General features: G+C 41.4%; 2 protein-coding genes across 2 annotated transcripts; both read right to left on the bottom strand.

Moving 5' to 3' along the window:
- Positions 1–48,244: 48,244 nt before the first annotated feature.
- LOC126419655 (PR domain zinc finger protein 1-like) lies at positions 48,245–136,907 on the bottom strand. Its single transcript, XM_050086844.1, has 12 exons — positions 136,850–136,907; positions 120,571–120,687; positions 112,583–112,794; positions 61,875–61,994; positions 61,457–61,492; positions 59,418–59,543; positions 58,679–58,805; positions 57,015–57,270; positions 54,746–56,076; positions 53,852–54,080; positions 52,170–52,294; positions 48,245–50,878 (listed from the first exon to the last, which is right to left on the bottom strand). Exons 1-12 carry the CDS (start codon positions 136,905–136,907, stop codon positions 50,721–50,723), a joined length of 2,895 nt encoding a protein of 964 aa, XP_049942801.1. The 3' UTR covers positions 48,245–50,720.
- A 4,146-nt stretch (positions 136,908–141,053) lies between these two features.
- Positions 141,054–141,416, bottom strand: LOC126419654 (uncharacterized). Its single transcript, XM_050086843.1, has one exon. It carries the CDS (start codon positions 141,414–141,416, stop codon positions 141,054–141,056), a length of 363 nt encoding a protein of 120 aa, XP_049942800.1.
- Positions 141,417–144,179: the final 2,763 nt, after the last annotated feature.

Raw genomic sequence — 144,179 nt, 5'->3', positions numbered from 1 at the left:
AGGAGAAAAAAAACTGCCGTTCTACGGATCGGAGCGTGGAATGTCAGATCCCTTAATCGGGCAGGTAGGTTAGAAAATTTAAAAAGGGAAATGGATAGGTTGAAGTTAGATATAGTGGGAATTAGTGAAGTTCGGTGGCAGGAGGAACAAGACTTCTGGTCAGGTGACTACAGGGTTATAAACACAAAATCAAATAGGGGTAATGCAGGAGTAGGTTTAATAATGAATAGGAAAATAGGAATGCGGGTAAGCTACTACAAACAGCATAGTGAACGCATTATTGTGGCCAAGATAGATACGAAGCCCACACCTCCTACAGTAGTACAAGTTTATATGCCAACTAGCTCTGCAGATGACGAAGAAATTGAAGAAATGTATGATGAAATAAAAGAAATTATTCAGATTGTGAAGGGAGATGAAAATTTAATAGTCATGGGTGACTGGAATTCGAGTGTAGGAAAAGGGAGAGAAGGTAACATAGTAGGTGAATAATGATTGGGGGACAGAAATGAAAGAGGAAGCCGCCTGGTAGAATTTTGCACAGAGCACAACATAATCATAACTAACACTTGGTTTAAGAATCATGAAAGAAGGTTGTATACATGGAAGAACCCTGGAGATACTAAAAGGTATCAGATATATTATATAATGGTAAGACAGAGATTTAGGAACCAGGTTTTAAATTGTAAGACATTTCCAGGGGCAGATGTGGACTCTGACCACAATCTATTGGTTATGACCTGTAGATTAAAACTGAAGAAACTGCAAAAAGGTGGGAATTTAAGGAGATGGGACCTGGATAAACTAAAAGAACCAGAGGTTGTACAGAGATTCAGGGAGAGCATAAGGGAGCAACTGACAGGAATGGGGGAAATAAATACAGTAGAAGAAGAATGGGTAGCTTTGAGGGATGAAGTAGTGAAGGCAGCAGAGGATCAAGTAGGTAAAAAGACGAGGGCTAGTAGAAACCCTTGGGTAACAGAAGAAATATTGAATTTAATTGATGAAAGGAGAAAATATAAAAATGCAGTAAGTGAAACAGGCAAAAAGGAATACAAATGTCTCAAAAATGAGATCGACAGGAAGTGCAAAATGGCTAAGCAGGGATGGCTAGAGGACAAATGTAAGGATGTAGAGGCCTATCTCACTAGGGGTAAGATAGATACCGCCTACAGGAAAATTAAAGAGACCTTTGGAGATAAGAGAACGACTTGTATGAATATCAGGAGCTCAGATGGAAACCCAGTTCTAAGCAAAGAAGGGAAAGCAGAAAGGTGGAAGGAGTATATAGAAGGTCTATACAAGGGCGATGTACTTGAGGACAATATGGGAATGGAAGAGGATGTAGATGAAGATGAAGTGGGAGATATGATACTGCGTGAAGAGTTTGACAGAGCACTGAAAGACCTGAGTCGAAACAAAGCCCCCGGTGTAGACAATATTCCACTGGAACTACTGACGGCCGTGGGAGAGCCAGTCCTGACAAAACTCTACCATCTGGTGAGGAAGATGTATGAGACAGGCGAAATACCCTCAGACTTCAAGAAGAATATAATAATTCCAATCCCAAAGAAAGCAGGTGTTGACAGATGTGAAAATTACCGAACTATCAGCTTAATAAGTCACAGCTGCAAAATAGTAACACGAATTCTTTACAGACGAATGGAAAAACTAGTAGAAGCCAACCTCGGGGAAGATCAGTTTGGATTCCGTAGAAATACTGGAACACGTGCGGCAATACTGACCTTACGACTTATCTTAGAAGAAAGATTAAGGAAAGGCAAACCTACGTTTCTAGCATTTGTAGACTTAGAGAAAGCTTTTGACAATGTTGACTGGAATACTCTCTTTCAAATTCTGAAGGTGGCAGGGGTAAAATACAGGGAGCGAAAGGCTATTTACAATTTGTACAGAAAAAAAAAGATGGCAGTTATAAGAGTCGAGGGACATGAAAGGGAAGCAGTGGTTGGGAAGGGAGTAAGACAGGTTTGTAGCCTCTCCCCGATGTTGTTCAATCTGTATATTGAGCAAGCAGTAAAGGAAACAAAAGAAAAATTCGGAGTAGGTATTAAAATTCATGGAGAAGAAATAAAAACTTTGAGGTTCGCCGATGACATTGTAATTCTGTCAGAGACAGCAAAGGACTTGGAAGAGCAGTTGAATGGAATGGACAGTGTCTTGAAAGGAGGATATAAGATGAACATCAACAAAAGCAAAACAAGGATAATGGAATGTAGTCTAATTAAGTCGGGTGATGCTGAGGGAATTAGATTAGGAAATGAGGCACTTAAAGTAGTAAAGGAGTTTTGCTATTTGGGGAGCAAAATAACTGATGATGGTCGAAGTAGAGAGGATATAAAATGTAGGCTGGCAATGGCAAGGAAAGCGTTTCTGAAGAAGAGAAATTTGTTAACATCCAGTATTGATTTAAGTGTCAGGAAGTCATTTCTGAAAGTATTTATATGGAGTGTAGCCATGTATGGAAGTGAAACATGGATGATAAATAGTTTGGACAAGAAGAGAATAGAAGCTTTCGAAATGTGGTGCTACAGAAGAATGCTGAAGATTAGATGGGTAGATCACATAACTAATGAGGAAGTATTGAATAGGATTGGGGAGAAGAGAAGTTTGTGGCGCAACTTGACCAGAAGAAGGGATCGGTTGGTAGGACATGTTCTGAGGCATCAAGGGATCACCAATTTAGTATTGGAGGGGAGCGTGGAGGGTAAAAATCGTAGAGGGAGACCAAGAGATGAATACACTAAGCAGATTCAGAAGGATGTGGGTTGCAGTAGGTACTGGGAGATGAAAAAGCTTGCACAGGATAGAGTAGCATGGAGAGCTGCATCAAACCAGTCTCAGGACTGAAGACCACAACAACAACAACAACAATTGAAACGAGACAAGTAAAGAGCCCAACGCTGGAGGCGGTGTGCAGCCTTGTCAGGAAGTGACATTGATGGATGAAACAAGGAAACAAGTGGTTTGTGATCCGTAACAAGATGAAATTTGGATCCATAGAGAAAAACACCAAACTTATGAAGAGCATAAATAATGGCCAAAGCTTCTTCTTCAATTTGAGAATACTTTTGTTGGGCATCCGTGAGCGTTTTGGAGGCATAAGCAATGGGTTGTTCAGAACCGTCAGAAAAACGGTGTGCAAGGACTGCACCGACCCCATATTGAGAGGCGTCTGTGGCAAGAACAAGATGTTGGCCAGGTCGATAACTAGCCAGGCATGGGGCCTGTTTCAGCTTAGTCTTCAATTTCTGGAAAGCCGCATCGCAAGATGTGGACCAGTGAAAAGGCACATTTTTATGCAACAGGCGATGCAATGGCTGAGCCACCGAAGCAGCAGAAGGTAAAAACTTGTGATAGTATGCTATTTTCCCCAAGAAGGCCTGCAGTTCCTTAACAGCTGTAGGGCGAGGAAGGGCATCGATGATCGCAGCGACAGTTTGCTGAAGCGGACAAATACCATCCCGAGAGAGTTGAAACCCCAAGTACGTGATAGATGCCTGAAAAAATTTTGATTTCTGGAGAATACACTTAAGGCCGGCAGTCTGTAAGACATGAAAAAGTGTGCGGAGATTTTGAAGATGTTCATCAGTGGTGGAGCCAGTGACAACAATATCGTCCTGGTAATTTATATAACCAGGGACAGTGAGCAATAATTGTTCCAAGAATCACTGAAATAGGGCAGGGGTGCTGGCAACCCCGAATGGCAATCGTTCGTATTGATAGAGGCCGAAAGGCGTGTTAAGGACCAGAAACTGTTGGGAAGCAGCGTCGAGAGGAAGTTGATGATAGTTTCAGCAGAACCAGTATCCACCTGCTTGCGAACATCTCGACCAAGTATTTGGACAGTGAGGAACAACTTCCCTGAAAGGGAATCAGAATCAGCGTCATGTTCATGAACATCATGTATGCGGTTGGATTTGCAACCAGATCACACATGATCATTTTTTTGCATTTGTGACACATGGCCCACCGTTGTGGACAATCTTCTCGTGAATGTTTCATAAAACACCGCGGTCGTGAAGGAAGTTGCGGTGGGTTTTGCTGCAGTTTCTTAGAGGTATGTTTATGGTTAGGCCGAGGCTATGCTTGGGAGCGGAGTGCAGCCACGTCGGCTGGCGGGGACACACCACACACTTCGTCAACAGCCCACAGAGGTTGTATTTCCCCGATGTTGCCCCATGCCTCTATTTGCGCTCCAGCGGTGCGAGAAATTTCAAAAGATGGATAGGACTTCATCTAGAGTCAGATTTGCCAACTGAAGGGCACGTTGCCTAACTTCTTTGTCGGGTGCCGATTGGATAATAGCATCCCATACCATGGAATCGGCGTAGGATTCTTTGTGAACTTCAGTAACAAATTGACACTTTCTACTGAGGCCGTGAAGTTCAGCATCCCAAGTGTGATAGGATTGATTCGGTTGTTTTTGACAATGATAAAAGGCAACAATAGAGGCTACCACATGTGTTTGCTTTTGAAAGTAGACGGACAGAAGTGTGCACATTTCACACATTTCAGCAAAGGACAAAGACACAGGATCTTTCAAAGGAGCCAATTGCGACAACAACCGATACATTTGAGGTGAAATCCATGAAAGTAATAGAGACTTACGTGTTTGTTCATCCGCAACATGAAATGCCAAAAAGTGCTGTCGAAGACATTTTTCGTAATCAGACCAGTCTTCTGCCGTCTTGTTGTAAGGAGAAAAAGGAGGTAGAGACAACGACGAGAGATGCCCTGCCGCATTTGATGCCATGACGAAATCACGAATCGCATTTGTGAGAAGTGTTTGCTGTTCTATGAGACCTTGCAATAGTTGCTCTAAAGTAGCCATGGAAACATGTGGGTCAACGATGGAAAAGAAAAATCACTACCTCGTCACCAGTCGTTATAACTTCAAGTTGAACAAATATATTTCAAGGAAGACACAATACATGAAAGTCACAGATCAAGTAAACAGAGTAAGATGTGTGTACACTTTAACATAACAGTCACATCATATCTGAGTCTGAGTCTAGCGGCCGCTGGCTGGCTGGCTGCTTAGGTGGCACTACTGCTGCATGGCTGGCAGACAGCGCTGCATGTAGAGGATGCGCGTAACTGCACGGCGGCGCTTTGAAAGATCTGCGAGTCACAACAGTGTCTGTGTTTGCTGTCCTTCTCATTAAGAGTAGTGCTTACTTTTCAGAATTCCTTATTGTTACATCATGCTATAACAAGTATTTATGGGCAATGACACCCAAGAATGTGTGATTCCTTACTTTTGAGAATTGAATTAATTATCTTGAAGCATATATTGTGAATATATATAGTTTTAATTGCTTGTAATTGTATGTATGTTATCTTATTTACATTTACAAACAAGTTGTTTTCACTAAAATTATGATAAGCTTCCCTCAAATTTGGAGTGACACTTGATTCCAATTCTACTGAGTCATTTTTTACAGTGATTTAAGTGTCATCTGCAAAGATTACTACATTGTCATCTGCTGCTGACGTCATATTGTTTACACACACAGTGAGAAGAATGGGTCACAGAACTGATCCCTGAGCTACTCCAAACTTTACTAGTTGAAAATTAGGGTGCACATTTACAGTAGCACCACTTGTCTTGTTCTTTACTTATACGCTCTGCTCTCTTTTCCATGAATTATTTTATAATGTCATCTGCCATTTCCCTGATACCACAAATTTTAGTTTGTGAGTTAGTCTGTTGTGATACACACTATCAAATGCTTTTGATAGGTCAAGGAGGACTCCAGAGACTTCTCTTTGTTCATCTAGTGCTCCAGAAACATCAGTTGCAATGTTAGCTGTGACCGTGGTGGTAGATCTACATTTTCTGAAACTGTGGTGTGACTCACTGAGTATGTTATTGTTCCCTATCAAATGTAATATTCTGTCTTTCAAGACTGTTGCCACTAGTTTAGATAAGAGAGATGTGATAGTAATTGGTCTTTAGTTTGCAGGATTTTTTTTATCAGCATCCTTACAAATGGGTACATCCTTACTCTTTTTTCAGCCATGTAGGAAATATCACATTTTCCGTAGCTGAGTTAACCAGATCAGTCATAAGTCTCACTAATTAATGAGCACAGTACTTTACTACATGAGTTGGTATTCCATCAAGACCTGCTTTTTCATGAAGGGCTTTAGAGTGTGTATTATTTTTGCTACTTTCATTCGCTTGCTGGCAACAGAAAATTACATTTTGTGATGTTGGATATGTTGTTAATTTTTTTTGATTTTTAGGCTAATGCAGCCACAAATACACACAACACACATGGTATTAAGAACTGTGTTGATTTGGTTTATAGGTGTACTGACGAGAATTACCAGGTTCTAGAGGTAACACTTGTTTCCTCGGCAACGACGGTCAGATGCAGTTTCTGACTTCAGTTGAGATGTGGCTTATGTGAATGCATGCAGAGATCCTTGCTTAAATCTTTTTAACCTTCAATATGGTTTAAGTTGTTTAGTGTGATTTATAGATGTAAATCAATCAACATTTTTTTCAGCCAAAGGTAAACAGTCTACACCTGTGCTCTTGCAGTAAAAAGAAATAATAGGAGAGCCTTCTGCTGATCACCCAGATTCACTAACAACAACATTGCACTGACACACACACTGCATGTAAAAGGAAATAAAAGAAAAAAACCAACGTTGATCACCAGGACTCAATAACAACAACACTACACTAACACACACTCTGCTGGCAGAACAATAATGACAAAAATAATGCACTGAGTATGTGATTTAAAGTTATCACAGAAGCAGAGAATAAAGTAACTGTAATTTCAATTAAGTGTGGATTGCCATCTCAAAATAAAAGGAGGACACTATTAGTATGATACCGTGTCACATTTACAGATATGCCTCATTTTTCTCCCAGTAGGTGGACTTTTCCCCTGGTACATTCATATTAAAGCAGTCAGTATATCTGTGAATAACGTCTTTCCTCCTTAAAGCACCTATGAACTGTGAGGGGACTTCATTTACAAGCGACAAATTATTGTGTACAAACTCAGTGTATAATTATCCAACACGTAAGTGTCATCCCTGCTGCTGACCTACCAAGAATTCCTACAACTGTAATACAAAGGGCTTCAAAAAGTTCTGCACAGTCATCTCTAATTTTTTTATTTTGTGCAGGAGGAGAATGAAATTTTTTTTGAACATATGTGGAACATTTAGCTGTAAGTTGGTATATAAAAGAATTTTCTTTCATTTACAGGTAAGCCATAATGGACTTTGAAGTAGATGTCAGGTTGCGACATCGGTCAGTTCCTCTTCAAGACTGGTGATGACTCTGCCACATCAACTCACAAGAAGTTGCTCCCTGTTTATGGGGAGGACACAGTGGATTGCAGCAGTATACAGCAGTGGTTACAGGGTTTAAAGAAGGTGATTTCTCTCTACTGGACAGTCCATGATGTGGTAGACCATCAATGGCAGTGAGTGATGTGAATAAGGAGACCATTGATCAAATCATCCAAAATGACAGATGTGTGACAACATGGCAGCATGCTGAAATGACTTATTTGTTGTTGGGTAGTGTGGGATCACTGGTACAGTCACTAGGGTACAGAAAAATCTGTGCACATTGGGTGCCTAGTTTATTGACAAGAGAAATGAAAATAATGAGGAAGAATGTGTGCAAGGGACTCATGAAGACCTTTACTGAAGAATGGAAACAGTGTTTTGATGGTGTCATTACCCAGGATGAAACAGGGTTGGTTTTGTCCAAACCTGAGAGCAAAACCCAATCCATGAAGTGGCATCATCTGTGCTCCCCTCAGAAGAAGAATCCAAGACTTTCACAAACAGCAGGCTCAAAGGAGATGGCCTCCTTCTGGGATCAGTGTGGTGTCATTTTCATTGACTTTTTGGAACCTGGCTCCACAATTGGACATTGGACAAGCTGTGATGTGCTATCAAGACCCAAAGACCGCAGCTTCAGGGTCACCTCATCAGACTACATCATGATAATGCCAAACCTCATACAGCCATTAAGACACAGGAGAAAATCAGGAAAATGAGTTGGAAAATTGTTCCTCATCCTTCCTACTGTCCGGACTTTGCTCCATCTGATTTTTACCTCTTTGGTCGTCTGAAGGCACACCTGCACAGTAAAACATTTAATAGTGAGAAAGACCTTATTGCCTGTGTCAAGCGATGGTGTAAAATTCAATCCCCAGAATTTTACCCAAGTACATTTACATCTTGGAAAGAATGTTGGGCCAGATGCGTCGCAGCTGATGGAGGCTACACATTGAGTAGGCTCAATGTATAGCTAAATATTCCAAGTATGTTCACAAAAAATTTTATTCTCTTCCTGCGGGGGAGGGGGGGGGGGGGGGGGGGGGGAGGGGGAAATTGATGACTGTGCAAAACTTTTTGAAAGCCCTTTGTATAGGGAACTTAACGTAGGAAGACAGCATTGTAATCAATATATACATTGAGCAGGCAGTAAAGATAAGAGGGAATTAAAGTTCAAGGGGAAGAAATAAAAACTTTGGTGTTTGCCAATGACATTGTAATTCTCTTTGAGACAGCAAAGGACTTGGAAGAGAAGTTGAGTGAAATGGATAGTGTCTTGAAAACACTTTATAAGATGAATATCAACAAAACTAAAACAAAGATAATGGATTAGTAAGTGAGTTTTGCTATTTGGGCAGCACAATAACTGATGATACAAAATGCAGACTGCCTACAGCATTTCTGGAAAGATGAATTTCTTGACATTGAATATAAATTTTAGGTGTTAGGAAGTCTTTTGTGAAGGTATTTGTCTGGTATGTAGTCTTATACAGAAGTGAAATGTGGACAATAAGCAGTTCAGACAAGAAGAAAATAGAAGCTTCTGATTTTTGTTACTACAGAAGATTGTGATTTTTGTTACTACAGAAGAATGCTCAAGATTAGATTATAAATTGAGTGACTAGTGAGCAGATACTAATTTGGATTGAGGAAAAAGGAAATTTATGGCACATCTTCACTAAAAGAAGGGATCAGTCAATAGGACACAGCGTAGGGTATGAAGGATCAATAAAGTAAGCAGGTTCAAATGGATGTAGGTAGGTTGCAGTGGGTATTTGAAGGTGAAGAGGCTTGCACAGTAGTGTGGAAAGCAGAATCAAACCAGTCTTCAGAGTGAAAATCACAACAATGATCTACACAAATGGAGCAAAAAATTATCCTGACAAAAAGAGGACATATTCATTCGTTCAGTTGTTTGTTGTATTCTATGGATCTCATCAAAAAGAAGAACCTTCAGGGCTGAGATGAATCATGGTATACATTAATGTGAGACAAAGATATCACAGAAACTTAATATGTATACTGTATCATCGATAATTTATTTCTGTAATGCCTAATGCCATTCATGCTTATACCATCTAAATTTAATGAAGTAAATTAGATGCTGCTCTGAAAAAAGCTGTTATGTACTCATTTTTATTATATAGCTGCTGTTTATGTGCATCATACTTACTTGATTACAGCAATATTTTTCAAAGAAAATATTTTTTAAATCTGTACAAACTGAGTCCCGTGTACAGAACATTACCACTTGCTTTATAACAAACGCTACTAATTGACATGTAGCAGCTAACAAAACTTTTCAATTCATTAATCTAGATATTAAGATACTTTATCATGGCTAATGAATTATGTTTTTATTTTTGTTTTGATTTGCTAGATATTCCAGTTTCTTGTTTTATATTAGATGGCAGCTTGTTGAATATCTTACCACCAGAGTAAATAACTCAATTTGAACCCAAAAGGCAAAGCCTACATGCAAATTATTTTTGTGTCTCGAACTGTGACTGTATATCACAATTCAGCTGACACAGAGTTTTATCATCTGCAACAAAAACTGTTTATGTGTAAATGTATTGGCTAGTGAGTCTAAGAATTCCAAGAGGCTTAAAACAGCTCCTGCAAGATGTATGGTTACCTTCTTTACACAATATTCATACTCAGCAGCAGTTTAAGCCCCAAGCAATACAAGTGACTGCTTGTGGTGCCAAACTGTGAGGGCTGCCAGAAGCATCCAAGTGTAACTACTTTAATTTATGGAGTGCCTTATGTTTAACACATCAGTATAAAATTAGATGATATTTTTTAAATAACAATGGAATTGTTATTTTTCAACTACTCAGTCATTAATCAATAGATAGTACCTATTCTCACATTTTAAAGTAGTTTTGTCTCGTTTTTCATTCTTAGTTCCATAAGTTGCCCCTAAGTAAACACTCAAATGCAGACTTATTCCCCAGTTTTCTAGATTATTAAAACTGGTTGTATGTTTTGGTTGATGTGTTTTCTTTACACATGATTCAGAAGAAAGGCTGTGAAAAGAAACAGTTAGCATAAATCATAAACTAGATGACTAGTATCTATTCTTCACAAAGTACTCATGTTTCCTCTGTGCACCCAACACTGTGTTAAAAAAAATTAGAATTACCACATAATTCTTTTTGTTATGTCTGTATTAAATTTGATATAAACAATTTAGACATAAGGTTGTATTAGGCATAAAGTTTTGTGATGCATATAAAGCTTCCTTGGAAGTATATAAAACTTCCTTGGAAGTGCTTGATTAAGATCTGGATCTTTTTTGGGCTTCTCATGTGTGATGTGGAAGCTGTTGCTCTATGAGTACATTGGAAGAATGGTGTCATGGGACAAGAAAGAATAAGACTCTTGCTGTCCGTCAAATTTGAAGGGAGCTTCAATACATTATGATGATTGCTATTTTTGTATTGTGGATTTATCAAGCTCAAAGGTACAAAGAAAATAAAAGAAATTGGCTTACCCTATTATAACCACGTCTATTGCTCCAGTGACACATGGTGAGGAGTTGCCGATTGCAGCACCACCAAGTCATTTACCACATGGGCAGCAACCAGATACTAACAGTGATTGACTTTTTGACTGTGATGGAGACTCAATAATGGAACCATATTTTCCGAAACTCGGAAGATCTGGATGACTTAATAAGGGATTTGCAATTCCTGAAAACAAAAGGTTAGCTTCTTGCATCGTCTTTAAATAAATAAACTTTACTTGATTTTTCTTGCAGGATATGTAAATACAGAAACAGGCATTTGAACTTGCTTGTATCTAGAATTACAAAGTAATGAGCCTTGGATGTACATAGTATTTCTTGTGTTGTAAATCCGTAATGGTCCTGTGTCGGTTGTTCAGTCAGATATAATACATTAGATGGTCTATTTACAAAATGATTATTGGTTAGTATATGTAATTTACCTTCGTCGTGAGTATTAACAATAACATTCAAATAACAATCTGTACATAAAACATTATATAAAATGTTCATAGTGTCTGAGACAATAATTATGTGATTGGTTAAGTGATATTAATTTATAATTAACATTGACAATCTTAATCCTATATCGTAACTTATGCATTGTATCAAATCTTGTCCATGTTATCAAATCTCTATCTTTTAGAGAACAAATACGAATAAAGTGATCATATCTCCTAAACGCTACAACACTCCAATTAAAATGTCTCTCAAATTCTTCATTACGAGTAAATAGTTTGTATGTCGTTTTTGGCACTGCTTTCATTACTACGTTATCATATAAACAGCTTGGCCAACCCAAACCTTTGAGAACTATTGTCTGTCCTCCATAGAGTAAGTCTTTAGTTGACACAGGTACCTTCTCATCGATACATGCTGCCCAATTTGCACAACGTTGGACAAATTGATCATCAGATTCTCGGCTTCGAATGAGTGATTCTTCATTCTCACCTTCACTGTCACTTTCAAAAACTAAGCGTCGAATCGTACTACTATTAATATTACGTCTCGGAGGAAACGATTTGTTACTCAATAAAGAGACACTGTTGGAAGAACTCAAGTTGGAGTCGAATGAACTCATTGTATCGCTCCAAGTTAACGCAAATTAATTAAAATAATATTATAAATACCTTTCTTCTTTGAAAGCCACGATTTTACGCACTGTTTCACTGTTCAGACCTATGACTGTAGTAGCACTTGTTCATCTGGTACTGACTGAAACGTACTCAACCAATACAACGCTACTCCTTATATACCCGATTCACATCTTATTAGCATTGCAAAACAATTCAAGGTTAGCCGCTTTCCCACCAACTGATTACTTGCCAACGACCCCCAGCCACCCGCCGACCCTCGGCCGTGACGTCACGGCCACCACATAGTGCTACTTTGTGCCTTACAATTTCTATTACATCTATCGTTATTCCATCATTATCATCGTTGTCGCTTGTCACAGTTATTGACTTTGGCTTTTTTATTTGACTTACTTCTTTATGTTCTTCCGTATCGGACTTTTTTCGTTTATGTCCAGAGTCTATGTCTTTTCCAGGTGTAGTCGGTCTTCTATCATCTTCGTCTGAATAATCAGATGAGTCAGATGAGATGTCCTTTTTGGACATATTAAAAAATGAATCTATGTCCTCTTGCAATGGCGTGAAATAATGAAATGGATATCTGCCAGTCGTAATAATAGATCTGACTGTGTTACTGTTCAGATACCACTGCTCTCTTTGAAACAGTCAGTGTAAATCATAAACAAAATGACTAAATCGTAAACAAGATGATTAGTATCTCTTCTTCACAAAACCTTCATGTTTCCTCTGTCTGTGGGATAGCAGAGAAACTTCCCAACACCATGTTAGCAAAGAGCAGCATATCACAGAAGAGTTAATTCCAGGCTCATATAACATACTTTGAAGGCCTCTTGTACCATGAAAACAATTTAGTTACTCACTCTGCATATTAAACTGAGACTAATTAAACAGTTAATTAAAGGCTAGCTATTCTGCTGCTCTTCATTTTAAAAGACAAATGTTTCCTCAGATATCTGATGCAAAAGTGAAAGGTAGAATTTTTACTGGGCCCAGATTGAGCTCCTGTTAGAATCTAAAGATATGGAAGAAGCAATGACTCCATGAGAATGTAATGCATGGGAATCATTCAGAATGCTGCTTCATTGATTTCTAGACAAGAAAAGAAGAGAAAATTACCTAGAACTTAGAGATACTGCAGTTCAAAGGTCACTATTTGCATTTACATGTTGATTTCCTTAGACTGAATGTGGGAGAGGTGAGTGCAGATTTTTCAGTGTGTGGTAAAAAACACCAAGGAAGGTGGGATACAGCTGTCATGGTGGTCTGTATCTGGGACTTGGTGTTTGAAATGAAGGTGGCACCACACAAACAAAGAAGCCATTCGTGTTCAATTTTTAATTGAATTCTTTCTGAACTAAAGAATATCCTTTTGAAATGTCTTTCATACATTATAAGAACTATTGTGCTCATTAATGTTAGTTTTTTGTGTATTATTCTGTTTGTTAGATACAACAGTTAAGTATTCTTGAAAGTCTCTTTGGCTTTGCTTCCAGATCCTAAAATCAACTTCATTCAATATTTCAGCGATCCAACTCTCTGCCATCTTCAGGAAAATGCTGTGCTGCTGCTGCTGAGTCGTACTTAAACCTGATGAGATGGCTGCAAATAGTTGTCCTGTATAGGTATCTGTACTGCGCATGGCGCATGCATCACCAAATACAGTTGCTGCCTTCCAAGATCAGTCAGGTGACACACCCTTAATAGAAACATATTGACAATGATATATGCACTCAGAAACTATTTTTGAACCTCAGACTGGCTGCACTGAAGAACATTCTGTTTTGATGCAGGACAGTATGGGGTTCCACATCCTGCTAAGAGGAAACCCATTGTCTCTTTAATCAAATTGTCTGGCAACCTAATTTCAGTCGTCTCTTTATAAACACTGTTCCAAAAACCAGAAGTGTTGGCAGCAATCACAGTTTTATCAGATTTCATCCCATGTCCCTTGTTTAAGCAATGTTCTGCTACTGCTGATTTTTCTGGCTGTTGTAGCCTTGTATGACAGTGCTGTTCCTGAACTGTATGAATCAAATGTCTGATGTAACCCTTCCCTCACTGACATGGAATTTTATATATGCCAGGCTTCCTAAGCCCCTACTCATCTTTCAAAGAGCCAAGTAGTGCCCTAATCTTGGAAGGTGGATGGAAAACACTCTTAATGTTAAAACTCCTTGACAGTTGATTTTAGAATCCAGTACAGTCATCTGCAAACAATAAAAAATTAAGATAAATAAAAACTTGGATAAATTTTGTTACTGTCTCATTAAACTAAGATGTAACAGATATTTTGTATTTTCATTCTTCCCATTCAATTTAAAAGACACAATATTTTTGTTGGAGCTAGGACAATACAATGTATGTAGTTATTTCTGTTTTCATGAAGTGCTTTTAAAGATCTCTGGAATTACCTTAAATTGGAAATAAACTATTCTTTTTTAATATTTAGCAATGGAATAAGGTTAGAAATTTATTTCTGTTGCAAAGAAATGCCTAGGTAGCAGTTAATTTAAAAGACAAAACAAACCATCAAAATCCAGTGATCGTTCAATGTTTTGTTTTTATTTGTGTTAATTATTTATTTTATTTTTAAATGTTTTATCAAGATGTCAAGGAACCATATCTAATGTCAGAGTTGGGGTTGGATATACCAAATGTCATATCACTTGTGTGGAAAAATGTTCTTGAACTCAGCCTGTTACTGCTTGTTTCTGCTGAATAAACACTTTATTTACTTTAGGTGCAATGCCTCAGATGGTAATTCCATAAGACGAGAGAATGAAGATATGTAATAAGTCAACACTCCTGTCTTTTGGTTAACACGGTAACAGGTGCTTCTAAGGACATAACATGTTGGACTGGGATTTTGTTAGTTTATTTATGTGTTGACTCCATTTTAACTTGTTATCCTACTGGACACCCCCCCCCCCTCCCCCATATGAACCATGGGCCTTGCCGTTGGTGGGGAGGCTTGTGTGCCTCAGCGATACAGATAGCCATACTGTAGGTGCAACCACAACGGAGGAGATAACTGTTGAGAGGTCAGACAAACGTGTGGTTCCCGAAGAGGGACAGCAGCCTTTTCAGTAGTTGCAGGGGCAACAGTCTGGATGATTGACTGATCTGGCCTTGTAACACTAACCAAAACGGCCTTGCTGTGCTGGTACTGCGAACAGCTGAATGCAAAGGGAAACTACAGCTGTAATTTTTTCCGAGGGCATGCAGCTTTATTGTATAGGTAAATGATGATGGCGTCTTCTTGGGTAAAATATTCCGGAGGTAAAATAGTCCCCCATTCGTATCTCCGGGTGGGGACTACTCAAGAGGACGTCGTTATCAGGAGAAAGAAAACACATTCTATGGATCGGAGTGTGGAATGTCAGATCCCTTAATCAGGCAGGTAGGTTAGAAAATTTAGAAAGGGAAATGGATAGTTTAAAGTTAGATGTAGTGGGAATTAGTGGAGTTCAGTGGTAGGAGGAACAATACTTTTGGTCAGGCGAATACAGGGTTATAAATAAAAAATCAAATAGGGGTAATGCAGGAGTAGTTTTTATAATGAATTAAAAAATAGGAGTGTGGGTAAGCTACTACAAACAGCATAGTGAATGCGTTATTGTGGCCAAGATAGACACGAAGCCCATGCCTACTACAGTAGTACAAGTTTATATGCCAACTAGCTCTATAGATGACGAAGAAATTGAAGAAATGTATGTTGAAATAAAAGAAATAATTCAGATAGCGAAGGGAGACAAAAATTTAATAGTCATGGGTGACTGGAATTCGGTAGTAGGAGAAGGGACGGAAGGAAACATAGTAGGTGAATATGGATTGGGGGGAAGAAATGAAAGAGGAAGCCACCTGGCAGAATTTTGCACAGAGCATAACTTAATCATAGCTAACACTTGGTTCAAGAATCATAAAAGAAGGTTGTATACATGGAAGAATCCTGGAGATACTAGAAGGTATCAGATAGATTATATAATGGTAAGACAGAGACTTAGGAACAAGGTTTTAAATTGTAAGACATTTCCAGGGGCAGATGTGGACTCTGACCACAATCTATTGGTTATGAACTGTAGATTAAAACTGAAGAAACTGCAAAAAGGTGGGAATTTAAGGAGATGGGACCTGGATAAACTGACTAAAACAGAGGTTGTACTGAGTTTCAGGGACAGCATAAGGGAACAATTGACAGGAATGGGGGAAAGAAATACAGTAGAAGAAGAATGGGTAACTTTGAGGGATGAAGCAGTGAAGGCAGCAGAGGATAAAGTAGGTAAAAAGATGAGGCCTATTAGAAATCCTTGGGTAACAGAAGAGATACTGAATTTAATTCATGAAAGGAGAAAAAATAAAAATGCAGTAAATGAAGCAGGCAAAAAGGAATACAAACGTCTCAAAAATGAGATCAACAGGAAATGCAAAATGGCTAAGCAGGGATGGCTAGAGGACAAATGTAAGGATGTAGAGGCTTATCTCACCAGGAGTAAGATAGATACTGCCTACAGGAAAATTAAATGGACCTTTGGAGAAAAGAGAACCACTTTTATGAATATCAAGAGCTCAGGTGGAAACCCAGTTCTAAGCAAAGAAGGGAAAGCAGAAAAGTGGAAGGAGTATATAGAGGGTCTATACAAGGCCGATGTTCTTGAGGACAATATTATAGAAATGGAAGAGAATGTAGATGAAGATGAAATGGGAGATATGATACTGCGTGAAGAGTTTGATAAAGTACTGAAAGACCTGAGTCGAAACAAGGCCCTGGGAGTAAACAACATTCCATTAGAACTACTGACAGCCTTGGGAGAGCCTTGGGAGAGCCTTGGGAAAGGCAAACCGACGTTTCTAGCATTTGTAGACTTAGAGAAAGCTTTTGGCAATGTTTACTTGAATACTCTCTTTCAAATGCTGAAGGTGGCAGGGGTAAAATACAGGGAGTGAAAGGCTATTTACAATTTGTACAGAAACCAGATGGCAGTTATAAGAGTTGAGGGGCATGAAAGGGAAGCAGTGGTTGGGAAGGGAGTGAGACAGAGTTGTAGCCTCTCCCCGATGTTATTCAATCTGTATATTGAGCAAGCAGTGAAGGAAACAAAAGAAAAATTTGGAGTAGGTATTAAAATCCATGGAGATGAAATAAAAACTTTGAGGTTTGCCGACGTTATTGTAATTCTGTCAGAGACAGCAACTGTCAGAGCAGTTGAACGGAATGTATAGTGTCTTGAAAGGAGGATATAAGATGAACATCAACAAAAGCAAAACAAGGATAATGGAATGTAGTTGAATTAATTCGGGTGATGCTGAGAAATTTAGATTAGGAAACGAGACACTTAAAGTAATAAAGGAGTTTTGCTATTTTGGGAGCAAAATAACTGATGATGGTCAAAGTAGAGAGGATATAAAATGTAGACTGGCAATGGCAAGGAAAGCATTTCTAAAGAAGAGAAATTTGTTAACATCAAGTATAGATTTAAGTGTCAGGAAGTTGTTTCTGAAAGTATTTGTATGGAGTGTAGCCATGTATGGAAGTGAAACATGGGCGATAAATAGTTTGGACAAGAAGAGAATAGAAATTTTTGAAATGTGGTGCTACAGACGAATGATGAAGATTAGATGGGTAGATCACATAACTAATGAGGATGTATTGAATAGGATTGGGGAGAAGAGAAGTTTGTGGCACAACTTGATTAGAAGAAGGGATCGGTTGGTAGGACATGTTCTGAGGCATCAAGGGATCACCAATTTAGTATTGGAGGGCAGCGTGGAGGGTAAAAATTGTAGAGGGAGACCAAATACACTAAGCATATTCAGAAGGATGGAGGTTGCAGTAGTTACTGGGAGATGAAGAAGCTTGCACAGGATAGAGTAGCATGGAGAGCTGCATCAAACCAGTCTGAGGACTGAAGACCACAACAACAACATCCTACTAGACACCAAGGAATTGTACACACTGTGCTTGAAGTGTTTTAATAGGGTCCCTAGGTACAGGTTGTAAATAAATTCTCAGTTAACTGGTCTGTCGGCTCAATGTTGTTCAAGAGTACTTTTACATTATTGAAGATTTATAATTGTGTACCCATTCTTTCTTGATCCAATGAACTTGCCATCCAGGGGACTGAGGGCTGCAATAAAGTTCACAACTATGCCAGTTCACTACAAAATGAGGTAACTGCTTTTTAGAGAACTCTTCTGTATTAGTTGTTCTTGCACTTAATAATTACAGTGTGTGGTGACATATCTGGTATTACTCAGAATAACATGTCTAAAATGGATCACAGAACAACACATAAGAAATAACATTTTGCCACAGCTTTTATCAACTGGTTTTTGGTGTTTACATTGCCATCAGGGATACTTCCACTGTGCTTTCAAAATACTATCGAGCCACAATTCTGAAGTATAAACACCACCTTCAGAGAGACTCTTGACAGCATTGCACCTTGCCAATGTCCTGTGGTCACAATTCTCTCATCATCTCTGCACAAACCAAAAGTGGAGTGTGCACTGTCGATATTTTTTACATCAAACTACCTGAACAGCATTTTTACACGAACATCTTTCATCTGATTGTGAGGAAGAGTGTATGACATTGATATCTTATTCTGTTGCTGAAAGGTAATGATTGCTTGTTTCAAGATGTTTTATATAGATAGTCTCCATGTCTCAAAGATGTGCTGTAAGAATAATACGAGGTGCTCACCCTCAGTCATTTGTAGCCGTCTGTTTAAGGACTTGGGCATTCTGATTTCTGCTTCACGGTATCTTTATTTTCTCATGAAGTTTGCTGTAAGTAAACCACTGGAGTTTAAAAGGAACAATGATGTATATAATTACCATACCAGGAGGAAAAGTAATGTTCATTACTCCACATTAAGGTTGTCTTTAGCACAAAAATGGGTGCACAATGCTGCAACTAAAATTTTTCTTCACTTACCAGTGAATATAAAATATGCGACAGGCAGCAAAGTAAAATTTGGAAACAAACTGAAAAAATTTCTCATTCACAAACCCTTCACTCCACAGAAGAAATTCTGTTATTGTAATGTGTGAATGGTAATGCATAGCAATTACTAACTCACATCTGTATTATTTTAACTTATAAAGATTCAGCATGTAACCATGTATACAAATTAAACTGTGATGTGAATGCAGACTGACTCATTTCACATCATTATGATTTATTGTGCAAAATAATACATAGAACATGAAACTAACTCACTATTTCTGTCAGAACTATTTTCTGGTAGCGCTATTTCACCTCGATGACTACCTTTTGCTGCCTTATTCCTGGAGAGTTTTTTTTTTTTTTTTAGCATACTGCATGAGTTGAGTTTTGCTTTTTTAATGACAGAGTGGAGGCTTGATGATGAATACTGGTGGTAGTCAAGGTTCAGATCCTGACTACTTTTTCTTTAAATTGTGTAGAGCTCATTTTTCATAGCACAAGATATCTTCAATTTACGCTGTCACTTTATAAACATCTCCCCAGCATTCTTCCTGTAATCTTTCTAAACACTGTCATCAGGTCATTGTTTATGATTCTGCAATATAGTTCTTCTCTTCTGTGATCTGGGCCTTAACTGGTCATTGAATTTTATTATTAAGATTTGATCATCATGGTCAGGTAAATAATTTTAAAGCTAAACCACTGCAAGTTGTTTGGTCTGAAAACTAATTGTCAATAGCCGGTACAATAGATCTGATAATCCCTGCAGGAAATTTTAATGTGAAAAATAATCCAAAACTGGATATCAACAACTGTCAGTACTATCTGGCAAAAATTCAAAGATAAAATCTCCAGGAACAGTGATTCTCCAGTTAAGTCTCCATAACATTGTTAAAACTGTTTCTAGCTGCTTTATGAAAGTTAAGATGCTCCCTAGCAGTGGTCTGTAAACTGTCAGTATACAGGCTTGCACGTTTGATAGTAGGAGAAGGAAAAGAAGGAAAAGTAGTAGATAGATATGGCCTGGGGGTAAGGAATGAAAGAGGAAGCTGCCTGGTAGAAATCTACACAGAGCGTAACTTAATCGTAGCCAACACTTGGTTTAAGAATCATGAGAGAAAGTTGTATACATAGAAGTGACCTGGAGACACCAGAAGGGTTCAGATTGATTGCGCAGGTCTCTGACATAAAAAATTGTTTCAAATTTATTAACTGATTTTTATTTTGTATTCAATGCTGATTTTGGGAAAAATAGTGAAAAAATTCCATCACGAACAGTTATTTCTCAAACAGCTTGTCTAGTTTTAGCTTTTTTTGACATTTCAGCACTCTAGTGAGTTTGAATTTTGGGTTTTAGGATCTCCATAAACTGTTATTTAGCTGTTTTATACTAGATGTATGTAAAATAAAGAGTAATTAGGAGAAACCAGCAGTATTTTCATGTCAGTGCCTGTCTGTCGTGCTGCCCCTTTCCCTGCCATCACCAAACAGTGAGCTTCTGATATTGTCCTTCAGTTCACAGTGCCTCATCACTCTGTGCTGTTCACGTGTTGGTGTTACAAGTGCTTTAAAGTAGTGACTGTTTTCTTGTTTTGTGAAGTTGTTTTATGGACAATGGCTACCAGAGGATGTATAAACTTGCCAGATTGCTTCTGCTACATTTGTGGTAACTATACCGTTAAAAAGCAATAAAGAAACCTTTCCAATTTTGTTGAAAAAGTATATTTCACCTATTTTGGTATAAAGTTAGGCAATCAAGACAAGCCTTGGGCCCCTTACAAAGTTTGTTCAGTGTGTGTTGAAGAACTGAGGCAATGGTTTCAACGTAAAAACGCAGTCCTTACATTTTGGAATACCAATGGTTTGGAGGGAGCCCAAAAAACATAGTGATGACTGCTATTTTTGTTCTTGCAGTGTACAAGGTTTCAATTTGAAAAACAAAAAGGATATTTCTTACCCTAACATTCAGTCAGCCATTCGCCCTGTTCCTCATGGACCTGAAGTACCAATACCCTCTCCTACAGGTTCTTTGGATGATATACATGATCACGAGCCATTGGCTCAGAAAGGTGATAGTGAAGAAGACAGAGATTGCTACAATCCTGGCACAACCGATCCCATTCCGTTCTCACACTCTGAACTGAATGATTATGTAGGCCTTTCTAAAGAATTGGGAGAGGTTTTAGGATCTAGATTGAAAGATAAACATATGTTGGCTCTGGGTAAATCCTTTTTCTTGGTATCAATTGAGGGAAAAGGAGTTTGTATCTTTCTTCTCTCAAGAACGTGACCTGGTGTTTTGCAGTGATGTTCCAGGCACGTTCCAAAATAGAACATGCTCCTGATGAGTGGAGACTTTTTATTGATTCTTCAAAAAGAATCCTTAAAGCAGTGCTTCTACACAATGGAAATAAGTATGCTTCTATACCAGTTTATCACTTAAAAGAATGTTACAAAAACCTTGAACTGGTTTTAAGCAAACTCTGCTATTCAGACCACAGATGGATACTATGTGGTGATTTAAAAGTGATTTCAATGCTGCTTGGTCAACCAAGTGGCTATACAAAGTTCCCTTGCTTTCCCTGTGAATGGGACAGTAGAGACAGAAAGCAACACTACATAAAAAAGGCTTAGCCCTTGAGCCAAACCTTACAGGTAGGGGTTAAAAATGTTGAGAGGAAAAGCCTTGTGGATCCCAAAAAGGTGTTTAGTGCTTCAATCAATCGCTCCAGTAATAATGTACGTAGCACCAGTAGCTCAAAAGGTAAAGAGCAACCAAGTTTAATATCAGGTGAGACAAACATATGTCAGAAAATGACACAAACGCATCTTACAAACTCATGTTTACCCACCAATGATCCCCAAAACAAAGTGAAAATGGTTACGAAATTCCATGAAAAACAAAAAATGACTGAACAAAAGTTTAAGGCAATCATCTTGGGCAACAGCCAAGGCTGCAATATATCGAAATTTCTAAATGAAGGTGACCACATTAAGAGTTTTGGTTATGTCTATCCCCAAGCAAATGCAAGTGTTGTCCTAAAAACATTGATCAAAACTCCCCTAAAACATGCACCTGTGACATTGTTGTACTTGCAGCAGGATTAAATGACGTCATCTGCAACAATAGCCAGAATCTACAAAAAACACTAAAAAACAAACTACCAAGCATTTCACCAAACAAAGTGTTCCTAGTGGACATACCATTTAGACATGACCTTCCAAACTGGTCATGTGTAAACACAGACATAACAAACGCAGACTCACAAATCTATAAGCTCTATTCAAAATTTGCAAATGTCACTGTAATTGAAGCTAACAAATTTCGCAGAGAACACTACACACAAAATGGGTTCCACTTGAACAACCTTGATAGAAGAGAAATCGCAAATCACATATCACAATCTGTAGAGCAAAAAAAGAGACAATGCGGTCCTATAATACCTCTTAGATTTAAGGGACAAAACATAACTGTAAAAAACCTTGTACCCAAAGACGAAACCAGTATAAACCATACAGGTTATGCCAACGAGGGTAAGATGTTCAGTCTAAAAAAATTTTTATGGCCAAGCCCCTGACCTCTATACAGGTGATAAAAAAGAGCCGTCAGTGTCCACATACATACAACTTCTCCATATACCACCAAAATGTGCAGTCAATAACAAAAAAGCTTGCAGAAATTGAACTCCTATTCACAACATACCTACAATATGTAAATGTCATTTGCTTTACAGAACATTGGCTGAAACCAGACCAAATTAGTTCAGCTAGCCTACCTGGTTACACATTAGCTTCCCACTATTGCAGGAAAAGTCAGAAAGGTGGAGGTGCTGCCATATTTACAAAAATTCTGTAAACTATAGAGGCTTGGACCAGTTTCACCACTTAAATAAAGAAAACGATTTTGAGGCAGCTGTAATCAAATTCTAGAAGCAAATATAATCATACCATGTATCTATCATTCTCCCACAGGCAATGTATGTGTCTTCCTAAAGAACCTTGAAACACTCCTAAACAAACTTCACCAAAACAAAAAGGTTCTAATTATATTTGGTGATTTCAATGTTGATTTCCTTTCTACTGCATGTGTGAAAGAATCCCTACTGAATCTCACTAACTCATTCAATCTGAATCCCACAGTAATATTTCCCACAAGGTGCAAAAACAACACCAAAACCACACTTGACCAGATATTTGTAAACCGTCCCTACCAGCAAGTTATAGTGAGCACTGTGGCCAAGTCCTATACCTTACAAATGTTCTCCCCTTGGACTGCAACAACAAATACACAACTAAAGTAGGAAATTACAGCAATGAAAACATGAAAATCTTCAATGATTCCTTAGCAGCAGAAATAAGGAACAAAGTACGATACAGACAACAAAATGGAATCTTTCCTAAACACATTTCTATATTGCTTCAATATTGCCTTTCCTCTTGAACTCAAACACATAGCATCAAAAGAAACCAATAAGAAGCCATGGATAACAAGTGGTATAGAGATTTGCTGCAGACGGAAGAGAGATCTGTTGAAGTATCTAAAAAATAACAACCCCATCCCCACCTCATCTCAAGAAAGATATATCAAGCAATATGTCACAATCCTTAAAAAAGTCATAGCACTAGCAAAGAGAATAGCAAATGTCAACTATGTGGCAACATACTCAACCAAAACCAAGGCAGTGTGGAACATCATAAGGAATGAAACAAATCAACAGCCACATGAAAACACTATTCTGATCCACAACAACACCAAAGTTACTAATTCACAAGAAATTGCAAATATTTTCAACAATTACTGTGAAAATATTGTTAAAAATCTGTTACATAGCATCAACAAACCCACACCCAACAGACAAAACAAAATAACAACTACTGTAGAATCTATATTCTTCCAGGAAACTACTGCTGAAGAAATTGTACTAAGCGCAAAGTACCTCAAAAATAAATTCTCATCTGGAATTGATGACATCCCAGATTTTATCATCAAAAACTTCATAAACAAAATAGCTCTCCCACTCTAAAATGTGCACATAGTAATCAAGGACATATCGAAAGCTACTACTCTGATTGTTGCAATATTACACAAGGTATGCCCCAAGGCTCAATACTTGGACCAGTGCTCCTCCTTGTGTACATAAACTACCTACCATCAAACTCAATGCCAGCTCCAGTACACTCTTCGCCGATGATACCAGTATCCTCATAGCAAGCACAAATGAACATGAACTCCAAGAGGCCATAAAAGGATATACGGATGAACGTGGTGATTTGTTTTGAGAAAAACAAGCTCATAGTTAACACAAAGAAAACCACTTACCTAAACTTCCACCTAAGAACAAATAAAATTATGCCTGATATGAAATTACACAGATCACAAATATTCCTAAATACAGAGACAAGATTTCTAGGCCTATGGATCCAGGAAAATCTAAAATGGCAAACACAGATTAATAAAACTAATAGTAAGCTAACCAATGTGTGCTATGCCCTATGAATCCTCACATACTGCACAAGCCCAAAAACTCTTCATGCAGCCTACTGTGCACAGTTGCACAGTGTAATGCAGTATGGTATTATATTCTGGGGAGACTCTACACATAGCCCAAACATTCTCCTCACCCAAAAGAGAGCTATAAGAATAATGAATAAGGCAAAGCCGACTGATAGTTGCAGACCTCTCTCCCAAAAGTTGCTCATCCTACTCCTTGGCAGCCCGTATATACTAGAACTATGCAAATTTGTAAATGTAATATTACAAAATTTGATAAAAATGTACATGTCCATGACTATAGTGCTAGGCAGAAAATGAAACTCCATGTTAAATAAATGTGCACCTCTGCTTTTAAAAACTCTCCCTTCAACAAAGGCATTAAAATATACGACAGCTTGCCATCAGAAATAAAAAAAACAGTAAGTCCCTGACTGTATTTAATAAAAAATTAAAATCATTCCTACTTGTTCATTGTTTCTACAGTGCAAGTGAATTCCTGCTCCACATGGATGGAAAGAAACATGAAACAAATTGCAGCAAAGAATTTTGTAAAGAATAAAACATTAATGCAAGTGTGTTCAAAAATCTTGCATCTATATTATCTGCTACTAAGCAAATGAAGTGCAGAAAGAATATCCAACCAGGTACTGTTGTGTGTATGTGTGAGAGGAATACAGCACTAAAATACAAATGTGTAACTGAGTATGTAATTTGTGTGTTCATAAATTTGTGAGTTCATGACTTCTCAGGAAATATGTACATAAACTCATGTTTGTGTAAACTTACGGCATATTACTTCATGCCAGCAAATCATCATAATATCCAACATCAAACGTAAGTTTCTGCATCACCATGTGCATGTCATGTACAGTATTGATTCAGAGAACTTACACCACTTCACATTAAGTTGGGGCTGATTAAACAATTTGTTAAGGCATTGCCAAAAGAAGGGAAGGACAGTTACCTGGTTTATCCAAGGCAAAGCTAAAGGAAGGAATCTTTGTCAGACCAGACATTAAACTAATGACAGATCCCAACTTTGTGGACAAAATGGGAACAAAAGAAATGGCAGCATGGACATTTTAAAAATTAGTTGTTATCCGTTTCCTAAGAAACAAAAGAGATCCAAACTACAAGACAATTGTCGCAGACATGCTCGACAACTTTAAGAAACTGGGCTGTAAGATGAGCATTAAAGTTCATTTTTTCCACTCACACCTTGACTACGTCCCTGCAAACCTGGGTGATGTAGGTTAAGAGAAGGGCAAAAGATTTCACCAAGGCATCAAAGAAATGGAAAAACGATATCAGTGAAGATGGAACGTCTACATGATAGCGGACTACTGCTGGGTGATAAAAAGAGATGATCCTCAACGAGTCCACAGCCGGAAAAGCAATAAAAGAAGCTTCGACAGAAAGCGAAGGCATTATTATAAAGACTTATGAGCTCAAACAGAAATGGAAGTGTACTGGAAATGTAGTTTAGAACGTGGTTTATAAATAAAATAAAATTTTATAACGTTGGAAAAAATGTGATAAATTGCTTAAATTTTGTTATTATACCCAAAAATACTCCCTTTTTTGTGAGAAAACCTGATGTGATAGAAAAAATGGATTGCATTTTTGAAATCAGTGTTGAAAAGTACATAAAAGTCAGTTATCAAATTTTGAACTACTTTCAAAAAATATTTTTTTGCAGACCTGTGTTATATAATGGTAAGACAGAGTTTTAGGAACCAGGTTTTAAATTGTAAGACATTTCCCAGAGCAGATGCGGACTCTGGTCACAATTTATTGGTTATAAACTATAGATTAAAACTGAAGAAACTGCAAAAGAAGTACGAATTTAAGGAGATGGCACCTGGATAAACCGAAAGAACCAGAGGTTGTAGATAGTTTCAGAGGGAGTTTTATGGAATGCTTGACAAGAACTGAGGAAAGGAATATAATAAAAGAAGAATGGGTAGCTTTGAGAGATGAAATAATGAAGACAGCAGAGGATCAAGTAGGTAAAAAGACCAGGGGTAATAGATATCCTTGGCTAACAGAAGAGGTAAAATGGCTATGCAGGAACAGGTAGAGGACAAATGTAAGGATGCAGAAGCATATATCAGTGAGAGAGATGCCACCTACAGGACAATTGAAGAGATGTTTGGAGAAAAGAGAAGCACCTGTATCAATATGAAGAGCTCAGATGGAAAACCAGTCCTAAGCAAAGAAGGAAAAGCAGAAAGGTGGAAGGAGTGTATTGAGGTTTATGCAAGGGCAATGTACTTGAGGACATTATTATGGAAATGGAAGAGGACAAATATGAAGGTGAGATGAAGATATGATACTGCATGAAGAATCTGAAAGACCTAGGTCAAAACAAGGCCTTGGTAGTAGACAACTTTCCGTTACAAGTAATGATAACCTTGGGAGAGGCAGCCATGACAAAACTCTTCCATCTGGCAAGCAAGATGTATGAGACAAGCGATATACCCCCAGAGTTCAAGAAGAATATAATAGTTCCAATTCTAAATAGAGCAGGTGCTGGCATTTGTGAAAATTAATGAACTATCAGTTTAATAAACTGTGGTTGCAAGATACTAACATGAATTCTTTACAGATTAATGGAAAAACTGGTAGAAATCGACCTTGGGAAAGATCAGTTTGGATTCTGTAGAAATGTAGGAACATGTGAGGCAATACTGACCCTACAACTTATCTTAGGAGATAGGTTAAGGAAAGGCAAACATATGTTTATAGCATATGTAGATTTCGAGAAAAGTTTTGACAATGTTTGCTGGAATACTCACTTTCAAATTCTGAAGGTAGCAAAACACTACTTACAATTTGTACAGAAACCAGATGGCAGTTCTAATAGTCGAGGGACACGAAAGGGAAGCAGTGGTTGAGAAGGGAGGGATACAGGGCTGTAGCCTACCCCAGTGTTATTCAATATGTATATTGAGCAAGCAGTAAAGGAAACAAAAGAAAATTTGGAGTAAGGAATTAAAATCCAGAGAGAAAGAATAAGAACCTTGAGGATTGCCAATGACACTGTGATTCTGTCAGAGACAGCCAAGGACTTAGAAGATCAGTTGAATGGAATGGACAATGTCTTGAAAGGAGGATCTAAGATGAATATCAACAAAAGCAAAATTAGGGTAATGGAATGTGGTGGAATTAAATCAGGCGATGCTAAGGGAATTAGATTAGGGAATGAGACTCTTGTAGTAATAGATGAGTATTGCTATTTGGGCAGCAAAATAACTGGCGATGGCCAAATTAGAGAGGACGTAAAATGTAGACTGGTAATGGCAAGGAAAGCATTTCAAGAAGAGAAATCTGCTAATATCAAGTACAGATTTAAATCTCAAGGAGTCTTTTCTGAGAGTATTTGTATGAAGAGTAGTCATGTCTGGAAGCGAAACATTAATGATTAACAGTTTAAGCAAGAAGAGAATAGAAGATTTAGAAATGTGGTGCTGCAGGAGAATGCTGAAGATTAAATGGGTAGATCATGTAATGGTGAGGTCCTGAACAGAATTGGGGAGAAGAGGAATCTGTGGCACAGCTTGAGTAGGACACATTCTGAGGCATGAAGAGACCACCAATTTAGTATTGGGTGGAAGTGTGGAGGGTAAAAATCATAGAGGAAGACCAAGAGATGAATACACTAAGCAGATTCAGAAGGTTGTAGGTTGCAGTAGTTACTCAGAGATGAAGATGCTTGCACACAATAGAGTAGCATGGAGAGCTGCATCAAACCAGTTTTTGGACTGAAGACCACCACAATAACAGCAACATTTTTAAAAATTACACAGCAAAAATAATCTTATAATTTTATGACTTGGCAACACAAATGCAATACTGAAGACAATTACTTCAAATTATCAATGATTGTCCAAAATTCCAAGGTGAAATTGCTGATATTCTTCAGAAACATACTGCAAGATCTTCTTCAGGTCAGCATGTCTAGCTTCAGTGACTGACAGCTGTCTGCTGTATGCCCTTGTTTGTAGTTGACACACATTTCACTTCCCAGTACCCTGCAAGATGAGTGTATGTTCACTGCTGTGTTGGTGAAAGGTGGTTCAACTACTGCCACTGGATGCTGAGGTAAGTGTTTGAAATGTCTTAATGTTGATATCTGGAATGCACTAAACTTGTCTCTTGAAAGATGTTTGCTTTCCAGTGAATTTACTATCTTCTTCACAGAGGAGGCCACCAATCTTTGAAGTTAATCACATCTTCAATGCTTACCATAGTAATCGTGAACTTTTGACTTTACAATTCTCACATACATTATTTGGAAGATAAATTTGATTGTACTTTGACAAAAGCCTCTTAACAACACCAAAATCGTAGTCATTGGGGAGAAAAGAAAGTCCTCTCAGGAGAAAGAAGTGCTGGATTTTTATCAAAATGCTCTTGTTTCTACAAGAGCCAATAAACACCATACTATGGTATGACTTCTGTTGTGACCACCACAGCTATCACTGAAGAAGTGCAGTATCTGTACATTCTCCATAATGCAATTATCTATGTTATGCACAAGAAAATAAGCTACTTCATTTGGAGCACTGTTATCCTGGGTTTCTTCATGGAAGTAAAGATGACCATCTCCTGATTTTGCATTGTGAACTTCAAAAATGTTGAGGGTTAGCTGTTGAATGTAAAACAACCCCTGCACTGGAATATTAGGAAGTGCAATATTCTGCTTGCAGTCAAATTTAATAACAGCGAGATCCTCCCTTTCTTTGCACAGATTCATTGAAGCTTGAAGAGGAGGCCACCAATCTTTGAAGTTAATCACATCTTGTAAGATTTTTTAGCTCTTCTTTTGTGGATTGTTAATTCTGCTTCAGCAATCTCGTTTGGAGAATTTAGTTTCTGTTCCAGAGCTTTGCTTCTGCAGCAGGTATCTGCCGGAGGTCTCCCAGAACTGAGCTGAAAATGGTCTTTGAAGTATTAAGCCTGGTGCTGACATGTAATGTCTACATCAGCATGTGTTTTTTTTAAACATCTGAAACATGATTTTCACATTTAACTTTGCACCAAGGTAACTTTTCATCTTGGAGTAATAGCAAGTCTGTTTTCTTGAAAAAGGCTCAGTATGTTGATGAATGAGAATCTTAATTTCAACAGGCTTTGAACCTGCTGTGGGGTTTTTTCATCTTAAATCAACTGAAGACTTACTGGCTATCAACAATTCTCTAAGGTGACAGAGTCTACTTTCACCCTTAAGGCCATGGGAAACACTAAATGCCCTCTGACAAATTACCTTCCTTTCAGCATTGAGTATGATGAAGTACTTAAAACGGTAATTGTGCTTAATCGACGACACATTTTTGGATGAATGAGGTTGTTGTACATTGTTACAAGCCATGAGACCTTGTAAGTACATACCCTGTTTGTCTTTGGTCTTGAAATTATTAAATCTATCTAAAAAAATTGTCTAATGAAATATATCAACATCAGCAAAACTTGCTTTCTTACAATTGCATTTCTCACTTCCATCAACACTTGCTCTTTTAATTACCTCACTCCTATATTCAGCTTCATTCCTCATACTCCTCTTTTGTTCTGCAGAGATTTCCATTATCACAGAACTATAAAATAAAGCTGATGTCAACCTGCACCCTGTATTCACATTACATAACCAAGACCAAGAATGTTCTGTTCTGTCTAAAAGACAAACAACTTTTCAGCAATTACTAGAATAAGCAGATCACAGCACTGCCAGTAGAATTAGCAGTACTGCCACATTAAGATTAGAAACAACAGAACTCCAAGAGTTACGTTATTTCTAAAATCAACATAAACTTACCAGACACAAAAAGCACACAAAGGAAGACAAAAATTACATTGTTTGTATATGGAATGCTGTGGCCACCCTTAAATTAGGCATGGACATAAGGAACTCATTTTGCATAAAATGTGGAGTTATGTTGTTTATAAAATGACCAATTCAAGTGCTGTATTCAGACACATAATGTGATAGATAAAGTATAATTTATTATAAATATTAGTTAAGAGATTTTAATTATGATGTTGTAATTTTTATTTCTGAACAACTCTAATGCATCACTGTGTACTTTAATTGTGAGTTATCTGTGGAATTTGATTATCCATGGTTTTCAAGTCTCCAGTTACCATGGATAATGGAGAGTATACTGTATAATCATTTCCTCCTTCTTTACATTGGTTCTGCAGTTGCATGATATTAGCTTGTTTACAGCAAGATGATTCTGTTCAGTTTCAGTGATTCTAATATGCACAAATCTTCTGAAATCCTATCTACCTTTTATTAAGCTTTTGATGTTTTGATGGCATTCACTAAACACATTTAGCAGCTTTACCCAAGTTGCAGTATTTTGTTGTACTAGTAGCTGTTTCATCATGAATTGTAGCAAGCTGTAGGTGGCTTCATTCACTACAATTATACTTCTTAAATACTTAGTGTGTGACCGCAGTTTCCTCATTATTCCTAATTTGAATGTTTATATATTGCTGGGATTACAATGCTTGAAACACAGAAGCGTAGAAGATAGCGAGCCCAAAAATAAAATTTTAGAAAAAGTTCAAACTAGCAAGGCATTAAGTTGCAATGAGGAGTGTGTATTACCTGGGACTACACAAGCTTATGAATGTAAGTATAATCCTTTCTTTGTTAAACCTTACCCTGTACCGTTTTCTTTAAAGAAGGTAGCCGGTCGAGTGCTTAGCAAAATTGTTGAGCATTTTAAGTACAATTACAGAGAAAGCTTTGTGAAAGAATGTTTTTATTTAATGAAAAATCAGTATGTTCACAACTGTTGCCTACACACACACACACACACACACACACACACACACACACACACACACACACACACACACACACACACAAAAAGCACATAACAACTACAGAGTAACAGTAATAGCAAGGAGTAAAGAGTAAGCCGTCAATATCAATTTACATATCTTAACATGTCCTCTTAAATTGACATTGACACAGAATATGAAGTTCACATGTACACCCACTCTACCACTCCATCCCGTAGTGTTTTGTCTCTTCCCCCAAAACCAACCAACCACTCCATCTCTTAGTTCTCAAGGCCACAATGTCTTATGTGTTTCATGTCTTGTGTTACTTAGAGTTTTTGTAAAAGCATTAGCTAACATTTCTTCGGAAGGCATATGTTCAATATTGATTACACCTGATTCAACACGTCTTATTATAAGGTGATATTTAATATCTGTATGTTTGGATCTAGAATTTGTTACTAGATTCTTGGCAAACTGCACAGCTTCTTTATTATCACAATATACTTTAACAGATTTTGTGACACTACTTGGATCCACTTCAGACACAAGTTGTCCTGAACAGTCAATGCTCAATGACTTATTCAGCTTCACAAGTAGAAATTCCAATAGTTTTTTTTGTTTTTTGCTAGTCCAAAAATTTTATGAGTTTTATGTTTTTGGGCATGTACCAGTTAAGAGTATCAACCATTGATTTTATTTCTCTGATCAGAATCATTGGAGACCATTGTTTCTCTACTGCTTTCTCTAAAAAAGTTCTAGCTTAGAGCCCATGGTTCTCTTTAAATACCTAAAAACTCTTTTTACTGATAGTCAATGGATCTTTTTAAAACAATGATTATATCTGCTAATGAAATTAACAGTAAAACATATGTTAGGTCTGGAGATTTTTGATAGATATAGAAGGCTTCCACTTACCTCCTGATAAGGTGCATTTATGTCATCCGATTTGACTGCCTTGAAGTCCAAACCAAGTTTGAAAGCCATTGACACAAGTTTGCCTTCATTCATTCCAAATTTCTCCAGAATTTTTCTTGTACAGAATTCCTGGCAGATCCAGATGTTTCCTTTTTCATGGTTTTGTGTAATTTCCATACATAGGTGTTGGCTCACTAGTCCTAAATCCTTCATCTCAAAAAATGTCTTCAAATAATTTTGGATGTTATTCAAAACATTTCTACCACTTGAAAATCATAGCATATCATCAATATATAAAGCTATGATGATTGGTCTGGTGCCATCTCTATGAAAATTTTGGTTCTCTCAACACCTCATCAGTTTTTTGGTTCCAATGCTGACTATCCTGCTTAAGTCCATAAACGGCTTAGCTTTCTTCAGCCTCTGCATTTTGCCAGCTGCTGCAAAATTTTCTGGTGGCATGACATAAATTTATTCATTTAGGTCTCCATAGACATAAGCAGTGGTGATTTCAATATGGTTAATTTTCAAGTTCTCTCAAGCTACCATAGATAAGAAATATCTAATGGATGCATGTTTTACTACTAAGACAAAGTACTCCTGATAATTAACGTCTTGCACTTGACAGCAACCTTTTGCCACTAGGTATGCCTTAATGTTTCTGGTGCACTGCTAGTCCCAGGCTTTATCTTCAATACCTACTTAAAGTTGAGAGATGTTCTTCAATGGGCAGTACTTCTTTCAACATGTCATTACCAACTAGAGATGAGAATTCTTTTTCCTTTGCTTATTTTCCATTCTTTCTTATTTATACCTTCCAAAGCCTCTTTATCACTCGTGTCTTCATTTGGAAGTAAAATGGTTATGCTCTCTGGTGATAATCATGCAATTATTTTTAAGTGCCATATCATAGGTTGATAAGGACCAGATAATTCAGCAAGGGGCAAATTTCCTATTCACTCTTCACTCCACAGGGACCCCATTTCATTTAACTTAAATACAGTCATTATGATTTGATCACAATAGCCGTCTAGTGACTTGCATCTGTCTAACTGGTTTGTGATTAATGTTCTATGTGTGCGTCCAGAGTCTTCAGATGCTTTTCTAGGGCCATCCAAGCTGCATTTGTATCTGTTATATGGGCATAATTTGTTTTGTTCACGAGGAGTACAATCTGAGAATGTGTTTATCTGTCTCTTTTCTTTCAGAACTGTCTAGTCTTCTGTGTAGCATCCCACAGTTCATTACGGATGGTCTGGTACCACGTGCCGCGGAATTTGAATCAACGCCAGATGTCATGGACGTCGAAGACCCATAGAGGTCTCTGCACCATCGCGCCGTGAGCTGTGGTGGTGCGCGCCTCCTGGTCTGCTTTTAGTGTGAGGGCACCACAATGGAACATGTGGTCCCAGCGGCCAATAGCGGCGCCCCCGATAGCATACTTAAGCGCCTGCCTCGCGCTCAGCCAGCGAGTCTAATCTCGCATACGTCGGTTTACACCTCACTTCGTGCTAGACAGCTTTCTTCCTTGTTCTGTGTACAAGTGGATGTGTTTGTTTCCTTGTGACTCTGTTGTTCGATCGTGTTGTATTTGTTCTTCCCTTTGTTGGTCATGTCCGTCCTCTCCCATTGTGTTGTTGTTCACGGGCCTCTCTGCGGGTCCCACCGCACTTTCCATCATTGCTACCCCGCGACCATCCTGGTCACCGTTACAACAGATGGAATACACCTTCATGGTAAATTTCCACATCATATAATTTTCTAGTCTTAGTGACTTTTCAACTACTGCAGAGTCCAGATGAGGCTGCACCAATCATTTCTAGGCCTGAACATATAAAGTAAATGACAATTTATATGCACAGATGATTGACCGACAGAAAAAAAGAAAGAAAATTGACATGCATGTAACTTCGTTAACAGACTCTGGATTTCCATGCACAACTTCTGTTTTTAACATTCATAAAATGTTGTTCTCACACCTGCTTCTGTGCCTATAACTTTTATTTTTGATCATTTTAAGTGAATACTGTGAAAGCTTCATGAAAGAATGTTTTATTTAATGAAAATCAGTATCTACACTACTGTACTGTGACCCCCCCCCCCCCCCCACACACACACACACGAGCATGTAACAACCACAGAGTAACAGTAACATCAAAGAGTAAAGAGTAGGCTGTTGACATCAGTTTACATATCCCTGCAAATATGCTTGACAAAGTGTTACTGAGAGAACACCAAGTCTATATATGAATCCTTTATTCATATTCCGAAAACCTTCTGGAGATGTGCATCTGATACTCAACGCCCGTACTCTTAAGGAAAACATTGACATAGAAATAGATCGTTATGTACCTATTGAACAAATTTTGGTAAAACTGTAAGATATTAAATACATAAGTTCCATGCTTCTTACCTCAGGATATTGGCAGGTTCCCTTACATAGATATCTGTCCAGTTGTATGATCAATTCACAGTTTTACCTTCCAGATTAAATATAACAGTAAGCATGTTCCTGAGGATTCTGGACAAAGCTATAGGTCTCAGTCTATTGTAGAAGATTTAATTATGTGTTGAGACATCACGATTATCACAAAAATGCAGTCTGAATATAAAGACATATTAGATGAAATATTACAAAAAGTTTTAGTGAATCACAGTAAAAGTGAATAAATTTTCTTTTGGGGTTCAAGAGCTTAAGTATTTAGGCCATATTGTAAATGCACCGGATATAAGAGCTGACCCATGTAAAATAGAGACCATTGCAAAATACTCAATACTCAAAGGATAAGAAGGAATTAAAATCATTTTTTGCTATAGTGGGCTTTTATAGGCAGCACCTCCCTGGATTCAGCACTATTCACCCAGATAGATTATATTTATTGAAGCGAAAGGCCAAGTGACAGTGGGATGAATGGGAGAGTGGAAGTTTTGATAGTACAAAAAGGGAACTGATGGATGCCAACCTATTACATGATACTAAAATGGATGAAGTCTTTAAAATGCCTTCAAATGGTTCATTCTATGGTATTGTGTGCAAATGTTTTCAAATGAAGTTTGAGGTTGGTCACAAAACCACCTGATTATTGTGTTTGCCAGTCGAGTTTTGGAGAAACACAAACTAAATTAATACCAGCACTGAGAAGGAGGCTTTAGCCATAGTTTGGGGACTCAGATAGGAAACTGTTGCGTGAGAAACTGAAGAGGTGGGGGTTATTCCTTCAAGAGTTTGAGTTTGAGATATATTATGTGGGCAGTAGCAGAAATGTCATATCAGATGCCCTATGAAAATTCTCCATAGGATTAGAAGATTATTGTGTGAGGGACAGAGTGAGAAATCTTCTGGAAAAAAATAGAAATAGTCCCAACATTTCAGCTGAAAAAAAAAAAAAAAATTCAGAATAAATATAAAAAATGCATAAAAATTCATAGAAACACAGATAGATAAAACAGAGCATGTAAGTAAATTTAAATAACTTGGAGAAAACACATGACGGAATGGAGTAGAAAAATTGACAATCAGTGTAAGAATTAACGAGAACAGGCTAATGAAAGAAACATTCCTGTATTTCTGTAAGAACAAATCGACAATAGCATGGATTACTGAAATAAAGTTTTGTTCTGTTGAGTAGAACATAAATGTTTTGGTGTGGTGATTTCTTTGATATTACCCTAATGGAGATATGGTTGAAATTTATCTACTGAGGAGATACTTCCATTGAAGTCAGTTCCACTGATCTAAGGCTAATATGACATTACCACACTGAAGAAGTAACCTATGGTTGTCGTTGGCTGTTAAACATTATAAATAGTTGAATTTAACATTAAATATTTTGATGTTTGTGAAGGGAGCTATAGATTGTCGGTCTGTAAAATGTATAGCAATTAACAGTCTCAAAAGTGATCCTAGTGGATATTAACTTTAAAACAGCAATTAACAGTGAACTGAAACTAACTAATTTGCTTGTCAGGGATCCTTGCACACTGCAGCACTGCAGTATCAGGTTGCCTCTGGTTGACATAGCAATGCAGTCAATTGCACCACTAACATGCAACATTATGGTCGAACCTACTGATATTTATTATTGCATAATAAATGAGATATTGTGCCTACACTTTAATTTCAAGAAAGTGATAAATTATCTGCATTGAGACAATTGAAACCTTCAGAAATTAGTGAAGTGCAGTTCTAAAGGTGGCAGCAGTTTCAACAGTAGAGCAATGATACTGATAGCACACCTAGTAGCATACAGACGTTATGTTACTAACCCATACCAGAAAGTTTGTGCCTCTGCACTAAATAGCTGCACTCTCTGTGGAGGAGGTAATTTCTGTTCTGGCTGTACATGTGTCAGTCATAAATGTGCTTTTGGTGCTTATGTGTTTTACTTCATTAATCACCCTGCCTGTACGCAATGTAAAAGCCATTGTGTACATAGACAAGAACAGGAATACAAGTAGTACATCATACGTAAGATCCTTATATTCAGGAGACATATGGATTCTGAAACAGCAGTGAGTGAGCTGCACTTCAGGCATCCATTGATGTTTTCTAGAGATACTGCTCAGTGCCATACGAAATGGCTGAAAGGGTTTGTCTTGTCACCAGATAAAACAGGTGGGATAACATGATGTGTTTGACGAATACAGTCTTTTACTTGGATTGCATGGCTTAGCAACAGTTTGAGAACAACAAAGACAAACTCAGTAGGCGGGACAAATTCCAAGCTGAACTGAGGAAAACATTTGGTGACAATCAACAGCAATTCCGTTTAAGAGAAGGACAGTTGAAGAACAATGCCCAATATTATGGCAAAATGATAGCCATACATACAAAATGTTATGGCCCTTTGCAACACTGTGAATCTGAGTATGATAGAAGCTCAAAAAATCACACATTTGATGAAAGGAGTCGCAAAAGATATGCACCAAGCTATTCTGGTAAGGGATGTCACAACAACAGAATAATTCACTAAGTAGTGCCAGCACATCAAGGAAACACAACAGGAAAAAAGAGTCGGATCAAGGAGATATGTTCAACTCTCTAATGTAGTCCTATTGACAGTTTTAGATCATGACCTTTCTTCTTTCATATGTCAAAGTGTGAGGAAAGAGATGCTGCATTATATGGCAATCAGTCCTACTGGACTGTGTACACAAGAGATGCAGCCATGAATGTTGACCCATAAGTCAGGAAGTAAGAGAGAATGTTGACAAAGAGGTGCATTAATCTTCTGCAACAATCTGCACCACAAGATGAATGTGCCATGGAGAATGGACTCAGCTAACCCAGACTTATGCTGCTGCTATTGAACAACAACCGAACATCTGATTAATCGAGGTACAAACAGCTCCTCCACAAAGTAAAACACCCACCAAAACAGACATTTGGAGGTTGGAGGATAACATACCAGTCCATGTTCACTGTGGATGCCTTGAACACATTGTGCACAGCTGCAGAGAAAGAAAGTGAGTGTTCAATGGCTATTAATCTGTAAGATGTCACCTACCACAACAGTCCTGTTCACACCAGTCAACTGCAGACAATTATAGCTGATTTATGGTCTGAAGCTTGTTGCTGCACCTTGGATGAGGTAGATCCACAATGAGCCCTAGCTGTTCTCCATTGCTATACAGAGGTGCCATCTGCTTGCCTAGCTGGAGACTTCAGGAAAACTCAGTTAGGTGACCATATATGGAGGACAGGCTGTCATGGATGTAAAACCTCCTTGGAAGACAGTCACCAAGATGTCAGGAAATTTTGTTGTACCATCAATGCCCAACCTAATGTTTGATGCTTATCATTGTCAGCTACAGCAAACTATGTTTCATGATAAAAAAAATAAAAAAATAAAATAAAATAAAAATTGTGTTGAAAGCTGCAAGTGAGGAATACATTCAGCTGACAGGAACACTTATTGCAACACTAACTATCAATGACAGAACACCATCCTTTGGGTTTGCCATTTTAACAGAATGTAGTTGTGATGTTATTCTTGGATAGCCTTCTTGGCAGCCATCACAAGCAGTAAGAGATACTGGAAGATCAGATCCCCAGACTGATGAAGCTATTCCAACAAGCAAGCATAACAAAAGTTGCTGTGGGCAGTTGTATGCCACTGAAGATGATGTTAGTCTGTTATTGTTGAGACAAGTTCCAGTCATTAGTTAAACTGTGAAGCTTCTGACAGTTGCAAAGAGCTACTCAGGCTCAGAAAAGAAATCTATTTGCCAGTCACAACCATAAGCATTGTTGGTGGTCAAGGAGAATCTTGGATCATTAATTGTGACAAGCTGGCACAGCTCATGCCTAAAGGTATGTGTTTAGTGACAGCTGAACCAGTCCAGGAAGGGCAGCTTAATGTCATTGATGGAAAATCATGCTCCACTACCACTACAGGCAAAGCAGGGGAGGAAGCTGTCAAACTGGCAATAGTATCTGGTTTAACCAAGGAACAATGTGGATAAGCAATAGCCATTATGTGTCAATTTTTGGATTCTTTCAAATCCGGAATCGAGAGAAGACAGACCAAGTGGTGTCACTGAACAATTGGCCAATGCCCATACAGTGTGTCACTGACTAAATGACAGGTAACCAAAGAGGAAGTGGATAGGCTGCTGCAAGATAACATCACTGAAACTTCAGAGTCATTGATCCTCTCCAGTGCTCCTTGTGAAGACACTGATTACTGAACAAAATCACAAAGAAAGATGTCTGTTCACTGCCATGTATTAATGACTCCCTGGACTGCTTGAAAGGAGCAAAGTATTTCTCAACTATGGACATGTAGGTAGACTACTGGCAAATTGAGACTGATAAGGCTAACTGGGAAACGACTGTCTTCATAACTCCTGACAACCTCTGTGAGTGCTAAGTTATGCCGTTTTGACTGTGTAATGCTCCAGCTACCTTTTAATGTGTGATGGACAACGTGCTACGACATCTTAATGGACAACATACCTTTTGTATCTGGATGACACTGTCTTTTTATTGAAGACATTTGAAGAATATCTGACTGACAACCATAATGAAGTTAGTTCAGACTGCAGATCTACACCTGAAACCGAAAAATTATCCTTTTTTCACCCAAGAAATAAAAATCTTGGGGCACCTAGTGAATGGCGATGGAATCTATTCCAGTCCAGAGAAAATAAGAGCAATCACAGATTTTCTGACTCCTCAGCATATCTGTGATGAGAGAAGTTTTCTCAGAAAGTGCTTGTACTACCAGCAATCCATAAAGCACTTCTTTACTAAGGCATGTCCTTTGCAAGATCTACTGGGGAAAGATGCAAAATTCTCCTGGAATGAGGCACAAGAAAGTCTTTCCTTGTGCTTAAGGGGACATAAAAATTTATTCAGGTCTAGAATTGTATAATGAGAATACCAAAGTAGAACTTCACACCAACGTTACCAGTTTTGGGATAGAAACAGTTCTAGTACAGATGGGGGAGATGCTGAAAAGAGCTTCTAGAGTATTGTCCAACATCAGGAAAAACTACTCTGCAACTGAGGCAGAGTGCCTTGCAATTATTTGAGCCATCACCAAGTCCTAGCTGTATTTATTTGGCTAACCATTGACCATGGTGATGGATTACCTTTCTATCTGCTAAATGAACAATGTGAAGGATTCATTGGGTCCACTGGTGAGATGGGCACTGAGACTTCAGGAGTATAATGTCACAACAATATATAAATACAGCCACAAGCTTGAGAATGCTGACTGCCTTTCAAGGAATCAGTTGGTGGAGCACAACAGTGCAGGCAAAATCTCAGTAATTGCTGCATTAAATGACATTGCTGCTGAAAAGAGGGAAGATCCAACATTGTTGAAAACTACTGAGTTTTGAAGAGTAAGGAACTGACTAAAGGAGTATTCCAATTAATAAACAAAACTTTGTATAAGACGAACTATGAGCCAAAGAGGTACTAATGACTGCTCATGATTCCACCTTACCTGTGGCCAGTGACCCTGAAATATTTCTACAATGCTCCTGGATTTGTGAAGTATCAGATGCAGGTATCACTGGCCAGGTCTCTTCTAATCCATTAGATGTTATCTGAGCCACTGTAAGGAATGCCAATGATGGGAGCACATGCTGCAGTTACCTCCAAGGCATCTGATGCCAGTCCTGCCTACATCAGTGGCATTCCACTGACCTGAAACTGACATCTTGGGGAGGTTCCCAAAGCCAGGAAATGGGAATCAATCGATAATAGTCTGCATTGACTACCTCACCTTTATGCCATCACCAAAGCTGTGCCACCTGCTGAAGCAACAGAAATTGCAAAGTTCCTTGTAGAAGACTTCGTTTTGAAGCATGTGCTATCTTGTGTGATGATCTCTGATTGTGGAAGAGTTTTCCAGTTAGACTAATGCCAGAGATAATTTCATGTTGTGACATCACCCACAGGCTGACAACTGCCTACTATTCACATACAAATGGCTTCACAGAACACTTTAATAAGATGTTAGGAGATATGCTCTCAATACATGTTGACATCAAATGTAGAGACTGGGATGCAATACTGTCCTTCATGACATTTGCGTACAGCACAATGAACCAAGACACTACAGGCTTCACACTGTTCTTTCAGCTCTATGGTCATGAAGCTGAAATGCCATTAGATGCACTGTTCCTGTTTCAACAAGGTGATACTCAGGATGACTATGTGAAACAACTCATCACCAGAACCAAAAAGCAAGGCAGCTGGTTCACATATGGACCATGGATGCCTGGGAGAGTGACTGAAAGCACTACAATGCAAAGCTCCAACCAGTGAGATACAGCCAGGGAGACTTGGTTTGTATTTTCACACCTGTGTGGAAGGTGATACAATCAGAAAAGTTACTAAATCATTACTCTGAATAGTATCATATCCTTCGTTGCTTGTCAGGCATCACTTATGAAGTAGAGGATTATGACCTGTCATCAAGAAAACAAAAATGTAGGGACATCATCCATATTCTCCACTCAAAGCCTTACTACAGTTCAGAGGCCCAGGCTGATGGTGGGAGGTTCAAGGAAACTTAGGACCCACTCAACAATGATGAAGCTTTTGTGGGATGGGCTACCTTCAATGCTCAGCATAGAGAAGAGGATGTAACAGCATGACCAACATACAGGGATCCACCAGAGTCACGATGCAGAGGACCATTGATAAGAACTGCATCCAGGATACTGTAGTCAGCTCCAACGAGAAGTTCTGAAACAGGAGAGGGAGCAATGCAGCGAAGTGTGGTGCATGCCATGTGGCATACTGGTTAACGTTGCTGGCTTGTGTTGTATGTGTCACCAGTTCAAACCCAACCACCAGCAATTAGTTATGTAGTATTTATCATTTCTGGAAGGTTCCTGAAATATACCATGTTTCTATATTCTGGAATACTTGACTTTTGTATAAATATAGGCATTCTGGAATATTCGATGTTTGTGTAAATAGCTGCACTCTCTGTCCAAGTGGTCAGTTCTGTTCTGACTGAACTTTATTGTCAGTAATGAACGTGCTTCCAGTTCTAAGTGTTGTACTTCACTGATGACCCTGCCTTTGGATCTGGATTTGATTGTGATTTCAACATGACAATATATGTATGACATCTCACAAAGATGATGATTGTGTTGTTATTATTAATGACCATAAATGTCAAAATGTTTCGTGTTAATTGATGCTCTGTTGCATACATTATTTTTAAACTTGGTATAAAACTAGATTACACCTGGCAACCATATGACGGACATTTGACAACTTGTTACTGCAGGACATCTGTCAGGTGAGGAATGTTCTAAAATGAAACTTTATTTATTCGTCAGTTGTCTTTTGGACTTACTTACTCTAGAAAGAGCCTAGTTAACTCAATGGAAATCACTCGCATAGAACCTCTCTATTTCCCCTGTGGTCTTCAATTACAAGATTGCGTTTGAAATTGTCCGTTATCTAGTCTAAGAGAAGACAGAGATTACAATTTTTGATGCCAACTATTTCTCATTAAGATTGAGTAATGCTTACAAATTAGCACCAACATCAGATTTCTTTGTATACTCAAACTTTTGAAGATTTCTGTGTTGTCATAATCTGGAATGAATTGTCACACTAATTTGTGCATGTGGTATTTTCATATGTAGTTGGTTGAATTATGTCATGGAGACATGCTACCAGTTTTTGTCAATGTCTTAGATGGAAGATAATTCAGCCTATTTCTTTGCAGTCTTTCAGTACTGAGAGCCTACTTTCATGAGCCACAACAGATATGCCCACTGCGTTGGTTAAAATTCTTGTTGAACATTCTGATCTCAGCAGCTTCATGAATGACAGAATCTCAGCAGGCTGGTGCAAAGGATAAGGCTTTTGTTTCATCAAACAAAAATAAACTGAGTTATTTTCAACCTAATGGTTTCAGCTTCGTTACTAATGTTCTTCCATCACAGACATTGACGTAATTTATGGTAGTACATGGAGGGGCTCATGACTTTGTAATGTCTCCAAGCCATAATTTGACCACCAATACTTAAGTACCACATGACCCGTTTGTACAAAAAGTTAACTCCTGACAGTGATGACTCAGGAAGTCATTGACTGCTTGAGTATACAAAAAAATACAACATGACAAGGAACTGAAAAACCCTTGACTACATTGTGTGGTTTGTACATGTTGGAGTTTGTTTCTGAGAGTATAAGTTCAAATTCTGTTTTGTGTATTATTCTAATAGTGACTGCAGAGCTAAGTAATCTGAGTTGTGTGTGGTATACTTATCGCCCCCTCAGTTACTTTTTCTACCCAACTTACTGACAACACTTCATTGTTTTAACTGCACTTGTTCATAATAACTGGTTCAATTTAGTTAAAGTGATGTTTTCAGTATTACAGCTCTTTCCTCTTTGCTAGATGAAGGAATATTGGATTCTGGAAATAAGCACTTGTGTTCCTTGATCAGGTCCGGGGTGCTCCTACCTCGTAGTTTTTCTTTCTTAACTTACCTGTACTTTTTAGCTAGAGATCCTTTGCAAATAAAATTGTTTATACAAGTAAGACTCTCAGTGGACCTTTGTATGGGACTGTGTCCAGCTGGAAATAATTATGATGATTACCTTCTAAATTTGTTATGAAGCAATTTACAAAAAAAAAAAAAATTAATAATAATAATAATAATAATTCTTTCATCTAGAAAGAGGAACACCACATAGTAAATTAGCATAATACTACATCTCAACCCTTTCCTAATAATGACTCTCCATTCTCCATCTGCTGCATGCTATAAACTTATACTGTCAGTAAGCCATCTGGATTTTGAATATTCAGATTTTATTCTGCACATGTTCATTTTTTTCCTACACAGGACAAACGATACTTCAGTTTCCTTAAAGGTGCAGAGTGAATGCAGAACTACAATGCTCTTTTACTGTTACAGAAATAAAAGTATAGATGCAGAATGTGTGATAAGTGACTTGGAAAATTATATTAAATGGAAAGAAAACTAAAATTAGGGCCATGAAGATTAAAATCCCCCAAAGGAAAGGTTTTAAACCTACAGCTTGTATCCTACTTGAACTGGTGTGAAAAAAATTTCCCTTTCTTTGAAGTGAAGTGCTACAGTACCTCATTCTGCCTCCATAACAGCATTTTTCTATTTACTCTTAGACATACATTCTTCCTTCACTAAGGCAGAATGAAGCCATTAGTATTTCTGGCCAACAGTGTTTTCTGCATACTGTGTTTTTTAAATTTGCAAAGGAAGGTAACTTCCATCATTTGTATTGGTGCAGTTCTGGTGACCTCTGGAAGATGACCTGTTGATAACCTCTGTGCTTCAGCTCATTTTTTTGGTATCTCTGGTTGAAAGCTACTCATGTCAAGATTTTTTGCTGTTGTACATGAAATCTCCAATTGTAATGATCTCCTATTGTGTCCTTACAAGTTTCATTCGTGTCTTCAACATGTCAGTAATTTGAACAATTTGGCAGTCTGTTCAGTTGCACCAAATCTCAAACTGTGTTATGGAGCTGGTATGAGCTGTTACGGAAGAAGAATCACATCTCAATTATCTGTTCCTGCTCTGTTTTATTAAATTTTTTGTGTTCAGAATCTCTGTATCTTAATGTCTTTAGGGAATAAAATTCCGATTTAAAGTTCAATTTACAATATTTCATTGAAAATATAATGCTTGAAAAGCCTTATTCTATATTTGCTGGAACTATGTTTTATTTATGCATGGAGGCTATATTTAGGAACTATAACAGGATTTGATTTTAATGTTCCAATGGCGATTCCTAACACTAATTTCAGTTGTTGATAGAAACACTAAAGTTTATTGTTTTTTTTTTTTTTTTCTTCAAGAATGAGCCATAAAATGTGGTAGCAGTTTTAAATAAGGCCAAGCCTGCCAAAGTGGAAAGAAATGATGTTATCTACAAGAACAACCAGCACTGGGAATCACCAATGTCTATGCTTTCTGGACAGTTTAGGACAGCCAAATTAGGTTTCCACTATTATAGAGACCCAGTGTTTTGTTGACACATTAGTAAATTGTTGTCGTGGTTGAGATTAAGCTGTGACACAACAAAGTTTTAGTGGACTATCAGTCTAAAATCAACTGGCTAAAATCAATACTAAAGATTTATCATCATAATTTTTTATGTAACTGGTGACCCACAATGATCATACCTATATTTTAATAAAAAGTAGTCTAGATCACAATAGTTTATTAATTTTTAATACTGGTAATGAGTTTCAATCTGTATGATCATTTTCAAACTAAAGCCTCCAGAAGCCATGAGGAGTTGATCCGCAGAACTGCTGTGTAGTACCAACTAGTGCACTGTGTGACAGGTACCAGTTGGTACAACACAGCAGCTCCATGAATTGGCTTCTCATGTCATTTGGAGGCTTTGCTCTGAAGATGGTCTTATAGACTAAAACTGGTTACCTGAATTGTGATGTGGGCTGTTTCTTATTAAAAAAATGTCACCATGATTAATGGAGCCTATTTGTGGGGGCACATAGAGAAATGTAAACTTGAATAAAAGTTGGTGATGCAAGTTGGAATGACAGAATTTGTATTTTGGGCTAGAACAGGAACATAGGTAAGAAGTCAAATAAAAAAGGACTAAGTGATGGAGGATTCATGGAACTTACAATAACCACTGAATGTGCACAAAGTGATCTCATGAATCACAGTTTTAATTTCAGAGATGATCAGAGCAACAAAAAGTGGTATACTGCCAATATGAAAGAGATGGTAGGTTTTTAAGTGTGAACCTAGAGGAGGATGTAAACATTTATGCAAACAGCATAGTACTGAGGAATATGACAGGAATGGTTGTTCAAAGCAAATAAGTCCACTAAACATGGGCTCTAAAATGCATACTTTAAGAGCTTTGACCACTTCTTCATCTTTGTGAAACAAATATTTTCTACTGGAAGCTCTTTACTTTCAGTATTTTGAGAGGTGGTCACATGGACCAAAACAAGGGGGCAAAGAAAGCACTAGTTCATCTTCACTACTTTGAAAAACACCTTTTGTACTGAACAAGTACTCATAGCTCTTAAGGTATACTTGATAGAGCCTACATTTACTAGGCTTGTTTGCTTCAAATGATAGTTCCTGTCATATCCCTGAATACTGTTCACTCCTTCTTGGAACAGTGTCATGAGTGACTTTAAATGGGAATTCACAATATGCTTACAGTAAGTAGTAATGAATACCAAAATTAAGCTTTGAAATCAGTCAACTTGAAAATCAGTAGAAGACTAAAAATGCATAAATCACACTGCAGAATTGGGCAGAATGAGCTCTTGTACATGCAATGCACAAAGAAAGAATTTAGCCAACAGTGTTTATTAGATCATTTTGTGAAGTATTGCTGACTTGCTAGTATGAAGAACTGAAGTTTGCTGCTGTACAACAACTGTAGTATGCCATAAAATGCAGCACTATGGTCAGCAGAAGTATTGGAGTTGTATGAGTCATATGAAAGTTTAAAGAAAGTGCTCTTGGCTAAAAATTGGTTACAAAGTAGTTTGAGGGACAAAGTGCATAACTTGGAAGCATTCATTTTGCTGATAGGCTGCTTGGGCAAATACTTTGAGAAATATTTTAAAAATTCAAATTACTGTGATTACCAAGTACATTACGAAAATTAAAATGAGAATTGCTATTGAACTACTAAAATTGGAAGCAAAACAGACTAGTGCAAGGACCAAAAAACTAGAATGAGGATAGAAATTATGAAGCCAGTTTGTTAAGGTGTGACCATATGTAATTAAAACAAGCTTCTAGAACAATGTAATCACCTTAAAGTAAGAGATTACAATCAGCAGTTGGGCTAAATGTAGTAAATTTTTTAACTGTTTCAATTCCATGTATGGTGCCTAATAGAGTGTGGTCACAAAACTTATGAAAACTGTGTGGCACATTCCCTGGCTGTTGGTGGTGTAAATATTATGGACATTAGGAGTGAAAACAAAGGTGTCAGCATTGCAAACTAGGTTGGAGCTACTTATTCAGAGTGTTATCAAGTAGCATGCATTTTTCATAGTGCTAGGATTGCTTGAGGAATGTAAATTAGAGACTGATTTTATCATGTATAAGCTCAAGTTTTTAAGTAACTAATATGGACCACTCAATACTAAACCAGTGAGTAGAGATAATGTATAATACTTGGTACAGAGAACAGGAGATGAGGTTGATAGGGCCCTCTTGCAAGGAAAGGTTGAACTATAGGAACTGATTTAAGAATACCAACATTCAACACCATGAATATTTATCTTGGATCCTATCCCCTGCAGACATCCAGTGAATCACAAAAAAGTTAGACAAAGACTAGAATGGAATATTATTGAACCACCATACAGTACAACACAATAGCCAAATAATCACGGTATACAAGCCTGATGGTATTGTTTGTATGGTTTGGATACCTGTGCATTTATTAAGATATTAGTTCCTACCATAACAAAAATCTAACTTCATCCATTAAGTAAAATAAAGTTCCAGCAATATAAGATAAGGATTTTCAGGCACTGGAATATTTTCAAAGAAATATAATAATTTAACTGTAAATCAGATTTTATTGCCATCAATATGTCAGCTCAGTACAGATCTTCAGAGCATAAAAGACTCAAGAAAGACAGCAATAAAAGTTCATATAGCAGAGATTATTTTTTCTTTTGTAGCTGAAGACTCCCTCACATAGTCAGATATTTTAATCCTTCATGCCTCTGCCTGTCGGATTGCTGAAATTACTGACACACCTAAAGATGAAAATAAAACAATTGACATTTCTATTCTATATGAGCTTAACATGAGAGTTCATTGCATAATGTGCAGTTTCTACGATATAAAGACATGATATTGTAGAAATAACAGTAGTTTCAAGTTATTATAAACAATTTATTTTCTTAAACAGTATGGTTCTCAGTCATGGAACTCTGTATTTGTTTACAGAGAAGGTGATTTCACCTTTTTCATTTACTTTTAAATTAACAAAATAAATAATACTACCATAGTAATGAGACATTTACAAGATGACAGTGAATAAATACCATTATGGTGCCAAGTCTCAGAATACATTTTACAAGTCTGACTACTCACAAAATGATGCACAAGTCTAAATATGAAACATGTGTACAATAGTTCACTCTCATAATAATATATACTTCACCAGTAGAGTATAAATTTCTTCAAATTAATTACATATTTAAAATTATACGAATATATTCACAGCTTCATTTTTACTATATACATAAGTAATATTGAGCAAATTTGTCAACATTACCAATACAATCTTTACTTACATTATTGTGAATTACATGTAATACTTAATGTATGCACTTGATGGTAAGAACTGGCATACAAGTAGGAAATGTTTCACACTTTTAGCTTGGCCAGACTTCTAAAATGTAAAAAAAATGTGTAGCAATATTTTCAAAAACTTGTAGACATTCATCAACAACATACAGCATTAATAAATTACACAAAGCCATCACTGCAAACATGTGCATGCACATCTGTGTGCCTCTCTCTCTCTCTCTCTCTCTCTCTCTCTCTCTCTCTCTCACACACACACACACACACACACACACACACACACACACACACACACACACACACACACACACACACACACAAACAAACAAACAAACAAACAAACAAACACACACACACACACACACACACACACACACACACACACACACACTAAAGACCATGAGAAGTATATCTAAATATGGGGAATGGGATATGATGCACACATTTTCTGAAATAAATATTTAGCTAATATGTACAATTTGCTGGCAGGACAATATACTCATTAAAATTGAAAAGGCAAATACAGCAGCATACTGATGCATAAGCCTACAGAAATGGACAGCAAAATTTTAAAATCAATTTCAGTTTCTGGGTAATCAAGCTCATAACAATAATAAATATTCACATGATGATAAAATAATTGGTTGAAGGCACAAAGTGCATTTTAATCAAGTTAAAAGTATGAGCTAATCACACAGAATTGAGTCACTTAACAAACATGTTAAGTGTGTACATGTAAATAAATGCACAAAATTGTGACTTACAAATAAATGTTCTATGAATTTAACTGAAAAGACTTTCAAATTTATTTCAGTGGGCTTAAGTGATGCAAATACATGATTTTTCAAATGTTTATCTTAATAAAATATTATTATATAGCTGTTTTCACACAGTACTTTAACAGAAGTACTTGTCTTGTAGAAAAGCATTTTTTCCAAAAAATTCTTGGATTAGATCTATGTGATCAATAACTTTAATGAGATCATTCTCTGTTTTGCTCTAGGAACACCGCTTCCAGGCTGTATACTTCCTTGAATAAATATACCATACACAGCAGTTAAAAATTTAATGTTGGTGTACATGGTACATACTAAATAAAGGCTTTTAATTCATAAAGAGGAGCCATCTATTTAAAAAAGATCCATCTCTGTTTGGATGGAGAAACAAAAGCAACTCATTAAATACTTGTTTCCATGAGAAACAAACTTTGGGTTTAACTTAAAAATAAATAAAATAAATATACATTACATATGACTAATATATACCATTAAATAAACTCTTTGATGGCAGGACATTTAACAATTAATCATTCTGTCTACTTGCACAGGAAACAAGTGTTTATGCAACCCCTTTAAGACAAATGAGCAAATATTGCAGTTATGTTTCTAAACACACGCTTTGAACTGGAAATGCTGTCATTAACCCTAGTATTAAAAGATAGCTTTGAATATTTTCTTCTTTTTTTCTAACATTTTTCTGAATTAGTTGTCGGTGGGCTTTTGTCCTCATATCAGTTTTTCAGTTTATATTCACCTCAGATGTGGAGTACTTCTAGATGAATTCAGCACTTCACTTGTATAATGCTTTACAGTCCTGATTCTCAGGACACATGACAAAATGACCTCTTATAACTGTTCCCTCACTGATGCACATATATGCACGTGATTCTTTTATGCTCTTTGACAGTGGTATCTCATAACTTTTACTTATCTAAGGGCAGTGAAATATCTGCTCTAAGGAGTGTAAGTACATTTAACAGCATCTATTTGGAATATCATTTCACCAAACTTAATTAAATTGGAAGAAGTGTAACAGTTGTTTCACTTTTCCACAGAACTGCCTTACTTCACACAATAAATATCCCTCTGTCTACATGTCAATACTTTTAAGAGAGTAACTGCAGCTACATAGCAGGATATTACTCAGCTACATATATCTATATGGCTTTAAAACTAAAGATCAGAGAAATAACTATTGTGCATATCGGCATTACACCCCTATATGTAGTATCAGTTTTATCTGGCACCAATAACTGCTTCAAAAGTCATTACTGTACTTAGAACATTCATCACATCAATTACAATAAAATGAGAGCAAAACATGTGCAATGACATGTTTCCCAGAAACATACATTGGACAAGCTTGATATAAATATATTAAATACTCTGAATATTTACAGTATTATCTGAGGAGAGAAGTTTTCACTTCTTCCTTTTCTTAAGATCAATAGCTGAAGAGGAAAAGAGTGGAGACACATGTGTGATAACATATAGTTTGTGCAACAGAAATATTTTACAAATAGATACAAATTTACAACAGAACCTCTGCAGGAACATTTATTCCTAATCCTACAGCCTGCTTTCTTAGTGCATCAAGAAAAATTACTTCATAGCATCTAAACACCATCCTACTGATACTTAAGCAAAATCTGAGGAGCTTTGGTGGTGAAACACGAATGCAGAGAGATAATAGTCCCCAGTTTCACTAGACTGAAACTGAGTCAGTCATTGCACTGACACCACATGCTAATATCATCCATTCTTGTAATGACCCTTATAAACAGATGTCTGCATTTTGTGATCTTATGTCCACAATCACAGTTTTACAAATGATATCTCTCACTACAAGATATGAATTATACACTCAAAGAATGTTCTACCACATAACATCTAATCATGGGAAGCAAACATCCAGAACTTTTAAAAATGTAACTAAGAACATCACCACAGAAAAATGGAGGTACATCTAATGTGTTGGTTCAGTTAACACTGGCTGCATCACATGAGTCATTTTTCTGTATTCAACACTAACAATTCCACATTAAGTGCATTCAATAACATGTGGCTGTGAAGATTCTATCACACTTGGCCTAGGTGGCTCCTGTGATCCCAAGTTGGCAGTCGCAATGCAGTGCTGGGATTGTTGGCTGGTGAAAGAGTCTTTTGAGTCCATCTCTGGCATCTCTCTTTCAAGACTTCCTGCAACATGAAATATTGGAGGATATAATCTAACAGCCACAACTTTCTGAAATGGTCAGGAAATACTGAAAATATAGACACAGAAACAACTGGGCATAGGCAATACCCAGTAACATAAAAATGATTAAAAATCACTGTTGGTATAGGGCATCATTTTGGGAAAACTGAAGTATGTGACTAGTTGTAGGAAATATTACTGTACTTGTATCGACTCAGAATTGAAATCTTCAAAAGAAGTATCTCTGAAAAGTTTATAAAAAATCGCTGAATACTGGGTTAACTTGAAAATTAGAAATAGTATGTCTTGTCATATATGTATTTACACCATGCATCCAGTTTTTGAATCTAATGAAATATCATAAAACTGAACACATGAACAACATATTACACAGTCATCTGCTTTTGTTATCCTGTGTAACAACACTTCTACCAAATTAATGTATGTTAATCTGTTAAACTGCAAGACATAGAAAAAAAGAAGACAAAAAAGTATTGATGCTGCTGTGATATGCCCTAAACTTCTAAGAAATTTTGTGTACAATAGAAAATAATAAATACTGGGTGTACATAGGGTCCGGGAACACTTTCCATTATCTATTGCATAAGAACCAAACATTGTATGAATATCATACATACGTCATTTTGAAGAGAAACCCCAAAAGTTTTTTTTTTTTTTTTTTATCAATGTATACTGCCACAGCGTAGTTTGTTAATTTTCTGTCAGCACTAGTCGCAAACATGGCCATGCTACAGAAGGGGACAGCTGTTTTATGAAATGGCCTCCCCGATCACCAGATCTCACTCCGTGTGACTTTTTTTCTGTGGGCACACATTAAAGATCTGGTGTATGTACCGCCTCTACGACGTGATGTAGCAGATCTCTGGGTGAGAATATGGGAAGTGACTGCACAGCCGATGATGCCATGATGGGGCGGGTATGGCAAGAATTCGATTACCATATTGATGTCTGCCGGATCATTCATGGTTCACATATTGAATGTTTGTAAAAAAAACTTTCAGTTTCTCTTTAGAATGCAATATGTATGACATCTGTATAATGTTTAGTTTTTGTGCAATAAATAATTGAAAGTGTTCCCAGATTTTATGTATACCCTGTATTGAGAGGGAAGAAAGGTAAAAGATTATAGGGAATGCCTAAATTATTTTGTGACTAGAAAACTTCATTTTCTCTGTTTATTGACTTTTCCATGATGGAAATGTTAGTAAAACCAGTCAGCATTTATTTACAATGAATGAAGTTTATGAATGTTCATGAAATGCATCAGCTTACCCATATTGACATCCATACTATTGTATTCAAAATATCCTGGGGGGGATCCGGCAGCCGCTGCAGCTGCTAATGCCAGCTCTTCCTCAATGTTGTTTGGCCTGCAGCTTGTGGTTTTCCAATGTGTCCTGGAAAGGCAATGGTATGTTAAACATCTTTAGTTGTTTGCACAATATTATGAGACCTTATTGCATATTAAATGTTTGTGCCAGAGGTAAACTGATGAATAAATAACTGTGAAATCAATCTCCTTCTCCATAGCAGAAATTAATACATATTATTTGTTTCATTCGTAAATGTGAATCACTTTTCTATCTGTCTTTTAATACCAATGTTTCCACATCTTCTCATTCAGCACCTACAGTGAGTTTTGTAAAGATTCAAGATTAGCCTTGATCAGCCTTTTACCTGTGACTACCAAGCATAACACTGCTACAAATTCAATATTTTCAATGTTAATAACTTCATTAACAGTTGGGTTGTATTACTATTTCCTGCCTTGGCATGTTGTTGTTGCCTTCAGTCTGATTTGATGTAGCTCTCCATCCTGTTGTATCCTGTGCAAGGTTCATCATCTCAGCACAGTTACTGCAACCTAAGCCCTCTTGAACCTACTTAGTGTACTCAAGCCTTGGCCTCCCTCTACAATTTTTGCTCATTCCCTCCCCCCCTCCCCCTCTCTCTCTGTTCCATTATCAGGTTAATTATTCCTCGATGCTTCAGGATGTGTATTATCAACATATCCCTTCTTTTAGTAAAGTTGTGCCAAAAAGCTCTTTTCTACCTAGTTTAACCCAATATCTCATCATTAGTTACCCATTCTACCCACCAAATCATCTTTGTTTTTCCAACTAAACTTTACTTCCATATAAGGCAATACTCCATACAAATTTGTGTATAAAATAAATTTAAACGTTCAGTGTTAATAAATTTATATTTTTCAGAAACTTTTTCTTTATATTGTGAGTGTCAATTTCATACCCTCTCTACTTTGGCCATTGTCAGATGTTTTTTCTGCACAAATAGCAAAATTCATGCATTATTTCTAGTTTTCCATTTCCTAACCTAATTCCCTAATGTAATAAAATCTAGATTCATTCTTCCAGCAAGTATCTGAGGAAGTACAAGCTGTATCTTGCTATTAAAGATAAAATGGACATGCTTAGTACCTGATTATTTCTTATGATTCTAGAGCACTACAGTTTTTTTACTATCTCATAGAGTTTTCAACTACAATGGTGGTATTTTATTTCCCTCTAGTTAACTTTTTCACCTCAGCTGGAAATTTCCCAATGTTCCATAGTCATTGCCAGCTTTTAAGTAGGATCTGAAGATATTTTGATGAAACCACAAGAATTAGGCCATAATAGCACATTAAACAAAGCTATGAACTGTCTTTAAGAATTTAATAAACAGTGATACATAAAAAATGCAATTTGCAAAAATATTTCAAATATCTTTTTCCTGTAATTTAAATTAATTGTGTGGTACTACAAATACAGTCTAGTGCCTATGACTCCACTGTCCCTGAATTTCAAATGTCACTTGTTTTGTTGACTATGTGGTGTCTAACACAGAGTGGCAATTTGGATGAACTAACTAGTTTCATTACAAAAGTAATAGAGTTAATTATTTTTACATATAAACATAATATTCCTAGTACAAGAAGGTAAAATAAAATTTACCTTAAACCAGAAGCACTGATGTACTTCTTGGAACAACCCTGGCATGTATAGGGCCGTTCGTTAGTGTGCAGTCTCTTGTGTAATTTTAGATGCACAAATTGTGTAAACTTAGCAGGGCACAAGTCACAGGCATAAGGTTTTTGACCAGAGTGTAGTCTCAAGTGAGTTTTTAGGTTTGATGTGGAACTGAACCTCTTCTGGCAAATTTCACATTGATGAGGCTTCTCTCCTGGAAAAATTGTTTTTAAGATATTAGTGTAAGCCATAAGACTTGGTTTAGTAGATTGTTATCACAAGTATTCTAGAAATTAATACTTTTAGAACAGTATTTGTTAAATAAACAACTGACAAATATATCTATTAAAGCTAAAATATTTTAAAAAATAATTTTAGTAATTCATATGCGTTACAAATATTGAGTGCTACAAGTGGGATGAATAATGAATGCCTTCAACTAACCAAGAATAATTTACATTGTCATCTAATAAAAATGGCTCTGAGCACTATGGGACTTAACATCTGTGGTCATCAGTCCCCTAGAACTTAGAACTACTTAAACCTAACCAACCTAAGGACATCACACACATCCATGCCCGAGGCAGAATTCGAACCAGCGACCGTAGCAGTTGCGCGGTTCCGGACTGAGCGCCTAGAACCGCTAGACCACCGCGGCCGGCTGTCATCTAACTTTGGATCTTTTAACATTGTTGAGCGGGGTGGTAGTATAAAATATATGTGTTCAGAAATAACATTTTATCATCGTTAATTGTTATAAGAAATAGTATAAAGAAATTCTTACTATTGTTTTTCAAGTTGGCATGATTAGAAAGTGGCAGCAAAGAAATAATTCATGCTAATTTAGTCCTAAAGTTTTGTTTTAAAATTATTCCTCACCTGTGTGGACTAGATGATGTTTCTGCAGGTGTGCAAGTTGTGTGAAGCTTTTTGTGCAAACATTGCATTTGAATGGTCTCTCCCCGGAATGTGTCCTCAGGTGCACCTTGAGGTTTGACAGCTGACCGAAGGTCTTGCAGCACACATTGCACTCATAGTGCATCTTTCCATCTTTTTTCTTCAGTGGGTAAGGGAGAGACCGATATCCACGCCCATTTCCTGTAGCAGTGTTGTTGTTTGGGCTGTGGGGGCTGTTACTCCGTGTTACTCCCGCACTGCCATCTGGTGACAATGAAGAAGGAGGAGATGGTTGAAGGGGAGTTAGCATCTGATGACTGCTCGTATTGGGGTGGTGCATAACAACAGTAGGTGGATGTAGTAGATGAGGTGGCGAGTAAGAAGGAGTTGGTAAGTGAGGTGGTGGATGATGAGGATGGTGCCCATTTTGTTGTGGTGGAGGGGCTGGAGTGGCATACAAACCGTAAGGATATGGAGGCTGATGGGTATTGAACATAGTTGCTGGACCAGCTGTAGAAGGTAAATATGAGACATCAAGATGGTGAGGAGGTACAGCAATGGGTTGAGGGTGGCTGTATAACATATGCGGTGGAGGTGGAGGAGGCGGGGTCGGTGTACGTGGTGATCGATGTCTCGGTACGGGGTGGTGGATCATGTGTGGCTGGTGAACCGGTGATAAGGGTAGAGGTGGTGGTGGGGGCTGCTGTGGGATGATGTGACCTGCACCAGAACTAGAGTCTGGACTGCACGGAAGTGGTCCGTAGCGGTGTGACTTCTTGTAAGAATATGCCATCTCCGTCGGTGAAGATGGTGGTGGTGGTGTGGCATGTGGTGGTGTGGCATGTGGTGGGTTGCTTCCACCATCATTATTATTACTTCTCTCACTGACTTCTGCTTGCTGACCTGCATTTGGCCTGTTACGCAGCAGTATGTTTTCGAGAATGCTCGTGCCTCCGAGAGGACTTACACGATGGCGATTTGGTGGTGTAGGCTCACGTACGACATCTGGCTCATAAAATGGTTTTTTCAGTGATGACTCATTGACAATGACAGATGTGGTACTGGTGGGTGGTGCATCTAGTACTTCAGATTTGGGCACTGCTACTGGTGCTGGTGGTGCATGAACTGTAGCGACAGGCGATAACCTCTCCTTCTCATGGTCTGCGACAACAGTTGTTTCTGGTACTGCTTCATTCTTGGCACTTTTGTAATGGTAGGCTTTTGTTATCTTGATTTTTACTTTCCGGTATTCATTTTTCTGAACATCTGGTGGTTCAACAACAACACTTGTCTCTTTTTGGGATGATTTCTTACTGAAAATTAGAAAAAAATATAGTTAAATATTGCCACTAATTTATAAAGCATAAATGTTCCTTACACTTTTACTATAATGTAACATTATTTAATAACATTCTAATAATGAAGCTATTTTTAGAATGTAATTTACTACAAAAAACTACTTCTTGTAAAGAATTATACATGCTACCATTAACTGTGATCAATAAACAACTCATATAAATTAATAGGTACAAGCATATAAAATGCCTTTCTTGTTGCCTGTAATGTATCTTTGTTATTCTTATAATATGTAGTCTCTTTTTTCCTCTGCATTTTTCAAGTGTTATATGACCATTAGAAATTACTCAACATGTTTACATTTGTGCAATTGAAAATACCACAAGATAGCTGAAATGTTCTTCAAATATTTTTTAAAAGTCGTGTGGGGCATAACATGTTTATGTCATGTCAGTAGACCATATTGTGGGGAGCTTGTGGTATATAAATATGTTTGAACTGTCAAATATATTATTCCAAAATTTTGTGCTACAGTAACATGAATAATAAGTAAATTTTCAAGTTTTCACTAGATGCTGCACACACATGAAAATGCCTTCATGAAACAAATTTCAAATATACCCACATTTATATTTTGAAACAGAACTCAGTGAAGCCGGAATATTACTACTTTGAAGTAGTGTAAATGTAAATATGAATTGATATTTGCAATTTGATGTTATACTGAAAATGATAACCTTGGAAATCAGCATTATATTTAAATTCAAAACAGGAGATGTCTTTGTTCTTCCCACCACATGCTCACCAGCCTTTTTGTAAATGTGAGACTACTGCTTTAAACTGTATCATTGCACATTTTATTCTGTGCTGGTATGAAAGTTCAGTAAACTGAGAGCTTTATGAATATGTTATTTCCAGGAACTTTATAATTTTAATCATACTTTTAATCCCTCACCTGAAATCGAGGACATAATTATCACTGTCTGAATCACTGCTGTCCTCAGGTGGTGTGAAGGCATCATCATGGTATTCGTTGCTGTGGTAGCCCTCATCAGAACGCACAGAACCGTCTGCTGTAGGAGTGAACTGTGTGGTTCTTGGTTCATATGGTGCTCCAGCATCCTTACTGGGAGGCCGAGTTGGGCTGGCTGCAGCTGTTGTTGATACCTCAGGCAGTGAGGCTGGAGGTGCCACACCATTAACCTGCTGTCCTGTTTCATAAAATTGTGCATCACTTAATTGGTAAGTCATTGTGTCCTTGCAGAGAATGCTTCCAGTTTCAGTACAGAAAATGCATATGTTTTTATATTGAGATATTTGTTCCCATTACTTTGTTATTTGTTCTGTGTTGTGTGTTGTGGAGTGTCAGGTATCAGTAATACAAAGGTTTTTTTGTCATGGTGTCACTGGGTGAGCACACACTGAGGTGACAAAAGTCGTGGGATACCTTCTAATGTCATGATATTGTGTCAGACCTCATTTTATCCAGCATAGTGAAGCAACATGACACGGTATGGACTCAACAAGTCGATGGAAGTCCCTTGCAGAAAATAATGAGACATGTTGCCTTTGTAGCCATATGAACTGACCTCTCAATTATTATAAATGTTCAATGGGCTTCATATTGGGTGATCTGGTGCCCAAATCATTCACTCAAACTGTACAGTTTGTTCTTCAAAGCAACTGCAAACAATTGTGGCCCACTGGCACATTGTCGTCCATAAACATTCTATCATTATTTGGGAATATGATGTCTGTGAATGGCTGCAAATAGTCTCCAAGTAGTTGAAAATAACCATTTCCAGTCAATGATTGGCTCAGTTGCACCAGAGAACGCTGTAGACTCCGTATAAACATAGTCCACACCATTGCAGAGCCACCACCAGCTTGCAAAGTGCTTTGTCGACAACTTGAGTCCATGATTTTGTGGGGTCTGCACCACACTCGATCCCTACCATCAGCTCTTACCAACTAAAATCCGGACCCATCTGACTAGGCCACAGTTTTCCAGTCATCAGGATTCCAGTTGATACGGTCACAAACTGCTGATCTCTGTCATTAAGTGACATCCATTGGCCAATGGGTTGTCCGTGCTGAGAGACAATACCTGAAATTTGGTGTTCTTGGCACACTCTTGAAACAGTGGATCTCAGAATATTGAATTCCCAACAATTTTCAAAATGCATCTAGTCCAACTACCATTCTGCATTCAGAGTCTACTTATTTCCATCATGTAGCCATTATCACATCGGAAACCTTTTTCACATGAATCACCTGAGTGCAAATGACAAAACTGTCAAAGTGTTGCCCTTTTATATCTTGTGTATGTGATACTGCCACCACCTGCATATGTGCATATTACTATCCCAAGTCTTTTGTCACCACAATATACAAAACAGTTGGTCATCAGTTCTCAGCATGCTGTTTGGAGTTTCATTAATACTCAGTCCTGAAGATGTATTCCTAGTTATTATGAAAAAATCATTAGCAGATGAATCCTTAACTCTCAGCCAACCCCCTCCTTCAAACATTCTTGGAACAAATGGTTATGTATGAAACTAATGTAGATAAAGATGACTAACAAAAAATGCACACAAATGAGTGTAAATTTTGACTTACGTATTCTCTGCAACATGAGCTCCCCAGTGAGTGGGTAATTAAGCCTTTCTGCAAACTCTCGACAGTACCACACTAACAGCTCTTGGTTGGGTAGGATTGGCTTGATTGTGTAAAAATAGATATTCATCTGTAAGAAGAAATTTTGCATAAATGATAAATTTATTATATGCAACTATTTTTATTGATGGAAGTTTTGAAACAGAGTTAAAAAAATTTCTAATGTTTCTTAATTTAATGAAAAAATTAAATTCTCTGTTGCTCTTTATAGAAATGCTTTTAAATACTTAAAAATAAACCTGTTAGATGTTTTCAGAATAATACAATGCTTTTCCAATGCATGGTGAATTATCTGTAAGACAAGGAGTTGTAATGGACCAATTATCCTCCACCTACTTCAATTCTTATTAATGAGCACACTACTGTAATTTGAAGACAAAAGCTGATTTCTCTCTTTAACTGTTGCTTCCATGTTCATATTCATTTTTCCTCCATTGATTAATTACTTTTATGTGTATCTTCCAAAAAGTCTGTCTTACTTTTTTTCCCACTGTTAAAAGTTTTGAAAAGTACAATTTTGATTTTACAGAGTTAACAAATTAATTTCTTTGGGTCTGATGTTGCACATTCATGTTCACCTTGTTTCTTTCTTTCTTTTCTTTTTTACTAAAATTATTTAAAGAAAAACTATAAAAAGAAAATGGCTATTCCTATCTTTTGTATAAAAGGAGATAATGCTCACCTTGTACTGGCAGGCAATCAGATTTTGAGACTCTGATGAATATGCTGGGTTTACAAATCGCATCCAGTTGGACTTGCTGACATCATAACCATCCATATAATAATATAATTCATTGTCCTTGTAGACCTAAAATGACAAAAGTGGTTGCATTTTAGATAGATGGGTAAACAATACTTATTACATGTGTTTTTAATCAGTCTATTCAGTAGGAACTAATCAGCTATGATGTGGTGTCATTTATATGTTTGTACTGAATGTGGCAGAATACAATGTATGAATGGAATGAAGACTTCATTCATATTGTTTCATTATTCTTTTTTAAATATGTAACAAAGGCAAAAAAGTGAAGCATGCATTTGTATATGAAAGGCAGGAAAACTAAAACTCTTAACATGTATATTCAATAATGTATAGAGCATTGATTTGAAAAATGAAGGATATAATAATTGCCATGTGCTTTTTGCTTTCCACAGTTTTTTGGTTTGTTTAAACATCTTATTTTATATGTGCTTGCTTTTAAACACGATGGTTTTAATTCTGGACACTTAATTGAAACATTCATTCAGTTAACATCACGAGATGCATGTAAGCTGAAGTATACTAAATCAATGAGCTATTCTTCTATTTTTCTGTATGATGTGTATACTAAATATTTATCAGTTTTAGAAAATAGAATATGTTATATTTTTATTAAAAGCAGATGAATAAACTTCACTAAATGCAGTTGAAAACTTCACTGTTTTACATCCTTGTGCAACTGCAAAGCAAGCCTGTCATTTGTTCTGTTCTGACAGATCAAACAAGGAATGCATATTATAGTAAGAAAAAGTATGCTGAACACTGTTATAGCTACAGAAGCAAGCAATACATTATTGTTGTTGAAGTGCAAGATTTATTTAAAGTGAGCTGTGACAGAAGACAGTATTGGAAATTACGCTTCTGGGGCCATAACACGCTGATTGGTCACAGAGTAAAAGGAGTAAGGCAATAATAATTCATGAAGAAGGTTGCACTTATGAAGAAATAGCAAAAAGCATGGGTGCAGGTGTTGCAAAGATGGGTGTGAGGAAAATCTGCAAGCAGTATGAAGAAACCGGGTTAACCAAAACTGCTCAAATATTCAGCAGAATACCAACACTGACTAATGAAGACTTTAAGATTGTTGACATTTTTCTGAAGACGTTCATGCCTTCTTGAAGACTTCAGAGGTTGAAGTTTCTGTTCGAACAGTCAGATCATAACTTTGTGAAGATGGTTTACAGTGACTCCCAGAAATAAATCTTGCCTGAACAAAATGCAGAAATGTATGCAATGGGCCTTAGCACAGAGGAAGTGGATGTAAGAGAATGGGGTTAGAATCATTAGAAGTGATGAGACTAAGATCAGTATCTTTGAAAATGGTGGATTTAAATTCATTCATTGTAGACCAAATGAAGACTTGTTGTCTGAGTGCATCACTGCCACTATGAAGCATACCATCTGTTTCAATGTGTGGGGCTGCATTGCAAGACATGGCAATGGGTGTCTGAAAGTGTTACAGGGCAACATCTGCACCAAAAACACCAAGAGGAGGTTGTAGTGCTCAAATTGCTGCCACATATCCACAATTTGTTTCAAGATAATAGACATCAGTGCAACTTTCAGCAAGGTGGTGCACCATGTCACAGCACTAGAATCAATAAGAAATGGCTTACTGACCACCAGATTAGTGTGCTGACCTGTCCTGGCAACACTCTCCACTGCATCCCAATTGAGAACTTGAGGTCAAGATTGAAAATTATGGCTTCATGAATCCCAGTAACCAGAGTGAGCTACAAGAGGCCGTAGGCAGTTCATGGTTCAGAGTGATCAAACCCCAAGACCTCTGATGATGTTGGTGAACACCTGAATGCAATATTCAATGAATCTCTACAAAGTGTCCAGAATTAATTCTGCTACTGTATATGTGCCTTAATTTCTATCTTTTAACTAGGTTACATATTATCCTTGTGATTTAATTGTGAGTAGTTTCAGATATGTGAAAATAATAATCATTGTACCTTAGGCCAGTGTCCCAGTTCTTCTTTAATTTGCACCTGATTGTGTGTTTTAGAAGGATGACATGAAAAGAAGTGGAAAAACAAGCAATAAGAAAACAAACCCATACACCAGTGTCACAAAGATTTTATTATTATTACTGTTAGATTGTCTGATATAATTTAAAGTGTAACAGCTTGTTCAAGATGCAAAGTTTTGTGTGAAGTGTATTATGTATTCACCATATCGTGATTTTTTAACACATAAAGAAACCCAAACAATGCATTAACTTCTCCAGCAATAGTAAATGAAAGTAATAGCCCAGCCACCTTGTAGTTGATGCCTTTGGGAGGTGGTTAATTTGTGCCATGGTTACAGGTAACAACAGTGGTTGTTGGTTCGTTGGTTACTATACATACACATGTCGTGTTGAGTACTTACCCTCCAGAAATATTTTCTGTTGGCAGTGCTGGGAACAGCATCCTTGGCATAAACTTCTCCAACAAGAGGACCAAATCTGGTTCCTGGTGGTATGTACCCAGTGCTCCAAACACCTTGTACCTAAAATAAAAGAAAAATGGTAAAGTTAATAAACTGCTTACCTGCATAATGTGCAGCAAAAATGGTCTTTGGCATAGAAATAAACAGAATCAGTCAGAATAAAAGCTTACAAGAATAAAGTTCAGTTATTCCATAAATAAACAATATCATAAATGCATAAACAGAAGAGAGATGAAATAAGCATGAGCCAATCTGTGGCAAACAACACATAATTGTATGAAACTAAGTCATGGGTAGCTACAGAAGTCCACATCGTAGGCTTACCTGAAAGAAGATATATAAGAGGCGATCAAAAAGTTTCCATTTGAGGGTATTGCTGCAGCATACATGCAATGTAGAGAGACTCTGGTGCAGGTATGTAAGCTCTGACATGCAGACAAGGGATTAATGTGGCATTTGTGTCTTTCTGATGTGCAAGCAGAAAATGTGTACTGTGGCAATGTTATTACCAAATGCACGGCCAATATGCTGTTATTTTTGGCTGCTGAAAGACGAACTCTGGTAGACATCCATCATACAACGAAGAATGTATGTGGGGCAGCATGTCTGTCAAAAACTACCGATGTGGAATGAAAACTGCGACAAGCGGTGCTGCTGCTTCAGGATAAAAGCACATCCCCATATCACAAATGTCATAATGCAGAAGTTATGCAAACTCAAATGGGAGAGACTCAAGAGCCTGTCCTGCCTCTCCTCGTACAACTATCACCCCTTCGGTCTCTTAGAAAAGAGGTGAGGATTCCTGTTGGGTTAGGATGTGCAGTGGGCAGTTATGGACATCTTCACACAACAGGAGACTGTTTTTTACCAAGCAGGTATCTTCAACCTGGTGCCATTGGTGGGATGATTGTCTCAATGCTCACAGTGATTTTGCCTGCTAGGCATACTGATTCTGGACAGTACAGCTTTTGAATGGGAACTTTTTTGTAGGCCCTTATATATTCCCTTTAGCACAAGGAATTAACTTACTGACCAAGTATCGGAACACGATAAAAATTGTAATTTATGTGGACGATGAAAGAATGGTTTGGTCTCTGGGGTGAACCTGGTATTCACTGCGTCTCAAAAGTTATTATGGTAGAAACGTTAAGCTTATTCCACTGTTAAAGAAAGGATGTCATTAGAAGATGATCACCATCTCAGGTGGACAATGATGTGGGCAGGACTGATTCGTAACCATTTTGCCTCACAAAGTCACAAGCCATGTATGATTTAAAGCTCTCCTTACACTCTTGGGAAGACCATTAAAATATTTGCACTGCGCCCCTCTGAGCTTGGTGCCTCCAGCTTGGGTCGTCAGTCGGCACTGATCAGCGAGAAAAGCAGCTTTAGCTTCACTTAAAAAATTACTGCTGCACTATTCTACCGAAGTGATCACGGAATTTTGTTAACGGATTACGGAAAACGAAAGCCACACTTTTATTTTAAGAAACTTCGCGCTTGCAGTATTGATACGCTTGAAGGTATATCTAGATCGTAGGAGAAATGAGAAACGAAGAAAAAAAAAGTTTTGACAGACCAAGAATTAAAATTTATAACTACTACCACGTAAATAGCACAATGGGTATATATAGGTACGTTGTGATGTTCCAACCAACCTTTGGGTTGATGAGAGCTTCACTTTTTACTTCAGCCTGTATAACTATTACTGTACAGGCAACTAAATAGAGCTATGGTTAGTTTTGTAGACTATATATCGTTGACAATATTGCTGTGTTGCTCCCAGCTTGGTGCAAACCTTTCGATGTGACACATCTTCGATAACTTTTCTATCTACTTGATGTGCAGTGAACGCTGCTTCATGGTTTTATCAGGACTTGCCGAAAACTAATAGTGCTATTCTTCATTGACAATAATGTGGGATACCGTATTTATAAATTATTATAAACATAACGAACAGTACAGTCGAGGTCAATAATACAGAACTGCTCAAAATGAATTTCAGAAATGTTTGCAGGATTTACGCCGGATCGAAAATTATTATGAAGCAGTAACTCTCTTAAGTATGCATTTCGTTTTTCCCTCCCATTTTCATTTCTCAGGCCGACGCTTAATATTATAGCGCTGCCGTCGTGCGCCGCTGCAGAGTTAGCGTTGAGGTTCCAGAAGTCGCCGACAGATGGATCTGCGTCTGCACCAGTCGGGTGCCTTCCCGGGTTGGCGCCAACTAGACAGTTCCCCCGGCGTCGCATTCGGGCGAGCACACCAGGGAGCGGGTCTGGCGAAATATATGCAGGAGCAAATCAGTCTGGGCTGTCGCGAGTAGCTGTCAGTTTTCACTGCGGGGTCTCAGTCAGCACAGGTTACAGGGTGGTAGCCGCATTTCCGGCGGAGGCTTTCCTTGGTAGCTAAGACTGACTTAGCTTATGAGTGTCCTCCCACCTGCGTCCGTAGCTGGTATTGAACTAGTTTGCGAAAACACTCGCCCTGGTTAAAGTAGTGTAATTTATGTCTAATATGAAATAAATTTTCGGAAATTGCAGCATGTGAACTCGCGAATCAATTACCAACCGACAAAAATCTAATTGTTGTGCTTATCGTTATCTGGCTCTACCATGTTTGTATTTTGTAGTTTACTGGGATTGAAATTTTAGCCCCAGTTTCTAATCGAAGCGGAGAATGGCGGAAGAAATTACAGTTTCTATTTTTGGACCGCCATTCCCGTAGTAACATTTTACATCTCGGTTCTGCCTTTGCGTCAAGTCTAACGTGAGCTTCTACGATATGCCGGTAGTACTCTCGCCTGACAGCGGGACAGATGCGTCTATCCGAGGAGATTATTGTTCGGACTCTTTATGAGTTGTGGACCAAAGAAGGGACAAAGGAAGATTTGGGCAGGGTGCAACGTAGGAGAGTATTGATATTATTGTTGTTGACACTATGCTGTCTAAATTTAAAGCAAGTGAAGAGGTAAGAATAACCAGTCAAGTTACCTACAGAGGCGAGAGAATTATATTCTTTTTTTTGTTTTGTTTGATATTGTATCGACGTCGGGGGAAGTGTTCAAAACGGAACAGCACCAACATAATACCAAAGAAGAAACGTTGGTTGACACCTGCTACAATTCTTCACGTTGACGTGGAAGTGGACATATAGCGTCTATCTGCTATGGTGAAGGAACTTGTAATCTCATTTGCTGTAGTAGGCTCTTACGTCTGTTAACTTCCATTTTTTTCTGTGACCATTTCATAAACGATGTTGGTTTATTCATGGAATTAAGGCAACTTTTGTATTTGTCGGTACGTATAAAGTGCTTTCATTTACTAACGTACGTTTCCTTAAATTTGACGTGTTTCACCAGCTTCATAATTACCTGTGATGTTCTGTTTTGCAGACTCGTCTCTGCGAGATCATCATTTTTATAATGTTGTTCCAGGGAAGCAAACTTCACGTGCCAGATATGACTTGGGCCTGCTTAAAAACGGTCAGCTTCTTGCCGAAGGTTCACATTTCACACAAACATCTCCCCGTTTTAGGTTCCATGTTTTTTGGCTACGTCTTGACTTCTCCTACGCTCATTCCACGACAACAGACGCTGTGTGTTTTCTTTACTCCTAGCGTAGGTCAGACTAATACCACTAATTAGCGGGTAACGAAAGCTCAGATTTGTCTAAAATTTTAATCTGGCGGTGCGCCACAGAATCGAAGCAGGAGTTTGCCGATTGGAATTGTTTGCACCAATTATTATTATACCGGTGTTCGACAAGATAAAAAAATCTGAGTAGTTTCCAAACGTCATTGGCAATTAAAAGAACCCATTTGTTTGCGAATTACTTATATTTCACGCAAATTTCTCCCCGTTTTATGTTAAATAGGTTTAGCCTGGCCCTTGATCTCTTCTGCTGAGACGATAAATGCCGTGTGTTTACTTTACTCCTAGCATAATCAGATGAGTAACAACGCCGATTAATGGCGACCGAAAGCTTACTATTAAAAAGGATATACTCTCCAATTCGCCCAGACGTGCTTGAAGTTTTAATCGGATTGTGCGCTAGAGAATCGTAGTAGGATTTTGCAGAATTATTGTGATAATTACAACTGTACCGACGTTTCCCTGAATGGGAAATCTAAAAAATTTCCAGCACGAATTTGATTACCTGTGCTCTGGAGTGCCGGTTTTCGGACAAAATTTTTCGGTCGGGAACAAAAACAAGAAATTAGGTTTTGTACGTCCTCTCACCACATTTACGTTCCTCTACTTCCCCATTTAATACGCTCTAGACGCTATGGGAAACCCCGCTCTCGTAACTTTGGCGGTTATTCCGTACGCAGTCTGTGCGAGTGCTTTATCGCATGCTTCGTGAACTCTTAATTGTAGGTTCCATGATCCACTTTACAGTTGTGCATATACAGAGGCGATACGGACACGAGATGTAGAGCGACGCTCTTTGGTAGGACTCATTTTGCAAAGAGCAGATATTAAGCAAGGTATTCAGTCTGCCTCAGAACGAAATTATGGAGCTAACAACTGAAACCTAGTCCTCTGGATGGAATATTTCTCGTCACAACATTTTATCGAAAATATGCCTCAAGATGAAATACTGCTGTGAGGAAAATTCTTTTCCTTATGGCCTGTTGTTATGTATGTATGAAGCACAGGAGAAAGGAAGTGTATACGTCATTTTTTACAGTTGTAAATCAGACTCAGCATATGTAGAGTAAGCCTGTTTATAAACCGAGCAAGAAATTTCACAGTGACAGTAACGTCTCAAATTCAGCACTTCTTCCAGGTTTATTTCGTTCTGTAGCTAGCGAACTTCCATTTCTCTCCTCTTATTCTTAGAAACTATTGTAATAAAAGATACATCCGCCTATTTCTTAGAGTATTTATGAAGCCTACTGAAAACTTAACATGCTTATTCTTGTAGAACAGGAAGTTGGTTCGTTATCTTATCGCTCTTTGCTGAGATTTGTTTGTAATTGACTTCCGGTAGTGATCTACTTTACAAAAAGAAACGCTTGATATAAGCCGAGGGATTTCTTTTGCAGTCATCTGGCAACGTTCGTAACTCTGCTACTTTATTTATCTAGTCGAATTCGTTTGTCTTTGCGCTATACTCTGCTTCCCTTTTTTGCCTATTAACAAATTCTGGTATATTTTTAATTTTATGGTCTCTCATAACAAGAAAAGTAGCAAATATAATCTGTTCCTGTCCTGTATGTGATCCGCTACACCATCTCAGTCAGATTATCTTCACTTTCATTGCCCTGATTTTGAAGATTATAATGACCGTTTCCTTCATTTTTCTTTTTTCCTACTGTTATGTTAATAATCTTAAACATCTGTCTCAAACGAGTCTGTCGAAACAATATTGTGTATAAAGCCATCTTGCAAGGGGTGGCCGTGAGGACGATGTGAAACTTTTTGTTTCGTGGACTACAGTGAGAAACAAATGTCTTTGCTAATATTTTGTTGGGCAGTCGGTTGTGTAAAATTTGATTTGCAGCTAAGCTCCAAACCTGTTGAACGTAAACTGCGTTTGCGTGCGTTTACTGTCATGTGTGGATAACAAAACTAGTTAATCCAGTGGCTTTTAAACTCGCGAGGTGCTGCCCAAAATGACTCTGAACATAGTTCTGCCAGGTATCGCTAGAAACGATTACCGGTGTTTTAGCACGACTACAGGGTAAAAAGATCAGGTGCTGCGATACTGGTGTAATTGAGTCCTTTTAACATGCATATGGATTGCATGCATATGCTTCCGTGATATGGCGTTAGTGGAATTAACCAGGAGCACGCCATTCTTGTGTGCAGTATTTCTGATAAAGCACTGAATGTATCTTCCTCGCATTTAATTGTCATATGGGCAGCGCCTCAGAAAACTGTGTTGCGAAGTACAGGTACCTATTGTATTGGTATGTTACTCATTGCAGTGTTTCGTCTTTTCCAGGTAACGAGAACTTCAGTTCCAACAACAAGGAGGGACGCAACAATATGATAGACATGTTCAACCGATTTCAAAAGTTCTGAGATCCAAAAAAACTATACAGTCGTTTGATGAATCTGCAGATTTGGCAAAATCGACTGTTCTACAACGAGAAGTTCTAATACCATGCGTGGAATGAAGTTTCCCAGATGCTGACTATTAGATGACACAGAAAACGTTTAAATGACATATCCGTTGCTCGTTTCACTGGATAATTTTGAGACGATTAGCACCGTATCAGTTTTGTATTTGAGACGAGCTCTGTGAGAAGAAGTGGAATCAACAGAGAGAGAAAAAGGAAGAGGAGAGAGGGAAAGATTTTCCACTGTCAGATAAAGGATATTATTCTGCTGTGAGGACTACATCGTGGTATTCCATAGTGCGAGCTAGTAAAACCTTCTCGACTGTATCAAACGACTTCGGCATTGTGTTCGGACGGCTACAGACACGTGGATATAAACGCAAAAGTAGTTTTAGAACGGGGAAAAATAATTCGTGGTCATATTTTACGCAGTAGGATGTGTTTGTCGACCTTCAACGAACTTCTTTAATTATTATCTCTAGTGGTTTATTTTCGTGCTCGCCAAATCACAGACCAACACCACTGTTAATAGAGACTTCTCATGATTACTTTAGAGATGGTGTTATCGCTTAGTAGCAAATTAGGAACACGCGGATATCGGACGTTTGTACTGAATTAAAACTGACTGCTGAAATGGACATCGAAAATAGTCCGCAGCGAATATTTAAGTGCTAGGCTACCCAGAAGCACTCCTCGTTTTAACACAATGTATTCGTCTTCCTTTGCTTGTCATCCGCTGCCTTAAATACTGTTTGTGAAAAGCGAAAACCTGGGTTGGAATACATACTTGGTATCCATATCAAAGGCTTATCTCTCCTCTCTTCACCCTTCCTCACCAGACCGCCCTCCCCCCGTCTCTTATTTTCACTCAATGTCAAGTAAACACGAACAGTAACTCAGTTGGATGTGAGGAAATTGTCCTGTGAAAAAACCAACCCGCTATTTGTAGGTCGTGGCTTAAGGGTGATTCGTACGGTCAGATCGATGCTATAATTGTGCTCTTCCTGTAAACGGTATGAATTCCCAACTACGAGTATTAAGCCAACTTCCGTTCAATTAGATTTTTGCGCTATCGCAGCACGCAGCTCTGGACCCGATGCGTAAAGGTAAGAGAGATCTTCTCTTTCACTCTAACCATTTGTTGAAGACCAAATATCAACACGTCGCGGAATTTGTGCCATTAAAAATAATACATATGTACTGATCACTAACAATGCTGTAACGATGCGTGTGGTATGTCACCAGAGGACATTATTACTGTATGTGGAAATTAACATTTATTCAACAAGTAGAAAGATGTCTAGTGTGAATAGTTTCTTTGACTTGCCCTGTGTAACACGTCCCAAAGCGTTCTGCGCCCTTTAGTAATATCTAAGCTGCAAGCAGAAACACGTATTTTTATTGGAAACTTGCCCGCGTTTGCAATAATTTTTGCTATCGGTTGCGTCAGAACTCTATGGGCTCAGTTCAGAATAAACTGATACCTGTCTCAGGGCGAACTTTTCAGAAATGATGCTGAACAAGGTGTATCGGACACGCACACACGACACACGTTAATATTTTAAGCGAACTGTAAATTTAGCGCTCCTACACAACGGTCGAAACTAGTCTTACTGCAACCGGAAAAATAAATGAAAAACAGAAATAAATGTACTAGTGGGATTTTAAGCCAAATTTTTCGAACTTTTTCATTTGATTTAATCATTCGGCACTTGTTCACGATTAGCAATTTTGAAGATCGTATTTCCTCTCTCTCTCTCTCTCTCTCTCTCTCTCTCTCTCTCTCTTTTTTTTTTTTTGTATTTGCTTGCTTACAGCCATCGATATAATGTGTGTAGTGTGCTTTTACACCGTGTTTTGTTTCTTTTCAGTATTCATCGATTCTTCATCTCCGTGTGTTTCCTGTACACAGAGTATTGAATAATCTGTGCCACAGTTGTAGTCTTTGTTATGCTCTACTATTGTTTCCACCCACTGTTACCTCCGTTGCCAGATTAAGCCCTTCTAGCTCCATTTTTGCGTAACATTCTTTCCGAAGCTAGTCTGTATGGAATCTATTCGTTTCGTACGTTATTGCACCACATATTTTAAAAATTTTACGTAACACGACACTGTTAGTGGCATTTGTATATTTTTTTCTGGTTCTGCCATCAGCATTTTCTTGATTACCATTGCGCTGCCCTAAAACGCACGGTGTGAGAAACTTCTCGTTCTTTGAGTGAGTTAGGCGTTTCTCTACTGGACAGATAATGGGCTGAATTTGTACATGTTCACACAGACGATTTCCGTGCTAGAAGAACAAACAACGGAAACGAGGAGATAATTTCCTTTATTTGCTGGGCGAAAGATCGATGTTTAATTAATGTGATTGTGGCAGCTATTACACTTGTAACCAAGTACCTACTGTGGTAACGATGTCAAACGGTAACTGCTATTGTAATAGTAGTAATGGATGCGGATCGTCGGCGAAAGAAGAGATATTTAGTGCGCAATGTGACCAGTGAATACTGAACGTTTCGTGTGTACATTACCGTTGAACATTCTAAACATATCACCTAGCTGATTATATGGACGAGTAAAACAGATTCATTACATGTTTGTTATTTTATTACTGTAACAGTTAGCTTTGCGAGGCGAATTTAAACACTCTACGTACAATGGGAAAAGCTCTTCCCCAGCTTATTGCACATATTTCATCAATAATGACGCCAAAGTAAGCAAGAACTCTGAGAGAAACATCAGAAGTTTTGTTGAGAAAACAAACAGCGCAAAGAAGAGTCACTTTATATTTCTACGAAAGTAGTAAATCATCTTCAGGAACGGAAATGATTGCATCATCTCTTACTGATGTCGTAAATCCTTATTCTGTACTAAATTAACTGTAAGATAAAATATGTTTCAAACATTTTCATCTTCCCTAAAATAATTTATAACTAAACGCACTTCGAGTGAGTTTATGCCTGGGCCAACTTTAAAAGATGAAACCTACTGCAAACGATCGTATTTCGCAGTGAAATAGGAAGTATTAACTTCCATGACATAAGCTGAACATGTATTTGATCACAAATGTTCTTATCGAGGATAAACACGTTTGAAGCACATTTGATATAACTAATTTGACGTAGCATTTATGACGTCACTGTTGTTTACGCTTAAGGATGTGAGAAGGCGGTTTCGCTATCTAAGAACGATCGTTGACCATCGAAACTGATAGTGAAATAGATTAATATTTTCAACATATTTTGCTTTAATTATTTAACAACTGTGGGAAAAGCTTATCAAAGACATTAATTCCTTATTTGGCGATAGAAATAATCTCATCTTGTTTCGGTCAACAATCTCGCAACATCGACCTCTTATTTCCATCAACATACATCAGAGCCTTAGAAGAGGGAGGCTGAACTGAGGAATCAGTCTGTCATTCATCTACTGAAATGTGGAAACTTCTTCCATCTGCAAATCGATGTACTGGCAACCAGCGAAATGGTGAACATCAGCTCTATGATTTTGGCATAGTCGCAGCTCTTTCCTCTTATAACGAAATTCACCGCGTGTAAATTAATGTGATGTAAGTGGGGTCTTCCGTGAGATTATCTGATCAGCTATAATATCGACTGGAAACCATTGATGTCGGCCGTAGTATCTTCTTTACTAGACGTTTGTCGATGAAGTATCAACCAAAAACGACATTCAGTTTCAACTAGTCGCAAATGTTCAATCGTAACATTGATTTAAATATTTTTTTTTAGTCGTTACATTTTGTTACCGAACCGCAGGTTATAGAATGTGATGTATCGTAACTCGAAGCCTTCCCGATGGTCACAGTGAATGAAATGCCAGACAAATGCAGCAGTGATATAGTGAAGAGGTACACTCTTGCAAGGCTTACATTCAAAACGCGTCTGGCTTACTTCCCTGTCTTAGAAGCGAGCAGTCAGCGCATTACTCTGTCGGGGTAGGTCGGCAATAAATTTCAGATACACAGACAAAACCAGCGCCTTGTCTCCTCGGTATACGCAGAAAGAGCTCAGCGCGTTGCTTGTAACGCAACAGTAAATCACCCTGAGGAACCACTGCACGGAAAACCTGCAGTAATTCCGCTATCTGTGCATTGTACAAGTTTGTATTTCATCACCTTCGTTAGTAATTCGAGGGCATTACGAGGGTTGATAATAGCTTACTCTTAACCAGTTTGCCTCATTTTCAGGCAGGTTGCTACCAGTGTAAAACCATATGTATCTATCCGACTTGAGAGGCTCCGGAAGCTATCGGTAGCAGCAGCATTGTAATGAGAAAATATCCGTTCTCTGCTTATGAATGGGAATCATTCCGCACTAGCGTGACTCGAAACGGCTGCCGGTCAAATTAGCATTTATATTTTCTTTCTTCTGCGCTATTGCGCCAATATCCACCCTCTTGACTAAATGAGCTTGGGATCAAAGTTTCCGTAGAACGCCTTTGCCGTAACTTCAGCCGTCGCTGTTGTAAGGAACCGCTGCTCGAAGCGAAATTATATCTATTGCCTTCCATCTCATGTCATGAAAGAAGTAAAAAAGAGATTGTAGTTTGTTCTTGATCCGCACATATCTTTGAATTTTTTTCCGCTGTTCCTCGTGGCCGAACTGAGAAATTCTACGGATCTTGTAGCAGGTATGGAAAGAAGCGACCGTTTAAAACCTATACTGGTATTTTAATTCTGAAAACCAATAATTTTCGGTATTTGTTTCGCCTCGGTTATAACAGTTTTCTTTCTTTTTTTACTAATAATAATCGGATAAAAAATCGGAATATCAATTTACCATAACAGCGGTGCTAAAATCTTTGGTTTTTAAATAAAACTTTCTTTTAAAAATTTTTTCGTTTGAATTAAGGTTAATGTATTGTGTGTCCATCATTTCTGCGCAATAATAAAAGGAAAAGGATGTTATGGTAACAGTGATAAATAAAAAACTTAACAACTCGTACATACTTTATGATAGAAATAGACAGTAGCTGATCTGTGTGCATACGCCTTTATTTGCTTATAGCCCTTGGAAACGGACAATTGAACGCAAAAAAATAAAGAGAGCTCCAACCTCAGTTTTCACACTTCAGCACTGACTATTCGTGATGCTGAAATAGTGGTATGATCCTCGATTACAACATGTTTTTTGAGCAGAGTTTCAAAAAATTAGAATCAACAAGAGGACATTGGTGATTTTTCGTAGTGTTCAGCCCATTACTACTTTTCGAGAAAAACAGCAAACGGTGGACGTACTAATTTTTCTTTTATCTACTTTATATTTTGTTTCTGTATATCTTGAGAGCTTAATGCAAAAGTCTGAGGAAGTCTTGGAATTTTTCAGTCATGGTTCGATGTCTACACTTATTACTGAAAATAACAGCAATAAAAAAACGAAAATCGGTTATTTCAAAAATCGGTTATTTTTAACTATTTTAACAGCAAAGTTAAACTGGGCACGAAAAAGACGATACAACCGAAAAAACGGTCATTTCGGCGATAACCGCCATCCCTATCCTGTACTAGTCATTGTTACGGCCTGCAAGAACTCTTTCTCTAGTGGTTTCTTCTAGTTCGAGCCTTTCTCGTCCAATGTATTCGGTAGATAAACTGTGGAAAGCGAGAATACGAATATGTAAATACAAGATGGGGATGTTCACTGTGGAATTTGTCTGATAATAGTCGGAAATTTTTGTTCTGAATTTGAGGGTGAAGTTCTGGCAATTTTAGCGCCATTACGCTATGTTTTGATGGAAATATTCGTGGAATTGCGCTACGCCACCTGGCTCGGTTTTACATTCAGAAGCAATTTTCCCGGCTAGTTTGTGAAAAAAGTTCCACTGTGAACATACTCGTATACTACCATATTGCACTGTACTCTTTTTTTCAAGACTTACTGCATGCTCTTAAAAATAGATCGTGCTATTTGAAAACCACAGGCGGTTTTTAATTCTTCGACAGATGAAAGTTTAAAAGTATCCGTCATAAAACAAAATATTTGCTCCTGACGTACTATCATTTGCTGAGAACATTATCTTGGTATCTTGAACTGTTTGTGAAAAATTTTTGGATGTGTCCACATTAGTTTTAACATTTCGTAGCATGGAAATATGGCAGCCGAAATACATTCGCATCGGGTGTTTAGCAACAGATTCGTGATTTCTCCTGGGCGCTATGAGGTCTGCCATCGACAGCGGAAATTGGGTGAGACGACTAGTAAAAAAAGTAATAACAGTTGGCTCTGGGTTTGTAAACGGGACGAGCAAGCAATTAGTCAGACCAAATGTGCTGAAAATCGCGAATTCTGGTTCCTACGATAGCTACCGCGTAATCTGAAATATGTTCCCAGCTCCCGTGATCAATGGGCCCACTTTCAACGCTAAATTACCGGCACCTGTCGTTCTTTGAGTTATGGGAAACGACAGATAAGAAAGCGGTGGTCCACGAAGGTAAAAAGGTATTCACTCTGCACTTGCCAGAGCAAAATAGTTTATAAAGTCTTCGTTTTAAACGTGGTCTTTATTTACCAATGGGAGCACCTTACTTCAAATTGTGTATTGCCTCTGTGCTAATAAATGATAATGCTAGTGCTAGTGCCGAACTCTCTTAGGAAAGTCAAACTGGAGAGTCAGACTGGAGAGTCCACAGGGAGTCTTGCGTTATTTGGAAGTTTAGATTTATTAAAAACATATTTTCACGTTATTCACTCTTAGATGCACAATGCTATGGTGTATGAACTTCGTTATTAACACATATCAGAGTGTTTGCATGATTTTGATTATTGTCTGGAAACCACACCATGTAGTTTACACTTTAAAATGTGCTTATAGCCTACAACAAAAACCACCAATCGTTGTGCGGTGAGAGCGTTGTACTTCTGAACACGGAAAGCACTGCTTTATACCGTTGGCGTTGTGCTCTTGTCTACGGTGCTCGTAAGTCATTGGTTCTGTCTTTTTAGGCCGCTGCTGCCATGCGCGCCATTGCAGACTAGGCACGTCAGACATACAGGGCGTAATGAGTATTAGTGAAGGTATTTTTGTATGTGGTACCTTAATATATTCACTCTTCAGTGTGTTGGCAATTTTTTTCTCTGTGTCGAAGTCTTCCCAGAAACACTTCATAAACTTTACGACGTGATATCTGCGCCTCCGTAACTGCACAATTGACTGAACTACGGTTGTCATTATAGACAGAAGGTTTTGCGTCCACGCCTCAACTCCTTACCTGCTGCACAGGGGAAAATGAACATTAGTGGCTTGCTCTTGCTACATTAACTTAGAGATAGCCCACTAACCCAACTAAAAACATGAGACTCTTAATAGCTATAATTATTAGCCTGTTAATGAAGTAAATTCTAATGTAAGGTCGTTCAGTATACTGTCCTCCGTCATCAGTAGAAATATCTGCACATATGCACTGCATAATTGCTATTTTTGTGAAAAATGCACCTCTTCTTATTTCTAATTACACACCGCACACAAAAATCCAGTACTCATTGCAACATACATTCTTAATTGCTTATCTTTTATAGAATATTGTTTAAATTTAAACAATTACAAATTAAATTTTCTTTCGTCCTTATCTGTTCTACGCTTCGTGGTAATGTTCAGGGAACATGCACATTCATTTAACATTTTGGTACCGAAACATCTTTATTGTAGGGCAATAACAATTGAAATAGTAGCATATATAGCTGCAGGTATATTCAACGAAGATTATCATCTATTTTGAAGACCATGAATGTGTTAGGAATCGTCATAGGGACGAACAGCACAAAATTCGCGGTCTGACAGGAACAAGGAATATATCAGTTTGTTAATAGAGCTCGGATTGAAAAAAATGCAACTCCAGATTCAGAACTAGAGCATGTATAACTTTAGACGCATGTATCTCTATTCACTTGATTTTCTTAAAATGAAGGATAATTAAATTTAGGTGTCCTTTAACGGGAGTTTATTTTATTCGAATTGCAAGTATTTTATTAAACACCTGAACTTAGAAAAACATGCCAAGAAATTGACATTTTTTCAGATAACTGCCATTCTTTCCGAGGTATTTTTTACAACCACATCGTGGTGCCACCCCCCCCCCCCCCCACCCCCTCTCAGTTCATTCTGCTTTAAGAATTTTCGATTTTAGAAACAGCTTTGAGTCTATATAGTGCGTTGCGCAATCCAGGATGTGCCGCGAGGCTGCACCCGCCATTTATGATTTGTTATGACATAATTCTTTTTTTCATACACGAATGTATGTATAATGAAATGATAAAATCCCCATTTTGATAAAAACAATCCCGAAGTCCAGCCATTTTCCGTATCTCTCGACCAGATCCTCCTCTTAAACACATATTTTCCCGCCACAATATGTGCCGCACGAGCATATGCAAACACAAAGGCAACTGAACTACGCCATGAGGGAAGACTATCGAAATTGTACAGAGAGAGAGCAATTCTTTGCTTATCTGCAGGTTAAGTCAGCCCAAGTCACGACTTCACAGCTCGTAGGGTGGGGAAGGGCGAGGAGGAGGTGGGAGGGTCAGCACAGGTCTGGCAAAGCGCCCGTGACGGAGCAAATGGATGAACTGGTTGCCAAGGCTTGCCGCAACCGCGAAAGTGAACGCGCGCAAGGAAATCCGAAAGAAACAGCAGAAGGCGCAAGTAACGCCATTATCGATTACTGACTCCCTGTACGGTTACTGGGAGCTGGTCAGTGCAACAGTGAAAAAGAAAATACCAGTTCCATGATGAGCATTCGGCTGTGATTCGAGATTCAAATTCGCCATGGTTTTTTTGTACAACATGTTCCTTTGCTGTTGTAATATGCCAGTTATTCGAAAAAAACTAACTTTCGTCACAAGATAAAACGAAACCATTGCGTAAGAGATTTTTTTTTTTTTTTTTAAATATCTCTCATCTGGATTCGCCGTGTTATTCCACGTATCGTCGATTTCCGATTAGCTACAATGTAATTCAACATTTTAAGAGCGAAATGGACGCCTTTCAAAGTTGGTGGCTATTTAGCTCATAAGCTGACCAGTTACTTTGTAGACGGCCGGTGTGGCCGTGCGGTTCTAGGCGCTTCAGACTGGAACCGAGTGACCGCTACGGTCGCAGGTTCGAATCCTGCCTCGGGCATGGATGTGTGTGATGTCCTTAGGTTAGTTAGGTTTAAGTAGTTCTAAGTTCTAGGGGACTGATGACCACAGATGTTAAGTCCCATAGTGCTCAGAGCCATTTGAACCATTTTATTTACTTTGTAACAAGGTTAAATCAGGAACCGCCGACTCACAGATAAACTTACCGATCCCAGATCACTAATGATGTTTACAAAACGAACCTGCGTAGATTGCACAAAATACATTCTTAAAAAGAGCACGAAGCAATTTTCCGAATGAGACGGAAGTCGGCAGATGTGATGTACATGCGCAGAGAAAAGGATGATTACAGTTTCAGAAAAATTGGGTGGGTTATTTAAGAGAAAGAGCTTCACAAATTGAGCGAATCAGTAAGAAAAATGGTTCAAATGGCTCTGAGCACTATGGGGCTTAACATCTGAGGTCATTAGTCCCCTAGAACTTAGAACTACTTCAACCTAACTAACCTAAGGACATCACACACATCCATGCCCGAGGCAGGATTCGAACCTGCGACCGTAGCGGTCGCGCGGTTCCAGACTGAAGCGCCTAGAACCACTCGGCCACAAATCAGTAAGACGTTGATCCATCTATGGTCCATATGCAAGCAGTTATTCGGCTTGGCATTGATTGATAGAGTTATTGCATATCCTCCTGAGGCATATAGTGACCAATTGTGTCCAATTGGCGCTCTAGACGGTTAAAATTCCGAGATCGTTCGAGGGCCCTGCTCCATACGTTCTAAATTGGGGAGAGATGCAGCGACCAAGTTGGCCGAGATAGGGGGTCCGCCAAGCACGAAAAGAAGCAGCAGAACCTCTCACTGTGTGCGGGCGAGGCACTGTCTTGCTGAAATGTAAGCCCAGGAGGATTGCCATGAAGGGCAACAAAACGAAGAGTGGAATGTCATCGACGTACTGCTGTGCTGTAAGGGTGCGATACAACCAAAGGGATCCTACTGCGGAAAGGAATGGCATCCCAGATCGTCACTCGTGGTTGTCCAGCCGTATGGAAGGTTACAGTCTGGTTGGTATCCCACCCACTGCTGTACGAGGCGTCGGCAGACACATCGTCGGCCTGGAATCTCATTGAGTGTAGTAGAATTGTCTTCAATGATGAGTTCCGCTTCGGACTGAGCCCCGATGGCCAGCGGAAACGTGTCTGGAGACGCCCTGGACGGAGATAGGATACCAATCTGTCTCCCGCCATACAGCCCGATAACCTGGAGTTATGGTCTGGGGTGCTATTTCATAGTAGGACCTCTTTGGTTGTCGTCCGCAGCACCCTTACAGAAAAGTGTTACGTTGACGATATTCTGTTCCCCATTTTATTTCCCTTCGTGGCAAGCCGTCCCGGTCTTACATTTCCCCAAGATAATGCCCGCCCCCACTGGGCGAGAGTTTCTACTGTTTGATTTCGTGTTTGCCAAATGTACCTTGGCCAGCAAGGTCGCCGGATATCTCTCCAACTGAGAACGTTTGGAGCATCTTGGGCGTGGCCCGCCTACCATTCGATATTTTGACGATCTAAAGCACCAGTTGGACAGAATTTGGCACGATATTCATCAGAAGGACATTCAACAACTCTGTCAATCAAAGCCAAGTGGAATAACTGCTTCCATAAGGGCCAGAGGTGGACTAACGCGTTATTGACTTGCTTAATACGTGAAGCTCTTTTAGTTGAATAAATAATCCAGTTTTCCCGAAATTGTAATCATTTCCTTGCCTGTACACGTACATAACATCCACCGATTTCCGTCCCATTCGGATAATTTCTTCGTGGAGCGTCTCTTTTTTCTGTCATAAAGTGTATAACAGTCACCACTTCAGAGCGTAACGGCTACATTTTAATTTTTTTCCCCTCTGGTAAATGTTTTGCTCAATCTGCTTTCTTTGACACCAATGACGATGTATGCGCTGGCTTCCTTCTGGCGCTCAGATTATTTAATTAGTGGCGTAGCTTCTACGATGTGTCCCTGCAGCCACGTATTACACAATCAATACGCAGTGTGATTAACTGCAGAGCGGTTTTCGTTTGCAAAACACTGTGCGCCACTGGAGTGTATATAGTCACGCACAAGAAGTTGCTGGCGTCGAGTTCGCGCCACACCGGTCTCCAGGCGTGTAATTTAAATGCTACAGGTAGTAACTCTTCGGGCCGTTATTGGGACCTCGCTGCTTTTGAAACTTAGTGGGACGTGATATATACGGCTAATTTCAGAACAGCTGTGGAGGGTATTCTTATCCCCATTAAAGTGGATGGCGTGAATGGAATACATCGTTTTCTTGGTGAAAACTCTTTTCGCTGTGAAATAATTTCCAAACAGCCTTACTTTCAGTTGAGAAGAACGTTTTCTGAAGTTGTTTTATCAGGAATCGGGAAACGGAAGGGAGGAGTATTGTCATGAATATTAAGCAAGGAATTTAATCACGTAAAATGATTAGCAGCAGCAGTGACCAAGAAGTAAAAAATATATCTTGAAGTCAGGAGGAATACACTGTTGAATGAGATTTTTGTTCAGTCTTCAGTGTCGCTAAAGCACAAGGGCGTTAAGATATTTAGCGAACCAGCACAGATGAGTGTATCAGTTGGTTTGACGAGAAAGAGGCTAAAGAAAAGCTCGCAGTAGAATTTCTAGCCTAAGCGTTCTGATGCTACTTCCTAGATACATTAAACGGACTGTCCAAATCGGAATCCATTAACACAATTCCTATAGCACTCATCGAGGTCAACACATGCTGATTGATTGTTATTTTATGACAAGCTCACCAATTGTAAACAAAACTGTCGGTTTGGAATAAATGTGGTCACAGTCACGCTTGCCTTTGAATTGAATGCCTGACACGGAAATTGTGAACGTGTACTCCATTTGCCAGAAGAATGTGCCAAATAGGCTGAAATATTTCATCTGATGCATTCGAAGCAAATAACGGCGGAATCCGATGCGTACAATAAAAATAATATCGCTGCAGTAAGTCACAAGCAGAATTATTTTAAAAGAGCAAAACTATTTACATTGAAATCAGTTTCAGCGGATAAATGTCACTATTTCTCTAATTATTACGGAAAAAACGAGAAAAGTCTGAGTCATATGTAATGCGGAGTTGCAAATATTGGTATCCTGACGCTAACACCCGCTGCTCTTACAGCAAATGCACCCATTTAGCACATAAATCAATGGCGGAATGTCAATTAAGTGTTCTCGCCAAATTTATGAAGAAGAAAAACCGAATAATTTGTATAATTTTGCGTGTTTCGATGAGTATAGGCAGTAAAAAAGAATCGGTTAGTATGATTCTAAGTTATTAATAATATGCTTCTAGGTGAAATCCTTACGAGTGAGTGACGTAATATTGAACGAATACTTGAAATCGTTAGGAGGAAAGGTACATGCACGCAAGACTCAATCGCGGTCTGTTGCTGAATGCTGCTCGAGTGTTCGCGAGCCTTACCTAGAAGGAATTACTATTTCGAAGTGTGGACAGCTTTTCTCGTGGCTAAGATCGTAACAGGCCGCTATCGCCCATACAAAAGTGGAACAGAGATTCTGGGGAATTTGAATGGGAAATGCCCTTTCAAAGGAACCATCCCGACATTTGCCTGGAGCGATTTAGGGAAATCACGGAAAACCTAAATCAGGATGGCCGGACGCGGGATTGAATCGTCGTCCTCCCGAATGCGAGTTCAGTGTGCTAACCACTGCGCCACCACGCTCGGTGTAGATCTATGTTTCCACTCCGATGTAGGAGGAGACATAAATTACACTAAACAACTGCGTCATAGACAGTTTCAGATATCATCATGTTTTCTTACGGCATAAATGTTAGATTTTGTTACAAATAATTAGCGGATCAGAAAAATCAGTAACTGTTTTATTACAAACCTAGGTATCTGTTTCTCGTATCTAAACCGCATGGCAACCGCTTAAGTACCTGACGTGCAAGTGCATCATTATGCGTCATAATTAAACAAAATTATCTCGTTTTAGAAAACTCCGACAGAGTTCCGGTTTGAAGAAGACGAAAATGTATTCTTGAGATTTCGTTCGCATAATGTGTTCCCGAGACATCAAAAATTGCCGGCCGGAGTGGCCGTGCGGTTCTAGGCGCTACAGTCTGGAACCGAGCGACCGCTACGGTCGCAGGTTCGAATCCTGCCTCGGGCATGGATGTGTGTGATGTCCTTAGGTTAGTTAGGTTTGATTAGTTCTAAGTTCTAGGCGACTGATGACCTCAGAAGTTAAGTCGCATAGTGCTCAGAGCCATTTGAACCATTTTTGAACATCAAAAATTAATCGAAACGTAGTGCAACTCTGCCAACTCCATATTCGCACATCGAATAGTTTATCTGTTTGAGCGAGGCTATTGAAATGTGAGATTACGCGTGTCTTCTGTGCCGGACGTGGCAGACGACACACGCGATCTCAAGGAGGGGAGGTAGTGAGTAAGAACTGCCTCGTCAGAAAATATGCTTCGAATTTTTAATCATACGAAATTTAGAACTTTCTCGGGAAATGTTCTGAGAATCTTCTGTGGAGAATAATCTCTTTTTTACTTAAATGTCCCATGGCTTTCGTACAGAGATTATCGAGAGGCATGTTTCCCTTGCGACATACGCGAACTGAATAGAGATAATAGTGGCCTTTATTGATGAAGAACCGCCTACCAAATACTATGCAGGGGCTTGTGGAGTTTATATCCTCGTGTAGGTGCAGATTTTGATGCTGATGAACAACGACAAAAGGATGCAGTAAGGCACGGGAAATTTCGAATAAATGCGCTTGGATGTCGGACTCTTTGCTAGGTGCCTATCGCAGCCTTAACCAGCAATGCAGGTGGTGGCAACTTGGGGACGAGAAGGTGATAATCGGCGGTCGCGCTGGGACGCGCAGTTTCCGGGTAGTCGGTGCGCTGTGCGGCGCGGCGCGCTATTCTGGTCTCTGGGTTTCGCGCGGCTAGCGCTGTCCCGGCCTTGGGGCTAGGTTATATTCCCGCCGCTGCACCAGCTATAAGCCCGCTTCTGCCGCAGTTCGCCTCTGCGAGCCGCATTCCACTTTGAGGGCACGCCAACTCTGCGTTCTATTTCTGAAAGCTGTGCCTCCATTCCTCTCACTTAGACTCCCCCCCCATCCTTCTTCCACCGATCCCCCCTTTTTGTCTTTCTTCGAAAGCGAAAGCCTCACTTTTCTTTTCCTGAACGTGTCAGCAAAAGATTTCATGTTATACCTCCCCCCCCCCCCCCCCCAATCAATGTCTACGTTCACCCGTTTAGAGCTCGAGAGAACGCGGGAGCTTACAGCCTGCTATAGTATCATACCTACTGACCACAAGGATGTCGAAACCAGCGAGCTAATAACACCAGGTGGTTATAATTTAAGTGCAGCTATTCATAGAGTACCAATGTGGCCTGTAGTTATCGTGTGGCAGCGAAACTTTGTAGATATTCTAGTGCGTTAATGCGAAACCGATTTAAGCTGGAAAAAAACTACTTCCAATTTGCGCCACAGGTGAAGATATGGCACTGTGACTTCATCAAAGACGTATAAAAAAGTTTCCATATGTATTGGATTAGGAACGGGATGTAGACAGGAAAGGTCAAATGTTAATTTTGTTAGTAACTGTCACTTACACAATTTGTTCAGTATGACCAACGGAGACGTCGACGAGATGCTGTGCTAGATTTGCACTTGATGGCCAAAACTGGAACTAATTTTTTTTCCAGCGTACATCGGTTCCGCATTAACGCATTAGAATATTTACAAAGTTTCACTGCCATACGATAATTACAGCCCATAGTAGATCTCTATGAGTAATTATTACCAGATAGCACTACCCTGATGATCAGTTATTTGTTTCTCAATTTATTCGTACTTTTAAGGACTAAATGGCACTCTCTTACCCCTAATCTCCCATAAATTACATGTATCAGTACATTCATTAAGGCCAATCTATCTGTATTACAATGTCTTATTTTACATGAACTCTAACATTTAGAAAGGCTAGCCACAGAAAGAGTAATAATAATTTTATAAGCAACACCATTTGCTGCTTCAGTTACATTTAAAACCGATATTTAGTTTGGCAAGATACGTTTTGGCAGTACACTTCCATCATCAGGTGCTCATGTATTAATTATACATTCTTTTGTATGTCTACATACGCTACAGGTGCGATGTTGTTGTTGTGTGTGCCAGCGAAGTCAAGTGAAAAGATCTTCTTAACAGTTTACTGAGAGTTAGATAAAACAATTTTTGTACCTCACACATGGAGTTACAAAACAATACCGACAAACTTCGAGGGGTTGTAGAGTGTGTCTTGAGGGACAAATTGGGGATAGGAGAGCGGCAATCACTAAACAACATTGTGAGACGTTCCGCCTATCGTCCGTCAGTGTACAAAGTCACGTTTGATGCCAAAGGGGTGGCCTACCAGCAGGCGCTGGCACCTATAACTTCGATGCCCTGTGGGGTCGTCAGATGACATTTCCAGATATGGGTTCCTAGCCTCAGTTCGTTCCTCACAACATCCTCTTCAACCCCCCAAGTCTGTCGATATCTTTTGTAACATCCCGTATGTACGTCATTTGAACAATGGTCATTGTTTTCCGCTTCTCAGCTTCCACAGTTTCCTGTCTGTCCAATCTCCTTCCTGCATGCAGTCTAGTAGCTGTGTTATCAGGGTGGCAGAGTCCTACTCTATGGGGCCTGAGTTCAGTTCCCAGCTGGATTGGAGATTTTCTGTGCTTGGGAATGGGTGTTGTGTTGCCCTTACAATCATTGCTGACATTCCACTACTGAGGTGGCTGTATGACCACGCCTCCAAAAGATAATTAAAAAAAAAAAAAATCTCCTCCTGAAGGACCCTAGCATTTATCGCGTGATGAACATCTTACATCCATCTCATAGGTGGACTTCCTTGTTTCCTTCGCTCAGCTGGTGTTCATTAATAGATTCTACTTGGAAATCGGTTATCATCCAGTCGCTATCCCAAGTTAGTAATTTGACCTCTGTGGCATCGAGAATAGTGTCTTTTTATTTTTAATTTACCGTATTCTATCATTTAAAATGTGTTCCAGTCTGGAGATTTTAAATATAAGTACAAAAATATTCCGTCCCAACTTACGGTAAATTTTTCGACAAAACTTTACTTCTAGCCTCACTGGCATAAACAACAGCTGTGTAAATTTTGGAGACAAATTCCTAGGATAACAAGGCGTTGCATCTCTCATTGACTGCTTGCTGTCTTCTTCCTGGAATGCACCAGCAGCGAAGAAATTTTTGTTGTTTTGTGGATGGGCTGAGTCAAATACTAGGAAAATCAGACATTGTGTTTCGGTGATACTGATATAAGAGGTATTCGATATATGAAGCAAAGTCACGTAATTAGTCTGTTCGCAAACATGTTAGTAGAGTATATGACGCAGGACAGTCAAACGAACGAATACTGCATTCGATGATATAAACTTTCATTGCTACTGTTTACAAAATATTGGAAATTTGGAAGAACAAGAGATTATTCAAGTTCGTTTTCATGCTAGGTGAAAATGTGTCGAGAAATTTTTGGAGGGCGTAATGGAAAATTGACTATGACAGCACCTGACTTGGGCATGCACAGGATGCCATAGCACACTGCTTGTTGTACGAGTAGTGAAGAAGAGTTGTGCTGGTCGAACCTGGTCAACAGATGGAAGTGACTGTGTTTGCCAATAAAATGAGTCGACCGACATCTAACGCCAACTCACCCCTGCACGCTTCACTTATGAGTAAACCATGCCCATCGTAGTGTACTATCAAATACACGCTCATTTGTGTAGAGTTACTAGAGCACATCTCAGACAACCTCAACCTCATGCAGCGGCCGCATTGAAATGTCTCCAGAAATGAAGGAATGGGCTTTCATTTTGAAAAGACCTTCGCAGCACACGTAATTGACGTAAACATTAAGACAGTTCCCCATGTGTGTTGTAGCAAACAGCCTTTCCCTACCATCACCCACCACCCCTTCCATCCCTCATCACATCCATTCTGACACTCTACTAGGGTCAGCCAACGATCCTAAGATAATGATGGGCGCCGGTTTTAGTAATGTGACAGGCTCGTGACTAGGATCTCCATAATTTGTCAAAATGCTATGAAACACAATTCTAAACGTAGAAGCAGACTTGTCTGGAAAAACAAAAACTTGCATAATAAATAAATGTAATAAATTTGCGTTGTTCTGTGGGTACCTTTCCCTGCGGGTTGCTAAAATACCGCTGGCTTAAGAGGGTTGATCATGTGGTTTGCAAGCAGGTAAGTAAAATTTCTTTCCATACACCATTCCCCCGCACAAAAAAAGAGCAAGAACAGAAAAGGAATTTTCATTCTTTCCTTTCTTTTTTTTCGTGCTTCCATCTCAACGCCTTGGGTTTTCTCCGTATTTAACCTCTCCCCCCCCCCCCCCCCCCCCCCCCCCGCTTCCCGCGTGTGTGGCGGGGGGCTGGCGGCGTGTGCCCTCGCTAGCTCGCTAGGATACAAACGAAAGAGAGAGATTCTTCGGAATCACTGTGTGACAACACGTAAAATCAATAGAAGCATACAATATACAGAGAATATACAGCAATATTTCAATTACCACAATACCTGTTGCGTCTTTAACATGGTCTAACGTATGTCAGACAGGGATTTTTTTTTTGCACACATTTTATACTGAAAAGAGACTACATCATAGATTTACAAATGAATAACAAAAAAATTGGATGGGCTAATATTAAGCTGAAATGTCATACGGCTTATGTATGATCAATAACTGAAATTCACTAACAGCCTTGCATAATTTTCGTAACTAAAATTCGCCATCAGGTGAGCTGGAAACATTCTGATAAAAACATGTAATTTTTTTTCAAAAATGGAACAACAGATTCGCAAACTTAAGCTTGGTGTACTGCAATGTCGAAGGCTGCTCTGAAAATTTGGAAGCACAATTATGATTGAAAAAAAAAATCTTTCGTAGAATTTGTACATGGTACCTTAATTTACAACGGGACAAAAGAGAATAGCATGCATTGTAGCATTATACATACCTTTGATAATGTACTTGTTACTATTTATAAAAGGTAGTTTAGTAAAAGCTGTTGGAAATGATAAGTTATATTAACTAATCGAAAAACAGACAGATGAAAGATAAAAGCGTTGGAAGTAATCTGTGTAATTATGAACTATTGTAGCGTCGTCATGCAGCTATTATTTAGCTTCAGCGTAGACACTGAGATGCAATTTGCAGCCTGTTAGATGTCTCGGCTTACAGTTAATCGGTGTAAAAGAGTGACACAGTTGAAGTATTATTCACCACGACTGATCGGCAGTGCTATTCGAGTCTATTTTTTACTGCAGTCATCGGTCGGGGAGTTAGTTAGGCCAATTAGCATTACAGGAGCGCGGCACTCTGTCACTTATTCGCGCCGCCACGTGCTAATTGGTAAATTGATAGCTCTGTTTTCGCGCAGGCAGCATTTATATAAAAGAAAAACAGGCGGTGGAATGTCGGATGTACGGGGTGGTAGGTGGGTTGGTGCCAAGGGGTGTAGCAAAGTAGCAAAGTTGGAGGGGTCGAGCGGAAGGGACGGAAAGGGACGCGGCGAAGGCACGTTCAGTTAACTGAAGGGCTAGGTCGGGAGCGCGCAGGCGCCCTACGGCTAGGACGGCCAGCGTCCCCTTACAAAATCAAGCGCGCGGGAAACCTTTGCATGCGCGGCCGGAGGTGCACTGTTTGACAGGACGGGAAGGGCAGCGTGATGGGACAGAGGTATGTTCGGGAGTATAACGAGAATAGTGAGGCGTGTTTCGTCGTGCAGGCGCTAAAGGGCGTAAGCGCGCAGCGTAGCAGGCGAACGCCAGAGTCATCGCTCCTTACGTGACCAGAGGCCAGCGGAGAGGCGGCCGTGTCAGCTCCGGTCTGCGCAGGGCCCGGCGGGATGCGAAGCCGGACTGGACGCACGAGAGAGTGCGAAGAGCGCGCCGGATTCTGGCCGCTGCTGCCGCCGCCGCCGCCGCCGTTGCCGCCGCCGCCGGGAGTGGGGCAGGAGGAGGACCCGTGTGGCCGGGGGCTGGCGTGCGGGGGGCGGGGGGCGGCGGGCTGTCTGGCGCGTGCCGAGTTACTCTAGGTCTAGGTCTAGGACGGCGCGGCGCGGCAGCGGCGGCGGAGCGGCACTCTCCGGCGGTCACGTGACGCTGACGTCAGCGCCAGGGCGCGGGGTTCGATCTGCCGGGGCGGAGCACCGAGTACCGCTCGCGAACCGCGCGCGCTCGCGCCGAGCTGCGCGCCTAGGGGGGGAGGCTCGGCCCACCGGACCGGCCGGCACGTGCCGCGGCTACGCACATTTGTTATTGTGATTTTTTTTCCGTCGGCGCGGCCGAGATTGGGGGTCAGGGCACCGGCTGCCAAACGAAATGTCTATGGCGTCAAACCACACCTTTTCCTTCGAGCTCACTTGCAGATCCACACTATCGTTTAGTTCGCAAGCTGTACACCCGCTCTGCGCACAGTGGACGATACAATTAGTGTCGCTCAGCTAACATCACACAGGTGGTACAACGGGTTTGGCCTACGCGCTATAGACTGTGAATTTCCGCTTCAAGACATCTGCCGTGGATTAGCAAAGTTTCATGATCAAACCGTTTGTGTTGCGCAAATACGTCGGGTTTACTCAGACTATAATGTTGTTGTTGTTGTTGTTGTTGTTGTCTTCAGTCCTGAGACTGGTTTGATGCAGCTCTCCATGCATACAGTAAATTTGCATGCCTTCGGGAAAAATTACGGCTGTAGTTTCCCCTTGCTTTCAGCCGTTCGCAGTACCAGCACAGCAGGGCCGTTTTGGTTAGCGTTACAAGGCCAGATCAGTCAATCATCCAGACTGTTGCCCCTGCAACTACTGAAGAGGCTGCTGCCCCTCTTCAACGGATTAAAAAAATAAATAAATAAATAAATAAAATAAAAAATTGGATCCTCAGGAGACTTTGCGTCAATGCCGTGCGACACCGCTTCTATCCTTGATGGTTATGTTTATCACCAGTCTCTCGTCCAGCGCCCAACGCAGAATCCCATGCGGTTGGAAAAAAGCAGAGGGTAAAAGAAAGGACCCACAAAGTTACGCATCTTCCCTTCAGTGATTCCCATTTGAGTTCCCGAAGCATATCTGTAACACGTGTTGTTCGAACCTATCGCTAACAAATCCAGCATCCCACCTCTGCATTTGCCGGCCGCGGTGGTCTAGCGGTTCTGGCGCTGCAGTCCGGAACCGCGGGACTGCTACGGTCGCAGGTTCGAATCCTGCCTCGGGCATGGGTGTGTGTGATGTCCTTAGGTTAGTTAGGTTTAAGTAGTTCTAAGTTCTAGGGGACTTATGACCTAAGATGTTGAGTCCCATAGTGCTCAGAGCCATTTGAGCCAACCTCTGCATTTCCTCGATGTCCTCCTCCAATCCTTCCTGGTACGGATTCCAAACACTCGAGCAGTTGTCAAGAACAGGTCGCACTAGCGTCCTATTTGTATTCTCCTTTCCCAATAAACCGAAGTCGGCCATTCGCCCCCCCCCCCTCCACCCACAATAGCCACATGTTCGTTCCATTTCATATCGCTTTGCAAACTTATATTGTTCAAATGGCTCTAAGCACTGTGGGACTTAACAGCTGAGGTCATCAGTCCCCTAGACTTAGAACTACTTAAACCTAACTAATCTAAGGACATCACACACATCCATGCCCGAGGCAGGATTCGAACCTGCGAACGCAGCAGCTGCGTGGTTCCGTACTGAAGCGCCTAGAACCGTTCGGCCACCGCGACCGGCTGCAAACTTATATCCACATATTTAAACGACGTGACTGTGTCAAGCAGGACACTATCAATGCTGCATTCGAACATCACAAGTTTGTTTTTCCTACTCATCCGCGTTAACTTACATTTTTCTACATATAGAACTAGCTGCCAGTCATCACACCAAATAGAAATTCTGCTTCCTCCCACAGTTACCCAACTTCGACACATCACTGTGCACCACAGCATCATCAGTAAACAACTGCAGATTCCTGCCCATCCTATACCAGATAATTTATGTATATAGAAACGAAAAGCGACGTTCTTTTCAAGGAACACTATTGAGGAAATTCAGGGAAACGGCAGAAGGAGTCGACTGTCACCAACATACATCTCGCGTTTAGACGACGAAGGTAAGATACGAGAAATTTGCGGCTGTTGAGGCATCAAGGTATTCGCCAGCTTTTGTGACCGAGCGGTTCTAGGCGCTTCAGTCTGGAACCGTGCGGCCGCTACGGTCGCAGGTTCGAATCCTGCCTCGGGCATCGATGTGTGTTATGTCCTTAGTTAGGTTTAAGTGGTTCTAAGTTCTAGCGGACTGATGACCTCAGATGTTAAGTCCCATAGTGCTCAGAGCCATTTGAACCATTTTTTGAAAGGTATTCGTTTTTCTCTTGCTCTGCTTGCGTGTGGAACAGGAAAGGAAATGGCTAGTAATGGTACAGGGAACCCTCTGTCACCCACCGTATGGTGGACTGCGGAGTATGTATTTAGATGTAGATGAAGAATTCGGTGAGGAAAAACGTCCCCAAGTTTTGTATCACTACACAGACTTGTTGTTGTATGTTTTGTATCTGTGCGGCAGAGGGTCGAGATGGAGAAAGGATGGGAGGAGGTGAGATCAAATAAAGCGAATCGACAATGATGGTGAGCATCCACCCATTTTCCCTCCATCTTGTTTCCATATTAACACTCTTCATCTCTTTTCCTGACGTTCGTCTTAGTTCGCAGATTCTAGCAAACCACACAATTTGTCGCCAATACCGTTTAACATCGCCGGCAGCCTAAGTTAGGGCCTCAATACGGCTAGAAAGGGAGTCCACAACCTTCTGTAGAGATGCCACATCCAGCTGAAGCCACCCACTGCGGATTAGTTTCCGTAGAGCCACAAAATCAAGGGTATTGAGATTCCTACATTGCATCCGCTACTCCAAATAGTTCCACAAATTTTCTACAGGAATAAGATCACGTATGTTAATGGGCTAGTCGAAGTGTTCGAGCTCCTGTCCAACCAGGAATGTATGCTTGAAGCCTTGTGATCACACCTGTCGTCACTTTGGCATGTGGAGGTGTCCACAGCATCTTCATCATGAAGATGTACAAGAAAGGAAAAATGCCCTAAATCGTGAAATAAACGTTCTGATCTATGTTCACGGTAAGCTGGATGAATGGGCCTAAAATGGCGGGAAAGATATCCCCCAAAACATCACAGAATCACCTCCACCCTCAGCTGCTTCCATTGCACACTGCAGCTTTAACGGCCTGGGGCATGGATGTGTGTGGTGTCCTTAGGCTAGTTAGGTTTAAGTAGTTCTAAGTTCTAGGGGACTGATGACCTCAGATGTTAAGTCCCATAGTGCTCAGAGCCATTTGAACCATTCAGTTAGTGTCCACTCTTGCGTTATTTGACCCGTTGTAGAAGTGCAACAGCATGTGCCGCTGTGATCAGTGCCACTCTGTGTACTACCTTACGCAACGTTCGTTCGGAAACTGGTTGACATGGACCTGCATTCACCAACAGTAGAAATTCTTGTTAAGTTTTAAACAGATTGCCATTGAAAGTGGTGACATTCGTCTGTGGTGCATGTCAGTAAGGATTTTTTTTTAATTTTTTTTATTTATTTTTTTTACAGCCACTGTTCTCATCCCATGTTACATGACTGCATATGTTGTTCCATTCCTCATAAAAATGCTGGACAAACCTCGTTGATATAATTATTGCAGTGTGGCCATGGGCACAACCAAACACCATAGGTCCTCTCTGCCATTATTCCAAGTCTCCATGTCAATCAATCTCACTACTGCCGTTCCATACAACCGAGAGAAACATATATGTCACTTCACTGCTATGATTTTCGTCTCCAGGAGGACCTAGAAATTTGTCGATACAGCTCATCAAGGTGACGGCGATATTCGGCTGACGAAACAGAGCAGATTTCGCTACCCAAATCAGCCAAACAAGCTACCTATATTTCTGACAAATCAGATAGCATAGCGTGCATATCTGCTGGATGAGAAAACAATCACCACTCTCCTTCTCTCTCTTTGTGTTGCCTAAGGAAGTACATACATGCCTAACCACGTGTCATACACTGCCGTTTGTGGAAATTGTAGCACCGAGAAGGAAGCGCATGAATTCAATTAATTTAGTGCCACAGGTTAGGTACATGACAAGTAACAATTGCTTGCCTTTTCAAATCTGTACATATCCTTTGCCCCTGCTATTCAGTATGTCGTGTGGTCACCATGCGCTGCATTTAGAGCTGCTATACGCCGTGGTATTGAATCAATAAGGTTATGAATACGTCCCTGAGGGATTTCCCTCCACGCAGTTTGCATCCGAGCCCACAAATCCGTGACACCAGTTACTGGAGGACCGTGACGCACCAGGTGCCAACCAACCATATCCCGGACATGTTCGATGGACGACATACCATGTTCGATGGGCGAGTACCTCATGCTCTCGACCTCCGTTAGGTACCGGTTGCTGTTCAAAGTGCCCGCAATACGTACGAGGCGAGATCGGTTGTTGTAACCAATGGCGCCCCCAACCATCACACCTGTTGTTTGTCCTCTATGCCGCTCCACATTGCAGCCCTCCAGGCTGCGCTTACCACGGTACCGCCGAACACGTATGCGGCCATCACTGTAGGATACGTTGAAGTGGGACTCATCCGAAAAGATTACATGTTGCCACTCAGCACCCCAGTGACGGTGTTCACGTGCCCATTGCAGCTGGAGGAGCTTGTGATTTCTGGACAATGGAAGCCGACGTAATGGCATGCGCGTAACCAGTTCAACCTGTAACAGACGGCGACGAACCGTCGATGCAGACGAGTTCACACATGTTGCAGTGCTCCAGCCATGCGGACAGGATGACGGTCATCCCGTGCTGTGGTCATGTTCCGTGGTCCAGTTCCCGCTCGTCGCTGCGTACGACCTTCCTCTATCCACTGCTTCCACACACACATCACTGTCGTAGCAGCATGCCATGTGCGAGCCTAACTGTCAAGGTATGACAACCCCGTGTCTCGGAGACCTATCATTCTGCCCCATTCGAACTCGCTCACATTCCGATATGGCTCCCTTTGACGTCGACGAGGCATACTGGCACTGACTATATTGGCCGGCCGCTGTGTCCGACCGGTTCTAGGCGCTGCAGTCTGGAACCACGCTGCTGCATCCGTCATCAGTCCCCTAGACTCAGAACTACTTAAACCTAACTACCCTAAGGACATCACACACATCCATGCCCGAGGCAGGATTCGAACCTGCGACCGTAGCGGTCGCGCGGTACCGGACGGTAACGCCTAGAACCGCTAGGCCACTCCGGCCGGCTCAGAACGCTCTAAATGGGTTTCAGTTTTAATAAATTTTAAACTGCCTGGCAGATTAAATCTGTGTGCCGGACCGAGACTCGAAATCGGGACCTTTGCCTTTCGCGGGCAAGTGCTCTACCAACTCAGCTACCCAAGCACGACTCCCGCCCCGTCCTCACAGCTTTACTTCTGCCAGTATCTCGTCTCCTACCTTCCAAGCTTAAATAAATATTGTTCAAAAATATGATACTGGTTACTGTAATTCTAGTATCAGCCGTTCTTCTGCACACTGACGAAATTTCGGTACACGCGGTGTAAACGATAAGTATTTTACACGTCCGACAGTGGTGTACGTTGAGATGAAATGAAGAAATTAATACAGGACACTTGCAGTCTTATCAGTTCGGAAACAAAACATCAAATTGGTCTACAAAAGCCACCTAAGCTGCAGCGCATGCATGCTTCTGAAGATTTTGTATAAAGTCGTTTCTCATATTTGCACTTACAAATCATAAAACGGACGTTTGTGTAAATTTAGTCTCAGAATATTGTGAATTTTAACAGCATAAAGTCAACGATCAAATAGTTTTGTTTGTTTTGTATTCTTACTACACTGAGCTGACAAATATCAATAGGGCAGCGATCTGTACATATACTCGTACAGATGGCAGTAATATCACGTACATAAGATATAAAAGCGCAGTGCATTGGCGGACCTTTCATTTGTACTCAGGTGCTTCATATGGAAAAATGTGTGAAATATTATGGGACTTAACTGCTAAGGTCATCAGTCCCTAAGCTTACACACTACTTAACCTAAATTATCCTAAGGACGAACACACACACCCATGGCCGAGGGAGGACTCGAACCTCCGCCGGGACCAGCCGCCATATGGAAAAGTTGACTGTGGATGCACGACGGGAAATGACAGGCTTTGAACACGGAATGGTTGTTGGAGCTAGACGAATGGCACATTCTATTTCGGAAATCATTAGGAAATTCAATATTACGAAATACGCAGTGTCCAGAGTACGCCGACAATACCAAATTTCAGGCATTACCTCTCACCACGCCGATGCAGCGACAGCAGCGGTGTTTGCGTCGAGTTTCAGTGCCAACAGACAAACAGCATACACAAATCTATGCGGGATGTACGATGAATGTATACGTTAGGACAGTGCTGCGAAATTGGGCGTTAATGGGCTATGGAAGCTCACGACTAACGCAAGTGTCCTTGCTAACAGCGTTGCATAGCCAGCAGCGCGTCTCTTGGGTTCGTGACCATATCGGATGGATCCTAGACGGCTGGAAAATCGTGACCTGGTCACGTGAGTCCCGTTTTCTGTTGGTTGGAGCTGATGGTGGGGTCTGATTGTGGCGTAGACCCCACGAAGCCATGGACCCAAGGTGTCACCAAGGCACAGTGGAGGCTGAAGATGGTTCTTATTGGTGTGGGCTGTGTTTGTATGGAATGGACTGTGTCCTCTGGTCCAACTGAACCGATCGTTAACTGGAAATGATTATGTTCGGCTACTTGGAGACTATTTACAGCCATTCATGGGCTTCATGTTCCCAAACAATGATGGAATTTTTATGGATGGCATGTCACTGGGTCGTAATTTTTTGCGACTAGTTCGAAGGACGTTCTGGACAAATCGAGCGAGTGATTTAGCTACCCAGATCACCCGACATGAACCCCACCGAACATTTATGAGACATAACAGACAGTTCGCGCACAAAATCCTTTACTGACAACACTTCAGCAATTTTAGACGGCTGTGCAGACAACCGGGCTCAATATTTCTGCAAGGACTTTCTAACGACTTGTTGTGTCAATGCCATTTCTAGTTGCTGCACTTCGCCGGAAATAAGGAGGTCCGACACAATATTAGGAGGCATCCCAAGATTTTCGTTCAAAATGTTCAAATGTGTGTGAAATCTTATGGGGCTTAACTGCTAAGGTCATCAGTCCCTAAGCTTACACACTACTTAACCTAAATTATCCTAAGGACAAACACACACGCCCATGCCCGAGGGAGGACTCGAACCTCCGCCGGGACCAAGATTTTCGTCTCCTCAGTGTACTATACTACTGTGGTTGTAAGGATTAAGTTTGGAGTGAATTGTAAACGTAATTAGTTTTTGAATCGCGTTTAAAAGAGTCTTTTTTTTTTCATTACACTCACGGGAAAGTTGAAATCAATCGTGTTGACGAGATAGTCGACTAAGACGGTGTTGTAAGAGAGCGAAAGCGGTTTTGATGCATGTACTGTTTACATGTGCAGACAAATAAAAATATGTAATTATTACTGCTTTGTGCTCAACAGAACAGTCATCATCATAATCAAAGGCAAAAGTTTCCTGTTATTACTGATAAATCAGAAAGTTGTTTATGAATAACAGAAACATATTTTATTTAAATTCGACGATGTACTGTAGTGGTGCTTGATATTTTTGTTTTGCAGTTTGTTCACATTTTCTAACCCTGTATGACAAATCTCTATTTTTTTACCTTTATTTTTAGTACAACATCCCTCTACTTCATATTGCAAATCAACAATTTTGGAATAAAACCTGAATTAAACATTGACAATTTCTACTTTACTATAAATATTGTTTATTTTGGATAACTATGCAGAACAAAAATGTTTTGTAGGTTACACAGCCCTTTGCTTATCCTCTTTCATTTCCTAGACGGCTTACCGCTTCCGGTTTTTAGGGTAAACTCGGAATACACTGACCGCACACGTAAGGAAAGTAATCGTCATGAGGTAACGCCTAATAGGTATGCAACACACCTTACGTACAGATAATGTGGGTATGACATGAACTGACCACAGGAAAGCTACTATAGTCACAACTTACTTTTGGTAGTCTACGGTAGCCTACCGTAGTTTTACAGCTGTACTTTGCCCGAATGTCAGGATGGTTCCTCCAAATAGACCACAGCCACCTTTGTTTTCGTATCCCCAAAGAAGCAAGTGGTTTTTGCTGTCGGCGAGATATAAAGCCTTAACCTCACTGTTTTCCCTGATTCTTTTGTTAAACTGTGAAGTGAGCTGCAGTCTCTGAAGAAGATTTTGCAGCCGATCCCTCCGCGGTTTTCAGGAAAGCTTCCTTTGTGTCGTGTCGGCCTTACACGTCGCCGAGCTGCGACAAATACCCCGTGCCGGCGAGGATGGGGTGCGGAAGTGGGTCAGCTGCGCTAAGCTCCGTGTTGGAGCTGAATTAGGCTGCAAATCGGCCGCTATAATTTGCCCTCCACTGTCAGAGTCGGCTACATCTGTGTCTGTCTAGACAGACAGGGAACGGATGAGCGCCCCGTTGGTTACAAGTTGCCTGCCCTGAGATTTGCGTACAGTTGTAGGAGCGTCAGCGTCCGGCGTGAGCTGGAAGACAAAAATGGACCAGCGCAATTTAAACAGAGGCTCTGCTAGTATCAACGACCAATTCTGACGTACGTTATTGCTACACAAAGTCGAGCACTGATCCAGTTTGAAATGTTCTGTCTCCCTCGCAACTATGCAGACTCTCAAATCACGGGAAACCTAAATCTGGATGGCTGGATATGGATCTGAACTGTCGTCCTCCCGAATGAGAGTCCAGTGACTAGGTATTACTCTCCCTCGCTCGGTCGCCCACTAACGTAAGAGCCGAAGTTGCGAAACTTCGGAGAATTTAAACTGTAATAACGCAATATTTGTTGTACACTTTACTTGGTATTGAATGCAACTGTGTTTATGGATAATGGTTCTCTGTTTTGGTGTAAACTGCATCATGGTAGAAATATGTTCACTGATTAATATTCTGTCGATACCAAGGTCGTTAGAGAATGAACACTATCTCAATTGCTCGAGTTTGGGACAAGGACTCGGCTGTGGCTTCTTTGAGAGAACCATGTCCGCAACGCCTTCAGATGATTCAGTAACGTATAATTCAGACTAGCTGGAGAAGATCTGAACCTCGACACCCTCAAGACTGCCAGCCGTTGTAACCGAGCGGTTCTAGGCGCTTCAGTCCGGAACCGCGCGACTGCTACAGTAGTAGGTTCGAATCCTGCCTCGGGCATAGATATGTGTGATGTCCTTAGGTTAGTTAGATATAAGTAGTTCTAAGTTCTAGGGCACTGATGACCTCAGATGTTAAGTCCCATAGTGCTCAGAGCCATTTGAACCATCACTACTAGATCGGCAGTGGACAGAATTTAGAGTTTGTTACTTTTCATTATGGCGTGTGCTGTTGCGTACTGACGCATCACTAATCAACGACTATGTGCATTATGTTATTGAGTGCTGTGACGGTATTGATGTCGATAGTAATGTCCGGAGAGCCAAAACCAGTGTGGAGTCGAATCTTATCAGCAAGTATATCGCTGGATTTCCATCAGTTTCTGTGCAATGCATGCCGTCTTTAATGCAGCGGCATTGTCGTGCTGTTGACGAAAATGTCTATATTTGCCTGGGCTGTTTCAACGAAGATGTGCTGGTTTGAGGAGTTAATGGCACATCCGTAGAAAATCATACTGACGATAGGCTTTTATCGTGGCGGTTCCAACTTATTGAAACGAACTATTACAGATATAGTGGACTAACGTTCAAAACCTTAAGCACCGACAAACTACCGACTTGTTGTAGAGAAATTAAAAGACAATTGAATGTGGTCCAGGCAGAGTTAGGGCGGTGGGTTTATTGAGTTTGAGCTGTAAATAAAAAATTGTATAAAAATTGTATAAATACAAAAATTGTATAAAATATTCTTATTGAAATGTTCCGTGTCCATTTAACAGTCGAACGCAAAAAAAAGTCATATAGGGTCAGATAATCTGAACTCTAAGTACGTGTATACACTCATTGCTGTCACCACTTTGCACCGACGTCCAATATGCAAGAACTGGCTTAAACCTAAATCACGCATTGTGAGATGCCGTGTTAAAGTTCACGTCTGAAAAATATATGCAAAAACTAGACATGTCTAATTTTCCTATTCTGCAGGGAGAAAAATTTTGCTTTTGAATCTAAATATACACTGTGCTTTTAATCTTGCGCTGGAGGGTTTGTTTTTACTGCGGCAGCGAGTCAATTGCTGTTTCCGGCTTTACTATCTACCTTCCTGAATGAAACATGCAGACAGGGCATAGTTGAATTGCGCTCAATATTTCACGTAGTCTGTGTACACGTTAATTTCACTTTTATTGCATTCATCTTTCTCAACGAATAAGGCTGGAACGGATTTACTTATTACAGCTGTCATGGACCTCACACGTTTGCTTTAAAGACTTTGAATAATTAATAACTTTGCTCGAGTTCGCCGTGGCAGCTACTGGGGTTCAATTTTGAAGGTAAATGATTTTAAAAGCTTTTCAGGAATTCTGAATGATGTTTTCCGTTCTGAGTTTTTCTGTTACCGATGGCCATTCCAGATTTTCCTCAATGAACTTTAATTCCATTGTCTGTGCAGCCAGAAACATTATGCTGTTCAAGAGATAGACTACACGCTAAAGTTAATTTTAGAAAACTTGCCTTTCCATTCAGTATTTGGAATAAAGTAGCTGAGCTGACTTATTTATCTGCGTATGAAGTGATATTACAGCACAACAGCGTAGGTAATGGAATGGCTCGAGATATCATTAGGATGCTACCGATATTAACGTTATCAGTACAAATACTTCTAACCAACCTTCTTTTTCATGCTGTGCGTATTTCTGTACCGCTATGCAATAAAATAAAGCCATGACGGGCTGAAGTTTACAGCGAGACTCAAGGAGTCTTCTCAAACGCTCTCGAGTTACACCCTCTCAGGAAAACCGATAAAATCCGTTTGCAGAGCATCATTCAGTGGGAGCGCCGTTTCAGTAAGCAAATAGAGTAACGACCGCCGACAGGCTCTGGAAATAGATTAAAAATCGGGGATGCAGCTGCAACTGTCGTATTCCTTGGCTCTACATCGAATCCCGCATGAACACTGTAGAGTCGTGTGCTAATGAATCAGTCTTCAAAGTAGCCTAATTTTAAGTTACGTCCTGTAATATTAAAGTGGTACAGTCTTTTTTTTCCTAAGAGGACCTGGTCCACACTCTTGCCAGGTTCGTCCAGATACAACTATTCTGTGTTCTTCGTTACTCACCTCAGTCGAAATCTTGAATGATTATTTTAACAAGGTCCTAAATGCTTAAAAAATGGCTCTGAGCACTATGGGACTTGACATCTGTGGTCATCAGTCCCCTAGAACTTAGAACTACTTAAACCTAACCAACCTAAGGACATGACACACATCAATGCCCGAGGCAGGATTCGAACCTGCGACTGCAGCGGTCACGCGGTTCCAGACTGAAGCGCGTTGAACCGCACGGCCATACAGGCCGGCCGAAATGCTTAGCTATCTCATTGAGATAATATTCTGGTGTAACTTTTCACAAAGGCAGAAAATATTCATTGTACAAGAATTGTACGTGGGGTTCACACACGTGCATCTTGCAGACATTTCTTTATGCAGCTGGAAAAATTAAACACAGTGCCACAGTGCATTTCTTCGCTTACGAAACTGGTAACAGTCCATCTGAGTTTAAGATACTCGTAAGCACAACACTGAAAGAAGAGAAAAAGTTCCTCATTACCCGTTAATGGATCTAACTTTGACACAGAAAGGCGAGAAATACGCGGCTATAAAAACATTTGACAACCTACCTATGGAAGTAAAATATGAGTGACGGCAGAAGTATTTTGAAATGCAAATGTAAGACGTTTCTCCTTAAAAACTGTCTGAAGTACAGAAGCATTCTTGACTGACAGAAAAATTACCATTTTCACAGAAAAAAAGCCTGTAAATGGCTAGCACATAGCAACAAGGTGTCCCTTCTAAGATTCGTCAGGAGCATTTCCAACGGTATTTTGACAAATATTTGCAATTACATTTTTGTAACGTGTAGCTGACGTGGGTAAATAATGCTCAACGCTCATCACGTCTTTCACGCGACGCCCATTATCGACGGAAAGTGTCTGTTTTTTCTCATTACAAACAAAACGATTTTTACAGCGGAATTTTACGTGCCCATTCGATAGAGCGGTCCCCAAATTAGTCTGGTGCGATATTCGATTTATCGATATGTATTAGCAGAGAAAGTAAAACACGGACTGACAGTACTCTAGCAGCGGCTAAGTAGCTGTGCTGCATGGCGGTAGCATTCAAGGCGCTGCTAAATTGCTACTGGAGTACTGGTTATTCTTCCTGTTTTAATGTTTTCTTATGCGAAGTGCCAGTGTGCGATTTAAAGTTTCGTCTTCACCAATGTGACCAAAATTGATGGTTACGTGTTTATCTAATCAGCTTGCTGGATATGAAAGTCATTTGTTGCATCTATGTTTGTGACGTACATTTTGTTTCTCTACAGTCGTTCAGGAGTAGCGTGGCTCGAGTATCGATCCAGCCATTCAGTGTACGTGTCTTGTGGTTTCAGTAACTCAGTCGTAGAGAAATATCAGTTTCATCCGCCAAACTCTCCTCTGATTTCATCCCCCATAGCTGAACATGTCACTTACGATCACGTTGTCGACAGGTGTTAATGACGTCTGCATTTCTCATGACTAGGGTTCTCTGCCCAGCCTTTTGCAGCTGATACTGGCAGTGTGGCGCAGTGACCATTATCTCAGGGTCGATTCTGTTTGGAAGCTGCGGAGCGGTATCCCATTGGCAGAAGCAGCAAAAAGTGCTGATAAGAAGCCTGCCATCGATTTAGACGCCGGCAGGAAGTGTGACGATCGCGGCCCAGACAAAACGTCGCCGCGTTGTATTGGCGAGAGCGCGGCCTGCTATTGGCCAGTTCTGGGACTCCCACGAACAACCGCAAACCGGAGGTGATTTCGCCGGCTAGAGCGTCGCTGGCCGTGAATTTTAGTTCAGTTTTCCGTCACACGTCGGCGGTGATGTAGCGCCCCCTGCGGAACGCTGAGGGGAGCGGACAATCTATGGGGAAGGGGGCAGGGCACTGTCTGCAGTCCCGCAGTCACACAGGTGGCCATCGATATGGGACAAAAATGATGAAAGGTGAGGGAATTTTGATTATGACGGCAGCAGCGGAAACGCGCAGCAAGTGCTTTTGTTCTGACCTCCCGCCAGAAAGGGCACCATACTGCGCTATTACCTGTCCGGCATATTCTGTCGGACATATTACGCAGTACACCCGGCGGGAGCAAGGTCGTAAACGCACATCAGGAAGCAGGCGCTTGACCTGAAGGTAAATGACTCTAAAACCTGTGACAGAAGAAGCTGTGATGTCCAGTTTTTTTTTATCAGAAAAGGGAAAAAAATGGTTCAAATGGCTCTGAGCACTATGGGACTTAACATCCATGGTCATCAGTCCCCTAGAACTTAGAACTACTTAAACCTAACTAACCTAAGGACATCACACAACACCCAGTCATCACAAGGCAGAGAAAATCCCTGACCCCGCCGGGAATCGAACCCGGGAACCCGGGCGCGGGAAGCGAGAACGCTACCGCGCGACCACGAGCTGCGGACGACAGAAAAGGGAGGAGAGCTGGTTGAATCCAATTTCTGCTAACCCAACCTACCATGAATGTTCTGTGTGAAATTCAGGATAAGTCTACAGTGATACCTGCTTGAAGTCCAGCCAGGAAGCTGTTCTAAAATAATCACACTTGGCGAAGACAATTATGTAAGTCGTATAAATGGGTAACGAAATGGTATTGTTAACGCGGATGGCAACCACGAATTCGTGCAGCTGTAGACGACGCTTTGAGGAGCAAATTGAGAGTAAGAACCTACGCCCAGGAACATAATCCAGAACTAATTTCGTTAATGCAAGGAAAAAAAGCGACGCGCCACGAAGATGTTATCCAAATGGGACGGAATTCGGTGGATGTGATATGCATGCAAGCAAATGATTACAATTTCAGAAAAAACTGAATAATTTATTCAAGAGAAAGAGCTTCAAAAACTGAGCAAGTCGATAACGCGTTGGTCCACCTTTGCACCTATGAAAACAGCAATTGGGCTTGGCATTGATTGATAGAGTCGTTGGATGTCCTCTTAAGTGACATCGTGCCAAGTTATGTGCAACTGCTGAGTTAGATGATCAGAACCCTGAGATGGTTTGAGGGCCCTGACAATAATGCTCCAATAACCTTGTAGGTCGAGGTGCCGGCCGCTGTGGCCGAGCGGTTCTAGGCACTTCAGTCCGGAACCGAGCTGCTGCTACGGTCGCAGGTTCAAATCGTGACTCGGGCATGGTTGTGTGTAATGTCCTTAGGTTAGTTAGGTTTAAGTAGTTCTAAGTCTAGAGAACTGATAACCTGAGATATTAAGTCCCATAGTGCTTAGAGCCATTTGAACCATTTTCTGGTCGAGGTAGGATTTGGCAAGCACGAAGACGAGCAGTATAAACTTTCGCCTTATGTGGGCGGGCATTATCTTGTTGAAATGTAAACCCAGCATTGCTTGCCATGAAGGCAACAAAACGGGCTGTAGAATATCGTCAACGTACTGCTGTGCTGTAAGGGTCTGCAGATAACATCCAAAGGGGCTCCACTATGAAAAGAAATGACGCCCCAGACCATTGCTACTGGTTGTCAGGCTGCTATCCCACCACTTTCTGGGGGTCCGTCAGACACGTTTTCGCTGGTCATCAGGGGCTCAGTTCGAAGCGGGACTCATCAGTGACGACAATTTTACTCCAGTCAATGAAATTCCAGACCGAAGACGTGCTGGAGACGCCCCGGACAGTGCTGGGATACTAACCTGATTATCGCTCGCCATACGGTCCGACAGTCGGGAATGATATTCACGACAGCAATTCTTTTTTTCATAGCAGGACCCCTTTGGCTCTCATCCGCGGTACTTACAGCAAAGCGATACGTCGACCATATCCTAGTCCCAGTTTTATTGCCCTTCATGGCTAGCCAACCGGGGCTTACATTTCAGCAATGTAACAACCGCCCGCGCACCGCTCGATTTCCTATTGAATGTCATCGTGTCTGCCAAACCCTATCTTGTCCAACAAGGTCGCCAGGTCTCTCCCCTACTGAGAAAGTTTGGAGCATTACGAGCAGGGCCCTCTAACCACCTCGGGATTTTGAAAATCTAACGTGTCAATTGACAGAATTTGGCAACCTATTTCTCAGGAGGACATTCAACAACTCTGTGAACCAATGGCAAGTCGAAAACTGCTTGAAGAAAGGCCACAGGTGGACCATTGCGTTACTGAACTGCTTAATTTGTGAAGCTCTTTCTCTTCAATAAATCACCTGTTTTTCCCGAATCTAAAAAGTTCCATCCCACTCGGATAATTCGTGGAGCGTCATCTTCTTCTGTTTTAGAGCTTATTTGTTTTGTTATGCTAAAATTTTTATTCTAGTTTATTTATTCACCGTGGCGATCAGTAAATGCCCACTTTCATTGAAGTTGTAGGCCGATTCGGCGCTCGTGGCTGGAAGTCGCCTATCTCCAAACCACATCAGTTGTGTGTAATTTTCTCCCATTTGAATAACACAAACGCAAGGTAATTGAGCCAAATGTGGGCCTTACACGGCAATGTCAACAGCCCGTGTGCATAACGCTGTATAAAAATCGGTTCATGTCATTTGGGCAGAAATCAGATCCTGTCACGACTGCACAAAATGCCCTACACAGATGTCCTCCTCTGATAAATGTCTCTATTGGAATTCGTACGACAGTAACTGCAGTGTCAATCTAGCGCCAGCGTCCCGCACGGGCGTAACTTCAATAGATCGTTTGCAGCGATTCGACGTCTGGTTTTACCTCTTGATGGATATCTGGACACTTCACCCCGTGTAATGTGTAGCCCTGCGGCAGTTTATAATGTTAGAGCTCATGTGTCCTACTAACACTACAACACAACGTTTTAATTAGACGTTGTTCAGAGGACAGAATGTCTCATCGACATTAAGGTCATTAGAAACATTGCACGAAGGATGAGCAACGTGAAGGGGCTATGCCGGCAGTCATCCCGTGTGTCTTGCGGCACATCATTCCGATAGGAGGGCTAGGTGGGCCCATACTGCCACAAAAGTTCTTTGTAAAAAATGGCTCTGAGCACTATGGGACTTAACATCTATGGTCATCAGTCCCCTAGAACTTAGAACTACTTAAACCTAACTAACCTAAGGACAGCACACAACACCCAGCCATCACGAGGCAGAGAAAATGCCTGACCCCGCCGGGAATCGAACCCGGGAACCCGGGCGTGGGAAGCGAGAACGCTACCGCACGACCACGAGATGCGGGCGTTCTTTGTAAATTTGACTCGATATTGTAATCACTCGAATAATAACATCGCGTTTCTTCTCACTTCGTGAAGTTCCGTTTCGTTTCCGTCTCTGGGTGCTTCACTTCTGTCAGGCAGCGATCTGGTGAGAGTTCCCATTCTTCTAATGTTTTGATTGTACGCTAGGTAACTGTTATTCCCTTGTTGAGTCCTTAGAGTGGGACGGCTTAATTTATGCTTTTACACACAGATCCGTATCTACATATTTCATAAACCACTGTACCGCGTTCGTCCGAGTGCATATTATACCTACCTTGACGACTCAAATTTTAACAAATATTAGCCACTCTACGTTTTACTGCATTCGAGTATGATGCGAGAAAAAGATGATTATCTGCACGCCTCTGTACCTGATGTAATCTCTCTGCTCTGATTTCAGCATTCCTACGCAATTTAGTCGATGAAAGTAGTAGTGATGGGGGAAAAAAATACTGATAGCAAGAATCAGTAAAATACAGACCCAGTTTGGTGCATACACGGCAACTTCTTACGTTAGTATTATGTATCATATTGCACTGCTAACTATAAATTAATACTTACAGTACATGCACAGAAAATCGGGTTGTTTAGTTAAGCCTCCTGTGAGGTGGATATTCCAGAGCTGTACCAGCATTTTTCAACAAATTTCACGGTATTCAATTCTTTCTACTACAGTGCGAAAATAGATTTAATCATATGTTAGGTGAAAGTATCAATGAATGAAGTGTAGGTTCGTTATAGAATTGTGTTTTAGAGAGAATGTCCTTCTGGGAACCATTTTACTGGTGGGCATACGAGTAAGGCGATTTTTACGTTTTAGTATAAGTGCCTCTAGTTTTTGAATCATCCACGTACTGCACGGGATCAAAGGGGGTGTGCGCCACGCGATGAGCCAAGTGGAGCGTCCATGCGGCCACAATTACAGGTCACCGTTAAGTTACGTCAGCACCAAGCGGGTCAGCCGGATTCACATACAGAAAAAGCCTTTGTACAAAATAGTAGAGGAACTGTTCAACGGTGTTTACCTTTCTTCTAGGCAATCGTCGCTGGCACGGACGTGCTTTGCTTTCTTAATGGAACAAGATCTCTTCGTTTTCCTCTTCCCCGCGTCTTCCTCCCCCCCCCCCCATCCCCCCGCTAATCATCAGGTTCTCGTGTTCCACCTTCCACAGTACACACAGGAGAAGGAAGAAGGCGAAATGCGTGCCCCCCCCCCCCCCCCCATCACACACACACACACGTACGGAACGTGGCAGGAACTCTTGAAATTATTTCAGGTCGTTGGCAGCGGCGCCTGTCGCTTACTAGTTTCTCGTCTCGCTGCACCAGGAATCTGAAAGTTGATGGCCGAGACGGGTTCGTTGGCAGCTGTTTTCTGCGAAAGCCAATGCTCTGTAGCTTTCAAGAAATATTTATTCCCTGGCTCTGTTTTGCCGGAGAAGCATATTAAAAACTCGGCAATTCTTATTAAGAAGAGCCTTTTATTTGATTATTTTTCGGTGTAAATAAGAGAACGCGAGCAATTAAATTAACTCTCAAGATGTCGTTGGAGAGGCGTTTGTGCATTTCGAGCGGAATAATACAAGCTCTAATAAAGAAATTTAAAACGTGTTCTGTTTAGAAGGAGATTTCTCAGACCAGAGATATATGCATTACGTTTTCCGCGTTCCATGCCAGCAATGCGCAAAACGCATTGCGGACATCTGAAGTTTCTACTGTCTCCATATTTTAAGAGTAAATGTAGCGCGGTGCGGTTTCCGTTTTTAAATGTATACGCGTTGAGTGAAACTAATCTGTTTCCCCTTAAACATCAGTTAATGAGGTCATCATTCTATTTTAACCGATATTTTAAAAATTACTATCATAGCTCTATTAACTATGATGGTATTGGCACGACCTTTTGTTCGCAAATTACGCTACTGTAATATTTATTAATGCCACAGCATTTCTTACTGAGATGATTTCAACCGCATTTCCATCTCTGAAATGCAACAGTTAATTACGGTGAATGTTAATATGAATATCAAAGAATCTGTCTGCTGTGTCTAAATCACATTTAATTCCTTGTTGGATAAAACCAAAGATACTATTTTCGCTGACGTATTGGAGTGACTTGATGCCATATAAAATGATGGCATCGACTTTAAATAGTTATACCTAAAGAATATCGGAACTGCTACGTATTTGGATTAGCTGCGTTAGGCTGTACAGGCCGCTATAGCAGGTGAGTAACGTAGTTAAACATACAAACAGTTTTATCATTAGCAGAATGTTGCGTGTGATTTCATAACTGATCAGGAGTGCCTATCCTATCCTAAAGCCTTTTTCTTATTTATTTAAAGAAAATATTAAACTCCACGCTACCGTGGCCGAATGAAGACAAGTCTCGATCTTCAAGACAGATTTGTGCATTTTACTAAATAACTTATACAGAATTATTGGGAACAATGTGAAGACTATCAAAAGAGAAGGAGCGTTGTTGTAGGAAGGAGAAATGCTCAGACCAGATTCAAAACAGAATTTGTTTCAAGTATTGACACAATGTTAACTTAATACTGATATGATATGTTTTTGAGTCTAGGTAGGTAGGTTGAGCGAAGTGAAACAATAATCGCATGACCACAGGCAACACGTGGCATGATGGTTATCCGTGGGCGTGTTGACATTGCATCGAAGGTCTGTTTATAGCGACGGTTCATAATCGATATGCTGTGCGGTGATACAATGGAGATGACCAACGCAAAATAATATTTAAGAATCTCAAAATTGGGAACATAGTAGCCTATGTTTATCATCAAAATATTCCGCCTAGTGCTACAATAGGCAACTGATATACAGATTTTATGACTTCGAGAACTACTGTTCTCGACATATTACTACCAAGTATGGGTTCCAAAAGTAAGTGTAGCTAGTAAACTGCTGGTTTATAATCCATCATTACTTGTGGTAATACTAAAGCAGACTGTGAAGAAATTCGCTGCTTTTGCAGAATGAACTAAAATCTTCTTGACGATGTTATGCCACGCCATTTTGTTATCTGATACGTTACAGAACTGTGATAGATTTTGACGATCCCGTGCGTCTAAGGTGTATTTACTATTACGAATCACCTTGTAGAACCCACTTTTAACCCACGTATATCTAATCTCGTTTTTGTTGGCAAAATACGACTATGTTTAGCTAAAAGCTATTTCTTAAGCTGGATACGTGTATGTACCTTGCACTTCATCAAAACGATCATTAACACTGTCTAAAAGAATGCACCTGGACTATCGTGAACGCCATGAGCTCGACACTTTATATGGTTATTGACTGTGAAAGAGAAATAAGTATAAACTATGGTGACCACATGGTGACCATGTAACTAGATGAAGATACTTATGCCGCTAGCAGATGTTTACCACTTTGTCACGTAACTCTGTTGATGCGACAATAATCAGTCGGATAGTAATATTGTCTTTGTGAATAGTGCATCCTCATGAGAATCAAACAGAAACGAAACCATGGCCAATACTAACCGCTTCAGCTTAAGCTAACAAGTCTAATTTCGGAAGACTTTTTTGGCGGTTGACAAAAGCCCTGTTTTGTAATTATAGTCTTAATGAGGGACATTTTTCCACTAAATTAAGCACACAGGCTTTCTTTCAACTCTGAGAGCGGATATTCTGGCGCTAAGAACGAAATGGAAACGCCCAATTGCTCTCGACCTCGACTGAATCTACATTTGAACATTTTCCAAGAAGACTGCTTGGGAAAAATATATAACGCTGCGACTGCAATATTACGAGGTGATCGTGTGCATTGTTGAATTGCAAAGCTTGTGCATGCTGTTTGCATTTAAGCATTTCGTGCTTTTCTCGAGAATTCACATGGACAAACAAAACTTTATGAAGTATGACCCTACGATACAGCGACCTAATGTTCAAAATTTGTGGATCTGAAAACAGTCTTTGATCGCAATTGTTTTCTTTATTTTATGACCGCGACTCATGGCCTAGCGGTTAGCGTCACTGCCTCTAGACTTCAGGGTACCGGGTTCGATTCTCGGCCGGGTTGGAGATTTTCTTCGCTCGGGGCCTGGATGTTTGTGTTGTCCTTATCATTTTATCTCATCTGTCTTCTTCACAAAGACGTACAAGTCAGCGAAGTGGCGTCAAGCAGAAGGATATCCGCCAGACATACGAGCAGCCCCTGACGGGGTAGGGTCTCCCTGACAATGATGCCATATGATCATTTCATGACTGCTTTCGGTCTATGAAATCATCAGATGCATCGCAGGCTAACACTAAAAATATGTTGAAGCTCTTGATTGGTGACACCAGGAATGAAGCCGGCCGAGTCAGTGACTGGCAAACTGCCAGCTACGAGGAAATGTTGAGCTGGTCGAGGTGAACACGGAAGTGATTGCAATCAGCGGGACCGGCTGAGTGTCCAGTTTGCAGATGAAGCACAATGACGTAATGTGAACAGACAAGTGTCATCATACTGGTGACAGAGCAGACTGTTACAAGAAATCCCAGTTATAACGCAACAGTAACTTTTCTGACACTGATACGACAGAAAAGAGTGTATGAAAGACTAAGTTACGGAAGTCTGAAGGGCAGACTTGCGAGAAAACGCTTGTATATGACGTCAGTGTTACCCCCAGCATAGTAGAGTGTATAAAAGATCAAGCGTAAATACTACACCTTTCCTAATCTCAATCTTGCAACTGTCCTGTGATATAGGGGAGGCTATATCAGTCGACCCTCTGCGTGCCTAATCGTCTATAATCATTTACGCAGTTGCCCTTTTCGCTGGAAAGACTCTGCCACTGTAACCTAACTGTAAGTTGCAGCGCCAACTTCCGAGTCGGAACTGATGTGGTGCAGAGACCATCATCCTCCTGTTGGCCTACTGAAGGCCTGCCCAGCAGGTCCAAGAAGCGGTTAGCCTTCCGCCGTCGTGAGGGGAGCCACTGATGCTGTTTGTCCCGTTCCTGCAGGCGGCGCTGATGCTGCCAGCCTGTGTCTCCTATCTGGAGGCCACGGTCGAACTCTACATAGACCTAGTACTACGGGCTTGGCTGGAGGGTGAGCCTCCTGGGTAGACGTATTCAACGAGAGCACTTAAGAGATCAGCCCGCACAGGGTGCTGTGTGCTGCCGTCCATCGAGAGTCATGCCAGATGCGATGCCTGGGAGTCAGTAAACCACCCATGATGTAATGGTTGCGGCACTACTGCCGAGTGACACGACTCCGCTACTGCTGACTGGGTCCGCACACTGCTGGCCCGAGAGAGCTACCGGCGCCTGGAGAAGACATTCCTGTATTTCTGATCAATAAATCTCTCGTTGTGAATAACGTTTTCTTGACGCTGTCGAGCGTGGACAGATCCTCCTCATCACACCCTGCTTGGCACAATCGTCACAACCGTAGGGGTGTTACACTGGGACCACTATACTAGTTCCGGAAGGCAGACGCATCTGACGATGTTCAAACTATGTTCAAATCCCCTCCCACCCATACAGATTTATCTCTTCCATGATTCCCCCAAATCGCTTAAGGCGAATACTGCGGTGGTTTCTCAAAAAAGGCACTACCAATTTCCTTCCTCAGTGCTTTAATAATGACCAAAACGTCAAATGAAGTTCAGATTCTACTCTCTCCTTTTTAGTGTGTCTACTCCGTTACTGATATATTGGATAGCTTGGTCATAAAATACCAGGCTATGGATCCAAAGGTCTTGGGTTCAGTCCTCCGACATTTCCACGATTATACCCGTCGCTACATATTTCACCTGTGGTAATATTTACCAGTATGAAAGATACCCAATTTTTTCCACAGCTGTTTGGGGTTCAGGTTAAACTGTTGCCGCGCGGGATTAGCCGAGCGGTCTGAGGCGCTGCAGTCATGGTCTGTGCGGCTAGTACCGGCGGAGGTTCGAGTACTCCCTCGGGCATGGGTGTGTGTGTTTGCCCTTAGGATAATTTAGGTTAAGTTGTGGGTAAGCTTAGGGACAGATGACCTTAGCAGTTAAGTCCCATAAGATTTTACACACATTTGAACATTTGAACTTTGTTAAACTGTTGGTCCCTCTTTGACTGACTGGAGAAGGGTCACCTAGATCTGTATCTACATTGATACTCCACAAGTCAATGTATAGTGCGTGGCAGAGAGTACGTTGTATCACTACTGGTCATTTCGGTTCCTGTTACACTCGCAAATAGAGCGAGTGGTAGTAAACGACTGCCTATATACCTCCGTACGAACCCTAATTTTTCTTATTTGTAGTCCTTACGCGAAACCTTACGTTGGCGGCAGTAGGATCGTTCTGCAGTCCGATTCAAATTCCTTTTCTCTAAATACCGTTGCTCTAAAAGAAAGTCGCCTTCCCTCCTGGGATTTCCATTTCAGTTCCTGAGGCATCTCCGCAATATTCACGTATTTATCGAGTCTGCCTGTAACAAATGCAGCAGCCCGCCTCTGAACTTCTCCACTGTCTTCCTTTAATCCGAACTGGCGGTGAACTCAAGCACTCCAGCAGTACTCAAGAGTGGGTCGCAGTAGTATTCTACATGTAGTCTCCTTTACAGATGAACCACACGTTCCTAAAACTTTGCCAATAACCCAAAGTAACCAATTCACCTTTCCCACTACAGTCCTTACATGCTCTTTCCATTTCGCATCACTTTAAACGTTACGTCTACACATTTAAGCAACGTGACTGTGTCAGCCTGGACACCGTTGATGCTGTATTCGAATGTTACCGGGTTGTTTATTCTACTTGTCTGCATTAACTTAGATTCTTTTGCAGCTGTAGCTACCAGCTAGTCATCACACCAACCAGAAATTTTGTTAAGGTCATCTTGTATCCTCCCACAGTCACTCAACGACTACATTTTCCGTACACCACAGCATCATCAGCAAACAAGTGCAGACGGCTGCTCACCTCTTCTGTCAGATCATTTATACAGGTAGAGAATACTTCCCTGGGGCACTCCTGACGATCTCCTCGTCCCTGACAAATATTGGCTGTCGAGGACAACATACTGAGTCCTATTACTTAAGAAATCTTCAAGCCATTCGTATATTTGGGAACCTACACTACTGGCCATTGAAATCGCTACACCACGAAGATGACGTGCTACAGACGCGAAATTTAGATGGCAGAAAGAAGATGCTGAAATATGCTAATGATTAGCTTTTCAGAGCATTCACACAAGGTGGGCGCCGGTGGCGACACGTACAACGTGCTGACATGAGGAAAGTTTCCAAACTTTTTCTCATACACAAACAGCAGTTGACCGGCGTTGCCTAGTGAAACGTTGTTGTGATGCCTCATGTAAGAAGGAAAAATGCGTACCATCACGTTTCCGACTTTGATAAAGGTCGGATTTTAGCCTACCGCGATTGCGGTTTATCGTAACGCGGCATTGCTGCTTGCGTTGGTCGAGATCCAATGACTGTTAGCAGGATATGGAATCGGTGGGCACAGGAGGGTAATACGGAACGCCGTGCTGGATCCCAATGGCCTCGTACCACTAGCAGTCGAGATGACAGGCATCTTATCCGCATGGCTGTACCGGATCGTGCAGCCACGTCTCGATCCCTGAGTCAGCAGATGGGGACGTTTGCAAGACAACAACCATCTGCACGAACAGTTCGATGACGTTTGCAGCAGCCTTTGACTATCAGCTCGGAGACCACGGTTGCGGTACCCCTGACGCTGCATCACAGACAGGAGCACCTGCGATGGTGTACTCAGCGGCGAACCTGGGTGCACGAATGGCAAAACGTCATGTTTTCAGATGAATCCAGGTTCTGTTTACAGCATCATGATGGTCGCGTCCGTGTTTGGTGACATCACGGTGAACGCACATTGGAAGCGTGTATTCGTCATCGCCATACTGGCGTATCACCCGGCGTGATGGTATGGGGCGCCATTGGTTATACGTCTCGGTCACGTCTTGTTCTCATTGACGGCACTTTGAACAGTGGACGTTACATTTCAGATATGTTACGGCCCGTGGCTCTATCCTTCATTCGATCCCTGCGAAACCCTACATTTCAGCAGGATAATGCACGACCGCATGTTGTAGGCCCTGTACGGCCCTTTTTGGATACAGAAAATGTTCGACTGCTGCCCTGCCGAGCAAATTCTCCAGATCTCTCACCAACTGAAAACGTCTGGTCAATGGTGGGCGAGCAACTGGTTCGTTACAATACGCCAGTTACTACTCTTGATGAACTGTAGAATCGTGTTGAAGCTGCATGGGCAGCTGTACCTGTACACGCCAACCAGTCTCTGTTTGACTCAATGCCCAGACGTATCAAGGCCTTTATTACGGCCAGAGGTGGTTGTTCTGGGTATTGACCTCTCAGGATCTATGCACCCAAATTGGGTGAAAATGTAATCACATGTCAGTTCTAGTATAATATATTCGTCCGATGAATACCCGTTTATCATCTGCTTTTTTTTTTTTTTTTTTTTTTTTGGTGTAGCAATTTTAATGGCCAGTAGTGTATTTTGTATGCCCATATCGTCGTTAACAGTCTGATCAAAGTTCGAAAGAAGCAAAGTCGTATATCCTCCGATAATACCGTACTTAGTACAGAAATGTTCTGTTCAAGAAAAGTCCATGGTGGGTGCAGACTTTCAGGACTTAATTGACATACCTTCATGACGGCAGCGGTGTGTCTGTCGTCGTTGGGTTTACCACACGGTGGGACTCACCTGCCTCCCTTGCTGGCGAGACTAAGAGAGCAGCTAGAGACATGTTGGGTTGGTACTCACATCGCTGAGCGCCTGGCTGGGTCGCAGCACCAGGTTGCGGGGCAGCGACTCCTGCGCGCGGTTGGGGCAGCCCGGCTCCGTGGCGACGTCGGGCACGATGTACACCACGTGCTTCTCGAACTCATCCTCTCGAAGGGTGCTCGGGTCAAAAGCGGGGTCGGCGCCAACGACGGCCGACACGGGGACGCTACTGCCGCCCCCGCCGCCTCCGCCTCCGGCGCCGGCGCCACTCCCGCCCCCGCCTCCGCCACCGTCGCGCTCCTCCTGTACCACAAACAAGATGCCTGTCAGAGGTGGGGGACAACTTTTGTTTGCTTCTCGCTGCTGATGGTGGTGATGGCGATGTGGAGGTTTCCGGCAAGGGCCCTCGAGGTACTGGGACCTGCTTACACCTACACTGCCGGAAAAAAAGGTATCTAGAATCCCTGTGTATTGCGGAATTGACCACTAGACATCACTAGAGGCGTACCTGCCAGTATAAAAGAAGGCAGCGAGTGTTTTTGTGCGTAGATAATCAGTAACAGCAATATGAATCGAAGCTTCCAACCTGGCCTAGCCATTGGATGTCAACTGAATATCAGACTCGTCAGGAACATTTCAACCAGTCTAAAGCTGCCCGAGTCGACGGTTGTTGAGTGTGATTGTGGCAAAGAAAAGCGAGGTAACGGCCACAGTTAAGTCAAATACAGGTAGAAGCAGGTACTTCAGGACAGGGAGCGTCGAGCTTTGCGGAAGGTGGGTCTAAAAAAATTGCATGAAATCAGCGACAAGAACCAGTCGTGAGTTCCAAAGTGCTAGTAGCAGTCTAGCTAGTACAATGGCTCTGCGCAGGGAGTTGAAAGTAATGGGGTATAATGGAGCAGCAGCTCGTCATAAGCCACTCATTTCTGTAAATCGTTCAAATGGCTCTGAGCACTATGGGACTTAACTTCTGCGGTCATCAATCCCCTAGAACTTAGAACTACTTAAACCTAACTAACGTAAGGACATCACACACATCCATGCCCGAGGCAGGATTCGAACCTGCGACCGTAGCGGTCGCGCGGTTCCAGACTGTGGCGCCTAGAACCTCTAGGCCAACCCCGGCCGGCCCACGAAGCCATGAACCCAAGTTGTCAACAAGGCATTGTGCAAACTATTGGAGGCTACTAAATGGTGTGAGCTGTATTTATATGGAATATACTGCGTCCTCTGGTGCACGTGAACCTATCATTAATTGAAAATGGTTGTGTTCGCCTGCTTGGAGAACAGCTGTTCACGCACTTCATGTTGCCGAAAACTATGTCATGTCACCGACCACAATTGTTCGTGACTGATTTGAAGAACATTCCGGAAAATTCCAGCTAATGATTTGGCCACTCAGACCGTCCGACAGGAATCCCATCGGACATTTATGGAACATGATGATGAGGTCTGTCTGTTCGTGCACAAGATCCTACACCGGCAACAGTTTCGCAATTATGAACGGCTATGGAGGCAGCATGGCTCAATATTCCTGCAAGGGACTTCTAGACAACTTGTTGACTCCATGCTACGTCGAGATGCTGTACTACCCGGGATGAAATGAGGTGCTTCACGATATCGCACAACTTTTTTCATTCGAGTGTATTTTCTTCAGTATTGTAACATAGGTTTAATAAATGTCTTGTTTATCGAAGACCGTCAGTACGTTTTTTGTTGATACTGAGTAAAAGCTATTTTAGAATCTCCGAATCCCTTTCAGAGTAGTCAGTCATTAACCTTGCTTCATTCTTTAATTTTGTCCAGAGAGATCCACTGAGCTCTAAGCTCTGAGATACAAGAGTTTCCAAAGCTAGTTTATCCTTCTGCTTGTCTAAAATTAAATGCCTGTGGGACAAAGACAGCCTACGACCTGGAATGTATTTGGCACACATCTACACGAGTGTTTATGCCACGATATATAAAGGTCGAAATCTGTCAGAACCGGCGTAATGAAATCCAAATTTTTTGAAAGCTTTTTTCGCTGAAGTATATTACGTTTATGGACGCCAGCACAAAGAAACTGATTGAACGGTAAGGAGACGATCTCTCTCTTACTCTCCTCCTCCTCCTCCTCCCCCCCCTTCCCCCATCTCTCTACGTCTTCTCAGAATCGACTAAAATCACTTCTCACGCAGTCCAGGCGGATAACTAGTTTGTTTATACAAATTATACATGTGTCAGATGCTGAGCATCAGTATTCGCAACCATTACTAAAGCATCAATCAGACGTGAGACTGGATCACTCCTGTTGACATTAGTTACGGAAACCAAAGTGAATAAATGACTTTTTTTTCGTGAGAGGTTGTTGTTATTTTGTCTTTATTACTCAGCTTGTTTTCTTACTGTCAAGTTGCTGTTATACAATCCAAGAAAGCGCTCTCGAAAGTCAATGGCCTGCAGTATTGCACTTTTCCTAACTCCTATGGTTCTCTTTCGTAAGTCAGTGTCTGCCGTATGCGTCTCTGCGTAATCTGGAAGTCGACATAATGTTGAGACCTTTATAGTTCTGAATTTCTCTTCACTTTTCACCTACGTGTATCCACACAAACACAAATAAATGTCTGATAATGGGAAATGGGGTAACTCAGAGGTCATGAAATTAGCAACAAAGAGTGTTAGAGCTAAGAGATATGAAAAATGTAGTTACTGGATGTGGAATGAGAGTCAGTGAGAGTCCACACATGGTGGATACAAGAATGAATTACATACGCAAAAGAACAGAGCACAGGATTTTTAATTAGGTTACAATACATATTGTTGCTAACAATGATTCTTTTTTTGCTTTTGATTTACTGTGTAATTTAAATTAGTCAACAGATCATAAAAAATGCAAATATTCTGCTGGTAAGAAACGAATATATCTTTTGAAATATAACCATATCTTCTGGAATATGACTCAACGTCTTCCTCGATAGTCTTCATTCGTCTTTTAGCTATCAGCATACCCATTTTTTTACTTCCCACCTCGGTATCTGTGTTATTCATTGTGAATGGTGCATCTTTTTAGCCGAGCGATCGAAACCACTCACGGCAAGTGGGCCCCATCCTAGCCATACGGAGAGTGCATAGGCGGTTATTGCACTATTCAGCACTGCGAAGCCTCATCTTCTTACCAAAGCCAGGGAGGAAATGATAAAACGCTGTGTCGCTCGTTATACGGAGAGATCTGAAATAAATTGGAAAAGTGTACACGTGCACATTGAGCGGGGTTCGAACTAGTATCCATTCTGTTAATAGCGGCTATCTTAACAGTCCTGCCTTATTTTTTAATGCAAACTACAAATTTCTGTTACGCATTACAGTAACTAAAATACTCTAACCACAAACAAGTTCACATAAGATCTAATGAGAAAGTGAGGAAGACGGTCTAACATTTTTCCTTCTACTACAGGCTCAGTTGCTAGCGTAGCTAAGCATAAAACGGCACCACCAAAAAATCGGGAAACGCAATATACTCGTATGTAAGTACCTTAGCGAAATCGTCGAAAGAAGGACTTCGTATTTCAGCAAACAAAAGACATTTACAAAAGCAAAGAAAACATTCTTTAGAAATTTAGTATCACAGTAGAGCTATTCAGCTCAATTTTAATAATTATTTGCAGACTTAGCAACGATAAAAGAAAAACAAACAACAAGGGAGAAAAAATTTTAGTTAAGAGGTAAGGAACAAGCATTCCAACACCTCGGAATAATTAGATGTAATTAAGATAAAATTATTAGTATTTTACGTAAACTTCCAACGAATGAATCTTGGCAAACTCACAAAAAACATTAAGGAATACTTTCAAGATTTAAACCTATAATATTTAGGAACGGACACGAAAATCTTAATGAAATTGGTATAAATAAGCAATGAGTGAATTATACTGCATAACAAAATATGAACATGGTATTAGAAAGTGAAACAGCCCCCGAGATTAAAAAAAAAGTCAGGGAATGCAATTAAGAAAAGTAATAGCAACTAAGGGAAATGAAAGAAGTAAACAAGTGAAGGAGAAATGGGATATCATAAAGTTGACTTATCGTCTTACTTGTTACACTTAGTCGTTAGCCGGTCCGAAGCGAAAAAGTAAGTGACTCAGTAACTACTTTACGATCAAATTGAGAGTTCCCAGTCCTGTTTCGAGTGCTCTACGTTTTTGTTATACCTCGGTGCGTCCGAAAGTGCCAGAAGCGTCCATGCAGTTGTGTCCAATACTGGAATAAAGATTTTCCCCGTTCGGTGGTACTGCTTTGCGTGTTTAGCGGAGGATATCGACTTGTAAAAAACCTAGCATGACGGTACCTGCACTGTTAGTGTTGTCCACTCGTGCCCACAAGCAAACAGTTTCGGCGAGCGATCTCTTGTAAAACAACTATTGTAACCGAACCAGAATAAATGATTAAGGGCTGCAGAGTAAATTTTAGGAGAGCTTTTATCCATGGCGGTGTCGTGCGCTTAACAATATCCTCCGCGCAGCGCAGGCGTTGGCACGCGAGGAAGGTGGCAAAACACGTTTATTCCAGCGACGGATAAGCCAGCCATTGTGTGATTTCGCATCAGTTCAAAAACGCCAAACATAACGCGCATCAAGAAGGATTTCCAGATCGCATAAAAACGACTATGTGAGGACAATACATAGCTATACACAGTGTAGAATTTTGAAGCTCGGCGCACTGTTCCATTGGTGTGCTCTAGCTGCGAAGTCTTATCTGCTCTAATACAAAATGTCTGTGCCAGCTGGCAACGTATGGGTTTCATTTCTGGCATTCATCAGTGCGATTCAGATGAGTCAACTTGTTGAAAACTATCGAGCATTAACGGGAAGAAACGTTATTGACTGAGAGACACGTAGAGGTTAAACCGTTTATGATCTGTACCGCTGTCAAAATTGTCTGTGAAGTTCCGAACTTTTAACAACAAAAGATGTACCTGAAGAGACGTTGATCTTTCAAATGTTTTATTTGAGTATTGTTAAACGACTGTTCACAAGTGTAAGAGCTCCTGGAAGTTAAAGCGTCAAAAATTCGCCTTAACATAGACAATACTGTATAAAAATGCTTGTCTGTATGGACATAATCATAGCTCATTCTCACCGTGCGCAGTATGGCTGAAGGATTATCTTCATTTAGTTGTACTCCATATTAGCCTCCCCGCCCCCCTAACAGAGATCATCAGTGTAAGAACAATAATATAGTGGCATTCGACCAGAAATAGCTGGTTCGATTTGTAGTGATGGGAGCCGCTTATATCACCAGTTTACCTACGGCGAGTGGAGGAAGTGTTCTGGCGTAAAAGGTTTAGCCGGAAAGCAGTGCGTTACATTTTTTTAAAAAAAATTATTGCTCATGTTTCTTCGAAGTAGCTTGCACATCATCCACTGAATCGAGATGCTTTCATCCGAGATCCCTGTTCAGCCGAAGAAACAAAAATGAAGTCCGTCGTTTTGCAGTTTCCACGATACACGAAACTCCTTTCGAACGCGGCCGACTCTGAAGTACTGCCTTGTAAAACTGAGATTTTTCCGGCATCAATCCAAAACTTGTTCGACGGTCTGAATTCAGTAACTGGCGACAAGAGGCACATGGTCGTCCGTTCGAGATGTTTACGGGACGTCCCTCTCGGGCCTCGGGGGTGATCTCCACCCCGACCTTCTCCAAACATCTTGTGCCACCTGTTTGGCTGCGACCGGAAAGGCAATCATCCCCGAAGGCTTCCTTAAACATTCTTTGAGTTTCCAGAGGCGTCTTGTTGGACTTCACTGAAAAATTTATCGCATAGCGTTGCTCTAAAGATTTCTCCATAGTGAGTTCGACGCGACGTAGAGGTTCCCGATAGAAGCCGTCTTAACGCACCAAGAACACGGAGGCATATGGGCGACCTACCACTGGAAAGCTAAGGGTCCCCCTCCACCCACGTCAATCGGTCCGACAACTGTGTCACAGAAAATTGCGACGAATTACTTTTCGGACACGCCCTGTACATTGCGCGATCGTCAGACTGAGTGGCAGTAGTCTTAATTAAGTACGAAACCATTCTGCACTATTTTTTAGGTGTGTAACTCGTTCCAAAAGGGGACATACGTAATATGGGTCTGGAGTTCCATTCCGCTCCTCAGCGGAATGTGCGCTTTTTTCCAACTTCTACACAGGATAAAAAAAAAAAATTGTTCAAATGGCTCTGAGCACCATGCGACTTAACTTCTGAGGTCATCAGTCGCCTAGAACTTAGAATTAACCTAACTAAACTAAGGACATCACACAGATCCATGCCCGAGGCAGGATTCGAACCTACGACCGTAGCGGACGCTCGGTTCCAGACTGTAGCACCCAGAACCGCACGGCCACCCCGGCCGGCACACAGGATAAAATTGTGTGCGCGACCTAGGCACGCAACTGGAACTTTGTTTTCAGTGCACAATGCTCTTACCGACAGTATTTTTAAATACAAAATTTTTGTCTCGCAGATTATGATATTTCACAACACGTTCGCATCGCAGTAACAGAAACAAAACTCGATTTATAAAACTTCGGGTGGGAAATTATGGTTTCGTAGCTTGTTTATCTTTCTTTTAGCAAACACAGTACATAACGAATGTGTAAAACATTTATTAGCCAGCATATCTGATACAATCCATCAGATAAATTGTAATTTAATAGTGCAATACAACATGGTTAGTGTATAACACGAGCGATGGGCGCTCGATATGACATTTTTCATGTAATGTCGTGACCAAAAATTCTGTCAGTCTTGAGGGTATCTGTGTTTCTAGTATCTGGTTTCCTACATACAAGCATGCCTTATGGACGCTACTCAGTTTTTTCCTGACGTTGGTCCAAATATTAGCAGAACGAAGTTTGCACTTTTCTAAACCTTAAATATGTTCATTCGAAAAATTACGCAACTCTGGAAAAATGGAGATGAAATCATTTGAAACGAAAGGAGGGGAGGAAGGAAGACTGAATTTTAACGTCCCGTCGACTGCACGGTCTTTATAGGCGGAGCACAACCTCGGATTATGAAAGGATGGGAAAGAAAATCAGTTGCCAAGGGCGGGTTAGGGAAACCACGAAAATCTATATCTGGATGGCCGCACCGGTATTTGAACTGTCGTCCTCCCGAATGTGAGCCCAATGTGCTAACAACTGCATCACCTAGCTCGCTCATTGCTTCAGCCCTGTCCTTTCGGCGGAACGGCCGGACGGAGTGGCCGAGCGGTTCTAGGCGCTTTAGTCTGGAACCGCGTGACCACTACGGTCGCAGGTTCGAATCCTGCCTTGGGCATGGATGTGTTCAAATGGTTCAAATGGCTCTAAGCACTATGGGACTTAACATCTGAGGTCATCAGTCCCCTAGACTTAGAACTACATAAACCTGACTAACCTAAGAACATCACACACATCCATGCCCGAGGCAGGATTCGAACCTGCGACCATAGCAGCAGCGCGGTTCCAGACTGAAGCGCCTAGAACCGCTCGGCCACTCCGGGCCGGCCATGGATGTGTGTGATGTCCTTAGGTTAGTTATGTTTAACTAGTTCTAAGTTCTAAGGGACTGATGACCTCAGATGTTAAGTCCCATAGTGCTCAGAGCCATTTGAACCATTTTTTTTCGGAGGAACCATCCCAGCATTCCCCTGAGGCAAATTAGGGAAAACACGGAAAATTTAAATCAGGATGGCTGGACAAGGATCTGAACCGTCGCCCTTCCGAATGCGAGTCCAGTGTGCTAACCACTGCACCACCTCGGTTGGTCACGTGACTTTGCAACTAGTGTAAGTGGGCAACAGAAACTACGTTCTCCGCACATAAATGCTCAGTCCGTAGAGATTCTTACTGTGTGGTTTTTCGCTTGTTGAAAGGGTGCTAAATGCATCTCGAGTGCGTGAATAAATAGCCATTGATGCGAGGCACGTGAAAGAGCGGGCAAAGTGGGCTAAGGTCGAGTTTTGTGCGCCGAGGCTGGGAGCCTACGGAGCAAGCGGGCTGACCCGGCCTCGCGCGACCTTGGCAATGACATCGGCCGAGGACAGCCCAGTCGGCAGCGCCGCGGCGCGCGAGCCTACCCCAGGGCGGTCTGGTGTGCGCGTGCGAAGCTGCCGCCGCCGCCGACGCCGCCCCCGCTGCAGCTGCAGTGCGTGTGCGCGTACTGCGTGCGCCCTTGTGTGTGTGTGTGTGTGTGTGTGTGTGTGTGTGTGTGTGTGTGTGTGTGTGTCGCGGCGCGCGTGCACAGCACAGCGGAGCGGTCCGGTACCCAAACCCCGGCGACGGCGGAAATCGATATGCGGCACGTGGCAGACACAGGGGCTCTGGTGCGGGGGCGGGGGTGGGCGTGGTGGGCGGGGGCTGGAGAGGGGTGTGGAGGAGTGCAGCCGCCGGCGATGCGCCTGACGCGCGGTTGTGTGCGTTGTCTGGCCGCACAGCCGCCGTCTGGCTGCGTGTTCAGGGGGAACTGCCCAAACGCCGCACGCAACACCCTAGCGTCGCGCTGCGTCGCGTCGCGTGAGCCCGGCCTGTTATAGCCGCGGCTCTACGCTTCTCTGCTTCCGACAGATACCGCAAAATTTACTACAGAAATGTCTGGCAGCCGTTTCGATTCGAGGGTACTGGGTTCGAACCTCCATTCCACTACTCTTAAGTGAAACGCTTTCCCGTCACTTTCTTTTAAAATTCAGGAGAAATATGGTCATAATACTACAGAAAGATCACTTTCCATATGTAGAATGACTCAGAGATAAGAAAATCCAAGTCACGCATACTTATCTTCCTAGCTGCGGGCGCTGATGACCTCGATGTTGAGCGCCCAAAAGCCCCCCCCCCCCCCCCCCCCCTAGCTGCGGTCGATTCGAGAGTATTGGTTTGGAAGCCAGGTCTAGCTGCTTTAGTTACTTTACTTTACATGTGTCAAGCGCCTTATCGACCATACGCCTACTCTATGAGCCTCTTCCACTTCTGCCTGTCCAATGCGCTGTTTGTCTAGTTGCTGCTGCTGTTCATCCTCATTGTGTCCTCCCGAATGTTATCCCGCCATCTGATCCTGGGTCTCCCTCTTCTTCTCGTTCCTTCTATTGTTCTGCTGAATGCCATTCTAGGTAGTCTATTCTCTGTCATTCTTGCTATATGGCCTGCCCAATTCAACCTTCTCCTCTTGAGCACTTCGACGACGTACTGGTGTTTGTACAGCCCTCTTAATTCTTCATTTCTTCTTATTCCCCATTCCATGTCATTTTCGTCGTATACAGGTCCAAAAATTTTCCTTAGTACTTTTCTTTCGAATATTAACAGTTTTTCTTCATCTTTCTTTCTAAATATTAATGTTTCACATCCATATAACATCACAGGTATAATAGTCGATTGATATAAGCGGATTTTGAAGTTACTGCTAAGGTCCGGCTACGCTCATCCAGAATTTTTACAGTCATTTCTTTGCAAAATGTTTTCAGAGCCCTGGGAAAAATACAAGATACGAACCATTTTTTAAATACTTCACATCACTCAGGGAAAGCAATGCCAGGTTCGGATTTGAAGTAGTACCTCTGACACTATCAACATAACGAGATAGTGTGGGACTTGTTATCGCTAAGCCGAATGTATAACCCTAGAGAACAGGTAGACCGTACAAAAATTATACTGCCTCCACTGCATATCTCTCTCTCTATGCTCGTGAGAGAAGGATAAGCAAAACACGCCAGGGTGGCAGAGCGCGCTAACGCGCTGCTTCCTTGGACTCGGGTGGGCGCGCCGGCCCCCGGATCGAGTACGCCCAGCGGATTACCGACGAGAGCCGGTATGCCGGCCAGCCTGGATGTGGTTTTCAGGCGGTATTCCACATCCCGCTAGGTGAATACCGGGCTGGTCCCCACGTTCCGTCTCAGTTACACAGCTCGAAGACATCTGAATACATTCACACTATTTCATGGATTCCACTAGACACAGACAGTTGGGGTACACTAATTCCGTCCTGGGGGGGTACGAGGTGGCGGCAGGAAGGGCATCTGGCCACCCCTTAAAATTAACATATCAAATACGATTAACCATGGCTGACCCTACGTATCCGCGGGACAAGGCGCAAGCGATAGCGATAGAGAAGATAAACAAAATCTAGTCAAACGCACCCGACTGCCTGGCTGTCGATGGCCCTCCAATACACTGGCTTAATTTTTTTAAAGCATCTGTTCTCAAAAAAAAAAAAAAAGGTTCAAATTGCTCTGAACACTATGGGACTTAACTTCTGACGTCATCACTCCCCTAGAACTTAGAACTACTTAAACCTAACTAATCTAAGGACATCACACACACCCATGCCCGAGGCAGGATTTGAACCTGCGACCGTAGCGGTCTCGCGATTGCAGACTGTAGCGCCTAGAACCGCTCGGCCACTCCGGCCGGCCGTCGGTTATCAATTAATCTTTAATACACTCCTGGAAATGGAAAAAAGAACACATTGGCACCGGTATGTCAGATCCACCATACTTGCTCCGGACACTGCGAGAGGGCTGTACAAGCAATGATCACACGCACGGCACAGCGGACACACCAGGAACCGCGGTGTTGGCCGTCGAATGGCGCTAGCTGCGCAGCATTTGTGTATCGCCGCCGTCAGTGTCAGCCAGTTTGCCGTGGCATACGGAGCTCCATCGCAGTCTTTAACACTGGTATCATGCCGCGACAGCGTGGACGTGAACCGTATGTGCAGTTGAGCGAGGGCGTATAGTGGGCATGCGGGAGGCCGGGTGGACGTACCGCCGAATTGCTCAACACGTGGGGCGTGAGGTCTCCACAGTACATAGATGTTGTCGCCAGTGGTCGGCGGAAGGTGCACGTGCCCGTCGACCTGGGACCGGACCGCAGCGACGCACGGATGCACGCCAAAACCGTAGGATCCAACGCACTGCCGTAGGGGACCGCACCGCCACTTCCCAGCAAATTAGGGACAATGTTGCTCCTGGGGTATCGGCGAGGGCCATTCGCAACCGTCTCCATGAAGCTGGGCTACGGTCCCGCACACCGTTAGGCCGTCTTCCGCTCACGCCCCAACATCGTGCAGCCCGCCTTCAGTGGTGTCGCGACAGGCGTGAATGGAGGGACGAATGGAGACGTGTCGTCTTCAGCGATGAGAGTCGTTTCTGCCTTGGTGCCAATGATGGTCGTATGCGTGTTTGGCGCCGTGCAGGTGAGCGCCACAATCAGGACTGCATACGACCGAGGCACACAGGGCCAACACCCGGCATCATGGTGTGGGGAGCGATCTCCTACAATGGCCGTACACCACTGGTGATCGTCGAGGGGACACTGAATAGTGCACGGTACATCCAAACCGTCATCGAACCCATCGTTCTACCATTCCTAGACCGGCAAGGGAACTTGCTGTTCCAACAGGACAATGCACGTCCGCATGTATCCCGTGCCACCCAACGTGCTCTAGAAGGTGTAAGTCAACTACCCTGGCCAGCAAGATCTCCGGATCTGTCCCCCATTGAGCATGTTTGGGACTGGATGAAGCGTCGTCTCACGCGGCCTGCACGTCCAGCACGAACGCTGGTCCAACTGAGGCGCCAGGTGGAAATGGCATGGCAAGCCGTTCCACAGGACTACATCCAGCATCTCTACGATCGTCTCCATGGGAGAATAGCAGCCTGCATTGCTGCGAAAGGTGGATATACACTGTACTAGTGCCGACATTGTGCATGCTCTGTTGCCTGTGTCTATGTGCCTGTGGTTCTATCAGTGTGATCATGTGATGTATCTGACCCCAGGAATGTGTCAATAAAGTTTCCCCTTTCTGGGACAATGAATTCACGGTGTTCTTATTTCAATTTCCAGGAGTGTATGTATAAATGCCAAGGCATTTGTGAATTTTGGGCATTTACGCAGGCACTTATCCTGGGCATTTGCTCCATCGTGTAAATGCCCGGGCATTTTACATCACTATTCACGGGTGGTGCCGTCCGTTGATTTCATGCTAAGCGGTCCGTGCCTGCCAGTCCATGAGGTTGTTAGCAGTGGTTGTTCCTTCACGTTTGCACTCTACACTCGCATCACCAACAGCCGACTTGAGCAGCTCTAGAACAGTTGAAATGTCGATTTGTTACTCGCGTGACATCCAGTGAGTACGTAGACAGCATTCCAAGCCACTCAGCTCTCCCGGCCCACTCACGCTGCAGTTAGTGCTTCTCTGCTGACAACAAAACACATCCCGGCTCCTTTAATAATGGCTGGTACGTCTCTCGTCGGCAGCCCGACATTACATAGGTGTGTCCGGATACTTTTGATCGGATAGCGTATTCTGCACCTACATTCGTATTCCGCGAGCCACCTGACGGTGTGTGGCGGAACGTACGCCTGGTACCTCCATATGATACCCCCTCCCTTTCCTCTTCTGTTCACGAATGGCGCCTAGGAACAGTGATTGCTGTTAAACCTCGGTAATAGCTCTAATTTCTCGAATCCTTTCGTTAGGATCATTTAGGGAGACGTATGTGGGAAGAAGTAATATGTTTAGTCCGACTCATCCGGGACGCACTCTATTGGAGATTCAGTAGTAAACGACTCCGTGGTGAAGAACGTCACTCTTGCAGTGTCTGCCACTGTAGTTTGTTGAGCATCTCCGTAATGGTCTCCTAGCGACAAAAGGCTCCTTTACTGGGTTCGAACCCCCGTCCAGTTGCTCATATTCTTAAGTTTTATGCCATTTCGTCACAAATATTTGTGCGAATGAGGGGAATTATAACTACAGAACGGTTGCTTTCCGTTTGTATCATGTCTCGCGGGAACGTAAATGACGGTTGCTAAGCCGGCGTGGGTGGCCGAACGGTTCTAGGCGCTACAGTCTGGAACCGCGCGACCGCTACGGTCGTCGGTTCGAATCCTGCCTCGGGCATGGATGTGTGTGATGTCAAATGGTTCAAATGGCTCTGAGCACTATGGGACTTAACATCTGTGGTCATCAGTCCCCTAGAACTTAGAACTACTTAAACCTAACTAACCTAAGGACTTCACAGACATCCATGCCCGAGGCAGGATTCGAACCTGCGACCGTAGCAGTCCCGCGGTTCCGGACTGTAGCGCCTAGAACCGCTAGACCACCGCGGCCGGCGATGTGTGTGATGTCCTTAGGTTAGTTAGGTTTAAGTAGTACTAAGTTCTAGGGGATTGATGACGTCAGAAGTTAAGTCCCATAGTGTTCAGAGCCATTTGAACCATTTTTGAATTGTTGCTAATTTGAGATTTGAATGAGTAGGCTACCTTTCACAATGCGAACCACACGACATGGAGGGTGGCTCGTTCTCATTAAATCCTGGTCTATAAATCTAGACAAATGGCGGATCATGCAAATATTATACTCCTTTAATATAAATATACGAAGGAGTAAAAATAACAATCTCTAGGCCTTGGGAGATCAATAGGCATATAAAAAACACGGAAAACGTTGCTAACCGTTCGTACGAGTCCTTCAGAGTTAACAGAATAAACACACACGCACGCACACACACACACACACACACACACACACACACACACACACACACACACACACACACACACACACACAAAATCAATTGTATCTACACTGCAGCTAATGTAAAAATGTAAGCCGTAAGAAAATTTAATCCTTTTAAGTGATACGCGAATAGAATAGGGGCAGGCAATAGTAACTGTACAGATCAGGAAGGATTTGGGTGAAAGAGGCACAGGAGGAGGAGGGGAGGCGGCAGAGACCGCTTAAGGAAACATCTTAGAATTCGCTTTTAGAGCTTTGAGCGAATCCTCGGAACTCTCGGCCGAATTTCGAGGGGAATAAGGTTTAAATTCCCTATCGCGAGGCGAGTTATCCATTAATTCTCCCAAAGTTCTTAGAGCGAATTTTGAGATGTTTCCTTAAGCATTTTCTGCCCTCCTAGTGCATCTGTCTCTTTCTCCAAATGCTGTCTGATCTGAACAATGACACAGAAAAGTGCGTAATCCATTTGTCTTACTAACCTTTTTCTTTTTCGAAAAATTCTGAGACAGGTATTGTGATGCAGTGCAGTGGATATTAGCACGAATCTTTCGGACAGACATATTTACAAGAAAACTATATCACGAGCGTGAGGATATGGATTGTTATCCACTCGAAAACTTGTGCATTGTAGACATATAAAAACAAAACAATAGTGTTTTTGAAAAATCATGCTTTGGCACAATAGCTCTATGACCTTCATTAAACGTACCGCAAAACTAAAAATTTAGGTCAAACTGCAGCCCTGTTAACATATGTATAAATGGGATACTACCCTGCATTCTTAATGTCGGTGCAGATCTAGATACAAATGATGGGACTGGATGGATGAGCTGTCAGTGACTTGGTATTTTTGGTAAGCACGGTTGCCACGACGAATGTTGTACCGGTATGATATGATTGTTTTCCCTTGCGGTCACGGTCTCTATTTACGGTCTTTCTCAGTGCATGTGGATACCTGAGGATGATCTGTTGTTTGATTGAAAAGGTAGTACTAATAAAGTGAAATACAGCTGTTGTGCTAAATCATAATTTTCCAAAAAAATAGAAAAATAGTGAAAACAATAGTGGCTGACTGCGGTAATTACATTAATACTGTTACGTCTTCCGTTCGACGCTATGCAGGGATCCCATTCATTAACAGACAATTCAGATGATAATTTATTCTACATCTAATATCAAATAGTAGAAATAATAGATAACTTAGTTGCTGCGTCAGTTGCTGACGGTAGAGGTGAATTCGGAAGTATATAAATATACAAAAGAGTTATAAACCTGTGACTTTTCAATACAATGTCTATTCTGAAGATGTCAAGCCCCGGCTACTATGAAAATCTTTAAATGTTATTCAACTGGCAGGCACCAAAAATGGGGCCAGTTCATGAATGTTCAAACTTAGATCAACCTGCCGCCGGAGTTCCGGAGAGAGAATGCTTGCATCTTATTGGTAGAGGCGTAACCGTTCGTGGGAGAGGCCTCATGCCGCTGTGGCGGCTGTGGGAAACACGGCGGCGTAACTGACGGCGCGCCTATTTGAAAGAACGGCGAACGGATAGCGGCCGATATCGCAAACTTTAGAATTTAAAATCGTCTGAAACAGATTACAGTTTGATAGAACTGTGCCATTTACTGTTATTAATGTGATACATTAATGTATGTGTACAATCCGCAACGGTACATGATACTTTCCGAATGAATACAAACCATCGAAACAACAGACTATATAAGACAAAACGTCTTCAGGTCCTGATAATATGCATGCTCATATTATTCCGATGGAGACACGTGGTTCTACAGGCAGGTCCAAATCTGTCGTTTGTATGCGCATGCGTGCTCGCGTTTTGTCGCACGTGACTTTGCTTTTGGTCTGCGAACGCTGCTACCTGTCACGCATCGATTATACCGATCTCATTTGCGAGGGGACGGGGGACAACGGGATTTCGCGTGTCGCTGCATATGTGACTACCGCGGCGTAAATGATGGAGCTACGGCGATCCAATCGCTCTGGCGGTTGCGGGCGTGATAGACGGAGTCTCCTCTGGGTACCTAGGCACCAAAAACGTGCCGCGCATCGGTAACACTGGGGTGTGAGACAGAAACTGATAGAGGACTAATGTGGGCGTAATCCGACTACCTTAACTGCACAGAGCACGAAAAAATTAAGTGAATAGTATCACTGTGACGGCAAAGAAAAAATTGAAGTGATAGACATATGATAGTTCAAGAACACTATCATATCGACATTTATACGTCTTGGCGAATATATCTGGTGACAATACATAATTAATGCCCAGGTAAGCAAGTTACATTCTTCTTCCTCAATTTCGTATAGATGAATGCATGTGAGATCTTGAGCTAACAGCGAGTCTCCTTGTAAAAGCTGTTCAAGCAAATTTAAATAAAAGTTTCACGCCATTGTCGTCTCTATCATGTCACCACAAATTGCCGCTACTTATCGAACCATCGTTGAGACTATAAAAGATAGTAGCCTGCATAATGTAGTTCTTATTTCTACAGAGAACTCTATCATCCCATCGACAGCCTGTTTGGCGATGGTTTTGTATCTACACATCGTTTTATCTTTAGATTATAGAATCCACCGAATAAGGAGAAGATTACTATATATACTCTGCCTGAACAGGCCATGAAGGCCCAACGCACCGACCGGCCGCCGTGTCATCCCCAACTACATGCGTCACTGGATGCGGGTATGCCGGCCGGGGTGGCCGAACGGTTCTAGGCGCTACAGTCTGGAACCACGTGACCGCTACGGTCGCAGGTTCGAATCCTGCCTCGGGCATGGAAGTGTGTGATGTCCTTAGGTTAGTTAGGTTTAAGTAGTTCCAAGTTCTAGGGGACTGACGGATGACCTTAGAAGTTAAGTCTCATAGTGCTCAGAGCCAGTTTTGATGCGGGGTATGGAGGGGTATGTGGTCAGCACACCGCTCTCCCGGCCGTATGTCAGCTTATGACACCGGAGCCGCTACTTCTCAATCGAGTAGCTCTTCAGTTTGCCTCAAAAAGGCTGAGTGCACCCCGCTTGTCAACAGCGCTCGGCAGATCGGATGGTCACCCATCCAAGTGTTAGCCCAGCCCGACAGCGCTTAACTTCGGTGACCTGACGGGAACCGGTTTTAACACTGCGGCAAGGCCGTTGGCAAGGGGAAGATTAGATAGCAATTATATTTCAGAACAAATTAATGTAACTGTGTTCTCTTCGCCGTCAATAATTTAAACTTGTTTTAAAGCTATATAAATGGGAAGCCCCTGCTGACATTGCAAGGTAATAAACAGATTTCATCGTAAGAGAGAGAGAGAGAGAGAGAGAGAGAGAGAGAGAGAGAGAGAGAGAGAAAGACTGAAAGTGGCGAAAACCTCAATTGTAACATATACTGAATCATATCATAGTCGAGAGGGACTAGCCGAGCAGTCTTGGGCGCTGCAGTAATGGACTGTGCGGCTGATCCCGGTGGAGGTTCGAGTCCTCCCTCGGGCATGGGTGTGTGTGTTTGTCCTTAGGATAATTTAGGTTAAGTAGTGTGTAAGCTTAGGGACTGATGACCTTAGCAGTTAAGTCTCATAAGATTACACACACATTTGAACATTTTTGAATCATAACTTGCTAGAGGTAGACACACAAACACGTCTGAACTATGTCAAAAGAAGACAACTGACAAGAAGAAGAGACGTAAGTTAAACTCAGGAAGATGTGAACTATTGAAGGAAAAAGTGGAAAATTCAACAGACAGTTCAACGTATCAGATGAATAGAACAAAATTAAAAATATAAATCTCAAAATTTAGAAGATGGTGGAGAAGTAAAAAAGAAAACAATAACGAAGAATGTGTTACATTAGGGACACTGGATGAAATCTATCACTGCAGGAAAAGGAGGCATGACCATTCTATAAAAGAAAAAAAATGTATAACAATCGGAATGATGAAATAAGAAGACTAACTAAAAGGAACAGAGAGAAGTGGATTAAAGATGACGAGACTGAATAACTGAAAAGAAGGTGAATCAGAAGAAATGACTGTCATTCATCTTCTACGAGAGCCTATTGAAAAATAATGCCTCTGATTTTTATGTAAAAACTCAGAAAGATTTTCAAATAAAACAAACATTAGCAACATTCTATATCTTTATTCTTAATATTTATATATTTATTTCTCAATATAGTTACCCTGGCGGCGGACACATTTCTCTGAACGCGAGACGAGATTGTTGATACAGTCATTGTAGGATGTTTGAGTTTGTTAACAGAGCGACAACCTCACCTCTGGTTGTACGGCTTCATCGCTATCAAAGTGAACTGTCTGTTGTTTTAGTTTTGCAAACATATTAAAATCGGATGGAGCCAAGTCGGATGATCGATGACAGCGACCCCAAGGCATCGGATTGTTGCAGATGTCGATGTGTGTGGTCTAGCATTATTATACTGAAGGAGAAGATGCTCAATGGGTGGACGAACACGCTCTCTCTCACGCACCGACACAGTTACTTTTTATACCGCCATGTTAGACGCTACAAATCGGAGCCATCTAGCGGCAGAGGTTTGCAACTTGCCTCAGCGCAGCGGGGAAGTCGGCAAGATAATATGCGTGACATGTTATACCTCAAGCGACACAGAGAACAGAATAAATAATTCGGAGGCATTGCTTGTCAGCACACCATCGCAAAACATACGATTCACGACCAGGTAAGCTAACATTCCCCTCACAATTGCTTGTATCACAGCATCGCGAGAAAGACTCTGTGAAATTGTGAAGGAATAAAGAGTCGACAATCTTTGGAACTGTCCGCGAGGTGCACTTGGGTAGTTAAATCGGTAAAATAAGAACCGCGAATGGAGTGATTCAGAATACAGCACACAACTGACTTGTCACATAATTAATTTATGTTTTTTTTCCCTCTCTGCGATTGCTGATTCTTCTAAGTACTGATGTGTTGGATCAGAGAAATTTAATGAGATGTTGCAGTGTGTTTATTTAAACATCACAGCTGTTACACAATAAGTCGTGATGTTCATAAATCATGCCTTTATATGTAAAAAGAAGATTATTTTCCCGAGATTGAGCTTTTCCCCGGGAAACACAGAGGAGATGATGTCAGTATTATTTACGTCTACTGATGGCGAAAAACACACACACACACACACACACACACACACACACACACGGGGAGGGGGGAGAGAGAGAGAGAGAGAGAGAGAGAGAGAGAGAGAATTATAAATGGGAAAACGGCTGAGAACGGAAAGTGAGCAATTTTTCAACATGTCTCTTCCAGCTTCGATATGCAGTCACTGTGTGTACAGTTTAGCTGTAATAAAAACTAAAATGCTGGCTGCATGAAATTCTCCTTTGATCTCGCACACCGTTCGCCTGTGTGCTTTGCACGTGGACTATAAGGATTTACATACACAATCAAAGCTGAAATTCCAACGGCAGGTGAGTGTGTATTGCACGTGCCACACGAGACCAGTTTGCGAGTCAACCGCAGTGTCGAGGCATTTGTGGTGGTGCACCAAAGTCCAACACAACCCGCCGCTAAAATTGGTCCTGCGTTCTGCGGCGGAATTATTAACTCGCAAATGAAGTAGCATTTGCCGGAAATGGACTCTAACTGCACGAATGCGACCGATCGGCACCCGAAAATCGTTTCGTATTGCCATACTCATTCGGCAGCCCGCGAAGCAATGCCGGATTTTCTCACACCCAGATTTATCCACTCCCGAAGGTATCCTGGGAGTAATATTTCTTCCTTCTAGAGCTGCATAGCACTGTAATATCTCTGTGTTTCGAGCAAGGTTCTCCACTGAGCTTCGTTATGCAACTACCAGTAAATTTAACGAGTCAGAAAAAAATACGATGGAGACGTGGTGGCTCTTTTACTAGAGCGACGCAGTGTTATAGTTTTTCTCATATTCTGGCGTATATACGTGATACTACAGTAACATTTTTTTTTAATACACAGCACGGGAAATGTGTGGTTGCCAAAGTTCAGGAAAAGCCAAGACTTTGGAAGCTGCCACTAAATGATTTCCTCTTATAGCTCTACAGGACGTAATTGATATAACTGCAGGTATTTTTATATGTGGTATTTTAATATATACATACAAACTTTACAACCTGATGTTTTCTGCATGGTCGTAACTTCACTGAGACTGTCAGTACAAAAAAAAAAAAAAAAAAAAAAAAAAAAAAAAAAAAAAAAAAATGAATTGGCTCTAAGCACAGTGGGATTTTACATCTGAGTCCCCTAGACATAGAACTACTTAGACCTAACTAACCTAAGGCGACCGCTACGGTTTAAGTAGTTGTAAGTTCTAGGGGACTGATGACCTCCGATGTTAAGTCCCATAGTGCTCAGAGCCATTTGAACCATTTGAACTAACCTAAGGACATCGCATACACCCATGCCCGAGGCAGGAATCGAACCTGCGACCGTAGATGCAGCACGGTTCCGGACTGAAGCGCCTAGAACCGTTCGGTCACAGCGGCCGGCCATACGCTAACCGTTTTCTGTCCCACAGCTCAACACCTGACCTGCCGCCCACTTCAAAATAAGCATGTATGTCTTGTTCTTGCAACATGGAGGTGCTAACCAACCTAAAAACATACTACTCCTAGTACCTATAATTATTAGTCTGCTAATGATGTAAATGCTAATGTAATGTTGTTCAGTAAACCGTCCTGTCACGAATAAAGTAAACAGAAGTCTAAGTTATACACTTAGAAAGCAGGCTGTTGCCAGTAGCCGCATCGTACTTCATACCCTAAAATCTGTCAGTGAATACCGCTTGCAGTGGTAAAATGGTACTTGTAACGGGAAGTTATCCACGTCGTTCAGATGCGACATGTCGTCTGTCTCCTCTCAACGTCGTTTGCTCGAAGTTGTCCTGATATTACGTTACAAGCTCCTGCGTTTGACATCACATCCATCAGAGAGTTCAAAGGTTTCAAACGTTTCCTCCCTTCGTCTCTCGGCACATATTTGGAGTCACAGGTACGAATCGTCAAAAAACGCGACCTCTTCTCAGAAACAGTCGGTCCTTTAACGTCTGTAACGGACGCTAGGACAAGTGATAACCTGTACGTATAGCATACGGTGATAGGTCAGAGGTCACCATTTTCGTTGAAACGTGAACTACGGAGAGGGGGATGGGAAAAACGGAACAAATAATTTTGTCGCAACAACTGCCGCACCAACGGATTTTCACGGTTGGACGAAAGCTACACACACACACACACACAGACACACACACACACACACACACACACACACGAGCGCGCTCACAAATAGTACCGCCCTACCGATTACACGATTCGTGGATTACGAACTATCCTAATTAATTCAGTCACATTTTGCATATTATTAAAAACGTAAAAAATGTATTAAACTGTATTAAATAATATCAAATTACGTCGTCGGATATAAGACGAAACTCTGTGTCCCGGCGTAAGCTCTCCCTCGTTCCGTTACGGGAACAAAAGACTCATTACATCAATGTCCGCTAGATGGCAAGCGCGTGGCAGTTCCGCCTGTAGCCGCTCGAGAAATTTTCCGCCAACTTTCGCAGCGGATAATGAAACTTCTGTAGCTATTTTATGACAGGTGAAGCTACAGTGCGGAACTAGTTTTGAGAATTTGCAATTCGACACCCATACACCTGGCAATAAAATATATTACGAATACTAATGAAACCAAACGAATTTAAATTTGTTATTTTTTATGATCTATGGAAGATATTTAATAGTGATAACCGTAATTTGTTCCTTAAAAAAAGAAAAAATCTGGAGGTTTACTGAATCTATAACCTAAAGTAACGATTGATTCACGTCATATTTAGCCAAAAATATATAAATATATGCAAAATATTTCACACAAATTAGACTGGGTAGATTTTTGTGACATATAATAATTACTCGAGTTTAATAGTCATCTATCCAGGCTTCGTTCAGCTTAGAAGGATCAGATGTTGTGCGTTAGCTGGAATAATAACTAATTTAATTTATCATGGAAAAATAACAGCCTGATATTATCGTAATAATTTAATTACGAAAAACAAAACCGAATGAAGAATAATAATAATCACGTACGCGTAAGACATGTTGGTCAACTGCAAGTCTCTAAAGCAAAAAACAGACTTTAAAAATTTTTCATTGATTATGAAATTATTTTTTTGAAAAAAGCTTAATGAGTTACTTATTCAAAGTAAAACATTACATGTGCAGATTCAGTCGATTTTGCATTTAAATGCTCTTCTTCCAACATAGTCAAGCTGTGTTGCGAAAGATATACAATGCCTTCATGAAAGTTCAACATCTTGGTTTCGTAAATAGAAACTGTAGCTATATAAAGAGTTGACTGTTTTCCATATCCCTCGTGTCTGTTGCGACACGGACGGTTGACGTAATTCAGCTTTCTTGTTTGTTTGTGATGGATGCCTTTGAAAAAAATTCTTAAAAATTACGTATTAAGAAATTTTAATTTCATTGTACATATGAGTGTAAAAGATACTAATTTTTTTATCTGATATTGTGTGACAAAAATATTTTTAATGTCACCCGAAACTTTTGAGAATCTCTAATGGTCTTTCGTTCAGCGTATTTTTGTTTACAATGAATAGAATGTTCCTTGCTTTTGGACCCGCTTTATTCACGATTGCACATATTAATTTATTTTAAATGATATTCAAGGAGGAGCTTTTTCGGCGTCCACACAGGTTGACTTAATAGTAGCTCAGAAAAATTTGCTATCTAATAAAATGGAGAACATTTCGGTGGCTCGTTTTGTTGTATTGGATATGGGTATGGGACTATAGGGCGGACTGCAGAGTATATTTGATGCTTCTGCTTAGATATGCTTACGTGTTTTTAGTCTTTGTTTTGCAATATGCCACGAATTTAATGTAGTGTAAACAATTTGGTGAAGTTACTGAAATATGCGATATGTCGATTACTGCAAAGAACTGCAGTTACATCTTAAAATATTCCCGCTGTGACAGACCGCAACGGGATTGAAGGCTGTATGTATATTCTTGAAGTTTGTAAACCAAATACAATGCTGGACTGTGTTCTACAAAGCACTAACGTAATATTAACAACGTCATTAATCTTGAGACTGATAAAAGGGGTAGAGTACTACAGTAAAACCTGTTTCTTAAAGTTATCAGGATACAGTGACACGAAAGAGTCCTTTGTACTTTCCTGATTTCTCTCTTTCCATTAGCAGACCATTACCTTGCAGATACAGATGAGTAAATGGGTATCAAAATGGTTCAAATAGCTCTGAGCTCTATGGGACATCAGTCTCCAGAAACTAGAACTAACTTAAGGACATCACACACATCCATGCCCGAGGCAGGATTCGAACCAGCGACCGTAGCAGTCGCGCGGTTCCAGACTGAAGCGCCTAGAACCGCTCGGCTAGCTGGGTATCATCAGCTAATAATTAGACAGAATCAAGAGCGTAGGGAAACGTTTGCTCAAGCCGATCCTTTGGAGGCTAGTAAAAGCTCGGTCCATTTGTTCTTAAGACAACTGAAATGAGACCAGGAAGAGTTATTAGTTATCAGAGAAAGGTGGAGGATGGGTGGGGGGGGGGGGGAAGAAGTAAACGACAAGTTATCATGTTAGCTACTAAAATTCCATACAAAAAATTGGACCTCCTGCAGGAATCTAAAATTTGCTAGCATGGATGACATGGACGGGGACCTCGGGTAGGTGTCGCTAGTTGGGAGTGTGAGTCGGCCGGGAAGCATTCGGAGATAGTCCACGTATTGGCGATAAACTTCGTGTCCAGATAGTGTAGTGGTTAGCGCAACTGCCTAGTCGGCAGGAGATCCCGGGTTCGAGTCCCGATCTGACACACACTTTCACTCATCGCTGCCGATTCTGCATATAGTTCTGATGCAGCTGATATTATTGGTTCCTTTCCTTTCCACCTTCAATTTTCACAGCTTCAAGACCAGTTGCCTGATGTTACTTTAGTACGCAGAGTGAAATCTGCCAGGAAATTTCGTTACTTCTCTATGGATAGCTGTTACATGCAGATAGACAACCGAGAGCAGCAATGTCAATTAAAAAAGGCCAAGGAACGCTGATGGTCCACACCGTGCAACTTGAAGCTTTGTCAAAGGGAAATGTATCGCGCTAAATTTACATCCTCTCTTCGAAATAAAAATGAGAGAGGTACTCCATGCCGCATTGGTGTCGCGGTATGTGGCGTTCCATGACAATTATTTTGTTAGTTGTGTAGTGCCCGAAGAGGAGTCCCTTTGCAGACACCTAACCAAAACGTACAGAGGGCATACTTTAAATATCGGACTGTTCCTCTAGCACAGGCAGCCAATTTAACCCCCCATCCCCTTGCCTTCCCCACAAAGCGTTGTTCCTTACTGAGACAGACCGTGTGGACCACAAACACAGGGGCAAATAAAAGACGAGCGAGCGCTGGAGCCTGGCGGAAGCATAGGGCGCCACCTGTTTCGCCAGGCGGCCGCTAGGTGCCGTGGAGGCGCTGCTGCCGCGACGGAGCGGCCCTGGCATTGGTTGGCGGCCGGATGGCTGCGGCGGTGGTGGTTGGTGGTTGTGCCGGCGATGGTGAAGGTGGTGACGCTGGTGGTGGCAGGAGTGGTTGCGGGAGGGGTGACCGCGACGCTCGAACAGGAGGGGGGGGGGGTGGAGAGGGGAAGGGGGAAGGGGGAAGGTGCACCGCGGCGCGCCGGCGGCGTGGCGGGAGGTGGCGATCGATGCGTGTGCTAGATGCTGGCACTACTGACCTACTTCGGCCCAGCCGCGCGCCGCTCGATGGGGTCGTCTGCGCGTTGTCGGGCGACGCCATGGCCTACCCGACGCGCTATATTTGTGCGGCGTGACGGCCGACCCACGCCGCCTCCTTGCTGCCTGCCAGCCTCCTGCGGGCTTTTGCCAATTACCGTCCGCTTCGCCACCCCCTGCCGATTTGCGGCGCACTCTTTTTTTGGTCTCTGCCATCCTTTTGTTACCCTCCCTATGCGGCCTCTGTCGTCGTTACTGACCTTCCCGAACTGACGATGCTGTTACCCCAGGCACTCTACGACGTAAAAAGACCGCTAAACGAGTCAATAGCTTACGTGTTATTTAATGTGACTCGTTCTCCATCTCGCAAAACAAAAACTTTTCTTTCGCAGCTGCTAGTAGTGATTTTAACACGACTTCTTGTTCCAGTTCAATTTTTAGTTTTCCCATTTCACTGACTGTAGCGGAGTGCTCAACGCGACAGATCCTCGTGGGAGAACCAGGATCATTTCTTGGAGCTGCCAGGGATTTTTCCTTGGTGCGAAGACTGGATCAGGTGCAGTGCACTGTCGTGATGCCAATTGAGGCTTACCTTGTAGGGAGATAACGGTACCAATGTAGGAACGTCGACAACGGCCGAAAGTGCGATGTGCTTACCCAAGCCTCTCCATACCGCATCCGATGATGTTCTGAGTATACACGGCGGCCGGTCGAGTATCGCTAGCTTTTCAGGGCCTGATCGCGAGGCTTCCTTGTTTTATTTCACAAAGTTTGAAATTCTGCGAGGTATGTTAGTAACAAACCTTCGGTTTCAAGTACAGAGTTCATTAAAAAAAACTCTGGTAAAGTTGTCATCAACCGAACGCTACGAACGGCACACTGCTTTATTAGGCACGATTGGAGGTGATATGCCACTGCATTGCTCCGCCCTGCAAACTCGCTTAACCAGCCAAATACATTGACTAGTGACACTGATGTGACTTCCTGTCAAAACCCTGGATAACCACATTTGTAGCGAGGGACGTGCAAGGAGAGAATGACTTGGGTTCTGGAAGGTACCGACAGGGATGTGGAGCCACATAGACTCCAGTGCGCCAGCTGCGCCAGGTTCCTCTGTTGAGGATACATGGTGCGAACAGCCCGATCGAAGTGGTCCCACAGATTCTCGATCGGGTTTAAATCTGGCGAATTCGGTGGCATGGGAAGTGCGCTAAATTCATCCTGGTGCTCTTCGAACCGTACACGTACTCTGCGAGCTGTGTGTCATGTTTCATTGTCCTGCTGGTAGATGCCAAGGCGCTGAGGAAAAACAAACTGCATGTAATGGTGGGGTTGGTCCCCAAGGGCAGATGCAGACTTGTGTTTATCGAGTGTACCTTTTAGAATGACGAGATCACCCAATGAATGCCATTAAAACATTCCACAGACCACAACGTTCCCTCCTTGTTTGCTTTGGAGAGTATCACGCTGTACACACCAACGACCATTTGTCCGACGGGGCATCAAACGTGTTTCATCTGAAAAGGCCATCTGTCGCCACTCAGTGCGCGTCCACTTGCGATATTGGCGTGCAAATTCCAGCCTTCGTCATCGATGAACAGTAAACAGCATGGCCGGCCGGTGTGACCGAGCGGTTCTACGCGCCTCAGTCTGGAACCACGCGACCGCTAGAGTCGCAGGTTCGAATCCTGCCTCGGGAATGGATGTACGTGATGTCCTTAGGTTAGTTAGGTTTAAGTAGTTCTAAGTTCTATGGGGACTGATGACCTCAGATGTTAAGTCCCATAGTGCTCAGAGCCATTTTTGAGCCAATCAGCATGAGTGCACGAACCATGCCCTTTCTGCGAATGCCCATATGCAGCAACTTCCGCTGAATGGCCTTTGAGGAGACGCTGCTGGTAGCCTCTTGGTTCGCCTGAGCAATCAGTTGCCCAACAATTGCTCGTCTACTTTCTTACCCCTTACAGGTAAATTCGTATAGAAAAACAGAGATATTTGTAGGTTAGAGAATATTCAGATGGTGATTAGGTTACGATATTCTCCTCTTGGATGACTTGCGGGTATATTGTTTCTGTAAAAGTAAACCTTTGAACTTAATGAGATCTGTGCCTCTAAGATTAGCTCCGAACGTGTGTCTACACTGCATTGGAGGCCCAATTTGATTGCATTCTTGTGCTCTTATTATTATGTGTTGGGTTGGGTTGTTTGGGGCAAGGGACCAAACAGCGAAGTCATCGCTCTCATCGGATTAGGGAAGGACGGGGACGGAAGTCGGCTGTGCCCTTTCAAAGGAACCATCCCGGCATTTGCCTGGAGCGATTTTGGGAAATCACGGAAAACCGAAATCAGGATGGCCGGACGCGGGATTGAACCGTCGTCCTCCCGAATGTGCTAACCACTGCGCCACCTCGCTCGGTCTTATTATTATGAGATCCGCCTTTTGTGCAAACGCTATTTTTCATATAAAACTCAAACTTGCTTCAGCACCTTTGTTCCATCACCAATGCTTATTCTTTATTCAAATCCGTAAAAGTGATAATTATGCTACGAAAACTATACCTAAACAGTTGTTATCATCACGCTAACTTTACTGCATTACTGAATTGCACAGAACTGTCTGTACACTATCGGATCTGCAACTAAATAACATCAGTGTGAATTTGGTTGGCGAATTAACACGTTACTTCAGTATCTAAACGTAATTTTACTGCGAGAAAAAATTTCAGGACCATATTTGCGATTCCCCGCATGTAGCTTACGAAAATCCTATTTCATCTACATTTTCGTAAGTTGTTAGAAGCACACGGTAAGAGTACACACACTTTTCGGAACTTATTTCGTAAATAACATTTTTAATCATTTCGAAAACATGATGTTAATGTTTGACCACGTCGACACAAGAGCAGCAAAACCAACTGATGAATATGCACCCTTATCAGTTTAAGATAAACAGAACAGCGCGCTAATGTTTTTGACTTTGATATTGGGAGTACCGTAATGAACTAACAAAAGCTTTGTACTATTCTTGAATGACGATTAGCTTTGATAGATCAGAAAATAAGGAAAAGAAGGTACTTTAATTTGAAAATTATTCTTGACTTCCGTCTCTTACTACACGTTAACACACTACGTGTGTTACGCAAAAGTGATATAGGTAGTATTAGAGTAAACGAGTCGGAAAGAGAGTGATTGAGATACTAACTTGGTTCAGACTCCCACTCTAGCCGACCGGGGTGGCCCAGCGGTTCTAGGCGCTACAGTCTGGAACCGCGCGACGCCTACGGTCGCAGTTTCGAATCCTGCCTCGGTCATGGAAGTGTGTGATGTCCTTAGGTTAGCTAGCTTTAAGTAGTTCTATGTTCTAGGGGACTGATGACCTCAGAAGTTAAGTACCATTGTGCTCAGAGCCATCTGAATCATTTTTAGCACACTAGACTCACGCGTTCGGAAGGACGACGGTCCAAACCCTCAGTCCGCCTATCCATGTTTAGCGCTCAGAGCCATTTTTGAACTCCCACTCTGATTAATCTTATTGAAGTTAACTACTGCCTGTTGGAGGTAATATGCAGAATTTGTTTCTTTTCACGAGGGCGAACCTATTCGTTCCCTTGTAGTTCTGCACGAAAGCTTCTGTTCTGACTCCCATTATCTTACCGTATACGGAACGCTGGAAATGGAAACAAAGTGCAGAACGCGCGCGCGCGCGCGCGCGCTCGCACACACACACACACACACACACACACACACACACACACACACACACATCGTATAGCAGTGCATCTAATAAAAAAATGCTGTTGCAAGACGAACCTTAAGATATGCAACTGGTTGGCTAGTTTTATTCTCCTAGTTACACGTCCGTTGTGTTGTTCCGCCAGAGCGCGAGGGGTGTGTGTACAGTCGGGGTTCCTACGTCCAATTAAAACGCGCGGCTCAGCGAGCGCTGCTGTGTAGAAAAACCCGGAGGGGAGACTTTTTCTCAAACGGCGAGGGTAATGAGTAAGTCCTCACCAGGCGTCGTCATTGCACAACTCACGTGCGCTGTAGGGCTTAAAGGTCAGGAATATAAACAGCAGTGCCCTTAGACGGCAAGAGTACTTAGGGAAGAGTGGCGGGAGGGGGTGGGGGACGGAGGGAGGAGATGTCCTCCAGGGTGTGCACCGTGGCACCGCGAGTGAAAGGGCAAGCTTTTATTTCGCTGTAGGACGCCTCACGGAGTTTGCTTTTGCGTGTAGGTGTGGGAGTAGTAGGGGCTGCCGGCGCAGCAGCAGCAGCAGCAGGGGGTGCAGCGGCGGCGCGGCGCGAGGAAGTGTCGCGTTTTTGGACGGTGCGGGGGTGGAGGGTGTGGCGGCGGAGGTCGGCACGTGGCAAGTGGTGGCCAGGGGCGCGAGGGGGCGGCGGCGGCTCTGTCGCGTCTGGCCCGCCGTGGGGGCGGCGGGGCTGGCGGCAGCGGCGGCGAATCGATGGCGGGCGCCACGCGCGGCGCCGCATTCGGCTCGCGGCACCCCTGGCTGCAGGTGAGGCGCCGCTGCCAGACACCCCTCATATTCTTGTGCTGCGCGTAGCTCAGCATCCACCTGTGTTTCCCAGGCTGCTCAGTTATGCCCGACCGGTGGCTTCCACTCTTGGGTAGCCAGTTTCAATCGCGGTGGTAAAAAGGAATTTTCACCGACAGTGTTTGGTCGGCAAGGGGTGGAAACGAGACGACGCACGGTTCCCGGTCACCGTACGCTGCTCCAGTGTCCTGGATTTCATCTCTGACTCCTTCGCAGTGTGTCACGGAGAAGGGCGATAGACACTGGTCATGGTGATCACCCATCAAATGTCGAACTTCAACGCTTCCAGAGGAGTGGGCTATATTCGGGCACCGGTTCAAAAAATGGCTCTCAGCACTATGAGACTTAACTTTTGAGGTCATCAATCCCCTAGAACTTAGAACTATTTAAACCTAACTAACCTAAGGACATCACACACATCCATGCCCGAGGCAGGATTCGAACCTGCGTCCGTAGCGGTCGCGCGGTTCCAGAGTGTAGCGCCTAGAACCGCTCGGCCACTTCGGTCGGCTCGGGCACCGGAATTCACCGTCTTCTTCCTCTCATCATCATTCAACACAAACATGACACTGCTCTGTATACACACTCATTGCAATAACCTACGCTCGACAGATACACTTAATAAACAGCTCTACTGCACCGTGAGGGAATGGACCTGCGCTCAGAGGTAGAAAACACTTTCCAATAAGCGGCTTAATCTAAACCTCGGGGGAGCCCAGCCAACAGTGCCATGCCTTTTTTGTTTTGTTTTGTTTTTCGTTTTAGTGGGTGGATGTTAATTAAGTAGCAGATTATAAAACTAAAGATTCGGTTTCGTCCTACGATTCTTCTTCGTTTCATCTTTTTAACCTCTGACAGAGCTTCAAATGTTCACAAATCCTCAAATGTGTGTGAAATCTTATGGGATTTAACTGCTAGGGTCATCGGTCCATGAGCTTACACACTACTTAACCTAAATTATCCTAAGGACAGACACACACACCCATGCCCGAGGTTGGACTCGAATCTCCACCGCGACCAGCCGCACAGTCCATGACTGCGGCGCCTAAGACCGCTCGGCTAATCCCGCGCGGCTGACAGAGCTTGGTTAGTGTGAAAAGTAGTTTAACTACAACAACCCCTCCTTTCATCTTATCTGTGTGATATGAAAATAGTTCACTGGGGTTGTAAGATGACTGCGCAGCTGACTTCCGGTGACAGAAGGTACCTCGCATCCTCATTACATACTTCATTCCAAACGAGCCGGCCGTTGTGGCCGAGCGGTTCTAGGCGCTTCAGTCCGGAACCGTGAGACTGCTACTGTCGCAGGTTCGAATCCTGCCTCGGGCATGGACGTTTGTGATGTCCTTAGGTTGGTTAGGTTTAAGTAGTTCTAAGTCTAGGGGACTAATGACCTCAGATGTTAAGTTCCATAGTGCTCACAGCCATTTGAATCGTTTGAACCCAGACGACCTCAGGTGCCAATCCACACAGGTGTAAAGTTAGTATCAAGAGTAGGCTACCCCTGAAAAGTGTCACAGGACAATTACTGTTCACAGGATACAAAAATAATCTAGAAGAAAATGTCGGAGGCTCCGTAAGACTATTAGCTGATGGCGCCAGAAGAGTGCAGCGATTAGTAAAAGGAATTGATGAATGGTGTGGCGACTGTCAGTTGGCCCTGAACTTTAATACATGTAACATACTGCGCATACGTAGGAGAAGTAATCCACCGCTGTACATCTACACCGCTGATGACAAACTGCTGGGAACAGTATCTACCGTAAAATATCTAGGAGCAACTCACAGAGGAACCTTAAGTGAAATGACGACGAAAAATAGGTAGTAGGAAATGCAGATGCCAGCTGAGATTCATAGGAAGAATTAAGGATATGTAATTCATCCACAAAGGAAGAGGCTTACACAACAGAGAAGTTGCAGCATTAGAAAATTGCAGCGAAATGCAGGAAGATCTGCAGCGGATAGGCACTTGGTGCAGGGAGTGGCAATTGACCCTTAACATAGACAATTGTAATGTATTGCGAATACATAGAAAGAAGGATCCTTTATTGTATGATTATATGATAGCGGAACAAACACTGGTAGCAGTTACTTCTGTAAAATATCTGGGAGTATGCGTACGGAACGATTTGAAGTGGAATGATAATATAAAATTAATTGTTGGTAAGGCGGGTGCCAGGTTGAGATTCATTGCGAGAGTCCTTAGAAAATGTAGTCCATCAACAAAGGAGGTGGCTTACAAAACACGACCTATATTTGAGTATTGCTCATCAGTGTGGGACCCGTACCAGATCGGGTTGACGGAGGGGATAGAGAAGATCCAAAGAAGAGCGGCGCGTTTTGTCACAGGGTTATTTGGTAAGCGTGATAGCGTTACGGAGATGTTTAGCAAACTCAAGTGGCAGACTCTGCAAGAGAGGCGCTCTGCATCTCGGTGTAGCTTGCTGTCCAGGTTTCGAGAGGGTGCGTTTCTGGATGAGGTATCGAATATATTGCTTCCCCCGACTTATACCTCCAGAGGAGATCACGAATGTAAAATTAGAGAGATTCGAGCGCGCACGGAGGCTTTCCGGCAGTCGTTCTTCCCGCGAACCATACGCGACTGGAACAGGAGAGGGAGGTAATGACAGTGGCACGTAAAGTGCCCTCCGCCGCACATCGTTGGGTGGCTTGCGGAGTATAAATGTACATGTAGATGTAGATAAACACTTATTCGACCGATTATTGAGTATTGCTCATCCATATCACGTAGGACTGATATAAGATGTAGAGAAGATCCA

Source organism: Schistocerca serialis, chromosome 9 (genome assembly GCF_023864345.2).
Source record: "Schistocerca serialis cubense isolate TAMUIC-IGC-003099 chromosome 9, iqSchSeri2.2, whole genome shotgun sequence".
Taxonomy (NCBI): Eukaryota; Metazoa; Arthropoda; class Insecta; order Orthoptera; family Acrididae; genus Schistocerca; species Schistocerca serialis.
Note: the sequence above shows the minus strand (reverse complement) of the source record. Positions and strands in the feature narration are given on the sequence as shown.

Coding starts and splice junctions, on each gene's coding strand:
- LOC126419654 (XM_050086843.1), bottom strand. CDS start 141,416: ATGCTGAGCTACGCGCAGCACAAGAATATGAGGGGTGTCTGGCAGCGG.
- LOC126419655 (XM_050086844.1), bottom strand. CDS start 136,907: ATGGCGTCGCCCGACAACGCGCAGACGACCCCATCGAGCGGCGCGCGG. Junction 59,544..61,456: donor AACTGGGACACTGGCCTAAG/GTACAATGATTA, acceptor TTGTCATTTTAG/GTCTACAAGGACAATGAATT. Junction 58,806..59,417: donor TGATTGCCTGCCAGTACAAG/GTGAGCATTATC, acceptor TTCTTCTTACAG/ATGAATATCTATTTTTACAC.